Genomic DNA, 144,179 nt, shown 5'->3' with positions numbered 1-144,179 from the left:
GTTGTTCTGCCACTTTTCCAGATCCTTCAACTGGAGGTCAAAACGAGGGCTGATCACACCACACTGAAATTAGCAAAAGAAAGATTAGAAGTGCCAGGTGCAAATATACAATTACACAATTATACAATTACATATACAATTACACAATGCAGAATATGACCAAGAAAAAAACATGTCAGAGAAGATGAGCAAAACAGAGGGGTCAGGTAGTCTATCAATCTACCCCAATACAAAAGAGTGAAAATGAAGTAGAATGGCACTCAAAAGGTCTGGTGGTAGTCCTTGTGATGCAGTATATTGAACGTTTTTTTTTTTACCTTGTTCAGCCTGCCAGTGAGATTGACGACAATTTTCCCAGCTCTGTGGTCGTCGATGATCTCAAACTCACCAATGTAACCTAGGGAAACAAGGGAGGCAGGGAATCAAAACCAAGTACAGACAAACAGCATTGTCGACAGGATGTTACAGGGCTTGAACTCAGATCCCTCAACCGGAGGTTAGCAATTCCCCCCCTGGAGGGAAGTGGGTTATGCAGTCTCCTGGTCCTACCTGTAACTGACACCTGCACATCTTGTTGACCTCCCCCTTGACTGGACCCATACCACTTACCAAACAAGTGATACATTTCAGTAACTCACCGTGCTTCATCATGACGGTCAGGAAACGTACAATGACCTTCGAACACGGCCGGATCAGAACCTGGCGTTTCCCACGTTTCTCAGCATTGTTGATGCTTTTGAGCGCATCCGCAAGAACGTTCATGCGCACCATGATGCCTGTCGATCAGAGATGCATACAAAAGTTAGTTTCGGAGTTGTAAGGCAGCCAACTTACTGCCCAGCTAACAATAAACAGTCTAATAGTGGTTAGTTATCCTAATAACATGCTGTGAAACTGGCAAGCTAACGTTAGCTGTCTAGCTAGCTATTGACTTGACAAATAAGTCAGGGAACAAACTGACTGTAAGCTAGCTCAAATGTAGGTAGATGGACATCATTGAGTATGCAATGACAATTTGAGTATAGGCTTGCCTAACGTTAGCTAAGATATTACCTAGCAAAGTATTGTCCGCCTAGCTGGTTAGCTAACGTTACGTGGTTACTTTGGTAAAGAAAACAGAAGGCTACATACTAAGGTAGCAACCTCGACAGACATTATGCTAGCTATCCAAATTACCCGGTTAGAGCGAACCGTCTACATTTCACTGGTCAAGACATAACATTCGAATGACAATTTCAAAACTGGGACAAGCGTTATGTCCTTAGATAAGAAATTAGAAGGTTTGCACCGCCATGCAAACACGTTTAACCACCTCCATCGTGACGGTCTACCACGCATGGAAGGACTACATGTACGGGCCAAGCTAGCTAGAAGAGTTGGTTGGCAAACCAAACTGTACTGCTCAACATTTATACCACAATATAGCAAATGTGTCGACTACTTCAGAACAAGACGTAATTAACCTAACAGCATTAATTGTCGGGTTTTATTCATGTTCTAGCTACCAATACAACACACCAGTAAAACGGACAGTGATGGGGACTTTACGAATCACAATACAAAACACCAACATCTCGACACAATAACCATTTCATTACATTCGTACATTTTTAAACGTTCATATAATTTCATAAATTGTGTTTTAGACGGCTGGATGGGTTAGATTTGGGAAAGATTGACAATGAGATTTTAGAGGGGGCCCTTACCGGTTCTGCAATATGGCGGAAAGAGGAAGTAGGAAGACCAAGCGATGAATTATGGGAAAAAAACTAAGGTTTTTTACGACGAGTTCATGCGATCAGCAGCTGAAAACCACTGGGTTTGTGAAAACCTGATTCAAAATAAGTTTGATAATTAAATATATATATATATATTATATTTATTCAGACAGTAATTTAGATGCAAATGCATCCTTATTTTACAGTCTCATTACTTTATTTACTCTTTAGTCTAATGCAAACAAACTTCCAAGTTGATAAAACAGAAGCATTCAATTCATATTGCTGATTATATTTGTGCAAGAAATATAGATTTCTAAATTAAAGTCAAATCTACCAAGATATTTTAAATGTGTCAGTAAGCAAATGTAAACGTCCAAAACATATTACAGTCTTTCTGAAACATCTCTGGTGTCTCTCTTTTCATATTTACAGTAACAGTTGGGAAGTCTGTAATCCCTTTTCAAACTATAGTATTTTACGTGGGGCTTTGGTTTAAATCTAAAAGATCGCTATCTAGTGGTTGGAGTGTGGGAAATAAATACAGTATGATGTTTTACCACTAGGTTTACCGAGTAGATTATGCTTTATTGAAGCCTGATGGAGTTTTTTCTTTAAATCTCAGAGCTTTAGAATTTGAGGACGAATTTAAAATAATTATTTAATGACAGAAGGATCAATCAAAGAAAAAGTAACAAAGCTCACTCTGAACAGGTTTTCCAGGATAATCCAACCCTTTATTTATTGTTCTGTATTCAATTCAACATACATCCACTATATAATGCCTGTCAAGTTATAGTTCTGTTTACAAGGTAAATATTTCAAGCAAAATAGGGTTCATTACATACAATTTAAAACAGTAGCAAATCAAACAATTCTGATTATAATTACCATACAATAGATTAGATATAATCACATGAAATGATTCTTTAATGATGTAAATTATATAGATATTACAGTACATGACACACTAGCTGAGTAGTATCGACTACTGTGTTTTTGAAGAGGAAACATCACTTAAAAGGGTCCATGGGAAGATACATTAGGTTCAAACACACTTCACGTTAAACTCAAAGAAAGAAGAGATGGTCACAACCTTCTCTTGATAATATACAATATTAGAAAGTATGACAATTGCTCTTCATTTGGGCCACTTTTGCAAGATCAAACATCCCTTACTCCACATGCATATCAAATATATCTATATATAATCTATAAAGTCAACGTTGTAATTGCAGCAGCAGTAGAAATGTGGGCAATATAAACTGTAGGCTGTGTGTGTGTGTGTGTGTGTGTGTGTGTGTGTGTGTGTGTGTGTGTGTGTGTGTGTGTGTGTGTGTGTGTGTGTGTGTGTGTGTGTGTGTGTGTGTGTGTGTGTGTGTGTGTGTGTGTGTGTGTGTGTGTGTGTGTGTGTGTGTGTGTGTGTGTGTGTGTGTGTGTAGAACACATTCAATAAAAGTTAGAGAATGGTCTGGGCACTGCAAGTGTCCTTGCAAGTGTCCTTCATTCTCGGGCAGTGTTTGAGCTTGGACATGGATCTAAAACAGCAGACTCATATAATATATCCTTCCAGTCAACCATCTACATAAAAATGTACATTTCCTCTGAATACTGTACCAGTCCTATGTTGGCAAGATGATAAAATGTGCCAATAGCTTATTCAAAAATCCTCAAAAGCAGTACGTTTCACTTCACAAAATGTTGTTGAAGTTCTGTATAGTACATGTAGTTGGGTGAAAGTGTGTTGCAGGTTTGGTGTCTGACTGGTTAGCTACAGGTACCTGGCACTCCTCGTTCTCCCTTGAATCAAATCAAATGTGAGACACAACCCAGGAGTAAACTGGAATCACTCCCCTCCCCTCTTTAAACTGTCCAGGAGAGGGATCCTGGAGGCAAACTGTAACGTTACAGACAGACATAGTGTAAGCCCAGTGACATACCCACCGGTCAAGACGGCATGGTAACAGTGGAGCACAACGGAATGGCTGAGTGGCACAACAGAAGTAACCAGATTCTGTACCTTTCATGGTTACGTCATAACTCATTAAAAATGTCCCTTTACTAAGCCAGAGAGTGGGCTTCTATACTCCTTGTCTTAGCCACCGTTACTGACCATGCTAGTTATAGAGCTACTGTCCCTCCTGAGGTCCAGACCTAGTTTCTGGAGGTCCAGGCCCATGCCCACTAACATCTGGAGCAGGGTGAGCTCCTGCTGGGTGGCCTGGTCCACCAAGGCTGGGCAGGTGGGGTTGCACTGGGGCCAGTGGCAGGTGTCGATCAGGTGGAAGGGACAGCCCTTCAGGGGGGTCTTGCTGTTACGGTTGGCTTCTTGGAAACTCTTATCCCAGCACTGCAGAGCCCGCGGCAGGGAGGTGCCTTTGACTTGAAACGTCATCCAGTTACTAATGTAAAGAACGAGGGAGAGAAGGAGAGGGGGAGGGAGAGAGAGAGATGGAGAGCGAGAGAGAGAGAGAGAGGGAGGGAGAGAGAGAGAGAGAGAGAGAGAGAGAAGGCGAGGGAGATAACAAGAGGGCAGGGGAGAGAGCGAGAGAGAGAGAAAGAGAGAGAGAGAGAGAGAGTGAATGGGTGCCAGAGAAAGGGGAGATGATTGAAGTAGGTAACTGTGAGAAGAGAGAGAGTGTGTTGGGCCACTTGAGCCCTGTATCTTCTCACAAGCAGTTTGCCTTGGCAGGCTGCGTCTCAATTAGTTCCCCAGCTGTGCCCTCCTTGTGTCCAGCCTCCAATACCGCCACCATATCTACCATCAACATAGCCCTGCATTAGATTACAAAACTGTGAAAATATGATCCACCTACCTCACACTAGTATGATTAGGCAACCAGCTCCTCCCCTACAACCCTGAGCTAATCACTCCTCCCATCTCCAACCCTGCCCTTTACCGTAACATAGGCCCCACCTTCTGCCCTGTCACTGACCCTATGTCCAGCTGGAGAGGCAGGTGTTTTAAGTGTGCGTGATTTTATGAGTGTGTGTGTGTGTTCCCTTTTAAGTGTGTATGTGTTTGCTTGCTTAAAGGGCTGAGTTTGTTTGTGCACGTTTGTGTGTATGTAGGTGGGTGGGTGCGTGTGTGTGTGTGTGTGGGTGTATGTGTTCATGCAGGTGTGTGTGCGTGTGTGTGTGTGGGTTTGTGCGTGCGGCTGTGTGTGTGTGTAAAGCGTGCTGGGGGTTAGTAAAAGTGTGAAATGTCATTCAGTGACACGCAGAATGCGGTTTGATGAACGAGCTACACAAAAAGAGTAGCATGAGCTCACTGGGTAGAGATGGGTCAGGGTAGGGGTGAGGGGTAGAGGGGACAGTGGTTGTGCTTTTCAGGGCCCCCAGGGAGTCAGATGTCCTACCTTTTAGTGATCAATGTGTGGGACAGGCAGGAGGGTGCGAACACAGCCCTGCAACACACACCACAGCACAACGTCAGCACTGAGCAGCGTGACATATTTGATAGTGTTGGGAACATGTGGAGAATATTGCTGTTGATTCATTTTTGCTAATTTTCCATTTCAGCTGATCAATAGTATACACTGACAGGAGAAAACGTTAAGAACACCGGCTCTTTCCATGACAGACTGACCAGGTGAATTCAGGTGAAAGATATGATCCCTTATTGATGCCACTTGTTAAATCCACTTCAATCAGTGTAGATTAATGGGAGGAGACAGGTTAATTACTTTTTTGAAGCCTTGAGAAAATGTAAACATGGTTTGAGTAAGTGTGCCATTGAGGGTGAATGGGTAAGACAAAACATTTAAGTGCCTTTGAACAGGGTATGGTAGTAGGTGACAAAAAAACACACCGGTTTGAGTGTGTCAAGAACTGCAACACTGCTGGGTTTGCGTGTGTCAAGAACTGCAACACTGCTGGGTTTGCGTGTATGAAGAATGATCCACAACCTAATGGACATCCACCCAACTAGACAGAACTGTGGGAAGCATTGGACTCAACATGGGCCAGCATCCCTGTGGAACGCTTTCGACACCTTGTAGAGTTCATGCCCTGACGAATTGAGGCTGTTCTTAGGGAAAAAGGTGCTCTTACTTGTTTTGATCACGAAACGTAGGTTTTGTGAATTCTTAACCTATATGTCATGGATCAATCTCAAGCTCAGCTGTCTACCACATTCCACAGTCACGTCCGTCGCTGCAGCTGCACACTTACGTGACATCTTTGAGTGAGTTCTTGATATCCTTTCCCAGGTTCTGCATGTAGGTCCACTGCTGTTCTGACAGGGTCTGACCCCCCAGGTAGATATTCTCCACTCGCAACTGCTCCTCATCAAACAGCCACTGCACCACAAACAGAGGGGCTATGACACACACACACACACACACACACACACACACACACACACACACACACACACACACACACACACACACACACACACACACACACACACACACACACACACACACACACACACACACACACACACACACACACACACACACACACACAGCATGAGAACAGCGTTGGGGTGTTGCTTGTACCTATAAGTGTTTTATTGAGTAACATGAGGGACGTAACATTTATTGGTATCTTGATGGGTAACACGGACATAAAGTTTACTAGCATTCTGATTCATGACCCTTCAGCTTTGATAGATGAAAGACACATTCTTACAAGATGATGGTAGGTAGTAAAGACACTCACAGGTCAGGGAGGAGTAGAGTTTGTGGCTGAAGAAGCACTGCCACTCCTCTCCTTTCTTGTACTGCTGCCGACACTTGTCTGGGACCACCCCGTTCCACAGCCTAAGAAAACAGCCATTGGAGAAAAATGGCTTCCAGTGCGCATTGAACATAGACAGGGCAACTGTTATATGCTAAAATTATTGGTGAACTTCAAGCCAATGGAAATAAAGCTACACGTGTGATGAGATGCAATGCTTTGTTCAGGGCATCTGTCACTATAAGGTCATAGAGACATGGATAAGCTGAAGGGAGAGAGACAGATGTGCTTTACTTGAGTCCTCTCTTGATGGCGTCTACAGGTGAGCAGGAGACACTGTCTGGGCAGTCAGGAACCCTCTGCTGTTTACTCTCCAGAAACCAGCCCGAATCCACCAGGCCTCGAACCTGGGCCTCTGCCCCCAGCTGCTCCAGCTGACTGGACACCCTCTCAATGTTCAGTAGCACTCCCGTCCCTCCAGCACTGCAGGGGAGCAAAGAAACTGGGTAAAAAGGCTGTGTCTGTGACCGTTTCCCCGAATTGGCACACTGCCAATTGGAGCCAAAATGGCCGACAGCTAGCCACAATAATGCTATGCTGTCACAGTCAGACTTAACTGTGTGTTCTTGTTTTAGTCCTCAGGGTGTCTCACCAAACATGTTGCTAACCTGGGAAGAATCTCCAGAACTGTGTCCTCCTTTATGGAAGAGGCCCCTAATAGACATGATGTCATTGTCCCACACTCCACGGCCAATACAGGACAGCAGGGCTCGTAAACATCTTTATGGTAGACAACAGTAACAGGACGTCCTAAAATAGACTCACTCTGTCAATGTGTGTGAGTGTGTGGAGCTGGGTAGCGGAGACAGACGGTGCCAGACAACGGGGCTAGATTGGGAACAGACCCAAAGCAGAGGAGAGGAACTCACCTTGTGCCAGCCAGCATGACAACCTTGGCCTGTTTGATGCCTTTAGGGACTAGGTCTTTGATGACCTCACGGATGATCAGGGAACCCATGAAGGTATAGTCAACTGTAGGGAAACATAGATATGCAATCAATAGAACAAACCACCGTATTGAAATGGCTTTGGTGTTGAGGAAAATAATGAGGATCTGCTGGTGGTGAGAGGACCTACTGGCATCTTTCTCCTTCTCTTTTCCCGGGCCTCTCTTCTCCTTGGTGGCTGTGGGCCCTGTGCCACTCCACACGTCGCTGGAGCAGTACGGGATGAATCTGCAGCAGAGGAGATACACAGCTGGGTCAGAGCCACTCACACACTCACACACACTCTCTCTCACACACACTCTCTCTCTCTCACACACACACACAAACCCACACACACATGCACGCACACACTCACACGTACTCATGTACATATGTAATAGTATTAATGGAACTCCATCCCTCATTGTGAAGCAACCTGTCATGTTTGATATTCATCATCTCAGCCTGCAGTTGGCTTCTTCAATCACACAGATTCTGAGAACTTAGTTAGCAGTACAGTATGAGCAGTACAGTATGTAGGACAACATGTACCGGTAACATACAACAACCAGCGTGTTAACAAGCATACTTACACAATATTACTGTTATACCAATGAGGATTTTCTTCTGCCTGGGCTGACAATATTCCACTTCCTGTAAAGCAACCAATAGAAAGTCAAGCAGAGACAGTGGTGACCTTTCATTGGATATACAGTAGGACACAACACTGATGTCATATGACAATCAACAACCCATGACACAATGTATATTGGGAATGGGACCAAACATGGACGCCCATGTAAAACATGTATGATGAACGACGAGGATGCATTCTAAAACAGAAGGACCCCTACCTACCTTTGCGCGTTTGGGGCCAGTCGGATGAGGTCATGAGTCGTGGGATATTTTTATATCTGGTATCGCAGGAGTCTTTGTTGTAGCAGCACCAACCGCCTAAAAATAAGACACTAATATTAGCTTCTCACATCCGGTTTCAGAAGCTCAGAAAGGGAGACCCCCTTGTTAGCCCATTTCAGAGGCCCGAGAGGAATGGGTGTTGGGAGGAATGGGAGAGGGAGGGTAACTGAGGCATCCACCTGCAGCTCCATCTGCTAGCCTCTGGCCAGGCTCCCGAACTGAGGGAGTGTCTGTGGGGTCTGATGCACATGTATGGCAATGGACTGTTGAATAGAAACGGCAGGGATATAAATTGGTGGCTATTATGTGACTGCTTCCTAAAATCCCACCTGGGGTCCATTAAAGGTTGAGTTATAATCTTAACCATACTTATGCTTATATGCATATTTAACATGTAGATCAAATTTAACATGTAGTCAAGTCTTTTGGAGCCGTACCACCTGCTGAGAAAATAAACAAATGAACAAACTGTGGCATTTGTGACCTAATCAGATCCTTGCCGTATAAAAGAGTGGATATCTTGGTACTTGTTGACCTGTATCCAACAGTAAAGTACCTCTGATGTAGGATATGTACGTTGTGACATTTCAACCTGCTGAAATGTTTGTTCTTAGAGGATGTGACACATCCGGTTCTAGGTCTCAGAATACACGTGTGATGTCACAACGCAATCCTCATAAATATCCCATAGCGACGGAGGGGCGAATGCCAGAGGAGGCGTCCAATCAGAGTTACAGACAGCCGCCGAAAAAGACGAAAAAGGGAAAGGAGACTACCACCGGTCCAGATGCCGATGAGGGCGTCGCGCAAACATGCCACACGCTGACCTCTCAAGATCAAATGAACCAGATGAGTTTAAAATACACACCTTCCAGAAATATCAGCCATCTCCTACTCCCTTTGAACTCCTTTAGGTAAAACCTGTGGACCACAAATAAACATGGATGAAGGGCTGTGAATTGTGAAACCTAGAGAACACTGCTGTATAGTGTCACGTGTTGGACGATCTTCCAATCATAATCACTCATCATTGTAACTCCTTATCAAAACAATGATGCTAAGTACCATAAAGTACGTGACAATTCCTGAGTTCTTTAATTCCTTCAAAGTTCAACCACAAACTCTAATTCAAAGTCCTTTGACTCTGGCGTTGATTAAAACCATCTACCCCTTGCCGTCACCAACTTAGATAGCTGAGGACTAGATTACTACTTTATCTAATATCAAAACACATTACAGTGTAATTACAGCTGTAATAGCACTGACAAATACAAAAAACATCAACTGATGAGTTATTTCAATGTTTTCACGGCACTATATGGTTCCTTATCACATCCATTTTTGCTGAAATTGATAGATTGTCTTATGTCCTGAGTACAATCTCTAGAGCTTTTTTATTATCTAAACAGCCATCATTTGCCTCCATAAATAGTTTTCCAGAGCATCTTACCCTGCCGCTGTTCCATCGTTGCATGTGACCTGAGTATTCTTGAGGACATGCAGCTTCATATCATCTGAAGCCTTGTTGTTCTGTGAAGCTGACTGCTGGGCTGCCGCCCGACCTCCAGAGTTACCCTCCCTGCCCGACTCCACTGGCCCAGAATGGGGCTCATCTTCTGGGGCCGACTGGGCTGCCTCGGCCCCCTGGTTCTGGTTCCCCTGGTTCTTCTTAGATGACTTGCCACTAGGTTTGGCATTGCGGTTGTTCTGGCAACAAATCCCTCCTATCAGCAGCAGGAAAACCACATGTCCCAGGATCTTCATAGTCAATCCAGCCTAAGAGTTTAGCACAAAACATGCTACATGAAACACTCAACTTATAGACACTAAAACACACCATCCTTACTCAATGGTATAGGCGAGAGACGCAGTTAGGTTTAGAGTAATTGGGCACCAGCATTGCAAAACAAATGAAGGTTAATGATATGTTAGGCAAATAGACTTAAAATACCAAACATCCTTCTCAAAAGTTAAAATAGATTAAAGAAATGATCAATAACAATCAGGATCCATTAAATTCCACAAAAAAATCAACATACCCCTTTCAGTATCCACTCCTGAAGAAAGTCACGTGTGAGGAAGGATCTTGGGTAAAACAGAGCAGCGATGCTACTGAGGAGACAGGTGAGGAGAGGCTGTAGGTGAATGGATGCTGGCGTTGAGGACGGCTTGGCCAGTTTTTTGGTGAAGGCTCGGGGTTGGCGGTGCACTTTATAGTGCCACCATATGGATCCTATTTCCCAGCATTCCCTTTGAGCTGCCGCCAGGTTCTGACTGTGCGATGTGACGACACGCTAAGGGTGTTGGATGGTTAGTGGCGAGGAGAAAAGATAACACACGCTCTGCTGAACATATTTCAAGCGCCCCCACCCACTCCCGGCTCACACCCACACATCCACCCACCTGACCCAGTCCCACAACAAGAAAAAGCTATACCTCCCTCATCCCCTCCTCTCATCCCCTCCTCTCCCCTCTGTTCGCCTGGGCTTCGATTTAAACACCTACATGTCTGGCATATCTGCAGCATAATCCATCCGTGTGCCGTGTACCCCGGAGGTCAGTGGAGCACAAAGCTCAGACACACTCCATGAGACTGCCCCTGTATGTTGACCTCACGTTGAAAGATCCAGAGGACACACACAGAAGTACAGAGGGGTTGATACATTGGGTGGAAAACGTGGCTGTCTTGTTGAGCGATGGGTTTCCAGCTTAATGATATCAGATAGAATCTCTTAAATGAATGTTTATCAAGCTGCACTTTACCCCCTGTGCCGCAAATGTTCAATTTGCCAACTGAAGGAAATGTGTCGGTAAACAAATGACAGCAATAACAGTTATGTGAAGTGGGCTGTCGCTGCGTATATGTGTTTAAAACGGCTAAATCAATGCACTACCAGTAAAACGTTTAAACATAACAGTAAGAAAGTGTGTTGAAGGAAGGCTATTAATGTTCATATATAAAGTTATTATAAATATATTGATTCAAAGTTTACAACATGTGCAATTGAATTTGCTATGTGTGTACTTTTCTTTTAGTCAAATTCATCGTCATTTTATGACAGAATTCAAATGCAAAGCCTCGAGCTAAAGCCCTCCAAAAATGCATTGCGTGCAAAACACCGCCATCAAAACCTTTTCTAATCGTGAAGGGTTGTTCATCTTCAAACAGTGCCTGGCTTGAAACACTCTAAATGCTTGAAATATAACTGTCTAGAGTATAAATCATTGTTGCTGTTATTACTGCACCTGCTGGGGTAGCCTATATTGTTTGAGACTTGAATAGGACAAGTGACAGTAAAAACCGTTAGGAAATGACTCATACGAATGATAAAGACCCCCAATAACCTATATTACAACAAATATAAGGATAAATCATCAGGAAATAAAACCATTGAGGGTTGTGGCTTATTTTATATTGTATCCGGCACTGTATTTACATATAGATAACATAGGGTAAAGTTATAACACTATTGTTTACTACTACTAATAATCATTTGTTTCTTTAGGATTCGTTAAAGCAAGAAACGTTATGTATAATTTGGTAGTTACCTAATCTGTTTACAGAAGCACCAAAAAGTACCCACTGTGACCGCAATATCTTAGTATATAATTTCCAGGCAAATACTTGTTGAAAAATAAAGCATTACCAGTAAAATACCCAAATCCCCTTTACACCCTATGCAATATATTCTCAAGATATATATTACAGATCTCAGCATACGCACAGTACAGAAGTATATCCAAGTTCTACACGATGTGGCGGTAGTCGGCTGCGAGCTGCTTTACCTTTCGCTGTGCTCCTGCGGGGGCCAGGTTGGGCTGGGGGCTCCTGGACAGGACAGAAGGTTTGCCACTGAGGGAAGAGGCAGGGTATTTGAAACCGATCTCACGTTCCCCCTGGGATAGCTGTGGGGTGACGTACTGATCAGTACAGAAGAAGTTCACGAGCCCGGCCTCTAAAAATTCTCATCAATGAAATGCACACCATCCTGACGTGTCAATCAAGTCCCTTAACGAGGCCCTGGGACTGGGAGAGACAGCAGAGAGGCTGGGGTTATGGGACTGGGATAGGGGCTAGGGATTTTGGGGACTGGGGCTGGGGACTTGGAGGGAGGCATGGGATAGTTGCATACAATACTTGACACAAAAGCATTGATCGCAGCACTAGTCAGCCTAGACTAGTGCGTTTCGACCACCTACAAAACACTCTCACTATTTCTTTAACTGAGGTTCGGGTACCTTCATCTAAACGGCTAAGGGTTGTGCTGTGTTTGGACACTATACACCAAATAGTGACAGCAGACAGTAATCCAGTTGTATCTACAACACAGATTTTATATCCAGAAATGTTGGTATTTTGGTACTGGTATTTATTAGGATCCCATTAGCCGCTGCAAAAGCATCAGCTACTCTTCCTGGGGTCCACATAAACATGACATAATACATAGTACAGGACATTATTCGTCAAGGACATCAATTATATCCAGAAATGTTGGTGTGTTTAGTCTCGTAAACTAAATGTTATGTATAAAATCAGACATTTATAGTTAGTGTTATTGCTTTGGCATGTTCTAGAAAGGTATTTAAAAAAAAGTCTCATTCTGATTCACATTCTCACTTCTCAATAGAAAGCTTCTTCTAAAGCATTTTTTTTAAACTCTGAAGTTATGCCAGAAGGAACATCCGTGAAAATATGTCTGCGAGAACGTATGTGTCGAAACAATAAAATGAAATCTAATGACACTGCTATTCTGAACTTGATCTACTGAGCTGAACAATTTCTTCATTCCTTCGGTCGTCTTGAAAGCATGCACACAACCATCTGTCTTCCCAGAAATCAATGCAACAATCTGTTTAACAGATACCTCAAATAGTTGAGAAACGAAAGAAAAAACTTGTTGTAAATCTATCACCTTTTCGCTAGAACGCCTTGAGCAGAGCGCTCGAGATGGCATTGCTGCTATTTTGTTTTCTTTGATATGGGATTCGACAGATGATCATTTTTTACGCACCGACGGGCTTCAGATCAATAGCGAAAGCACATTCGATGTTCTCGGCTCCCCATGTTGGTTTCAACTCTCTGAACCAGCTAGAGGTCAGGGGCCAAGCCTCTCCAAACCACAGTGAGGACACACACACATCTCCGAGGTCCATTACCTACTCCATTACCTACTGCACTTTACTTGTAAAGAAAAACATTTAGCATAACCTCACACAGAATGTGCCGAGGCCGTAAAGTCCTTGCTGAACTTAACACTAGCAGGGTTAGAAGCTTGACCCCTGAGCACATAAGAGGCATACTTTCTCCCTGTGTTGTTTTTTTCTCACGTACCCTACGCATCTTCAAGGTCAGGCTATAGACACCTAAAGCTTGGGTGGTCCAGGGCACTTTGTCTGCTGAGCATGTGTGTCATCACCAGTGTCAGTGAGCTGATGGCGAGCTAGAATATCTGTCGGCAGAGAGCATCAAAGAATTGACCTACACCACATTTTATGGGGACACACCACAACACAGAACAGGTTATGACCCTCTGGTAACAACTTCAAAATGAAGCACACGGGCATTAAATGACCACCATATGCTGGCCACATGCGTGTCCAACGGTGAACAGTATTCATAGCAGCTTGAAGTCAACTTGTAAGAGGACAGAATACAGAAGCTCGGTGGGTGTGAATACTGGCCGCAGTGACATATAAACCACACAGGAGCTTACATTGGCAATCTGCTACCACATCACCCTGATATCAGGGTTGTCACCAGCGTTGTAGGGCATCGGTGAGGGGAGAAGGCCCGTGACTGATGAGCCAGGAGAGTGGCATGTTTACGAGCTGCATGAAAGCCGGGCTCAGCGGAGAGCAATGGAGCCCAGTGAGAAACAGCATTGCCAGGACACACCATTCAATCAGCCCAGTCGACAGAAGGGACTTGACCGGGATTGGTGCAAAGTGTGAAATGGTCACTAAAGAGGACTAACAGGTGGGGTGGGCAACGCCCTCGACTAGAGCCAGGTGTGTAGAGGCCGTGCATGGCAACCTTCTGCTAACTGTCAACCAGTCAGCGTGATGGATGGAGGGGACCGATAGCAGTGAGAACGGGATCGGCTTCAGGAGCAGGGTAATGTAATGGCCATACACACGGTGGCATGACATACTGTAGGCCCATAGGTATGGTGGGTCCGTGAGAGGCCACAGAGGGGTGCATCTAATGCTCCCACCTCTCAACCCATTGTCGGCGTGCCTGGCGCATCTTTGCCAGAACAGATTTCATCAGTGAACTGCACAGCCCCTATCCTCCAGCTAGCAACTGTAGTGCGAGTAAAGAACGAGGCAAGACAGAGAGACTTCAGAAGAACAGGCCTCTTTGGTCTCATGCAACATACACTGGAACCTAAATGTGTGAAAACAAATGACATTTTGAAAGCAAATACTTTTGTCAACAAAAAACAAGTTTCAAAAATGTATCAACTGGGTCTTGAAAGGAGCCCTGTGGCACACCGTTTACCAAAAAACACCCTATAAACCAAAACAAACTCAATGAAAACACAATAAAATACAAATTTTGTCTGACGCAACATACACTGGACCGAGCCTTGTGGTACACCTAGTACCAAAAACAATTTGCAAACTTACTAGCAGAGTATTGCAGAGTCCATGAACGGTCTCCTGTTGCCCAGGTCATTGTCCTCTTTCCAGGGTCCAAGGGGGGCCTGGGGACATGCTTCAGTGAATAGCTTGAAGAGTCGTTGGGGCTCATGACACGGAGGAGCAGCAACGTGGCCTGGGAGTCATGCTTGAGCGGCCGAGCACCCAGCCTGTCACTGTGCTGATGTATGTGCCCGCAGGGTCACGCATAAGCCTCTCCCCAGCTGATCCACAACGCAGGGTGCCAACTGCCAACACAGCTGCCCAGGCCTGGCTGCTGAGGACAAGCACACGTAATGATTGCTACCACCAATGAATAAGAGAGCTATCGGAGTCTTGGGAGTTAATGTTAATGTCCTGAATCTGTAAAAGTAGATTCATGTTAATATTAAACCTAATATTCACATAGTCATCCACTATGACTATGTGAACCTGCTAAACGCTTCATAGGCAACATATAACCCAGATACAGAACATGACCTTGGCTGGATTTCTCTGGATCTGGTAGGTGGCGGTCTTGCTCATGTCGGGGCGGCAGTAAATCAGGGATTCCTGCTGAGGTGATGTCAGTCCTTTACATCATGTGTTGTGGCTCCCCACTGTGTGGACACGTGGGCACAGCTTTTCTAGAGCGCTTTCACAGGGGGAGGGAGGGGACCCACCAGTCTGACCATTTACTGGAAAGAGAAGTCAGTTTATGTATGAGTGTACGGTATGTTTCGAAAAACATGTGGGCCCCGCTTGTCATCTTTCACTCCCATATCCAGCTACAACAGGCAGTATAGATTTTTAAAAATATGTTTTTTTACTTTGACAACCAAATTTGTGTACAGAATTGGCCACAGGCCAACACCATTGTGTTCAGTGCTGCCATGGATCAGATCAAGGTAATGGCCCCTCACTTCTCAGAAGCTCTTATAAAGGTTAAATGCATGAATGCTGTGACAAACAAGAACAGAATTCGAACATACAAACACTGCGTAGGAATTCTGCTTGAATTTATGGAAACGTGACAGCTAGCATCTGCGCTAGTACACTCTGACAATAAATGAGGGACTCTGCCACTGGGCTGACTGATGTTATACAAACAAAACAAAATATGATTGGCTAGTTGCCCTTGTTATAGCCTTAATCTATCAATGCAACTGTTACAAGATATGTTATATATATATGTTTCATTTTAAAGTCAAATCAGTCTTTTGAAAATAATCGTGATTGATTTTTTTTAGGTCAGTAAAACCCCCCCATTACAGTACCAAGCACTCGCACCTGGTTTTGCAATGTTTAAAAGAGATCAAACCCAATAACTTAATGAAGAATGCGGAAATTAACCAGAAAAATGTACACAAAGAAGACAGATAGGAGGTGCTACTTTCTATTTAACATCAGAAGCATAGGTTTTATTCGGCATAAAAGTCAAAGTCCAAAAAGTATCAACATACAGCATTATGGGAAAGTTGAACATGTTATTTTGATACAAAGTTTATTTTTTTACAAAGAACCTCAAAGAAACAACATTTGTATTTATTATTAGGGTAAATACCAGGTATATAGCAGGCTGGAAAATACCAATCGGCTCAAAACTTCTATTATATTTTAGGAAGTTAAGACGGTCCATTGGGAAGCCTCTTGAATACACAAATAAATGAACGGTGTCTTAACCTAACGAGTGGCTTCTTCATATCAAGAGACTCCGGTTATGTTCCAATATCCACACATTCTTTCTTAGTATGATAGTGTGGGTTTCAGAACTGAGCTCTATTGTGATCCTGCTGAGAGAATGGCACCGTATGATAAATGTCAGTCAGATTTTATCCCAAGGCAGGTGATGGACAACCCTGTAGATCTAGGTCAAGAAACAATATGCTCTGCATCCGAAAGATTTTATGACTTATATGAATTTATATTGTCCACATGCACAAAATTTACAGCCTTGATTATTCACGGTCCCATTCGGGAGTTTTATTGCTATTTTCAAATTCTTGTTGCTGATTTCTCGGTCGATATATCAGCAGATTCCTTCTGAGGTGAATCTAGGCGAAGAAGCCGAACATTTCAACCACAGTTCTCCTGATTGCCATGTTTGGAGGCTAAAAATAGCTTCATAATATTATGTCAAACGTCAATGAAGAACGTTACGCTGCGTCATAAAAAAAGATGCATTTCTGCTTGAGTCGTAGAATCGTAACGATCCTACTGCTTATCGAGTATCGTTGCTAATTTAGAAAACAGGTGCTAATTTAGACGTTGGGTTTTATGGTTAACTGTTATTAACACCTGCATCATGACGGAGTCGTCACTCATGTTTTTATGTAGCAGCAAGTTTGTCACCCAAAGCTGTGCCAAAAATGCAGTTGTACACTTGTTGCTTTTTTTAAAGACTTGCATCTTGGCTATAAAGCTGTCAACACTATTAATCTGGAACAGAAATAATATGTGACGATGTATCTTATTGATAGAACCCAACTGTCTCATGCAGCTTATCTATAGGTGGTAACTTCCTGTTTCAATAAATAGTACGCAACATACTTTTTCTTTCTCGCTGTGACAAAGAAAGATTTAATTCCACAACATCAGGTAACCTAAGCCTGCTAAATATACTAAACTCAGCAACAAAAAAAAGAAACGTCCCTTTTTCAGGACCCTGTCTTACAAAGATAATTCGTAAAAATCCAATTAACTTCACATATCTTTATTGTAAAGGGTTTAAACACTGTTTCCCATGCTTGTTTAATGAACCATAAACAATTAATGAACATGCACCTGTGGAAAGGTCGTTAAGACACTAACAGCTTACAGACAGTAGACAATTAAGGTCACAGTTATGAAAACATAGGACACTAAAGAGGCCTTTCTACTGACTCTGAAAAACACCAAAATAAAGATGCCCAGGGTCCCTGCTCATCTGCGTGAACGTGCCATAGGCAGGCTGCAACGAGACATGAGGACTGCAGATGTGGCCAGGGCAATAAATTACAATGTCCTTACTGTGAAACGCCTAAGACAACGCTACAGGGAGACAGGACGGACAGCTGATCGTCCTCGCAGTGGCAGACCACGTGTAACAACACCTGCACAGGATCGGCACATCCGAACATCACACCTGCGGGACAGATACAGGATGGCAACAACTGCCCGAGTTACACCAGGAACGCACAATCGCTCCATCAGTGCTCAGACTGTCCGCAATAGCCTGAGAGAGGCTGGACTGAGGGTATTGTAGGCCTGTTGTAAGGCAGGTCCTCACCAGACATCACCGGCAACAACGTCGCCTATGGGCACAAACCCACCGTTGCTAGACCAGAAAGGACTGGCAGAAATTGCTCTTCACTGACGAGTCGCGGTTTTGGTGATGGTCAGATTCGCGTTTATCGTCAAAGGAATCAGTGTTACACCAAGGCGGAGGGTCCGTCATGGTCTGGGGCTGTGTTTTACATCATCATCGGACTGTGCTTGTTGTCATTGTAGGCAATCTCAACGCTGTGCGTTCCAGGGAAGACATCCTCCTCCCTCATGTGGTACCTTCCTGCAGGCTCATCCTGACATGACCTTCCAGCATGACAATGCCACCAGCCATACTGCTCGTGATTTCCTGCAAGAGAGGAATGTCAGTGTTCTGCCATGGCCAGCGAAGAGTCCGGATCTCAATCACATTGAGCACGTCTGGGACCTGTTGGATCGGAGGGTGAGGGCTAGGGCCATTCCCCCCAGAAATGTCTGGGAACTTGCAGGTGCCTTGGTGGAAGAGTGGGGTAACATCTCACAGCAAGAAGCACCTCTGGTGCAGTCCATGAGAAGGTGACGCACTGCAGTACTTAATGCAGCTGGTGGCCACACCAGATACTGACTGTTACTTTTGATTTTGGACCCCCCTTTGTTCAGGGACACATTATTCCATTTCTGTTAGTCACATGTCTCAGTTGTTGAATCTTATGTTCATACAAATATTTACACGTTAAGTTTGCTGAAAATAAACGCAGTTGACAGTGAGAGGACGTTTATTTTTTTGCTGAGTTTATTATCACAATTCCAATGATATTCAACTCCTAATTGTTGCGCCAAAAAAACATTAAACCATGTGCAAAGCCATACACTGAACGAAAATATAAACCGCGCCAGGCAACAATTTAAAAGATTTTACAGAGTTACAGTTCATATAAAGGAAGACAATCAATTGAAATAAATACATTAGGCCGTAATCTATGGATTTTACATGACTGGGAATACAGATATGCATCTGTTGGTCACAAATACCTTAAAAGTACCTAATGTGACCACCATTTGCCTCATGGAGCGCGGCACATCTCCTTCGCATGGAGTCAATCATGCTGATGATTGTGGCCTGTGGAATGTTGTCCCACTCCTCTTCAATGGCTGTGTTAAGTTTCTGGATATTAGCGAGAACTTGAACACGTCGATCCAGAGTTGTGACATGTCTGGTGAGTACGCAGGCCATGGAAGAACATTTTCAGCTTCCATGAATTGTGTACAGATCCCTGCGACATGGGGCCATGCATTATCATGCTGAAACATGAGGTGATGGCGGCAGATGAATGGCACGACAACGGGCCTCGGGATCTCGTCACGTTATCTCTGTGCATTCAAGTTAACATCATAAAATGTAATTGTGTTTGCTTACGCCTGCCCATACCGTAACCCTACCACCACGGGGCACTAATAACGCTGACATCAGCAAACCGCTCGCCCCCCACACACACTGTCCGCCACCTGCCTGGTACAGTTAAAATCGGGATTCATCCATGAAGAGCACACTTCTCCAGCGTGCCAATGACCATCGAAGGTGAGCATTTGCCCACTGAAGTGAGTTATGACACTGAACTGCAGTCAGGTCAAGACCCTGGTGATGAGTGTGTGTTTATAGTGTATTTTTGTTTGGTGTATATTAGTAGCTAATTAGCAATTCTCTTGCCAGATATCAGTAAGCCTATTAGCAGCGTTTGCCAAATGCTTGCAGAGACGCTTTGTTTGTCCAACACTCAGATTTATAGACTGTTTTGCAACAAGAGCTAAAGCAGGAACTTTATGATTGATGATGGGTAGCCTATAAGTCAGCGTTTATTAATACTGAAAGAGACTCATTGGCGGTTCAGATAGGTACACTTGTATCTTTATGCTGTGATATCATAAGGTATTAAAAGGTACATGAGAACATAGTACCAAGGAAGAGGGGAGGGGGTATGGACTAGGTCACAGAGCAAACCAATCCATGTCAGTCTGTGTATCCCATCATGCCAAAAAAAGACTTCACCTACATACATACAGTTGAAGTTGGAAGTTTACATCAACTTAGGTTTTCAACCACTCCACACATTTGTTGTTACAAACTATTGTTTTGGAAAGTTGGTTAGGACATCTACTTTGTGCATGACACAAGTAATTTTTCCAACAATTGTTTACAGACAGATTATTTCACTTATAAATCACTATCACAATTCCAGCGGGTCAGAAGTTTACTGTGTCTTTAAACAGCTTGGAAAATACCAGAAAATGATGTCATGGCTTTAGTAGCTTTTGATAGGCTAATTGACATCATTTTAGTCAATTGGAGATGTACTGGTAGTCTGGTTCATCCTTGGAAACAATTTCCAAGCGCCTGAAGGTACCACGTTCATCTGTACAAACAATAGTACGCAAGTATAAACACCATGGGACCACACAGCCATCATACCGCTCAGGAAGGAGACACGTTCTGTCTCCTGGAGATGAACGTACTTTGGTGCGAAAAGTGGAAATCAATCCCAGAACAGCAGCAAAGGCCCTTGTGAAGATTCTGCAGGAAACAGGTACACAACTATCTATATCCATAGTTAAACAAATCGACATAACCTGAAAAGCTCAGCAAGGAAGAAGCCACTACTCCAAAACCTCTATAAAAAAGCCAACTCCGTTTTCTCCGTTTGCAACTGCACACGGAGACAAAAGATCGTACTTCTTGGAGAAATGTCCTCTGGTCTGATGAAACAAAAATAGAACTGTTGGCCATAATGACCATCGTTATGTTTGGAGGAAAAAGGGGGAGGCTTGCAAGCCAAAGAACACCATCCCAGCCATCAAGCATAGGGGTGGCAGCATCATGTTGTGGGGTTGCTTTGCTGCAGGAGGGACTGGTGCACTTCACAAAATAGGTGGCATCATGATGGACAATTATGTGATATATTCAAGCAACATCTCAAGACATCAGTCAGGAAGTTAAAGCTTGGTCGCAAATGGGTCTTCCAAATGGACAATGACCCCAAGCATACTTCCAAAGTTGTGGCAAAATTGCTTAAGGACAACAAAGTCAAGGTATTGGAGTGGCCATCACAAAGCCCTGACCTCAATCCTGTAGAAAATTTGTGGGCAGAACTGAAAAAGCGTGTGCGAGCAAGGAGGTCTACAAACCTGACTCAGTTACAGCAACTCTGTCAGGAGAAATGAGCCAAAATTCACCCAACTTTGTGGGAAGCTTTTGGAAGGCCACTCAAAACATTTGATCCAAGATAAACAATTTAAATGCTATGCTACCAAATACTAATTGAGTCTATGTAATCTTCTGACCCACTGGGAATGTGATGAAAGAAATGAAATCTGAAATAAATAATTATCTCTACTATTATTCTGACATTTCACATGTGGTGATTTTAACTGACCAAAGACAGGGATTTTTTACTAGGACTAAATAATTGTGAAAAACTGAGTGTAAATGGTTTTGGCTAAGGTGTATGTAAACTTACAACTTCAACTGTACATACATGCGTGTCTCTGTTTGTGTCGTCATAAGTCATCGCGGACTGCTAATAGTACGCCGGGTGGATGGGTAAAGTTTAAACAAAGTGTTCCCGGTATAGGACTCGTAATACGTTTGAGTAGTTTTGTCCATCTTGGGGTGTGTGCCAGCCGGCCCGCTCTGTGATTTACATGTGGGGGGAGGGGCTATTTTTAAGGCAGAGGGCACAAAAGGAGCACAGTTACAGCATGTTAACCTTTAGGGTCAGGTCCGATACGTAAACCCACCCCATCTAAAAAAAACTCCTCTGAACTCATGCTGGGGAAAATAACTCCCTGCCTGAGAACCAGCAGCCTGGCCCCAGTGAGAAATGACTCCTTAGTGGGCCGGTAGGGGCAGAAAACAGCTGGGGTACAGGTGGCGAAACACACACTGACACACACATACACATAATGCCTAGTGAAGTTTAAAGGGACGTTACACTTCCAAATGAAAGTTTGTCAGATTTCTTCAGACATCTACAGTAGTCTCATGTCAAGACAAAAGCACGTCTCTCGACATTGGGGCAGAAAACAGTTCAGTGGGCTGTTCATGGGCCTTGGTTGGGGGTGGCAACAGTTCGGCAGGCCGTTCATGGGCCGGCAGGGGCAGAAAACACATAAGTGGGCTGTGGCTTGGATGCCAGAGGCACCCTCGCATACAAGGCACAGAGCCAAAGTAGGATCGGTACTGTCGAAGAATAATATACGTCAAAAACATGATCTCACACTGTTCCTTTAAACCCTCTTTGTTACACCAACAACAACGCAGCTACTTTGTATTCTCTCTTTGCTACTTTACATTCTGTCGTAGACATTGCATGTGGAATGAAGGTCATTACGTCTCTCTGTGCTAACTGATGTGGACTATAGCCTGCATCGGAAGTGGCTAGGGCAAATCTCAGGCATTAGGTCAGTACAGAACATACTATAAGGACACTTCAATCCCTATAGTCAATACAGGGGTCTCTGGGGAGTAAACTGAACTCTGCAGCGCTGAACGGCATAGATTAGCTAGATCCCCCTGCCAGCACCCGTCAGTTGTCAATCCTTCTTTCACTCCGATCTAATGTACTGGAACAGCTGTGTAAGAGGCTTAACCATTCAACTGGACTGACAAGCCATTGTTCATTGTGATTTATGACACATAATGTGTGAAAGAGGATAGTTTGTTGAAAGGTATGGTGATGGCATAACAATGACAATATCGATATGTCCTCGGTAGAGATATGTTAGATATTTATCTTTCGGGGAATAACAAAGGCATGGGGGGGTGCAGTGGAAAGGTGATTAATCATTCAAACAATTAAACCTGACAGATAGGTAATTACAGTATGTAGTACATTACTTAGTATAAATGATGTTACAAAATAAACTTGATAAGGAAGGTCTGTCAGTGATGACCACAATACCTTAGCATAGCAGAATAACACACTATCCCCATCACCTAAACCAGACAGAGGGTAGAATTACACCAACATCTCTTTGACAACTTGCTTATTCTAGGATGCCAACTCAGAGAAGTTTCAGCATTGAGCTGGTACCTATATGGTTTGGCTGCTAGTGCTAGCGTTGAAGTAAATGACAACATCTAGGTTACAATTGGACAAATAACAACTATTTTTAATGGGAGTCCTTTTTTGAAAAAGTGCACTGACTATTACATTGTATAAAGTAGCCAGGTTCACTTTACTAATACAATTTACATATCCATTTACATCACTTAAATCATTATATTTTTTAGAAAACCATCTTTGAGAAACTGAATTAATTATTACTTTATAGGCGCTGAGACACAAATATTGCGGCTGTGCAGCCAAGTTGTATTGCACTCTTCAATAGATTGTATCCGGGTAGCTGAAACAAAAGAAAACAAGAAAACCTTTATCAGAAGAGTTCAAAGCATATGATGTTTGACAGTATGCAGTGAAGGAATGTAACACCACAGTGCTCCCAAGCCGCATGCACTCTTTCCCACCATGACCCACTTTTGGAGGAATCAAAGCATTTGAGTGGGAGATAATGAGACAGAATCCCTTCCTTGTTTTCATGGAATAAATTTAAAGGAAAACCCATAATGATCCAGGGACAATAAACCACAACATAAAAAGACTGGGAAACACTGAGACATCACCATGCAACAACATAACACAATAACATCATTATTGACCGATCAATATATATTGCTTGCTTGATTTTTGCTCAAGGCACTTTGAGATTCTATGGAAAGCACTTTAGAAATGTAACAAATGATGATTCCTTATTATTAGAACTGAACTCAATTAAAGGTTCACTCCACCAGCCATAGCTGTTGTCAATAACAGCGTAACAACAGAAGCTTAACCAAAGGATTAAATAGAGGAAAACCTAAAGATCAAAGTGGGCTTACAGATTCAGCATCGTGCTCCAGTCCTGTATCATGATGTTCCATCTCATCATCTCGGAATTCCTTTATTAACTGTATGGAAAATAAATGGCCACATTCACTTCTCAGAAATCAAGACAACAAACACTCAAGACAAAGTACAGTATGCATTAGTAAATTATAGGGGTAGGGTTTTACCTGACCAGGAAAGTATGAGGGTCCTCACTAGCTACTATAGCCACAAAGTCATAAATCCCACCCATTTCTACAATTTCTCTTCTTGAAATCTGATTTTAAAACTTACCCTAACCACACTGCTAACCTTATGCCTAACCTTAAATGAAAGACCAAAAAGCCTACATTTGGCCTTTTTGGCTGTGGAATCTGACTTTGTGGCTATAGAAGCTACTGTAAACCAAGTAAGAGCCCTAGCTGGGGCACAGAGTTTTTCTTGATAGAGCCCAGAGATGTTCCTGGTCAGGAAAAACTTCAGGGCCCATGGTACGAGGGATGGTTCATTATCTTACTTTTAACAGCTCTACGTATCTGTCTGGGTCCTCCTCCATGAGGGCTCTGATCTGGCTGTTGTAGTGCTCTGAGATGCTCTCCTCCACAGCCACAGTACAGGCCATGGCCCCTTCTTTACCCAGTAGAGCGGTGCCCGCTCCTGCGGGGACACAACAGAATATGGTCTATCCCCCGAGTGCCATATGTATCATACTGTTGTATTGGATTATTGTCTCATTGCAACAGAACTCACAGACACAGTGTAAGTGTTCATTACAATGGCACTTTTTAAGTACTTACCTACAGACCCATTTTAAGTCATTAAATCTAGGCTACTTATTTTAGAATGTAAAATATACATCCATTCCCTTTGTTTATTTGTCAGGCATATGTGACAACTGTTGACTGTATGGAGTGAAGCCTTGTTCCTTACCAAGTAAAAAACCTGCAACGTTCCAGAGGGGCAACAGCAACGTTGGGCGAACTCTGTTCTCTGCAAGAATCTCATTGAATTTGGCAAGATGCTTCTTCTCTTGATCCCACATTTCCTTGAAGCATAGTGAAAATGAATATATAATTGAGGATGCTGGAATGTCAACATTTTGTTTTTGTGGGTCACCAAGCACTGACAACATGATTACATCCATTCACTTTAATTGTTGCCATAAAGTTAACTTTGGGGATACTGGAATGGTAGCCAATCATCTAAAAACCAAAACAAGTAGTTAGGCTATTGTCGTCTGCAAGAATGTAAGAAAAGTAGCTACATCTGTAATGCAGACTACTTATACCTGAATAAGCGGTCCTGTCTGTGACCTTCCCAACACTGCCATCTGGCCGGCGTAGATGCGGTTGGCACCGTATTCCCCTGCGTGGTCCACCCGCAACATACTGTGCAGCAGAGCCTTCTCTGCTTCGTCGCGCGGGGGCGGTATCACACTGTATGCCCGAGAATTGAGCTGTACTGGTAGTGCTTCAAACAGGACGAAAAAAGTTTATTAAAATATGTAGCTATTTTACTTTGCAGTCGAACATGTCACCTGCATTACATGTTTTTCTGCAGATCAACATAACTGTTAGCTATAACGACTGAAGCGTCTCACACCTTCCAAAAGCACCATGAAAACTAAATGTGAAATTGCCAGCGAGGTTAGTTAACGTTAGCTAATAACTAGCTCTAGCTGCAAAGCTCACTTGAGCTGCTATGAGGATGCAAGCAAGACAGAAACTGACCACTGACAAATGATATATTCGTAGGTCAGCATTCATGTATGAACACTGAGCAGACTTGTTTTTAGCATTGTAGCTAGCTAAACAGCATTGAGTGCCTACCTCTGTGCTTCAAACAACATTGTCGTATCCTCAAAGGACTGAAAACATGCGTCCAGTCATGCAATGCAATGTGTGCGAAAACGGCTCGTTGCATTGTTATGTGGCTCTATTATTCTGTAATTAATATATGTTACATATGCAGGTTGTCATTGAAATGTGCCTGCTTGTGGAGATGGCGCAGTCAAATGACGTAACATCTTCTATGGTTTAATACCGGCCCGCAAATAAAGGTTTAAGGTGCATGCTGCCACCTACTGTCCTGGCATGTGTGGTCAATCACGGTTTATATTAACTCTACATTGTTATATACAGTGCATTTGAAAAGTATTCAGACCACTTGACTTTTTAAACATTTTGTTACGTTACAGCCTTATTCTAAACTGGATTAAATGCATGTTTGACCTCATCAATCTACACACAATACCCCATAATGACAAAGCAAAAACAGTTTTTTAGAAATGTTTGCAATTTTTTGTATTTTTTGTATATATTTTTATTTCACCTTTATTTAACCAGGTAGGCTAGTTGAGAACAAGTTCTCATTTGCAACTGCGACCTGGCCAAGATAAAGCATAGCAGTGTGAACAGACAACACAGAGTTACACATGGAGTAAACAATTAACAAGTCAATAACACAGTAGAAAAAAGGGGAGTCTATATACAATGTGTGCAAAAGGCATGAGGAGGTAGGCGAATAATTACAATTATTAATTATTTTAAAAAAAAGTAAAACAGAAATACCTTATTTACATACCTATTCAGATCCTTTGCTATGAGTGTTGAAATTGAGCTCAGGTGCATCCTGTTTCCATTGATCATCCTACAGATGTTTCTATAGCTTGATTGGAGTCCACCTGTGGTCAATTCAATTGATTGGACATGATTTGGAAAGGCACACACCTGTCTATATAAGGTCCCACAGTTGACAGGGCATGTCAGAGCAAAAACCAAGCCACGAGGTCGAAGGAATTGTCCGTAGAGCTTCGAGACAAGATTGTGTCGAGGCACAGATCTGAGGAACGGTACCAAAACATTTCTGCAGCATTGAAGGTCCCCAAAAACACATTGGCCTCCATAATTCTTCAATGGAAGAAGTTTGGAACCACCAAGTCTCTTCCTAGAGCTGAACCACCGGCCAAACTGAGCAATCAGGGGAGAAGGGTCTTGGTCAGGGAGGTGACCAAGAACCCGATGGTCACTCTGACAGAGCTCCAGAGTTCCTGTAGAAATTGGAGAACCTTCCTGAAGGACAACCATCTCTACAGCGCTCCACCAATCAGGTATTTATGGTAGAGTGGCCAGAAGCCACTAAACAGTAAAAGGCCCATGACATCCCGCTTGGAGTTTACCTAAAGACTCTCGTCATTATTTATGATGAGAAACAAGATTCTCTGGTCTGATGAAACCAAGGTTAAATTCTTTGGCCTGAATGTCAAGCGTCACGTCTGGAGGAAACCTGGCACCATCCCTATGGTGAAGCATGGTAGTGGCAGCATAGTGCTGCCGGGATGTTTTTCAGCGGCAGGTACTGGGTTACTAGTCAGGATTGAAGGAAAGATTAACGGAGCAAAGTACAGAGAGTAACCTGCTCCAGAGCGCCCTAAGAACGCAGCCAAGACAAGTGGCTTTTGGACAACTCTCTGAATGTCCTTGAGTGGCCCAACCAGGTCTGAATACTTATGCAAATTAAATATTTACGTTTTTGATTTTTGATTTTTTTAAAAATATGTTTGCAAAAGTAAAAAACAAAACTGTATCAAGAACTACTTAGTAGATCACTCCTACTAGATTTGCCAGAAGATAAATGAATAAATACATACAGTATCTACACTGTGCTAACAAACCTCCAAACGAGCTTCAACGCCATACAACACTCCTTCCGTGGCCTCCAACTGCTCTTAAATGCTAGTAAAACTAAGTGCATGCTCTTCAACCGATCGCCGCCCGTACCCTCCCCCCGACTAGCATCACTACTCTGGACGGTTCTGACTTAGAATATGTGGACAACTACAAATACCTAGGTGTCTGGTTAGACTGTAAACTCTGCTTCCAGACTCACATTAAGCATCTCCAATCCAAAATCTAGAATCGGCTTCCTATTTCGCAACAAAGCCTCTTTCACTCATGCCGCCAAACATTCCCTCGTAAAACTGACTATCCTACCGATCCTTGACTTTGGCGATGTCATTTATAAAATATCCCCCAACACTCTACTAAGGAAAGTGGATGTAGTCTATCACAGTGCCATCCGTTTTGTCACCAAAGCCCCATATACTACCCACCACTGCAACTTCTATGCTCTCGTTGGCTGGCCCTCACTACATATCCGTCGCCAAACTCACTCCAGATCATCTATAAGTCTTTGCTAGGTAAAGCGATTCTGTCAGCACCCCATTCATATAACCAGAGTCCGAGCACATAAGATTCACCACCTTCTTACACTTTGTTTCAACATTTATGACATGTATATCTCTCATTGAACCATATACCCAAATATTTGAAGGTAGAAAGACTACCGATAGGCTGTCTATTCAGAAACAATTCAGAACATACAGCAAGACTTAGCCATTGACAATTTAAAACCACAGTCAATCGACCATCTTTCAACAGCCACTATAGATTGTTGAATAGATTTGGTCACGAGAGACATTCCTTCCCCTCTTCCAAATAGCTCTAAGTCAGCATATCGGGAAGCCCCAATGCCCCTACCCACATTCGTAAACACATTGTTATTCATAATATTGAATAGGACTGATAGCACTGCCTTGAGGAATACCATTGTCAACTCCATAGGCATTGCATAAAATGGATCCTATTTTAACTCGAAAACAGAGATTAAATATGAAGTTATATAACCTAGTTATATAACCTCCCACCAATAGCCAGTCTCTCCACATTGTGTCGTAGGCCTTTTCAGTGTAAAAAAAAGACAGTAGCAAATTTGGCTACTTCTTTCATGACCAAAGTTTTTTCAACTACATTGCTCACCTTTACTAATGCATCCAAGGTAGATCTACCTTTACGGAATCTACTTTGATATTGACTCAATAAACCTCTATGTTCCAGGAAATAGGACAGTCTGTTGACTATCATCTTTTCCATCAGTTTACACAAGTTAGAGGTTAGTGCTACTGGTCTGTAACTATCAGTACATGAAGGATCCTTACCAGGCTTTACAAAAGGTAATATTACTACATGTTTCCATCCAGAAAGTATAACCCCCTCACTCTAAATCTTATTAAATAATTACAGGAGAACATGTGTGACCTCATCAGGTAATAAAATGACATCACGTTCGCAATGCACATTTATTACCCTCCAAAAATAGCCCAATCAAATCATTTTTGGCAGTCAAATAACAAAGAAAACAATGTTTTTGTATGTAAATATTTTTATCTTCTTCCATTAATACATTTTTATTTTGTGAATACCCTTGCTAGGGGAACATATGGTATCAGTAATCTCTTTCAACAATGCAATAATTCACCAATAATGCTTTGGGAATATAACTTAAACTACCTGTATGTCAGTGGAGGATGCCAAGGGGAGGACGACTCATAATTGTCACGCCTGCTCCCACTCTTCCAGCCTGGCGCTCGAAGGCACCAGGCTTCCCAGCATTGCGCACTCCTGACATCATCATTACGCACACCTGCCTTCCCCCGGCACACGCGTCACTGATTATTGGACGCAGCTGTAGTCAATCACCTCTGTCATTACCTTCCCTATATCTGTCTGGTTCACCGCTCTGTTCCCTGGTTCTGCATTGGTATCAAGTACATCAAACACATGGTTTCCATGAGGTTGACACCATTCCACTGACTCCATTCCATCCACTATTATAAACCATCCTCCTCTCAGCAGCCTCCACTGATGTATGCTGTTATCAGGGACTCTCTTTGCTGTTTTGTTTGTTATATTTTCATAATCAGAATTTCCCTATTTGACCCATAGATGGCAGTCTTATACATACATATTAGGCCACACAACTTGGGACAACTTCAGAAGCCTAGAAATATCCAATAACTTTCATTTGGTGTGGATCAACAATTCAAAGTTTTGCCACAGTGAATGATCATCATATACAAACATCCAAAACATTGCATTGATATTTTATAGAGAACCCCACCAACCAACAGCACCTCACACATATGCAACTTCATGAATCGGGCCTTTTATGAATTACACGTAGACCGGCATGCAGCAGTCAGTCAGTCAGTCAGACACTGTCATTCTGCAGGTTTATAAAATAATGTGCAGAGACATCTGAGGAATGGTGAGGCTGACTGCGATGGCCCAGGGTAAACAGGGATGAGACTGGTGCCGTTAATGGAATAGCAGAGGCTGGCTGTGAGGCAGACTGAGATTGGGGCAGTTAGAGCTGAGGCTGGCTGTGAGGCAGACAGACTGGGGCAGTTAGAGCTAAGGCTGGCTGTGAGGCAGACTGGACATGGGGAAGGCAGCGTGGTTGTGTGTGGGGCTGACAATGGATGTGGGGCAGACTTGGACTGAGGGATTTGAGCTAGGGACGTGGGGTGTGGAGATGGGGCAAGAGCATGGGGCTAGAGAAGGCAGGGCTGAGGTGAGGGATGTGGTGTTGAGGAAAACGAATGGGGCTGGAGCTGCGGGGGGTAGGCTGTGGCGGTGGGAGGTGTAAGAGGTAGCAGGCACTTGGTTTGGAGTGAAGGAAGACAGCTCTGTCCCTGCTGTCAGGCTGCCTGGCTGGTAGTGGTGGGGCATGGAGCATCAGTCTAGTGCTGGAGGACCAATGTTTCATTGTCCTGGTTAGATCCACATACAGTGGCAAGAAACAATATGTGAACCCTTTGGAATTACCTGGATTTCTGCATAAATTAGTCATGCAATTTGACCTGATCTTCATCTTAGTCACAACAATGAACAAATACAGTGTGCTAAAACTAACAACACACAAATTATTGTATTTTTCTTGTCTATATTGAATACATAATTGAAACTTTCACAGTGTAGGTTGGAAAAAGTATGGTGAACCCCATAGGCTAATGACTTTTCCAAAAGATAACTGGAGTCAGGAGTCAGCTAACCTGGAGTCCAATCAATGAGACGAGGTTGGAGATGTTGCTTAGAGCTGCCCTGTAAAAAACACTCACAAAATGTGAGTTTGCTATTCACAGAAGCATTGCCTGATGTGAACCATGTCTCAAACAAAAGAGATCTCAGAAGACCTACGATTAATAATTGTTGACTTGCATAAAGCTGGAAAGAGTTACAAAAGTATCTCTAAAAGCATTGATGTTCATCAGTCCACGGTAAGACAAATTGTCTATAAATGGAGAAAGTTCTGCACTGTTGCTACTCTCCCTAGGAGTGTCCGTCCTGCAAAGATGACTGTAAGAGCACAGTGCAGAATGCTCAATGAGGTTAAGAAGAATCCTAGAGTGTCCGCCATAGACTTATAGAAATCTCTGGAACATGCTAACATCTCTGTGGACAAGTCTATGATACGTAAAACACTAAACAAGAATGGTGTTCATGGGAGGCACCACGGAAGAAGCCACTGCTGTCCAAAATAAACATTGTTGCACGTCTGAAGTTCGCAAAAGAGCAACTGGATGTTCCACAGCACTTCTGGCAAAATATTCTGTGGATAGATTAAACTAAACTGATTTGTTTGGAAGGAACACACAACTCTATGTGTGGAGAAAAAAAGGCACAGCACAGCACAGCAACATCAAAACCTCATCCCAACTGTAAAGTATAGTAAAGGGAGTATCATGGTTTGGAGCTGCTATCCTGCCTCAGGGCCTGGACAGCTTGCTATCATTTACGGAAAAATGAATTCCCAAGTTTATCAAGACATTTTGCAGGAGAATGTTAGGCTATCTGTCCACCAATTGAAGCGCAACAGAAGTTGGGTGACGCAACAGGACAACGACCCAAAACACAGAAGTAAATCAACAAGAGAAAGGCTTCAACAGAAGAAAATACGCCTTCTGGAGTGGTCCAGTCAGAGTACTGACCTCAACCCCATTTAAAATGCTGTGGCATGACCTCGAGAGCGGTTCACACCAGACATCCTAAGAATATTCATGAACTGAAACAGTTTTGTAAAGATGAATGGTCCAAAATTCCTCCTGACCGTTGTGCAGGTCTGATCCGCAACTACAGAAAACGTTAGAGATTATTGCTCCCAAAGGAGGGTCAACCAGTTATTAAATCCAAGGGTTCACATACTTTTTCCACCCGACACTGCAAATGTTTACACGGTGTGTTCAATAAAGACATGAAAACATATTGTTTGTGTGTTATTAGTTTAAGGAGACTGTTTGTCTATTGTTGTGACAAATTTTATGACCAATTTATGGAGAAATCCAGGTAATTCCAAAGGGTTCACATACTCTTTCTTGCCACTGTAGGTACAGGCCCCGTCTAGCCTTATCTCCTGGTGGATTTGTAAAAAGGCTTTGAACTTTCGTTGGTGTATTTGTGATTGTGAACCTGACCCGAGCATCAAAGGATTATAGGACAGGTGGTCTCATTTCAATCATGACTGAATCTAATCAAATGTTATTTGTCACCTGCTTGGTAAACAGGTGTAGACTAACAGTGAAATGCTTACTAACGGGTCCTTTTCCAACAATGCAGAGTTATATAAAAACAATTATAGTGACATGAGGTATAAATGCACAGTGAATAACGAGTACAAATAACATGACTATATACAGGGAGTATTAGTACCTAGTCGATGTGCAGGGGTACGAGGTAACTGAGGTAGCTATGTACATATAGGTATGGGTAAAGTGACTAGGCAACAGGATAGATAGACAGTAGCAGCAGCGTATGTGGTGTGCATGTTATGTGAGTGTGGGTGTGTGTTGGTGTCAGTCAGTGTAAGTATGTGTGAGTGTGTCCAGTGTGTGTGCATAGAGTCAGCGCAAGAGTTAGTTAAAGGGTCAATGCAGGTGGTCTGGGTAAACATTTGATTAGCTATTTAGTAGCCTTGTTTAGCAGTCCTATGGCTTGGGGGTAGAAGCTGCTCAGGGTCCTGATGGTTTCAGACTTGGTGAACTTAAAAATAAATTCTCCCCAATTTCGTGGTATCCAATTGTTAGTAGTTACTATCTTGTCTCATCGCTACAACTCCCATACGGGCTCGGGAGAGTCGAAGGCCGAAAGCCATGCGTCCTCCGAAACACAACCCAACCAAGCCGCACTGATTCTTAACATAGCACGCATCCAACCCGGAAGCCAGCCGCACCAATGTGTTGGAGGAGAAACTGTGCACCCGGCGACCTGGTCAGCGTGCACTGCGCCCGGCCCGCCACAGGAGTCGCTAGCACGCGATGAGACAAGGATATCCCTACCAGCCAAACCCTCCCTAACCCAGACGACGCTAGGCCAATTGTGCGTCACCCCGTGGACCTCCCGGTCAAGGCCAGCTGCGACAGAGCCTGGGCTCGAACCCAGTCTCTGGTGGCATAGCTAGCAATGCAGTGCCTTAGACCACTGCGCCACCCGGGAGGCCCGTCTTTGACACTTTTTTGGGCCTTCCTCTGACACCGGCTGGTATAGAGCTCCTGGATGGCAGGGAGCTCGGCCCCAGTGATGTACTGGACTGTACTCACCACCCTCTGCAGCGCCTTGCGGTCGGGTGCCTTGCAGTTGCCTTACTGAGAGAAAGATTGAGAGAAAGCATGAAAGAGCGAGAGCAGTTGTTTTCCCCTTGTTGTCTGCAACTGGTGAGTGGATCAGGGCTGTGTGCAGGTGCATGGTTGTGTGTGGGCCTGTGTACTACGCGCCTGCGTCTCTCTGTTTGTGAATGTTCGTATGTGTACACCCTTGCTCCAGGGTTCTGGTCAGACAGTGCATAGCTGTGGTGGGGCTCAGGCTAAGGACCCTTAGGCTAGAGTGAGTCAACACGTCTGGACACAGAGGGGGGCCTAGAAGGCAGCACTGCCTGGCTGAAGGACATGACATGTCTTGTCTGGTCCTGGTACGACAGACACCCAGTTTGTTTCCTAAATGGCATCCTATTCTCTATATAGTGCACTACTTTTGGTGAAAAGTACTGCTCTATTTAGGGAATAGGGCATCATTTGGGAAGCACACCCCCCTGAGAATGTGTATGTATTTATGTATCCAAGTTGTGGGTCGTAACTCTGCTCACAGAGCGGGGCCAGGAAGGCAGCATTGCCTGGCTGCGACATGACATGTTGTGCCTGATCTTGGTCCTCCCAGTCCTGTCAGGACACCCAAAAAAACAGAATGTGTCCTGTGTTTATGTGTCCAAGCTGGAGGGCATAGATTTCAAAACCCCAAGTCAACCCCAAGTAAACAACAAACAAGTATAGTTAATTCAACAGCTTGTTAGTCAGCTTCTCCCTAGCTTGGGTTAAGATGTCGACATGTAGAGATTTTATATTGGTGGCACCTTAATTGGGGAGAATGGGATCGTGGTCATGACTCGAGCTGAATAAGTGGAATGGTAACAAATATATCAAACACACGGTTTCCAGGTGTTTGATGACATTCCATTCGCTCTGTTCTGACCATTATTACGCTCCATTCTCCCCTCAGCAGCCTCCCGTGCTGGACATTGTTGGAGCCGATTTCTCAAAAGCATCTTTCATTGATCATCTAATTTCATCGATTGTGATGGTTCTAATGATGAACTTTAGCCTTCAGATGCTTTTGGGAAACCGGGTCCTGGTATAGAACGAATGGGTACTTTAATTTGCCTCAAATCCTCCTCCATTACCCTCCCCCAAACCTGGTAAGGAAAACTAGGTCGACAAACAGAAAAATCAAGGGTTACGCAACATCGGCCTCATATCCAAAACTCTCAAAAAGTCAACCATTTTTATTGTTGTAGCGGTATCCCTCTGGAGAAGACCAAGTTGTCTCGTAAAAAGCTAACAATTCATTTTCAGATTTACATTTCCGTCTCCCCGAAGCCACCCAACCCTTTTTATAGAGGCCTTTATAAGAATAAGAACTGGTGGAGAGTGATGTTTCTGGCATTATTGAAGTGCTGACACTCAAGAAATCGTTTATTTTTGCGTTCCTCGGCACTCAGACCTTGTTAAAGCACTGTAAACAGACTGTTTTCATGAACATTGGCGATCCAGTCTGTTTTAATGTAGCTATGTCTCGGCTTGAAATAAGCCATTGCCTGTCTGAAAGTGTGGCTCAAGTCGTAATTTTCTCAGGAGAAATGCAGGCTCGAGGCCTTATCCCTCTGTAGAGGTAAGGTGTGTGTGTGAGCTGCACCTGTAGATGAAGAAGTTAATGATTTTTCATGTCAGGACATATCTCACCCAGGTAGGACTTTGGATGTCTCAATGAAACCACCCTTATTATAACTGCTATTACAGAGGAAATCATTGGGCTAAAAAACAATTACTTGATTTGTTTTTGTTTGGTTTCTATGGCACTCCTAAACAGATCTCCAACTCTAGGGTTTACACAAGTGGAAGAGAGAGATAGTCGGAGTAAGTTGCAGATAGAGGCAAGCGGGAACATGTCAATGGTTTTACAGGAGAAACTAAAGTTCTTCATGAAAACATCAGCCACGTGCAATGCTCTTGAGGGTTGATAGACCTCAAGCTGATATAGTATGAATTGTCAATGGAACACACATTAAAAGACCTGTATCAACAACCATGAGGTATTTAAAAAAAATAATCTTAATCGTTTTGAAGACAGTTTTTAACATTTTAACAACGGTTGATCCATTACTTAATGCAGTGGTTTTGCTTTTGCAGTCGAGTAATGTTCAACATCAGCATACATAGTCGAGCCCTAAAAGAAGCCACATTTCTCTTGCATATTCATAAAGATCATCAGTGCCAACATTACACTAACTAAGTGCTGAAACAGAGAACACTGTAAGCTCAGGGCAGGGCCAGGGTTAAAGGGTTGTGATGGCAAGCCAGACCAATTTATCATAAAACCTATCATTTAGCTAGCATTACCTGTTCCTGTTAGTCACAGGATGTGGTCATCATGCTGATGTCTGCAGTGGTGGAAAAAGTACCCAATTTTCATACTTGAGTAAAAGTAAAGATGCCTTAATAGAAAATGACTCAAGTAAAAGTCACCCGGTAAAATACGACTTGATTAAAAGTTTTAAAGTATTTGGTTTTAAATATACTTAAGTATCAAAAGTAAAAGTATAAATCATTTCAAATTTGATTTATATTATGCTAACAAAATGGCACAATTTTCTTGTTTGTTTTTTATTTACGGATAGCCAGAAGCACACTCCAACTCTCAGACGTCAGTGTACATTTTACAAACGAAGCATGTGTGTTTAGTGAGTCCACCAGAATCTGAGGCAGTAGGAATGAAAAGGGATGTTCTCTTGATAAGTGCATGAATTGGACCATTTTTCTGTCCTGCTAAGCATTCAAAATGTACTCCTGGGTGTCAGGATAAATGTATGGAGTAAAAAGTACATTATTTATTTTATGTTATGCAGGGATGCACACATAAACCCATGTGCGTGTACCCACACACACATACACGCATGCGCACAAACACACCTGAAGAATCCTGTTGGAATCCTCATCTTCAGGCTCAGACAACATTTGTGAAGAGGCCTTTGTGGCTGAGGAGGTAGATGGCTCCTCATCCTGGCCTGTTGTGACGGCCCTTACACTGTGTTACAAACCGTTACACTGTGCCAGAGGTTGCTCCAAAATATTTGATAGATTCCCCCACTCCCCCTACCTTGGGCTTTGAGTGGGGAGACCTGAGGTCAATCTACCCCCGCCCCCCCCTCCCCAACTCGTACTTCTAAGTGGGAGACCTTCTCAGGCAGTAGCCTGCCTAGCTCACAAACTAGATTCAGGGCGCCAACTCCGACAAGGTTAATTGACCCACAGTCACACACGGTGACATGATATCAGTGACATGCAAATAGCTTATCAAGCTAAAACCTTATTGGTTATGAAGAATTGGTCCGACTTCAAAAGCACTTCAAAACAGTAATGTCGGATTTACAACTTCCCACTTCACTTCTCAGCCCAAATCCCAGCAACATACCACCCTGCTAGCTTGCCTCTGAAGCTAAGCAGGGTCCGTTCTTGTCGTTCCCCTGGATGGGACCAGATGCTGCTGGAAGTGGAGTTATAGGTCCAGGAGGGGGCTGGCCCTCTTCCCTCTGGTCTAAAGAGATCCCAGGGCAGTGAAGGGGACATTGCTCTGCATAGGATGCCATCTTTCAGATGGGACTTTAAAACTGGTGTCTAGACTCTCTGTCGTCTCGAAAGATCCCGTGGCAGTTATCGTAAGAGTAGGTGTCCTGGCTAAATTCCCAATCTGACCATCATGGCCACCTAATCGTCTCCAGCTTGGCTCCGTCATCCCTGCTCTTCCCCAGATCATTGCTATAAAAGACAACATGTTCTCAATCAACTTACCTGGTAAAAGAAGGTTCAATAAATAAATGAAAGCCCTTGAATGCCCTAATACGCCGTAGGGTGCACATACTGTATATATGTCACATGTTTATTATCACGGTGAATTTGAGGCGGGAAATGAGTCCGAGATGGTCAGAATATAGGGGGAATTAATGTTGCAATGTTGTTTGTGTTTTTAATTAACATAATTTACATCAAATTTTACACAACCTTAATGTGTTATATAGGCCAGTGAGTGGGCTGGTTTGTTTTGGGGTGGAGGAGATAGGGCGCCTTCATTTTTTGTTTAGGAAAATGACTATACGAGAGGTCGACTGGGCTATCCTGGGTTGGTTCTATATGAAAAGATATTGGTTAAAAACATTTAAGAAAATGGCTCTGGTGTTTATTTTGCCACTTTAATCGAGGGTAATTGCTGTGTTTACACGTCGCTTCGCTGCTGTTCTTGTGCAACGGGCGGTTGCAGAGGCACATATGGGAAACAGCTGCAGACTGAGAGAGGAGAGAAGGAACCAACAGGAGTGGACCAGGAAGTTCGACAGACCAGATAAATGATTCCCTTCTTCAGGCAGACAGAATCAAATCAGCTTGACGCAATTCAAAACAATAACTTTCCTACGACATTCTTTACTTAAAAATGTACCTTCTTAGAAAAGGAAGATCCCAGATAACGAATTACAGTATTAACATTAAGATTGACATTAAGATATTACGCATGGAGTGGGACATTTCAACCGAACAACTGAACATATCTTACACCCAGATAGCCTACAGTAGGTCAAGTTTAACCCACTTTTATGTTAGTTTTCCCAGACAGACTCCAGACAAATCCGGTTTCTCTAGTCACAACCCCACAATCACATAATATACCATAACCCGCATATATAGCACAGTTGGCTAAGTAAAGCTGAACCCACTTTTTGGTTTGTTTCCCAGACAGATAGGGTTCTCTAGTCTCACCTCCCTCTATAGACAGGAAGTGATGACGATGAGGAATGCTGTTGTGATTACACCGTTGAAGAAAACCACAGTCTTGCGGAGGTACGGCAGCCAGTAGAATGGAGGTGGTGAAGACTCATCAAAAAATGGTTGTCTATTTTTTTAGCCTACTAAAGGCTCTTAAAAAGTATCTGACAAGCCGAAGCTGTGTTAAATAAATCTTTGATACAATAATTAACCTACGCTTTTCTTTTTTAAATTCTAAATCCTCACACTACAGTGTAAGTACCGAGTCACACAGTGTGTGGTAAACTCTTCCTCCTCTTGAAGCTTGTCAGAATGCATATTCCTTTGTGTCATATTTCAGAAGTACATTAGTGACATCATGGCTATCTGTTGTTGCTTTTAGCTTGCCCCACCTTAAGCCACACAGTGTTTACATGTATATTCTCTATCCCTTCTACTGTCGCTATCCGCTAGGTGTGTGAATGAAATTGGGATCCTTGACGTTAAGAAACATCACAAACCGAAAAAAAGTATCCACATCGACAGGGCTGTAGTGGAACAGGTTGAGAGTCCACATCACAAAGGAATTAACATGGTCCACACACCAACACAGTTGTGAAGAGGGCACAACAATGCCTCTTCCCCGTCAGCAGGCTGAACAGATTTGTCATGGGCTCTCAGATCCTCAAAAAGTTCTACAGCTGCACCATTGAAAGCATCTTGACTGGCTGCATTACCGCTTGGTATTGCAAGGGGCTATAGAGGGTAGTGCAGCCAGTGTGCCGAGCACCCTGCCACCCAGGACTTTCCTGTCAGAGGAAGGCCCTAAAAATAGTCAAAGACTCCAGCCATCCAAGTCATAGACTCTTCTCTCTCCTACCGCATGGCAAGCGGTACCGATGCACCACGTCTGGAACCAACAGGAACCTGAACAGCTTCTACCCCCAAGCCATAAGACTGCTAATTAATGAACCCACTAACTCTTTTGACTCATCACATACACTGCTGCTACTGCTTATTATCTATCATGTTGCCTAGTCACTTTACCCCTACCCACAACATCACACTTTAACCCTACCCACAACATCACACTTTACCCCTACCCACAACATCACAATTTAACCCTACCCACAACATCACACTTTACCCCTATCCACAACATCACACTTTACCCCTACCCACAACATCACACTTTACCCCTACCACAACATCACACTTTACCCCTACCCACAACATCACACTTTACCCCTACCCACAACATCACACTTTACCCCTACCCACAACATCACACTTTACACTTTACCCCTACCCAACATCACACTTTACATCACAACATCACACTTACCCCTACCCACAGCATCACACTTTACCCCTACCCACAGCATCACACTTTACCCCTACCCACAACATCACACTTTACCCCTACCCACAACATCACACTTTACCCCTACCCACAACATCACACTTTACCCCTATCCACAACATCACACTTTACCCCTACCCACAGCATCACACTTTACCCCTACCCACAGCATCACACTTTACCCCTACCCACAACATCACACTTTACCCCTACCCACAGCATCACACTTTACCCCTATCCACAACATCACACTTTAACCCTACCCACAACATCACACTTTACCCCTATCCACAACATCACACTTTACCCCTATGCACAACATCACACTTTACCCCTACCCACAGCATCACACTTTACCCCTACCCACAACATCACACTTTACCCCTACCCACAACATCACACTTTAACCCTACCCACAAATTCCTGAGCTGACAAGGTAAAAATCTGTCGTTCGGCCCCTGAACAAGGCGGTTAACCCACTGTTCCTAGGCCGTCTTTGAAAATAAGAATTAGTTCTTAACTGACTTTCCTCGATGAATAAATGTACATACAGTATCTTCCTCTCCTCATACCCCTGCACATAGTTAACGCTACTCATTGGCGGTGGTGTTAATATTCTCTCTGTATTGTTGGGAAGGTTCCATAAGTAAGCATTTCCCTGTTAGTCTACACCTGTTGTTTTACGAAACGTGACAAATAAAATGTTATTTGATTCAAAATATCCTAACCTACTCATTGATTCATTGACCCTACTTTACTGAAGTTGCGAGACATTACAAGCCAAGAAATTGCGAGATACAGCTTTCCCACTGGGCACAGACATCAATTCAACATATATTCCACATTGGTTCAACGTAATTTCATTGAAATGGAAATAACATTGATTCAACCAGTGTGCCCCCAGTGGGTTTGATTGCCAATAGATAGGCCTAGTGCACGGTTCTGACTGTCTGCCTGGGGGCCGACCTGCCTATACTGTGCCCCTCCCCTCTCTCTCAATCCCTCGCTAGCTCGCTATGAAACATGTGAATGTTTGTGTTCTCGGAAGTACTGCAACTAATCAGTCTCTTCAGTTCCAAAAATACTGAATCTTAGGAGTCGACACTCAGAAATGGAAGTTTACACCCAGAGTCGACACGCAAGGAGTCGAGGAATCAATTATTTTGGAGTCGACTCTCCACCACTACATCATCGTCGTTAACAGTTGGGAAAATGACAAAGAAAGGCAAGCGACCGCAGCAAAGTTCTGTATTGCAATACTTTGACAAGTTAAATGACAAGCAAATGCAAACTTTGTGAGGTGGAATTGACGTACAGTAATGGTAGTACAGCTGCAATGCAATGCTTAACCAGGGTCGTACCGTGAGACCCAAAATAGTAGGAATGTGACCCAAACTGTCACATTCCTACTATCAGTCTCTTCGCCCTACTGCCTCGACTGAGGCAGGCAAGTCTTTCAGTAAACATTGCTCAATTCTGTTAACAATGCTGTGGCTTTGGGGATAAAACTCAAAACAGACCCGGGTCCAACCTAAAATAGCATCAGTATGGAAATCGTCAGGATGGGGATGGTCACCCCGTCATAATGCCCAATAACTTTGGAGACTGCTCCACTCGTCTTAATGCGAGCTGGAGCCCCTCCACCCACTCAACCGGGCTTCCCTGACGTAGGCAGGCTCCACAACGTCACAACGAGTCACGACACAGTGGTGTGGCGGTGAGACACTGTTGACACAGACGACCTGTTGGTTTTATTCAATGAATGGCACCCTAAGAATAGAGTCGCTGAAAACTGAGGGGGAGGCAAGAATATGGTGAAATTTATTGGTGTGACTCCTCGGTAAAGAATACTGGGATATTTTTCTGAGAGCAAAACAATTAATTTTATACTGGTTGCATAATACCCCTTTCCCCTAGTTGAGGCTATAATCTGGAGACCCATTCTACGTGAAGTGTATAGGTTATGGTCCTAGTTAGTCATACACACAAATCTTATTTCCCTCAAAAATAATGTAAAAAAAACATGTTAGTGAGCATTTCTCCTGTGCCAAGATAATCCATCCACTTGATAGCTGTGGCATATCAAGAAGCTGATTAAACAGCATAATAATTACACAGGTGAACCTTGTGCTGGGGACAATAACTCTGAAATGTTCAGTTTTGTCACAAAACCTAATGCCACAGTTTTGATGGAGCGTACAATTGGCATGCTGACTGCATGAATGTCCACCAGAGCTGTTGCCAGGGAATTGAATGTTAATTTCTCTACCATAAGCCACCTCCGTAATTTTAGAGTATTTGGCAGTACGTCCAACCAGCCTCACAACCGCAGACCACTTGTATGGCATCGTATGGATGAGCACTTTGCTAATGCAAACATTGTGAACAGAGTGTCCCATGGTGGTGGTGGGGTTATGGTATGAGCAGGCATATACTATGAACAACAAACACAACTGCATTTTTTATCGATGGCAGTTTGAATGCACAGAGATGGTATGACGATATCCCGAGGCCCATTGCCGTGCCATTCATCCGCCGCCATCACCTCATGTTTCAGCATGATAATGCATGGTCCCATGTCACAAAGATCTGAACACAATTCCTGGAAGCTGAAAATGTCCCAGTTCTTCCATGGCCTTCATACTTACCAGACATGTCACCCATTGAGCATGTTTGGGATGCTCTGGATTGACATGTACGCAGTATGTTCCAGTTCCCGCTAATATCCAGAAATTGAAGAAGAGTGGGACAACATTTTTTTAAATGTATTTTTTATTTAACCTTTATTTAACTAAGTCAGTTAAGAACAAATTCTTATTTACAATGACAGCCTAGGAACAGTGGGTCAACTGCCTTGTCCAGGGGCAGAATGACAGATTTTTACCTTGTCAACTCAGGGATTCGACCTAGCAACCTTTCAGTTACTGGCCCAAGTCTCTAACCACTAGGCTACCTGCTGCCCCAAATTCCACAGGCCACAATCAACAGCCTGATCAACTATATATGAATGAGATGCGTCGGACTGCATGAGGCAAATTGTGGTCCCACCAGATACTGACTGATTATCTGATCCACAGTATCTGCATATCTGTATTCCCAGTCATGTGAAATCCATAGATTAGGGCCTAATTAATTAGATTAATTCTGATTTCCTTATATGAATTGTAATTCAGTAAAATCTTTGAAATTGTTGCGTTTATATTTTTGTTCAGTATATATGGTTATGTATATTGGAAGGCTGCTGAGGGGAGGACGGCTCATAATAATGGTTGGAACAAAGCAAATTGAATGGCATCAACCATGTGTTTGATGTATTTGATACCATTCCACTTATTCCGCTTCAGCCATTACCACGAGCCTGTCCTCCCCAATTAAAGATGCCACCAACCTCCTGTGGTTATATAGTAAACACACGCCCACACACAGGTAAATCCAGTCTCTTTGAACAGGCAAAGCTCTATTGCAGGTGCCAGGACAGCAGGGTGGTAAATAGTTTTGGAGCATGACACTCACAGTGGCATGTGAGACAGGTCTGGAGTCTGGACCAGCCGACTGCGCGCAGAGAGGGCGAAATGGAGGGCAGGAGTCCAAACTCAATGAAAGAAGGAGGCAGAGAGTGGCAGCAGGGAGGAAACGGGGAAGGAGTGAGGCGAGGAAGGGAGGGAGAGATGGAGGGCGAGCAGCGGAAGACAGAACCCAGTTATAATAGGGTTGCGTAGGCTGACACATCTGAATTTATTTTACAGCCTGCAGCTGGAGTCAAGCCACACATCTTAACACCGCTTATGAAAAAAAACATATATATATATTTTTTGCTCGCTTTGTTTCTTAATCGGTTTCAGCAGCCGAAAGCCAACCCTCCTCTGGTTGGATGCTATATTTATCCCCCTAGCCTAGCATCCAATGTAAGAGCCCAAAATTACACCATTACTTAGACTAGACTGTTTTCCCTCTGGAGGAGAGGAGGAGCGGAGAGGAGGAGAGGCCAGAGGAAGTGTAGGTGACCTGGGTCTGTTAACCACCACTGGCAGGGCTGGCATGGGCACAGATGGTACCGACACACTCTCATCCACCACCTCCCTCCTCATCTCTCGCTTGGCCTCTGCCTCTGACTCCGACTGCTAGACCATCACAGCTACTATACTCCGTAACTGCAAGTGGCCCCAGTCCAGCGACAGCCTCCCAATGGCTCGTCCTGACCTTCAGTCTCTCCCCATTGATGTAAACAGCTGGTTAGTGCTGTTTTCTGTATGGTGTTGTGTTCTCTTTTCTGGACCAGTCGGTCATTTTGTGTACAGACATACACCTTGGGGCTCAGTGGTTGGTTTACACAGTCTGGCATACAGTGGTGAGAACAAGTATTTGATACACTGCCAATTTTGCAGGTTTTCCTACTTACAAAGCATGTTGAGGTTGGTTTGTAATTTTTTATCATAGTTACACTTCAACTGTGAGAGACGGAATCTAAAACAAAAATCCAGAAAATCACTTTGTATGATTTTAAAGTAATTAATCTGCAAAATCGGCAGTGTATCAAATACTTGTTCTCCCCACTGTATATCATGAAGATTGTGTAAGTGTGTGTGTGTGCAATGTGCACCCTTGGTTCACAGGATTGCAACACCTCCAAATCCTGACCTCCTCCACTTTCCTGTCTCTCTCCAGCTGAAACGTCTTGCTATAAGGCCAAGTCTACAGACCATAGAGTTTATTCTGGACACAACTGTAACATTAAGCATTCCTCTGGACTCCAATATGCACCTATGATTGGCCGAGGTGAGAGCTAACGTTGTTAACGTTGACCAATGGGCTTTTATAGAGGGCAGTTACAGACAGACAACAGACCAATTTCACATTGCCCGCCTGTGAGACACAAACGGTACATGTGAACTTGTAAAGTGAAGTGGCAGTCAGGTACACATTGAGCTCCATAATGTTGCACAAATCCCCCCGAAAATAGATTCCCCGATTTGTCCAACGCACCAGACGTTGTTTTGCTACCGTTCAATTACCAGAACATACTCCTTTGTCTGGTCTGGAGTTGATTAGTAAAGACTAACAAGCTTAGCCGCAATTCTTTTTAAAAACGTTTTATTCCCCTGAATGAGTGTGTTTTTGATCACAGATGGGGCCAAACACAGGTTTTGAGGCCTAACTTCTCCATAAGTATCACTTTTGAGCAATTACCAGAGTGGAGAATAGTGAAATAAACATCACGGTGTTATGGTCTCTCTCGAGGCCCCCCTAGTTGTGGTGGTGTGTGCCTTGTTATTGCCATTGGTTGACTCGGACCATGTCCTTCCCAGTAAAAACACTCCACTCAGAGCTCCGAGCTCTGGAACTCTGAGACATAACTGAGACAGGTCATGTTTAGTTCTTGTTTGAACTAGTCTGTCTGGTGGGTGAAACGGCTGGTAGGGTTTAGGGTTGACCTTTAGGGTTGAGCATGTATTTGTCTCTCTTTGCTTGATGGTCCTGTCAGAGATAATGGTATGTTGGCCCTAGTCACACTGATTAAACTACACCATACCCAGATAGCACATTAAACCTTCAAACAACCATATGTGTCTGAGAGCTTGGTGAGAGCGTGGTTGACCTATGGTTATTTCCTGATTATATCCTCAAATTGTTCAGAGAACGTTAATAAAACTTGCCATAAAAAAAACACAAGAAAACGTAAAAACGTTCCGAGAATGTTTAAAAAACAAACATATATAAAATCCGTTCTCAGCATCAACAAAACTCTCTCTATCGTCTGTAAAGTGTGTTCAGATGTGTTGGCCGTGCCAAATAATCGGCCACACCTGATCCTAATGATAACGCGTTTCCTTTGAAATGGGGTCTGTTTCAACAGACTAAAATTAACAGCTTTGTATGTCTAAAAAAACATGGCATGCCTGCTCCCTTCGAATGGAACAGTGGACTAATTCCATGGATAGAAACCAGAAGATCAAAGGTTCAAATCCCACTGATGCCGTGTCATGAAAAAAAAAATGTGTTTGCATGATTGATGGCTCAGGAATTGAATTGCCATGTGTCCTATCTGTGCTTGCAGTTTAAAAATAAATCCCAAAATAGCATTGTTATTAAAAGTTGTAAGGAAGTTATTAAAATACCTCCAAATAACAAATAATTTCCATTCTCAGAGTGTTCATACATTTTTCAAGGAACCAGAGTAAAAGGTTCTCAGAACCTCACTGCAATCTACAAATAAATGTTCCCAGAAACACAGTGTGTATATATACAGTTGAAGTCGGAAGTTTACATACACCTTAGCCAAATACATTTAAACTCAGTTTTCACAATTCCTGACATTTTAATCCTAGCAAAAATTCCCTGTCTTAGGTCAGTTAGGATCACCACTTCATTTTAAGAACGTGAAATGTCAGAATAATAGTAGAGAATGATTTATTTCAGCTTTAATTTCTTTCATCACATTCCCAGTGGGTCAGAAGTTTACATACACACAATTAGTATTTGGTAGCATTGCCTTTAAATTGTTTAACTTGGGTCAAACGTTTCAGGTAGCCTTCCACAAGCTTCCCACAATAAGTTGGGTGAATTTTGTCCCATTCCTCCTGACAGAGCTGGTGTAATTGAGTCAGGTTTGTAGGCCTCCTTGCTCACACAAGCTTTTTCAGATCTGCCCACAAATATTCTACAGGATTGAGGTCAGGGCTTTGTGATGGCCACTCCAATACCTTAACTTTGTTGTCCTTAAGCCATTTTTCCACAACTTTAGAAGTATGCTTGGGGTCATTGTCCATTTGGAAGACCAATTTGCGTCAGGAAGCTTTAACTTCCTGATGTCTTGAGATGTTGCTTCAATATATCCACATAATTGTCCGTCCTCATGATGCCATCTATTTTGTGAAGTGTACCAGTCCCTCCTGTAGCAAAGCACCCCCACAACATGATGCTGCCACCCCTGTGCTTCACGGTTGGGATGGTGTTCGGCTTGCAAGCCTCCCCCTTTTTCCTCCAAACATAACGATGGTCATTATGGCCAAACAGTTATATTTTTGTTTCATCAGACCAGAGGACATTTCTCTAAAAAGTATGATCTTTGTTCCCATGTGCAGTTGCAGACCGTAGTCTGGCTTTTTTAATGGTGGTTTTGGAGCAGTGGCTTCTCCCTTGCTGAGCAGCCTTTCAAGTTATGTTGAAAGAGGACTCATTTTAGTGTGGATATAGATACTTTTGTACCCGTTTCCTCCAGTATCTTCACAAGGTCCATTGCAGTTGTTCTGGGATTGATTTGCACTTTTCACATCAAAGTATCAAATCTCCTTCCTGAGTGGTATGATGGCTGCATGGTCCCATGGTGTTTATACTTGCATACTATTGTTTGTACAGATGAACGTGGTGTTTTGAAATCAGGAGTTTGGAAATTGCTCCCAAGGATGAACCAGACATGTGGAGGTCTTTTTTTTCTGAGGTCTTTTGATCTTCCCATGATGTCAAGCAAAGAGGCACTGAGTTTGAAGGTAAGCCTTGAAATACATCCACAGGTACACCTCCAATTGAGTCAAATTATGTCAATTAGCCTAAAAGAAGCTTCTAAAGCCATGACATCATTTTCTGAAATTTTCCAAGCTGTTAAAAGGCACAGTCAACTTAGTGTATGTAAACTTCTGACCCACTGGGAATTGTGATTCAGTGAATTATAAGTGATATAATCAGTCTGTAAACAATTGTTGAAAAAATTACTTGTGTCATGCACAAAGTAGATGTCCTAACAGACTTGCGAAAACTATAGTTTGTTAACAAGAAATTTGTGGAGTGGTTGAAAAACAAGTTTTAATGATTCCAAGTGTATGTAAACTTCCGACTTCAACTGTATTTATATATATACATATATATATATATATATATATATATAGATAGATAAAAATCCAAATAACTTCACAGATCTTCATTTTAAAGGGTTTAAACACTGTTTCCCATGCTTGTTCAATGAACCATAAGCGATTAATGAACATGCACCTGTGGAATGATCGTTAAGACACTAACTGTCATGTTTGTCATATATTGTCTTGTCCTTGTGCTTTCCCTTCTGTTCGTTTCCCCCTGCTGGTCTTTATTAGGTTCGTTCCCTTTTTCTATCCCTCTCTCTCCCCCTCCCTCTCTCTCTTCTCTCTATCGTTCCGTTCCTGCTCCCAGCTGTTCCTCATTCTCCTAATTCACACATTTAGTCTTTTCACACCTGTCCCCTATTTTGTCCTCTGATTAGAGTCCCTATTTCTTCCTTTGTTTTCCGTTTCTGTCCTTGTCGGATCCTTGTATGATGTTCGCTGTGCTGTGTCCTTGTCTCGCCCTGTCGTGTCTTGTCTCCTTCAGATGCTGCGTGTGAGCAGGTGTCTTAGTCTGCTACGGTCGGTGCCTTCCCGAAGCAACCAGCAGTCAATGGTCGAGTCTCCAGTCTGTCCTCGTTACTACGAGTGGATTTAAGTTTTTTCCTGTTTTGTTTTCTTCTTTAGTGTTCCAGGATTATTACTTTTGCCATTTACTGGAATAAAGACTCTGTTTTCGCTAAGTCGCTTTTGGGTCCTCATTCACCTGCATAACAGAAGGATCCGACCAAGAATGGACCCAGCGACTACGGATTCTCGTAACACTGCCGTCGAGATCCAGGGAGCTATGCTCGGCAGACACGAGCAGGAATTGTCTGCTGCTCGTCATGCCGTTGAGACCCTGGCCGCTCAGGTTTCCGACCTCTCTGGACAGTTTCAGAGTCTTCGTCTCGTGCCACCAGCTACTTCCTGGTCTGCCGAGTCTCCGGAACCTAGGGTTAATAACCCACCATGTTACTCCGGACAGCCCACTGAGTGCCGCTCCTTTCTCACCCAGTGTGATATTGTGTTCTCTCTCCAACCCAACACATACTCGAGAGAGAGAGCTCGGATTGCTTACGTCATTTCACTCCTTACTGGCCGGGCTCGAGAGTGGGGCACAGCTATCTGGGAGGCAAGGGCTGATTGTTCTAACAATTACCTGAACTTTAAAGAGGAGATGATACGGGTTTTTGATCGTTCAGTTTTTGGTAGGGAGGCTTCTAGGGCCCTGGCTTCCCTATGTCAAGGTGATCGATCCATAACGGATTACTCTATAGAGTTTCGCACTCTTGCTGCCTCTAGTGACTGGAACGAGCCGGCGCTGCTCGCTCGTTTTCTGGAGGGACTCCACGCAGAGGTTAAGGATGAGATTCTCTCCCGGGAGGTTCCTTCCAGTGTGGACTCTTTGATTGCACTCGCCATCCGCATAGAACGACGGGTAGATCTTCGTCACCGAGCTCGTGGAAGAGAGCTCGCGTTAACGGTGTTCCCCCTCTCCGCATCGCAACCATCTCCTCCCTCCGGCTCAGAGACTGAGCCCATGCAGCTGGGAGGTATTCGCATCTCGACTAAGGAGAGGGAACGGAGGATCACCAACCGCCTGTGCCTCTATTGCGGTTTTGCTGGACATTTTGTCAATTCATGTCCAGTAAAGCCAGAGCTCATCAGTAAGCGGAGGGCTACTGGTGAGCGCTACTACTCAGGTCTCTCCATCAAGATCCTGTACTACTATGTCGGTCCATCTACGCTGGACCGGTTCGGCTGCTTCATGCAGTGCCTTGATAGACTCTGGGGCTGAGGGTTGTTTTATGGACGAAGCATGGGCTCGGAAACATGACATTCCTCTCAGACAGTTAGGGAAGCCCACGCCCATGTTCGCCTTAGATGGTAGTCATCTCCCCAGTATCAGATATGAGACACTACCTTTAACCCTCACAGTATCTGGTAACCACAGTGAGACTATTTCCTTTTTGATTTTTCGTTCACCTTTTACACCTGTTGTTTTGGGTCATCCCTGGCTAGTATGTCATAATCCTTCTATTAATTGGTCTAGTAATTCTATCCTATCCTGGAACGTTTCTTGTCATGTTAAGTGTTTAATGTCTGCTATCCCTCCTGTTTCTTCTGTCCCCTCTTCTCAGGAGGAACCTGGTGATTTGACAGGAGTGCCGGAGGAATATCATGATCTGCGCACGGTCTTCAGTCGGTCCAGAGCCAACTCCCTTCCTCCTCACCGGTCGTATGATTGTAGTATTGATCTCCTTCCGGGGACCACTCCCCCTCGGGGTAGACTATACTCTCTGTCGGCTCCCAAACGTAAGGCTCTCGAGGATTATTTGTCTGTTTCTCTTGACGCCGGCACCGTAGTGCCTTCTTCCTCTCCTGCCGGAGCGGGGTTTTTTTTGTTAAGAAGAAGGACGGTACTCTGCGCCCCTGCGTGGATTATCGAGGGCTGAATGACATAACGGTTAAGAATCGTTATCCGCTTCCCCTTATGTCATCAGCCTTCGAGATTCTGCAGGGAGCCAGGTTCTTTACTAAGTTGGACCTTCGTAATGCTTACCATCTCGTGCGCATCAGAGAGGGGGACGAGTGGAAAACGGCGTTTAACACTCCGTTAGGGCATTTTGAGTACCGGGTTCTGCCGTTTGGTCTCGCTAATGCTCCAGCTGTTTTTCAGGCATTAGTTAATGATGTACTGAGAGACATGCTGAACATCTTTGTTTTTGTCTACCTTGACGATATTCAGATTTTTTCACCGTCACTCGAGATTCATGTTCAGCACGTTCGACGTGTACTCCAGCGCCTTTTAGAGAATTGTCTCTACGTGAAGGCTGAGAAGTGCGCCTTTCATGTCTCCTCTGTCACTTTTCTCGGTTCTGTTATTTCCGCTGAAGGCATTCAGATGGATCCCGCTAAGGTCCAGGCTGTCAGTGATTGGCCCGTTCCAAGGTCACGTGTCGAGTTGCAGCGCTTTCTAGGTTTTGCTAATTTCTATCGGCGTTTCATTCGTAATTTCGGTCAAGTTACTGCCCCTCTCACAGCTCTTACTTCTGTCAAGACGTGCTTTAAGTGGTCCGGTTCCGCCCAGGGAGCTTTTGATCTCCTCAAGAAGCGTTTTACGTCCGCTCCTATCCTCGTTACTCCTGACGTCACTAAACAATTTATTGTCGAGGTTGACGCTTCAGAGGTGGGCGTGGGAGCCATTCTATCCCAGCACTTCCAGTCTGACGATAAGGTCCATCCTTGCGCTTATTTTTCTCATCGCCTGTCGCCATCGGAACGCAACTATGATGTGGGTAACCGCGAACTGCTCGCCATCCGCTTAGCCCTAGGCGAATGGCGACAGTGGTTGGAGGGGGCGACCGTTCCTTTTGTCGTTTGGACAGACCATAAGAACCTTGAGTACATCCGTTCTGCCAAACGACTTAATGCACGTCAAGCTCGTTGGGCGTTGTTTTTCGCTCGTTTCGAGTTTGTGATTTCTTATCGCCCGGGTAATAAGAACACCAAGCCTGATGCCTTATCCCGTCTCTTTAGTTCTTCTGTGGCTTCTACCGATCCCGAGGGGATTCTTCCTTATGGGCGTGTTGTTGGGTTGACAGTCTGGGGAATTGAGAGACAGGTTAAGCAAGCACTCACTCACACTGCGTCGCCGCGCGCTTGTCCTAGTAACCTTCTTTTCGTTCCTGTTTCTACTCGTCTGGCTGTTCTTCAGTGGGCTCACTCTGCCAAGTTAGCAGGCCATCCCGGCGTTCGAGGTACACTTGCTTCTATTCGCCAGCGCTTTTGGTGGCCTACTCAGGAGCGTGACACGCGCCGTTTCGTGGCTGCTTGTTCGGACTGCGCGCAGACTAAGTCAGGTAACTCTCCTCCTGCCGGTCGTCTCAGACCGCTTCCCATTCCTTCTCGACCATGGTCTCACATCGCCTTAGACTTCATTACCGGTCTGCCTTCGTCTGCGGGGAAGACTGTGATTCTTACGGTTGTCGATAGGTTCTATAAGGCGGCACATTTCATTCCCCTCGCTAAGCTTCCTTCCGCTAAGGAGACGGCACAAATCATCATCGAGAATGTGTTCAGAATTCATGGCCTCCCGTTAGACGCCGTTTCAGACAGAGGTCCGCAATTCACGTCACAGTTTTGGAGGGAGTTCTGTCGTTTGATTGGTGCTTCCGTCAGTCTCTCTTCCGGTTTTCATCCCCAGTCTAACGGTCAAGCAGAAAGGGCCAATCAGACGATTGGTTGCATACTACGCAGCCTTTCTTTTAGAAACCCTGCGTCTTGGGCAGAACAGCTCCCCTGGGCAGAATATGCTCACAACTCGCTTCCTTCGTCTGCTACCGGGCTATCTCCGTTTCAGAGTAGTCTGGGTTACCAGCCTCCTCTGTTCCCGTCCCAGCTCGCCGAGTCCAGCGTTCCCTCCGCTCAGGCGTTTGTCCAACGTTGTGAGCGCACCTGGAGGAGGGTGAGGTCTGCACTTTGCCGTTACAGGGCGCAGACTGTGAGAGCCGCCAATAAACGTAGGATTAAGAGTCCTAGGTATTGTCGCGGCCAGAGAGTGTGGCTTTCCACTCGTAACCTTCCCCTTACGACAGCTTCTCGTAAGTTGACTCCGCGGTTCATTGGTCCGTTCCGTGTCTCCCAGGTCGTCAATCCTGTCGCTGTGCGACTGCTTCTTCCGCGACATCTTCGTCGCGTCCATCCTGTCCTCCATGTCTCCTGTGTCAAGCCCTTTCTTCGCACCCCCGTTCGTCTTCCCTCCCCCCCCGTCCTTGTCGAGGGCGCACCTATTTACAAGGTACGTAGGATCATGGACATGCGTTCTCGGGGACGTGGTCACCAGTACTTAGTGGATTGGGAGGGTTACGGTCCTGAGGAGAGGAGTTGGGTTCCATCTCGGGACGTGCTGGACCGTTCGCTGATTGATGATTTCCTCCGTTGCCGCCAGGATTCCTCCTCGAGTGCGCCAGGAGGCGCTCGGTGAGTGGGGGGGTACTGTCATGTTTGTCATATATTGTCTTGTCCTTGTGCTTTCCCTTCTGTTCGTTTCCCCCTGCTGGTCTTATTAGGTTCGTTCCCTTTTTCTATCCCTCTCTCTCCCCCTCCCTCTCTCTCTTCTCTCTATCGTTCCGTTCCTGCTCCCAGCTGTTCCTCATTCTCCTAATTCACACATTTAGTCTTTTCACACCTGTCCCCTATTTTGTCCTCTGATTAGAGTCCCTATTTCTCCCCTTGTTTTCCGTTTCTGTCCTTGTCGGATCCTTGTATGATGTTCGCTGTGCTGTGTCCTTGTCTCGCCCTGTCGTGTCTTGTCTCCTTCAGATGCTGCGTGTGAGCAGGTGTCTTAGTCTGCTACGATCGGTGCCTTCCCGAAGCAACCAGCAGTCAATGGTCGAGTCTCCAGTCTGTCCTCGTTACTACGAGTGGATTTAAGTTTTTTCCTGTTTTGTTTTCTTCTTTAGTGTTCCAGGATTATTACTTTTGCCATTTACTGGAATAAAGACTCTGTTTTCGCTAAGTCGCTTTTGGGTCCTCATTCACCTGCATAACACTAACAGCTTACAGACAGTAGGCAATTAAGGTCAGAGTTATGAAAACATAGGACAATAAAGAGGCCTTTCTACTGACTCTGGAAAAACACCAAAAGAAAGATGCCCAGGGTCCCTGCTCATCTACGTGAACGTGCCATAGGCATGCTGCAAGGAGACATGAGGACTGCAGATGTGGCCAGGGCAATAAATTGCAATGTCCGTACTGTGAAACGCCTAAGACAGCGCTACAGGGAGAAAGGACAGACAGCTGATCGTCCTCGCGGTGACAGACAACGTGTAACAACACCTGCACAGGATCGGTACATCCGAACATCACTCCTGCGGGACAGATACAGAATGGCAACAACAACTGCCCGAGTTACACCAGGAATGCACAATCCCTCCATCAGTGCTCAGACTGTCCGCAATAGTCTGAGAGAGGCTGGACTGAGAGCTTGTAGACCTGTTGCAAGGCAGGTCCTCACCAGACATCACCGGCAACAACGTCGCCTATGGGCACAAACCCACCGTCGCTGGACCAGACAGGACTGGCAAAAATTGCTCTTCACTGACGAGTCGCGGTTTTGTCTCACCAGGGGTAATGGTCGGATTCGCGTTTATCGTCGTAGGAATGAGTGTGACACCGAAGAGGAGGGTCCGTCATGGTCTGGGGCGGTGTTTCACATCATCATCGGACTGTGCTTGTTGTCATTGCAGGCAATCTCAACGCTGTGTGTTACAGGGAAGACATCCTCCTCCCTCATGTGGTAACCTTCCTGCAGGCTCATCCTGACATGACCCTCCAGCATGACAATGCCACCAGACATACTGCTCGTTCTGTGCGTGATTTCCTGTAAGATATGAATGTCAGTGTTCTGTCATGGCCAGCGAAGAGCCCAGATCTCATAGGGCCACCCCCCCCCCCCCCCCCGAAATGTCAGGGAACTTGCAGGTGCCTTGGTGGAAGAGTTGGGTAAAATCTCACGGCAAGAACTGGCAAATATGGTGAAGTCCATGAGGAGGAGACGCACTGCAGTACTTAATGCAGCTGGTGGCCACACCAGATACTGACTGTTACTTTTGATTTTGATCCCCCCTTTGTTAAGGGACACATTATTCAATTTCTGTTTGTCACGTGTCTGTGGAACTTGTTCAGTTTATGTCTCAGTTGTTGAATCTTGTTATGTTCATACAGAGATTTACACAAGTTTGCTGAAAATAAACCCAGTTGACAGTGAGAGGACATTTCTTTTTTTGCTGAGTTTATATGCACACATAGTACCATTCAAAAGTCAAATATTTTATAAGGCTCCGCATAGAGTTGTTTATTAATCATTACTTTACCAGGTACAGTACCAGTCAAATGTTTGGACATACCTACTCATTGAAGGGTTTTTCTATATTTTTACTATTTTCTACATTGTAGAATAATAGTGAATACATCAAAACTATGAAATAACACATATGGACTTGCCTAGTTAAATAAAGGTTAAATAAAATAAATAAGTGGAATCATGTTAAGCTGTCATCAAAACAAAGGGTGGCTACTTTGAAGAATCTCAAATATAAAATATATTTTGATTTGTTTAAAAGTTCTTTGGTTACTACATGATTCCATATGTGTTATTTCATAGTTTTGAAGTCTTCACTATTATTCTACAATAGAAAATAGTAAAAATACGGAAAAACACTGGAGAGAGTAGGTGTGACTGGTACTATATATACACAGCATATATATATATATATATATATATATATCGGTATGTACAATAAATGCACAATACATAGACATACTTTCCTGTCTGTACAGTATATACAACATCCATAGAGTCATTTGGATACTTTGTCATATTTTAGAGAATTGTTACATCCTATTACAGACAGCATATAGCATCCGTGACCATAGACTACGTTACCCACACACACCACAACATGGATGACCCAGTAATAAGGAAGCTGGCATTTCATGATAAAAGCTCAAACTTCTCACATTTACAGTAGTGGTGCTGGTGTTCAGGGAGATATCGCTCTCCTCTAAACCTCTCCCCCTGTCACTATCACCCTGTTGCCTTATCAGCGATGTTACAGAGCAACCCAGAGTGGAACGAGTCACACATGAGAGGAGGGATCTCAAGCACAACAACTATGACACATCTTTGACCTTTGTTAAAAGACACTGAAAAGGGGGCCAATGAAGAATATGAGCATTATGTCAGTATTACTCAATACATTTAGTATATCTTTCTTTTTATTCTATAGGCCAGAACACATATTAACACCTAAAGTTACATTTAATAGAATATATCTAATTGAATAATGAATTGGATTCTACACAGACTCCAAGGGAGAGACTACTGGGTTGTGTTACCCCCCCAGGTTTCACACCATGGACAGACAAGTGACCTTGAGAAGAACTGATATGTTTATGACGATGATGATTCACGTTGAAGAAAAATAGAGTAATATTTTCTTTCACACTCTTTGGACGTGGCTAGACACAGCAGAGGGCATGGTGGGTTGCTTCTACCATGCCATCCCTCCCTCCAGCCCTCCCTTGTTTCCATGTTTCTCTACTGTGGTGTCGGTATTACCAGACGCTGTCATACTTTCCCCGTGCACCATCTGAACTTTCCCTTGGGCCTTCACCAGGGTGATGGTCATCAGTCAGTGTGTCTGATGTTAGACTACCGTACCTAGAAGCAGACTACAAAGACCCTGAAAGAGCGAGAGACACAGACACTGTTTTTATTGGGTTTCGGCAAAAATATTCCATGAGGTTCAGATGGGGATGGATGTCTGTTGGGGTCAGAGTTTGTGGTGAATTTTTTTTTTAAGGTTTGGCTGAGGTTCGGAGGAAAGTGAAGTGCTGCATGGTTACTCATCCTCACATCTGGCTCTCTCCTCACACAATAACTGCCCCACACACTGCCCACACACACACATGCATGCGTGCACACACAAACGAACGCACATACAGACGCACGTGCACGCACACACGCACACACACACACACAGACACATGCAGGACCAAGCACACACGTACATACACACAGACACACACACACAGGCGCATGCATGAACAAGCATACATATACACTCACAAAAGTTCCTCATACACACCCTCCAACTCCACACACACACACACACACACACACACACACACACACACACACACACACACACACACACACACACACACACACACACACACACACACACACACACACACACACACACACACACACACACACACACACACACACACACACACACACACACACACTCCATAATCTCCTCTCAGAATCCACACCCCAAAAAACGAATCAGTAAGTTGCTGCATTCTACACAACATCATGGACGGCTATATATCTCAGAAATGACACCCTGTCTCTCTGTGTCAACTCCATGGTACTGGCTGGGGCACTGATAGACTACTGTTGCCTGTGTGTGTGTGTGGTTAGCTAGAGTGGCATGGCACGGTTATGAACTACACTCAAATAAATCATTATTGTGCGTGTGTGTATACATATTTTTATATGTGTGTGTGTTCCGCTCCTGCAAAGTGTTTCTCACCTAAATGCTGGTAGGAAATTAAATGCAATCCCATGGTCCTTTGTTTACATAGATGTCAAACAGCTGCACATACATATCTAGGTTATCAGGACAAGCAAGGGGCCAGGAATGAACTTTGAACTCTGAAAATCGCACCTACTTAACTGTGTCAATGTAAAAACAAAAATCCTTGTGGTCACAGAGGGAGATAAAGCTACTACTTTACTACAGGGAGAGGACGGGTGTCGAGGGGAGAGAGGAGTGTTTCTGGGTGTGGAACAGACTGCCATCCTATCAAGGGGGAGTAGCAAGTTGTGGTGTTTTGATCAAGATCCAGCAGAGGTTGGAGAAAAAGAGGGGAGAGAGAGAGAGAGCAGAGAGAGAGAGAGAGAGAGAGAGAGAGAGAGAGAGAGAGAGAGAGAGAGAGCGACAGAGAGAGAGAGAAATACTTCCACCCACCTAACAGGGAGACACACTCATAAACAGCGGAGACACAGAGAGGGACTCAGAACTGCTGGAGGAGCACAGAGAGAGCACAAGGTGTCAGAGAGAGAGAGGAACACTTGACTTGAACACTAGAACACTTGAGTGGCTTCACTAACATAAGTATTATACTAATAACACAGACACACACAGTGAACCTTGAAACACAGACACACACACAGTGTACCTTAACACAGAAACACACACAATGTGCCTTCATTGAGGAGAAGTCTCACACTGACACACACTGAGTGACTAGCCTACACCTGAGAGCAGTGATATTTTACTTCAGAAAGAGGAGTCTTACACACAGACACTCTCTCTCACTCATACAGTACCTGTGCCCATCCTGAGAAGGGATATTGAACCCCAGAGAGAAGTGAGGAGGAAGGTGAAGGGGAGTGGATGGATGCCTTTTGTGAACTCAGTGGCCTGGATCCTCTATGGGTGAGTGCATGATGGACCTCATGTTCAAAAGTTCACTTGTTTGAGCAAGTACCTGTAGTCAACTGTTTGAAATCTATTTAGAATACAGTGCCTTCAGAAAGTGTTCACACCCCTTGACGTAAATGGATTTAATTGTCATTTTTGGTCAACGATCTACACAAAATACTATGTAATGTGGAAGTGGAAGAAAAATTCTAACATTGATTAAAAATGTATGACAAATAAAACCTTTGGCAGTGATAATTTTTGCATAAGTCTTCAAGCTTTGTCAAGTTGGTTGTTGATCATTGCTAAAAAGCCATTTTCAAGTCTTGCCATAGATTTTCAATTTGATTTAAGTTGAAATTGTAACTAGACCACTCAGGAACATTCAATGTCATCTTGGTAAGCAACTCCAGTGTAGATTTTACCTTTTTGTTTTCGGTTATTGTCCTGTTGAAAGGTGCATTTGTCTCCCAGTGTCTGTTGGAAAGCAGACTGAACCAGGTTTTCTTCTAGGATGTTTCCTGTGCTTAGCTTTATTCCATTTATTTTTATCCTAAAAAATGATGATGACAAGCATACTCATAACATGATGCAGCAAAACTTGTGGGATGCATTTGCAGTTTGTTTTGGTTATGTTTCAGATGATTTTGTGCCCAATAGATATCAATGGTAAATAATGTATTGTGTCATTTGGTCTCGCTTTTACAGTAAATAATAATGGAAAATGTGGAAGCTACCATGATTACGGATAATCCTGAATGAATCATGAATAATGAGCAAGTGACACAGGGAGCAGGGAGTGAAAGACGAGAGACGGCAACCAACCACCAAGCCGACTCGCACTATAGTAGACTAATAGCTGCCATAGCTAGGTTATTTATCATCAAACATGATGAGGTAGTACCTGTCTTGACTGCATCAAACCAGGAGAAGCTATTAAAGCTAACTAACTTTAGCTAGCTAGGCTAATTGAGGCTGCAGTGCACGCGCTTTCTCATCCTACAGTTACAAATAACAACAACTCCATTCAGAATACTGGGCAGAAGTCTACATGTTGGCTCTTGGTCGTTGTAGCATATCCTTCTCCTTTGACTTTCATCTTCCACTGATTAGATATCTCCTAACTTTTGCCACATACAGAGGCTCTATGACTGTAGCCTATTGCCGCTTTGCTGACTTATGATTGGCCAACAACAACAAGCTGTATTTCTCTCTCTCTCTCTCTCTCTCTCTCTCTCTCTCTCTCTCTCTCTCTCTCTCTCTCTCTCTCTCTCTCTCTCTCTCTCTCTCTCTCTCTCTCTCTCTCTCTCTCTCTCTCTCTCTCTCTCTCTCTCTCTCTCTCTCTCTCTCTCTCTCTCTCTCTCTCTCTCTCTCTCTCTCTCTCTCTCTCTCTCTCTCTCTCTCTCTCTCTCTCTCTCTCTCTCTCTCTCTCTCTCTCTCTCTCTCTCTCAACCCGTGACAATCATATCAGAGCCGACCCAGACCCGTGACATTATTTAGAATTCTGGATCCGGATCCGCTCGGGTCTCAGGTATTCGGATAGAGGTGGAGTATGATCTTTGGGGTATGATCTAAAGATTCAAGTTCCTTGGTGTGCACATCACTGACAACCTGAAATTGTCCATACACACAGACAGTGTGGTGAAGAAAGCGCAACAACCTCAGGAGGCTGAAGAAATTCTACAGATGTACCATTGAGAGCTGTCGGGCTGTATCACTGCATGGTACAGCAATTGCTCCGTCCGCAACTGTATGGCTCTCCAGAGGGTGGTGTGGTCAGCCCAACGCATCACCGGGGCACACTGCCTGCCCTTTGGGACATCTACAGCCCTCGGTGTCACAAGAAAGCCAAGAAGATCATCTAGGACCTCAGCCATCCGAGCCACGGCCTGTTCACCCCGCTACCACCTAGAAGGCGAGGTCAGTACAGGTGCATTAAAGCTGGGACCAAGAGACTGAAAAACTAAATAGTCCCAACTAGCCGGCTCCCACCCAGTACTCTACTTTGCACCTAGAGACAGTTGCTCTATGTACATAGTGCTGCCATATGTATACAGTCATTGAATCCCATATAACTACTGCTGTACACACCTTTTCTGTTCATATACTGTCCATACGGTCAATACACACCATTTCGGACTCTGACATGGCTCATTCTGATATTTTGGGGATTTGTGTGCATTGTTTTGTGCTGTTAGTTATTACTGTACTGTTGGAGCTAGAAACATAAGCATTTCAACACCATCCAACACCTTTGGGATGAATTGGAACGCCGACTGTGAGCCAGGCATAATCGCCCAACATCAGTGCTGACCTCACTAATGCTCTTGTGGTTGAATGGAAGCAAGTCCCCGCAGCAATGTTCCAACATCTAGTGGAAAGCCTTCCCAGAAGAGTAATGAATGTATAGAATATCATTGTATGCTGTAGAGTTAAGATTTCCATTCACTGGAACTACGGGGCCTAGCCAGCGCCATAAAAATCAGCCACAGACAATTATTCCTCCTCCACCAAAATTTACAGTTGGCCCTATGTATTGGGGCATCCGCCAATCCAAGATTCGTCCATTACACTGCCAGATGGTGAAGCGTGATTCATCACTCAAGAGAACGCGTTTCTACTGCTCCAGAGTCCAATGTTAGCTTACTTTACAGCACTCCAGCCGACGCTTGGCATTGCGCATGGTGATCTTAGGGTTATGTGCGGCTGCTCGGCCATGGAAACCCATTTCATGAAGCTCCCGATGAACAGTTGACGTTGCTTCCAGAGGCAGTTTGGAACTCGGTAGTGAGTGTTGCAACTGAGGACAGACAATTTTTATGCGATACATGCTACATGATGCTACATGCTACATTGATACAAGCACTCAGCGGTCCCGTTCTGTGAGCTTGTGTGGCCTACCACTTCATGGCTGATGAGTCGTTGTTGCTCCTAGATGTTTCCACTTCACAATAACAGCACTTACAGTTGGCAGCTCTAGCAGGGCAGAAATGTTATGAACTGACTTGTTGGGTGGTGCCACATGGGACAGTCACTGAGCTTTTCAGTAAGGCCATTCTACTGCCAATATTTGTCTATGGAGATTGCATGACTGTGTGCTTGATTTTATACACCTGTCAGCAACGGGTGTGGCTGAAGTAGCCAAATCCACTCATTTGAAGGGGTGTCCACATACTTTTGTATATATAGTGTATCATGCAATTATTGTGGCAGGACTATGTATTGTTCTGCAGGGATAAATGCATCTTGGCAGAGTAATGTGTACTGTGTAGGATTGTCTTTTTTACTAACGTTCTGCCAATTTTCTATAAGGTGCTCATTGGTGGTTGACTTTATTGTCCTGAAAGAGTTCAGTTCAAACTGTCCCAGCATGCACACGTTGACACATTTAAACCTACAGGGTGTAGAGTAAGTTCAGAGATCAGGCATACGTTTCCGAAAGTTTACTTTCAAAGTTAGGTTACTGAAGACTTTCCAGGTAGACGTCTCTGTGGTACAAGGGGCGGCAGGGTAGCGGTTAGTGGTTAGAGCATTGGACTAGTAACCGAAAGGTTGCAAGGTCAAATCCCCGAGCTGACAAGGTACAAAATCTGTCGTTCTGCCCCTGAACAGGCAGTTAACCCACTGTTCCTAGGCCGTCATTGAAAATAAGAATTTGTTCTTAACAGACTTGCCTAGTAAAATAAAGGTAAAAATAACAAATAAAAAGGAAGGTACAGTTGCACAGTATGCATTGACCTTTCTCAAATTACATTAGAGCCATAGGCACCTATGTAAGGGCACATAGGCAGACAGGAATAATCCTTGCCAAGAAAGACCTTAGGCGACGAGGTTCCAATATCCACACTAGCATACCACTTAATGAAGAAATCAATGTATTGGACATGCATTCTAATCTAAGTAGAGTGCTGGCTGTAATCTAAGTAGAATGATGGCATGGATAGTGACACCACGCTAAGCACGAGAATTGGAGTCTCAAAGAGTGTAAGCATCCTATGTGATGCTACGTAGGTAATGTAAGGATATCTGGGAATATCAGGTACAGCAAAGCATGTGGATCAATCAGTATGTGGACAGCTGCCGGTAATCCCTAATAGTACGCATAGGAGCAAAGCTCCACATTCTGTATCTTGATTCAAAAAATGTGAGAATGGCCCTGATCCAGCTAGAAAGCCATTAGTCAATCCCCCTGTCCTCTCTCTCTCTCTCTCTCTCTCTCTCTCTCTCTCTCTCTCTCTCTCTCTCTCTCTCTACCCCCTCCCCTCTTTCTCTATCACTCAGACCTGCTATTCACATGCCAGCCAAATTCAGATACACATGTGAACTATCATTGATGTACTTTTATTAGAAAATTGGAGAATGGCATTGATCCAGGAAGAGATGTATCGGTCAATCGCCTGTCATCACTCGCTCTCTGTCTCTGTGCCTCTCTCGCTCTCTCCGTGTGTCATTCTCTCTATTCCCCCTCTCTTTTTCTTTCTCTCTCTCACACACCTGATATTCACATATCAGTCTTATTCAGGAATAGACATGCAAACACTAATTGAGATTTCATCCATAGAACAGTCTGCTACTTCTAGAACAATCTGCTACCAAGTAACATGCCATAATCGTTATATTGCCAACAAAGCCAGAAACAAACATGGCCATTATCAGTCGATGTACCTTCCGAGCTCACCAATCTAACTGTATACAAAGGTGGCTGACCTAATCTTGTGCCAGCAGCCTCTTTAACAAAGTTCCCAACGTGGGACAAGACTTAAAACAGAATGTTGCGAATGGGAGAACTCTGGAACATTCAAATGAAACATTTACAGAAGGTGAAACATAGAAGACATAATGGATATGTAGTAATTGTATGGCAACGTATGTCCCGGGGCCCGGAGCCCTTCAGAGTGGTGCGGCTACATCAGCAACATAATCTTACTTTGGTAACAGTTCCAGTCAAAGAGCTGAAAGGTGAAAAGAGAATTATTTCATCCCCTATCAATCAAATGTTATTATCTTGCATTGTGGATAATGACAATTTGAAGTAGAGAATCCTGCATTCAGCAAGAGAGGTGTGGTTCAGAGAACACCTACTCTGCAAACTGGAGGGATTGTATTGAAACCCTGCAATTCAACATGTTTTGAAAACCTTATCTTAAATCAAAACTACTCTGCAATTTGGGAGACGTGACAAAGGCAATGATGAACAGTCCTGTCGAGACAATTACAACATTCTCTAAATGACAATGAACAGATCCAATTTAACTAACTAAATAACTAGTATGCCAAATGGTTGAGATCTTTGGACACATTTATGCTTGCAGTGACGTAAAGTATTACGGCGAAGAATTGAATGATATCAAAAAGGAATCAGAATGTATCATTTCTCTCAGATAACTGAAAGGTGCACAACACAGTCCATGTAGGCTCTCTCTCCTCAGTTCACATCACTACGTTTGATAGGTAAAAATAGACCTTCCATTTCCATCCAAACCAAGGTCTGGATGAAGCTTCTGTAGCCAATTCAGAAAACGCTGAGCAAGGTGACCAAGAAAAAGCTTTTGAGTTTGTTTGACAACTTACGATTCTTATATAACAGTTGTAAAAGTGTTTGTTCGCAGGCCTAAATTTACCACAGGAGCCAAGGAGAGACTGTGAAAAAGACTCCCACTCATTGAGTCAATAGCCATCTAGCACTTCAGAAGAATACCTGTTACATGGAGAAAATATTCAGTAGGTGGATGAATTTCCTCACACATGATCTGGAGTATTTTATGTAGTAGGAGCAGAATTTCCTCATGTGGGATGGATAAACTTAACTGAAATTAATAACACATTTGTTAGTATAGTAACACATTTGGTATTGCTGTTGCGTAAAGACCGAACATACAGCTGTTATGAATTGTGGTCACTCTCCCTTATGCCCTTGGGAGTCTGCCTTGCCCCGCTGCTACAAGCTGCTGTGTGTGTGTTTGTGTGTGTGTGTGTGTGTGTGTGTGTGTGTGTGTGTGTGTGTGTGTGTGTGTGTGTGTGTGTGTGTGTGTGTGTGTGTGTGTGTGTGTGTGTGTGTGTGTGTGTGTGTGTGTGTGTGTGTGTGTGTGTGTGTGTGTGTGTATGATTCACAATGCTGCATTGCCGCCACTCAACAAGTCCAGCCGACCATAGTAGTTAAACCCACTTCCTCTCGCAACTCTACAGGCACCTCTAGCTCCTCCAAACTGCAGCCAGACACCCAGCCCCTCGTCAGAGGGCTTAGAGGTGATAAACAGGGAGAGGTGAGAGTACAACAGAGCACTTAGAGGCTAAGAGTATTTTGGTGTTTTTAAGGTCAGACTTCCTTCCTTTTCAGCCCACCGTCGCCGGGGACTGCAGGCTTGCATGATGCAATCTGGAAATGTGGATTTGGCAACTTCGGCCAACAGTACACACTTCGGTCGGCACAAACAGAATACATCCCACTGTCGTCTAAGTGGGTTTGTATCGTCATCATGTACTGTAATATTTTGACTGACTTCGCCCTTCCAAATGGGAAAGTTTTTAAACGTGGTGGAGCCGTGGGTTAAAATATTCCAGGACTGACTCAGCTCTGTAGACAAAAAGACGAAAAACTCCCAAGCTCCAACCATCCAACCAACGCGCACACAGATTACCGTATGTTGACTTGCTGTGGTTTCACTCTCCATTGCCTAGATACACAGACCAGGACATTATACTGTAGCCAGCGTCCAGTTTCTCTGGACTGGCCTCAGCCCTGCTTCAAACAGTTCATTTAACAACCCTTGCCCTCAATCTGTCACTAGGCTAATACCCTGACAGGGGTAAACTGTTAGACTGATATATCAAATTGACGTTCCTCAAGTTGACAATACAGTAGGCGAAGCTTGAAGGAAAATTGGTTGAGTTGAATTTATTTGAACACAGCCAATTTAGAGACTGAATGAGAAATGCTGTACTTAAAATGAACTCATGAAAACAATGAACAATACTCCATTACATAAATATAAATCTGTATTGAGTCAAGAAATAAATTAATTCTACTCAGTGCAGAGAATGGTGCAGAAACCTACTCCTCCACCCTCTACCATCCTAATTCACACATATTAACGGGTCTATCTTTGTCTTTTCCAGGACTGGAATCGAACGTGGTACACGGACAAACCGGACCTGACCGAGTGCTTCCAGAACACGGTGCTGGTCTGGTTCCCGTGCGTCTACCTCTGGCTGTTGGCGCCCTTCTACGCCCTCAAACTCTACTGCCATGACTGTGGATGCATCCGAATCTCCACTCTCTGCACTGCCAAGACGGTGAGCCAACCCATAGAATCCCAATATGGTCAGTGGTCGGTCCAACGATCACAGAACAGTGACTTGACTTGTCCATTCTAGTCATTCTATCTCTATGAGTTTATAAGCACATCCAGTGACTTGCAGATGCAGGGTACAAAAAGTAAAGTCATGAAAGAAAAATAGATACCCAGTACCCACACACTGCTGGATGCGCCTGTAGTGTTATTCAGTGCAACGTTTCAACCCGAAAGTACAACCAGCCTGCACCAACCAGTCCTGAGCCTTAAGACCAGCCTTTAAACCAAACCGCAAGAGAAGACATGGCATGGCCATTAACATTATACAAGACCAGGCGAGTGTTCGAGTGCACCAACCATATCTGGCATAAAATAATATGAGTGTGAAGTACTGTGAAAACCAAGCACCACATGGTTAGTGTTTATATAGGGCCGGCCGGGGACAATTTCATGCCTTAGAGAGCAAGAGGAGGGGATATCAGTGGGGAAAAGCCTTGAAGGTTTAGAGAGTACTCAAGAAAGCATAGAGAGTTTACAGGACGAACGTAAGAGTTTATAGGACGAACATAAGAGTTTATAGGACAAACATAAGAGTTTATAGGACGAACGTAAGAGTTTATAGGACGAACGTAAGAGTTTATAGGATGGCATACATGGCACTCCAAGAGGGTTACATGTACATTTAAATGTCTTGGTCCCTTCTCACTTTCCAATGTTATGTTCCATGTGGTTGTACTTCAGTCTGTATAAAGTATATAAAATACTTACAATATGGAGACATGCAACTTGACAATATGTATTGACAGTTCCAGAGTCTCTTGAGTCCAGATTGTCATTTAGGTGCTAAAGATGCATGTTTCTGGTTTCCCCAGTAACCAAAAGGTTTGAATCAATCACAATGAAAGTACTGTAGACCTCACTCTGCTTCCCTCCCTGTGTCTGTCCATCCTCCAGGTGCTGGGGTTCCTCCTGGCCTCATTTGGCTTCGTGGAGTTCTTCTACATTCTTCTGGAGAGGAGTCATGAGATCCAAAACCACATGGTCTTCCTCCTCAGTCCCATCATACGCAGCTTGACTGTGGTAAGTACTGTAACCATCACCCAATGTCTTTGTCTCAGCTTCTTTCTTCACGATTGCTCTCTCTCTCTATCTACTGTTTATGTCTCAGTATCTGCTGTTGACTTCTCTTCCCTGACAGTAGATCCTGGGGGTTGCTTTCCCCCCCTACCTTTATTTAAGCAGGTGACAATCGTGATATATATTTTTAATGCACCGCCAGGATCTGCTGTCAAGGAAGAGAAGTCAAGAGGCGATACTGAGACATAGTAGATGGAGAGAGCAATCGTGAACAAAGGGGCTTCCCTGACAGCAGATCCTGGGGGTGCATGCGTATAGCAGCAGTTTGAGTCCTTTACTCCTGATTTACTCTTCGAGAGGGCAGGGGCTAAGTAAAGCCTTCTGTCAATAAACACTGTGTGACAACTACAATGATTACAAAGACATACAGTACTCTACTCTCAAATCATCCGCCCCACTAATTTACAGTACTGGGATCAGGCAGAGAAGAACGTCGGTGGAGAGCAGTGCAGTGCACTATGGGAGGCCCAGCTAGATAGAATGAAGTCATGTTTACTACTGTGTGGGGGGTATAATGTCAGATTTAAAACAGAGGCAGAGGTGCAAGGGGTTGGGAATAGGCAGTGTGCCTCCTGTAGCTGACTCACAGAGCCATGACCCCCCTACCCATAACTCCCCTCTCCCTCAGAGGCCGAACACAAGTGCTGCACAGACTCAGTCCCTCCAAATCAGACAGCCTGGCCCACCTGTGGTCACCTCAGACTCTTAGGTCAATATCAGCAACTGTTTGGGTGAAGAAATACTGAATGCATCTCTTGTACCAAGTACACAAGGCATCCATTTTTTAAAAGGTCACTTTTTTATCACATTAGGGACCCAGATTTGAAATCCAAGACATTGCTACAGTTAACCAGCCATGATATTTACAGTTGATTGGTTGGTTGCTATGTAAATAAAAAGCCAAGGCCAATCATTTTCTGGACACCCTCTGGTTTCCCCATACGTAAAGCTAAGGAACACCGTGTCCAAAAGAAACTACGTTATTTTGCTTGTTTCTCGTACTCATCGACCCATATACAGTCAATGTATGGGATTTTTTTTTAATTCACCAGACTCACCCCGGTTCGTGGTCATGGTTACTCTCCCTTCCTACCATGAGAGCTGCTTGCAAGACACGCCATCTGCTGTAATCAGCGACACCATGACGCAGAGTTATTTTCCACCCCAATTCCCCAGACTTCCAGTATAATTACTAGGTAGGGAATTGAGTTAGGTTTTAGTTTAGTAATGGACTTAGTTACACCCACTGACTTCCATTCAAGGAAATGGGTTCCTCTCAAAAGGGAATGACCATTTCTTGTTTGCAATGTGGTTAGTTAGGCAACAGGCCAAGCAGCATAGAAACTGGGAAATGAACCTGACATCCAACCACACAGCATAGATCTTTTTCTATAGTGTTTCTACCTATCCTGGTCCCAGATCAGTTTGTGCTGTCTTGCCACACTATAACCTTTAGGAGTTGTCAAGGTAGCACAAAACTATCTGGGACCAGGCTAGTTTCTATGGCGTCATTGATCTATCAAGAGTTTATACTGGTAATTATGAGTCTGGAGGCCATTTCTTTGCCTGCAATGTGGCTAGTCTAACAATTGCCATAGAATCTGAAAATTAACCCAACAATCACCATATTTATCTCCACTCTATAGCATACATATAGTGTTTATATGGTGTTTATGGCTGGTTGCTTAAAAACAGGAGAGTTTTTAAGATATGATGGAACCAGTATGGTATCTATTATGCAACTATATAACCACACTCTACTTTTAGTGATGAGCTGGCGAGGCTAGATGACTTCTCAACATGACCAAACTACAGACAGTCAGAGATAATTACAGCCAAAACTCAGTCCGTGGAGAGACGAGGCATTTTTCGGATAGACACTGGTGCCCCAAAACATGGAATCAATCCTGTTTAATCTACTTATTTTACTAAACATTTATTTAACCAGGCAAGTCAGTTAAGAATGTTATTTTATTTACAATGACAGCCTGAACAAAATAGAAGAGCTCAGAGACTTTTATGAATAAAATAAAATAACTATAGTGCAATTCAGGCAAAAGGCAATGCATGGATGGAGGGATGGAAGGAAGGAGGGGTGGAGGGCATAGTACCATACATCTGTTGTTTTATTGAAGGAAGTCAGCAGGATAACAGCTGCTTCTGTGGTCAGGGAAATCCCAATCTAACCTCTTTCTCCAAAACCAGCAAAAGCCAAAACCAATCCTTACAAATATTTTATATTTAGCCATTGATTCTTCTCAGCTTTCTTCTCAGCCTCAGAGAGACTACTGGGAATGACAGTGAATACAGAGGATTTATTGAGGGATTAATTTTCATCTTCAAAGTAATAGTTGTTGAGTTTCAAAGTAGACTTGCTTGCCAGTCCTCAGTCGGGGGTCTCTCCTTTCAAAACACTCGCTTGACTTTCACTGTCCGTTGTAATGCAAGTCTTACTAATCTCACTCTCTCTCCCACTCTCTCCTCAGGTCCTGGCCATATGCATCATCCAGTTGGAGAGGATACGAGGCTGTCGTTCCTCTGTCTTCCTCTTCCTGTTCTGGGTCCTGGTGGTGGTGTGTTCCCTGGTGCCCCTACGGGCAAAGATCCAGCTGGCTATGTACGAGGTACGGTGGTAGTAGAACATGACTTTATTCTCTATGGTCTATGGGAGAAGTAGCAGGTGTGATGACACAGGCACTAACATACTCAGTGTCTGGATGACTGATGTTACAAGTTCACGCTATGTGAATGTAGGTTAATAGAGACTACTGTCAAAACAGTCATGACACACAGTAATTTTGTATCGTAGGAAACAATTTACTTGGATGAATATGCTACGCCTACATCCTGACTGTTATGTCTGCTTAGGTTTGCACTCAGTGACCCTGCAGAACCAGTTTGTCTGAAGGGTTGTCTAGGGTCTAGGGTTGTCTACCCATAGTCTAGACTTAGAGACTAGAGAGCGCATTGCTTGATATAGAGATGTTGTTGTGCCTGCTATGCTTTATTCGTAACTCCACAAAATTAACCAAGGGTTTTCTAGTCTAGACTTAGCATGACTTGGGTAGAAATGCATTGCCTCCCAAAAGTCGACAGAGGAAACCCTGCAGTGTTGGTAGGGCGGATGACAGACACTGCCAACTCTCGTCTCCCTTGTCTCCCTAAAGCCTCTGTAGATTACTAGACTCCCCTCTCCTCTCATCCGGTGTCTCTTCCTTCCAGACACTGCAATCATTGTCCTCGTATTTGTCAAAGCGGTAACAGCATTCATGCTTTTAGAAAAACACACATCCATATCACATCCTTATCTCCTCCAGTATGACAGTACCACATGTAGTGTTTAGGCCAGCGGTAATGACAGGTCTGAGGTAAAACCGATAGTGATGGTGAGACAACCCAACATGGCAGCCCAGGGTCAGACCAGAGGCACGTCAACACCACTTTTATAGGCAGGAGCATCCAGCAAACACCTACTGGGACCGACCTACTGGGTAATACAGTATTTGTATTATCCTCTCAACACAGTCACATACACCGGGAGAACAAAACATTAAGAACACCTTCCTAATATTGAGTTGCACCCCCTTTTCCCCTCAGAAGAGCCTCAATACATCGGCACAAGGTGAATGGCCCATGTTGTCTCCAATGCTTCCCACAGTTGTGTCAAGTTGGCTGGATGTCCTTTGGGTGGTGGACCATTCTTGATAGACTAGAAACTGTTGAGTGTGAAAAACCCTGGTTAGATTTAACAGATGACATCCATAAGGGATCATAGCTTTCACCTGGATTCACTTGGTCAGTCTGTACACTAGTGTATAGACGGGCACATTTTGAAACGTGCACACACGTGACAATAATATAATAATAATATGCCATTTAGCAGACGCTTTTATCCAAAGCAACTTACAGTCATGTGTGCATACATTCTACGTATGGGTGGTCCCGGGAATCAAACCCACTACCCTGGCGTTACAAGCGCCATGCTCTACCAACTGAGCTACAGAAGGACCACCACCAGCACTGATCATTTGGACAAACTCAGAGAAGAACTTTGAGACAGCTCTTCTGGTAGACAGGCAACAACATTAGAAGACAGTTGTACCTGTATCTCAACATGAGACATTTCACTGCACCGGTAAAAGCGTTGAGAGTGTACAGAGCTCATGTTTGGTTTTGCAGACCCAATTCCCTCGGCTCGTTGGTCAGACCAACTGACCTATGTTTACAGGCATATATTACCACTCACTCCTAGCCCCATGGTATGTTGACGACAACCTCATCCTATGTTGCACCCAGAGTTCAGATGGGGAGAACAAACTAGATCCAGCCGCATAGTGAAAACAGGGTCAGGATGGTATGGGGCTAGGAGTGAGTGGTAATATATGCCTGTAAACATAGGTCAGTTGGTCTGACCAACGAGCCGAGGGAATTGGGTCTGCAAAACCAAACATGAGCTCTGTACACTCTCAACGCTTTTGACCCTGTTTTCACTATGCAGCTGGATCTAGTTTGTTCTCCCCATCTGCACTCTGGGTGCAACATAGGATGAGGTTGTCGTCAACAACTACAGGAAACGGAGGGCCGAATATTCCCCCATTCACATGGGCTGTAGTGGAGCGGGTCGAGAGCTTCCAAGTTCCTCAGTGTCCACATCACTAAGGACCTATCCTGGTCCAAACACACCAACACAGTCGTGAAGAAGGCACGACAATGCCTCTTCCCCGTCAAGAGGCTAAAAAGATTTGGCATGGGCTGTCAGATGATCAAAAAGTTATACAGCTGCACCATTGAGAGCATCTCGACTGGCTGCATCCCCACTTGGTATGGCAACTGCTCGGCATCTGACCGCAAGATGCTACAGAGGGTAGTGCGTACGGCCCAGTACAAGTCCCTGCCATCCAGGACCTATATACCAGGTGGTGCCAGAGGAAGGGCCTAAAAATTGTCAAAAACTCCGGCCAACCAAGTCATAGACTCTTCTATCTGCTACCGCATGGCAAATGGTACAGGTGTGCCAAAAGTTCCTGAACCTCTTCAATCCCAAAGTCATAAGTGTGCTAAATAGTTAACCAAATAGCTAACCGGAATATCTGCATTGACCCTTTTTGCACTATTTTGACTCTATGCATACACACTGGACTCTACCCACACACTCACACAAACTTACACTGACAATCCAACACATACACACACATTCGCCAACACTCACTCATCACATACAGAAATAGCAGCAGTGTATCTATCCTGTTGCCTAGTCACTTTACCCCTACCTATATGTACAAATCTTCCTCTTCCTCTTCCTCAATTTCCTCGTACCCCTGCACATCGACTAGGTACTGGTACCCCCTGTACATAGCCACGCTATCATTGCTCATAAGCCTTTGACTGTAAATCTACACCTGTTGTTTATGAAGCATCTGACAATTAAATCAAAATCAAATCAAATTTTATTTATATAGCCCTTCGTACATCAACTGATATCTCAAAGTGCTGTACAGAAACCCAGCCTAAAACCCCAAACAGCAAGCAATGCAGGTGTAGAAGTAATTACAATTTGATCATAAGTCGCACCTGTGCGGCAGATAGCCTAGCGCTTACGAGTCTTGTGCCAGTAACCGAAAGGTCTCTGGTTCAAATCCCTGAGCCAACTAGATTAAAAAATATTTTTCCTTTGAGCAAGGCACTTAACCCCAACTGCTCCTGTAAGGGCTGGATCAGAGTGTCTAAAATGATAAATGACTAAAGTGACAAAATCACTCCAACTGCCGTTTACTATGGCTCTGACTTTCACACAAAGGGAAACGGGTAAACATTAGGTTGACATATGGGCCATCAAAAACAGGCCTGCTGGTCTCTTATAAGTTAAGAATAACATGTGAAAACCACATTTCACATAATACGTGGTTAATATCACTGTTTTGGCTGTCTTCCATTGAGAAAGAGGGAGGGAGGGTTGTTGGTTTGTGTCTGCTTCTCCCACAATCTCTCTATTTACAGATATGGGTCGTAGCGTGACTGCAGGGAGCTTTTTACTATTGCTTCATTTATATTAAAGACTTTGGTTTTTCACCATGATTTGGCTTTACGGTTCAAAATAAGCTTTATTGAGTCTCTCTGTGATCGTGGCCTATAACCATATCCTGTCCTATATAGTGTTTCTTATGTTGAGTTCAAGCATGGGAAATCTTGAAATCTTTATCTGGGAAGAAAAGCTTGCATTTTGACAAACTCATGCAAACCCACACTGATGAAATAAAAAGTATCGCAATTAATGATACATTGTTTACTAGTTGTGACAGAGCATTTAAATTGAAACACGATTTCCTTGATGGCACAGTTCCAATGCTGTGTGTAACCAACCCATTTCCATGTCTTAAAACTCAAAAGATGCATGTCTCAGTAACCCACAAATGGTTACACAACTATATGTTGCATGAGAAATGCAATGACAACAATAACGTTGGCAATTGTACTTATTTAACCTTTATATACTTAGGCAAATCATGTAATATTCACTGTTTTCTTTTTTTAACAGGGTATCACCACCGATATTGTGAGATACACAGCGTTTTTCTCCTACTTCTCACTCCAACTGGCCCAGCTCTTCCTGTGTTGTTTCGCTGACCAGCCTCCAGAGGGAAAAACCGTCCTCGTCAAAGTAGGCATTAGATCAGAACGTGGGCTATATTTCACTTCCGTCAAAATGCTCTCTCCTTCCAAAACATGAGAGAATGCTCGGGCAGAGACTGGGATTGAGAATAGAAGCCATCTTGTGGTTTTTGACTTTCGTTGTCAACACACTTCCTGAGTTTCCCTTTTGGTGGAAGTTCAAGTGATTCACTTCCTCTCTCTGCCCACTTTCCTACGAGGACACTGTGAATTAATGAATGAATGTGTTGTCTACTCTGTCCATTTCATACACACGACTCACACACCACATGAACCATGCTACAACCGTTACACCACTACTACACCAACGTTGTTCTGTATTTATGCGGTTTACGGAATCACACTCTCTCACAGTCGGTCCAATCAAAAAAGACTGATGAATCATGTTCCAACCAAACAACCATAGCGACTATAACAACTCCCGTTCTAATCAACCTGACTTTGGTAGTGGTAGCTACAGTGAAGCCTGTATAGTCCATGACATAATAATGTATCTCGAGAGAAAAACAAGAAAACAAACTGTCCCAAAAAACTCCTAAATGTCTCTCAGCATCTGTCCTGGTCGGCCAGCGGTAGTGAGGTTCAGAGGACTGGAAGCCACAGCCTGGAGTAAGAGCCACACCCTAGTTTGTGCTCTGCTCCCCCCACATCTTGGTCAGAGATTCTCATAGTCAGTCACAACACCAGAGAAAGTGAGGGATGGAGAGGAAGAGCGAGAGAGATGGAAAGAGAGACAGAGTAAGACCTCCGGTGAGGGGGCGGTAGAGGGAAGAGAGGTTGCCAAAGATCGAGCATGAGCACAAATTGCTAGTGTGTCGGTGTGTGTGTTCAGCATGGTGCCACAGTGACGACACGTTACCACCCAGCATGGACCTCAAATTCTCCTCCCAACCCTAGCTCCAACACTAACTCTAACTGTTTACGCGCTTTACTCCTGTCCACAGTCTCCAGCTATTTACACATGCAGTTTCCACTGAGGACCACCTTACTGCATCATGCTGTTTAAACTCATTAGCATCCAGTAAATAGACTCCACAAGTACATCATAGAACCATTAAAGTCAGCCACAGAGGAGTCCTATGTTTTACCAAAGCCTTTAAACATTGAGAGATTTACATGGTGGTCAAAGTCAGTGACATTCACCCTCTAATCTGTTTCAGAACCCATGTCCAGTCAAGGATGCCTCTTTCCTGTCGAAGATGCTCTTCTGGTGGTTTACTGGGTAAGATGGTTTAATGAAACTCTCAAACAACATGTTGACTTGTTTGAAAAATCTTTTATACTGCAAATCTTATAATGTACGTGGGTGTTTGTGTATAACTTATACACTGAGTGTACAAAACCTGAAGAACACCTGCTCTTTCCATGACATAGACTGACCAGGTGCAAGTCAATAAAGGTGTTCTTAATTTGCACACTCAGTATATCATCGCTGTTCCCCTCAGGCTGGTGGTTAAAGGTTATCGTACCCCTCTGGAAGCTGGAGACCTGTGGAACCTGAGGGAAGAGGACACATCGGACAAGATCCTCTCTGATCTGGAGGAGGAGTGGACAACAGAATGTGCCAAACTGCAACAGTAAGAACCAATTACAATATGCATCTCTCGCCAAACTAATTATGTAGCTTCAGACACTCAGGAATCAATTAACTTACTTTTATGACATTGACATTGTGGTTAAACTTCAGAATAGTGTCTGCCTATAACTCTAGATGATCGAGGACCCTTGAAGAGCTTGTGTAGTTGTAATCGGAAAAACAAGCTGTCTCGCTAAGGGACACTTAAGTCCGAAAATAGGTCAAAAGAGGTCCCCTAAGGACAGCATACTGTAACGTCGAGACACTAGCTTTGAAGATCCCATTGTTAAATTCCAAAACCTTGTGTTAAGCGCTCATCTACTCACGTGTGAGCAGGATAATGCCTTTTATTGGTGCTGAAAAGTCTTCTCTTCACATTTTTGCACCGGAGATGTGTCAAATGAACAACAATGACTATTGTTGAATTTTTTTCATCCCTTTGTTTCATATTAAAAGAAACAGCCAATATATAGGGCCATCAAACCCAGATGTCCTCTCTGTCTGCTTGTTTAACCAGGCAGGAGAAAACCATGGTGGCAGCCGTGGCGCTGGGCACCAGACTGCCCGACCAGGCCCAGATACTCAGGAAGCTGCAGAAGGAGCAGAGCTCTGGCTTCTGTCTGCTGAGGACACTGGCCAGGAACTTGGGACCTTACTTCCTTACTGGGACAATGTGCATCATCTTCCACGACTTCTTTATGTTTGCCATCCCTCAGGTGCTCAGGTAAAAATGGCTAAGGGTTTGACGTTAATTCTACACAGGAGACTAAGCTCCCATAAATCCATGGCATCACATCGTAAACAAAGCCATCGTAAACAGGGCAGCACTTGACACAATAATCCCTTGCAAGTCAGACAGATTCCACGTCTATTTCCAATACCCTTTACATTGATATACATACTAAAATGTCAATTTGGCAACCTTAAAACTGGACCCGCCATGCTTGACCCATCTCTGGCACCCAATGCCAGTCTAGACAGGAACCTTGTTGTTGTTGTTGCACGACCATGGCTTGGTGGAAGTGTTAATTACGGTCAAGAGAAAGGAGTCAGAGACCACAGCTTTCTGCCCCAACATGGAGAGTCAAGGACATTAGCTTAGTTTAAGGGAGGGAAGAAAAGAAAGAAAGGAAAGAGAGAGTGAAGCGAAGGCTCTAAACAGCAGAAAGGCTGAGGTTGATCTGGTGGACCACAATAAGAGAGCCACTAGCCAAGTGTTGAGGCCAGCCCAGCCACAAGAGGCGCACTGTTGTGCAACTAGAGACGGCTTTGTGTCGACCAGCAGGCCCTGCGGCCACACTAATGATCATAGTCCGCACAGGGCTGCATGGCAAAGCAGTGAAAGTGAAGGAACATGACAGGGGTACATAAAGCTGACAGAGAACAGTAACTTGTCTGTGCTTATGACTCCATTAAATGCACTGCATTGGCAGTGGCACAGTGTCCATGTTCAGTGTATAGGCTTATGTTTTATAGTATGAATAAGACTCTGTTGAGTTGAGTATGCTGAAAGTCTCCAGAAACATGAAGCAGAACGTATCCACAGGAAGCACTGTATGATATTACCATGTTCTCTCTTTCACCCTTATCCCCTCTCCAACAGTCTTCTTCTGGGCTTCATGAACGAAGAAGACGCCCCCCTGTGGAAGGGTTACTTCTACGCTACCCTGATGTTCCTGCTGTCCTGTCTCCAGTCCCTGTTCAACCACCAGTACATGTACACCTGTTTCACCGTGGGCATGAGAGTGAAGACAGCCGTGATGGGACTGGTCTACAGAAAGGTACATCGTCGTGCCAACCAGTCGTGCCAACCAGTAGACAGTGGGTGACTGTGCGTCACGTTGTACACAGGCTTGAAATTCCAACGTAAATAAACTATACCTCGACAATTAACATATTATTTTTTCCAAGGACCAAAAAGAAAAACAATGAAAAATAAATATGTTAATTGTCAAGTTTAGGGTTTATTTAAGTTGGAAAAATAGGTTCTGGGTGTTAAGAAACCTTGAAATCAAGTGTTACATAATACTCATTTACTGGAGGTTTAACTTGAGGTTGTTCTGTTTTTCCTCTAGTCTTTGGTGATCAACAGCGCATCCAGGAGGACGTGCACAGTGGGGGAGATCGTCAACCTGGTATCAGCCGACACTCAGAAGCTCATGGACTTTGTGGTTTACTTCAACGCAGTGTGGCTGGCTCCTATCGAGATCGCCCTCTGCCTCTTCTTCCTCTGGCAGGTATGGATGGCACTGTCACTTCTGTTTTTGTTGGTACTCATTGATGACGGACATTTGTTTTCTTTGCTACACATTTATAACACATTGCTTTTGATGACTTGTGTAAAACGATGCCATTTTACAGCACCTAGGCCCATCTGCGCTAGCCGGAATTGCCACCGTCATCCTCATCTTCCCACTCAATGGATTCATCGCCAAGAAAAGGAGCAAACTGCAGGTACGGACATGTCCTAAGAGGAGATTCATATGCACTTTGATCTCAGTGCAAAAAGATCTGGGACCAGACAGTCTTTCCAGGCTACTTTGACCCCAGGCAGTAGCCAAATCAGAATGTGATTTTGCATGCTTGGTCAGGGATGCCACAGCTGGTTTACATAGCCGAAACAGAGCTGTGTGGGAGTGCGGGTTGGATGGATGTCTCCACCATGTTATGCTTATGAAAAACAACCACAGAAAAAAAGGGTCTATAAAAGGCTATATTTTCCATTTGTTTTTTGGAAAAACAACAGACAGTTTTGGCAATAATGCCTGTTTTAATCTAATTTACAGTCGTAGAATGTCACTGGCCGCTTTGTTGTTTCCTCGTCGTAAAACTGCTAAGTGTTAAGAACTGTGTTCAATACTGTAACAGAGTACGATTCTAATTAAATTAAACAAGTACATACTTCTGTAGAGTGCTCAACATTAGCTGTTACTTGACAAGTATCTGCAGCTGTAACTGACAACTCAATGTTTATAAAATTACATTAAATCACATTTTATTTGTCAATGGCTTCGTCAAACAAAAGAACACACAAAATAGCAGAATTGGTCAGGAGCCCGTAAGACGGCTACTATCCACTGCAGCGCCATCCTGAGATGAGTAATAGATACAGGTATGCTGGTGCAACAACATTTCTATAGGTTTTCTATTGTGCTGTTCTCTTGTGGTGTTGCTGTCCTCTTCCCTTGACTATCTATTTAACCATGTCTTTGAATGCTTCTACCTAGGAGGTACAGATGAAGTTTATGGATGGGCGAATCAAGCTGATGAACGAGATCCTGAACGGGATCAAGATCCTGAAGTTCTATGCATGGGAGAAGGCCTTTCTGGAGCAGGTCCTGGGATACAGGGAGAAAGAACTGAAGGCCCTGAAGAAGTCCCAGATCCTCTACTCCATCTCCATCGCCTCCTTCAACTCATCCACTTTCCTGGTATGTGCAATACAATATAACTAGTAGTAATAGTTATTTGGTCTTTTGGAGTATAGCTCAGTGTCTACTCTTTACTTTTTTATTTATAAAAAAAAAAAAACTTTATAGACAACACATAAAACTTTATAGACAACACAAACAGTACAACCCCAACCCCTCATTCTCCCATCCATCCCCTCAGAATAACAATTCTTAGCAGCACAAATGGCCACTAGAACAGACATGATTACTTACCAAAATATGCAAGTTCCACTAAGTAAAAGGCAGGCTCTCCAGGTATTGTATTAATGGGGACCAGGTTAAACTTATATCAGGACCCAAACACAGTGTACTTAACCTTCTCCAGAGACAGAGACGACATCACCTCCTTAACCCACTGCATGAAGAAGGACAGCTTCGCAGACTCCTAGTGAAAGAGGACAAGGTGGCGAGCTAGCAGCGATGTAGCATTCTGGTCTAGGGGAAGTACACCAAAAATATCAGTGACTGGGTTGGGGTCACTGCCATTTTTGGGGTACTTTGTGTAAAGTACCCCCCACAAATAATGTGGGGTACATATGTGTAAACAGAATGCCTCAAAAACGGGGTCCCAGAGGCCACTCAACGATTGGCATGACCAAAACATGTGTCCCACAGTCACTGGACTCTGGTGACATCTCAAACACTTGGGGTCAACATTTGGGTATATTTTTGCCAATCTGCTATTTGAGTAATGGAGAATAAGAAAAACCTTAAACTGAATAAGCCCATGCCTTATGCAAAATTATGATGTGTGGATATGCTCAATACTGTGTTTCCATATATCATCGCGTAGCTCGCCACCCATGTCTTGCTTCCATGCAGATTTTGGATTTGCCAAGGAAGGCGGATTTATGTTCTGTATTATGTCCTATAATCTGGAGATTTTTCCCTTCAGATATGGGTTCAAATCTAAGCACCTGTCGACTGGATACTTAGTGGGCTCGAGGGGAAATGGAGGGAAATGTTTTTGGGCAAGAATTGCAGATATCTAAACAAGTGGGTATTGGGAATATTATGGTCAACCCTCAGAGTATCGAATGAGACCAAGGTGTTATCAACAAATAAACACCAGACTGTTCCTATGCCAGAACTGGAATGCCATGTCAATCTGTGACACTGGGAAGAGATGATTAGATGTTCACGGAGAGAAGCTGCTTCTCCCTCATCATACATGACAAATAGACCATCTAGGTTGATTCATGGCTTAAGGCTACTAAAGTGATTTGTTTGGTGGAAAGATTGTCAAATTTTCAATTGGTGTAGCAGTCTCTCTTTGTAGAGTTCAGGAATCGGAGAAGAGGCATATCTGTTGTCCACATCTAGAATGAGTTGAGATAGCTCCAATAAGAGGCATATCTGTTGTCCACATCTAGAATGAGTTGAGATAGCTCCAATAAGAGGCATATCTGTTGTCCACATCTAGAATGAGTTGAGATAGCTCCAATAAGAGGTATATATGTTGTCGACATCTAGAATGAGTTGAGATAGCTCCAATAAGAGGCATATATGTTGTCGACATCTAGAATGAGTTGAGATGGCTCCAATAAGAGGCATATATGTTGTCGACATCTAGAATGAGTTGAGATATAGAGTTGAGATGGCTCCAATAAGCGTTTTAAAGACTCCCACACAGCAGAGTGAGACACATCAGGGGTGCAGTTGATCTGTAAAAAGACATCAATGTGAGTTGATGTGTATTTTTTAAAGGCACTACAGGATAGTAGTAGTGGGTCAAGTCTCCATGCGCTTTGTGACACAGTACTGTCCGGAAAGCTGATATCTAGCTGGACAGGGCTACGGTCTGAGATAGGACAGGGCTATGGTCTGACATAAAGATGCTGCGATATTGGCTATTAGTTACAAAATGAAGAATTCTATTGTCCAGCAGGAAAAAGTCAATCCTAGAGTATGAGCTGTGGACTGGAGAATAAAAAAGGAGTACTGTTTAGTAGTGGGATAGCTCCTCCTCCATGGATCAGACAAATTATAGGATTCTAGAAATGAGTTGATTACTGCGCCTGATTTTGAAATTACATTGTTGGGCTTCGGTCTGGATCTGTCTAGACTTGGATGCATTACACAATTGAAATCTACGCCCAATATCAAATGATGAGTGTTAAGGTCAGGAAGTATTGCGATGAAGTCAGAGAAAAATGTTGCGTCATTTTTTATTTGACCTTTTTTTAACTAGGCAAGTCAGTTAAGAACAAATTCTTATTTTCAATGACAGCCTAGGAACAGTGGTTTAACTGCCTATTCAGGGGCAGAATGACAGATTTGTAACTTGTCAGCTCGGGGGTTTGAACTTGCAACCTTCGGGTTACTAGTCCAACGCTCTAACCACTAGGCTACCCTGCCGTCATCCCAATTAGGACGATAGAGGTTAGCCAGAATAACCTGTGTGCTAAACCATTTCCACATGACTATAATATATCTTCCATTAGTATCTGAAATGACTTTGGAGGAGACAAACAGGGTGCCTTTTCTGATAAGGATGGCTGCCCCTCTGGCCATAGCACCAAAGTTGGAGTGGAATATTTGGTCTACTTATCCTCTCTTTAGTTCATCATGGTCGCTGGACCGGAGATGGGTCTCTTGGAGAAAAACAACGTCCAGACTTAAGGACATAAGATGAGGATACGCTTCACCACCTGGTTAATTCCTCTCACGTCCCAGCTGATCAAGCATGTGGAGCCTAGAGTATGTTAAATAGGCATAGTCATAGTAATCAGAAATTAATGTTAGTACAATCACATGGCCAGTGTGCTGAAAAGTCAGAGTAATAAAATCATAAAGAAAAAACAGCTAAAACAACAAAATACCCAGAAGAAAACCTTGGACCCCTATGCTGGCCTTCCCCCTATGCTGGCCTTCCTGCTGTTGGAAGGCTGCATCTACCTCTCCTAGACCAGAGCAAAATGCTACCATGTTCAAATGAACCTCAGTAGAGCTCTATCCTGGGCCAAAATAATACAGTTACAACTAGGGAAGGGATTCTGGAGGGAACCACCAAAGTTATCTAAGGTATCTTATGCAATATGCATATTTTAAGGATAGTAAAACAATATGTAAAAAAGGAAGTATAGGTTTATGTTGCCCCCTCAACCCGATCCACTTGGGATGACTTAAAACATACATACATACATACATACATACATACATACATACATACATACATACATACATACATACATACATACATACATACATACATACATACATACATACATACATACATACATACATACATACATACATACATACATACATACATACATACATACATACATACATACATACATACATACATACAACTCTCAAAACATTTAATTAAATAAGTAAATAGAAGGGAAAAAAGTCAAATTCAACATTTGTATAAATGTAACACTCTGTTGAACATCCTAACAAGCCAGAACACCGAAAATTGACTGGAAAATGCATGGTAAATAATATCCGTGCTGCAGTGTTCGCTCGGCTATACAGGTCTACTCTTTTCTATCCATAGCTTCAAGCCTCACAGTAGAAATGTATCATCGCTGAATTCTGTGTGTGATGCTTACAGTTACAGCTTCAGGTCACCATGTCCCAATCATGCTTATTTGTTTTTTCCCCCCAGATTGCCTTTGCCATGTTTGGTGTCTATGTGCTGATTGATGACAAGAACGTTCTAGATGCCCAGAAGGTCTTTGTCTCCATGGCTCTCATCAACATTCTGAAGACCCCACTGAGCCAGCTACCCTTTGCCATGAGCACTACCATGCAGGTGAAATACAATGTCCAGTATTCAACAGACCAAACCAATGTATAAAGTTTTGTTCTGCTGTTCAAAAAAACATTTTTTTTTTAAAATTTTAGGCCATTGTCTCGCTGAAGCGCTTAGGGAAATACCTGTGTTCTGAGGAGCTGAAAGACGACAATGTAGCCAAGGCCCCTTTGAGTACCGGTAAGAACACCTACTGGTGCCATGTATGTTGACATACTTGACCTATAACTTTTAGCTCCAAGTGGAGCAAAGGGCTTTGTATCAGCCTATAGCAATGAATTTTAAAAAAAACACTCATAGCAACTCTTATCCAGTGGGAAGTGTGGTCTGCCTCTGCCTGTCGTAACCAATAAAAACAAGCCTCCGAAGATGTGTTGTTTACATCCATGGCATTCTATCCAGAACCCTTAATGGTAATGTTATGTTGTCACTTCCTGTGATCGAGGTCGACTGGGGAGACTGAGTAATGATAGGATGTTGCCATCCAGTGGTTGAACGTAAATTACTTCTAGACAGTCAGATGTATGATTCCGGATAAATAAAAGCAGTTTTCTTTGCCTGTAATCCGTCAACATTTCCTTAAGACGGCTCGTGAAAAGAACACACTGTAATTTTAGATCTCTTGTAATTATGTAGACTCTGCAATTTGACATGTCACTTAAAAGGACATTATATTTTTAACGTTGGGTAGTTGTTGGGTGCATAAACTGTTATGCCTGTATGCAGAGAGGAAATATTAGTGGATTTTTTTCAATGGTTCCTCTCTCCTCTCTTTCTATTTTCTTCTCAGATGGGGAAGGTGTGTTGATAGACAACGGAACGTTCAGTTGGACTAAAGAAGGTCCTCCATGCCTTAAAAGGTAAATCATAACAGTATTCCCATTTTCAACACGTTCTGAAATTTAAAGTTAAGAGACTCAACTTCACTCCTCTGTTTACAGGATTAATGTGCGTGTATCCCAGGGTTCACTGGTGGCGGTGGTGGGCCATGTGGGTAGCGGGAAGTCCTCCCTGCTGTCTGCCATGCTTGGAGAGACAGAGAAGAGGAGCGGCAGTGTGTCAATTAAGGTAAACAAGTTCTCTTAAAATAGGAAGCAACAGAAGTTGAATATATTGAATCTAAGGTTTTCAGTTTTCAATCTAAGGGTCTGATTTACACTCAATGTTCTTCTTCTTCAATGCTAATGTTCCTCTTTATTTTTCTGTCTCCACAGGGCTCAGTGGCCTATGTACCTCAGCAGGCCTGGATCCAGAATGCCACGGTTCAGGACAATGTTATGTTTGGTCGTGAGAAGCAGAAGACCTGGTACCAGCGGGTATTGGATGCCTGTGCTCTGCTGCCTGACCTGGAGATCCTGCCTGCTGGAGACTCCACAGAGATTGGGGAGAAGGTGTGAAAATAATCTTCTAGAATTCCACTTCCTTTCACTAGATGGTCAATCAAATGGTCTTCTAGAATGTTCTGGAATCTTGAGTCATGTCTTCTTCTTGATTCTTCTCCCTGACAGGGTCTGAACCTCTCGGGTGGTCAGAAGCAGAGGGTGAGCCTGGCAAGGGCTGTGTACAGGAAGGCTGACATCTATCTGCTGGATGACCCCCTGTCTGCTGTGGATGCTCATGTGGGGCAACACATCTTCGACAAAGTCATCGGACCCAAGGGAGTGCTAAGAGATAAGGTAAAACTATGACAAAAATATGATCTCTATTAACAGTCAGAGTGAAAATCAATATTAGAAGCTTACACGTAACCAACCGACTGTTCCTTGTGTGGTTTTGAGATGGAAAAGCATGATTTTGCAGATTCTTCAAATCAAATCCACCATTTGTATTAGGCTAGTTCCGCTGATTGTCTATTTTGATTAATCCTGCTCCTGTGGTTTGTGCTACCAGACCCGTGTCCTAGTAACCCATGGGATGAGCTTCCTGCCCCAGGCGGACCTCATCCTGGTGCTGGTGGACGGGGAGATCACAGAGAGTGGCTCCTACCAGGAGTTGCTGAGCCACCATGGGGCCTTTGCAGACTTCATCCATACCTTCGCCAGCAACGACCGTAAAGAGAGTGTCACAGAGACCGCCGCACAGAGGGGTAGGACCTCATTGTAATGAAATTTGGGATAAGTCATTATTGCCATTGATGAACAAACATTTGCTTCTCACCAACAAGCTATTCTCCATGTAAATTAACATTTTGTACCATTGCTGCAGGTGCCAGGAGGGCCAGCTCACGGCTGAGTGTTACAGACTTCATGCCATTCTCAAGAGATCTATCCCAAGAGCAGCTCATTGGGTAAGTGAATTTCCAGAGCACATTACATCATTTTTTCCTGATAACATCATGGTTCTAATTGATTCAATGGTATAATAAACGTCTATTGGAGAAAACGTCACATTTAGCATGCCAAGCATCTTAAAAATAAAAACCTAACTGAAACCCCTCTATGTTTTCTAGGGGAGACACCAACAGTACTAACCTGCAGGGTATGGAGCCCATGTCTGAGATAGACGAGGAGCAGGTTCCTGAGGACCTGGGAAAGCTGATGGAGGTTGACAAGGCGCGGACTGGGAGGGTGAGTCTAGAAGAAGAGCTGATTTTTGACTGCACCTCTTATGGTTAAAAATGGTTCAAACTAAATTAGAAAGTCTCCATAGCCATACAGGTTGTACCCATTTGAGTGCTCCAGTACATTGTTTCTTTAAAACAAACTGAGCTTCTTTCTCACCTTTCACATATTAACAGGTGTTTGTCAATTTCTAACAGCTGATTGCCTGTCTTTTTTACCACAGGTGAGGCTGGAGATGTACATGGAGTACTTCAAGACCATCGGCATGGCCTTCATCATCCCCATCGTCTTCCTGTACGCCTTCCAACAGGGGGCCTCGCTGGCCTACAACTACTGGCTGAGCCTGTGGGCCGACGAACCCATCGTCAACGGCACCCAGGTCGACACGGACATGAAGCTGGCCGTCTACGGGGCTCTGGGCTTCGCACAAGGTCAGTGGTGAATGCATTTTACTGAGAAAAGACACCAAAGATAAAAGTAGTTTTTTTTTACTTGGATGAAGAGAAACAGCATAGACTAGTTTATCTAGAATCCTTAATGGTGAAACAGCATAGACTAGTTTATCTAGAATCCTTGATGGTGAAACAGCATAGACTAGTTTATCTAGAATCCTTGATGGTGAAACAGCATAGACTAGTTTATCTAGAATCCTTGATGGTGAAACAGCATAGACTAGTTTAGCTAGAATCCTTGATGGTGAAACAGCATAGACTAGTTTAGCTAGAATCCTTAATGGTGAAACAGCCAGGTACGTTTGGGGCTATTACAACAACAAATGAGTTACTCCGAAGAATGAACACTGTTTTATTATTGCATGCACGACTGAACAGCAGAATATGTACTGCATTTTGTTTTACCATGCTGCTTGACACACCTTAACTCCGTTTCGCTCACAAAACACAAACAATAACAACAAAGGTGCTGGGGAGGACAGTGGTGCTGTGTCCCCGAATGTGGATTCCATCTTTAATCCCACTAATGTTTGTTTATTTGGATCTGTTATAACCCTCCATTGTACTCGTACTCCAAGAGTCCTTCTGAGAAATTGAGAGTTTCAGTATCTGATATAAACCACAGTTGCCAAACAGCAGGGATCCTAACAGCAGTTTATTTTATATTTCAGGAATCGCTATTTTCGGCACCACGGTGGCTATTTCGGTCGGAGGTATCATCGCGTCCCGGCACCTCCACATGGACCTCCTAAAGAACGTTCTCCACTCCCCCATGTCTTTCTTTGAGACCACCCCCAGTGGGAACCTCCTAAACCGTTTTGCCAAGGAGATCGACGCCATCGACTGCATGATCCCCGACGGCCTCAAGATGATGCTGGGCTACCTCTTCAAGCTGATGGAAGTCTGTATCATTGTCATGTTGGCTACACCTTTTGCGGCGGTCGTCATCCTGCCCCTCGCCATTCTCTATGCCTTCGTTCAGGTATGTTTCTAACCAACTGAGACACCGTTTTGTGGGAGAATAATAGTTTTAGACTCTTGAAAACCAAAATAGCGGATTTTGCAAGTTGTTGGTTTTACATGGTGATTTATTCCACCTGCTAACATAGTAGTGCTAAGTAATGGCAGGCTACATACTGTAAATCTACTAGAAATGCTGGAGTGGAAAACCCACTTCCACACATATACACCACCCCTTGGTACTTTCGGTTCATTAAAACGTAATGTTTTATTTTTATACAGAGTTTCTACGTGGCCACTTCCTGCCAGCTGCGGAGGCTGGAGTCGGTGAGCCGCTCGCCCATCTACACCCACTTCAACGAGACGGTGCAGGGAGCCAGTGTCATACGGGCCTTCGGAGAACAGCACCGCTTCATTGTGCAGGCTAACAAGAGGGTCGACTTCAACCAGACCTCCTACTTTCCCCGCTTTGTGGCCACCAGGTTAGGTTTGATAGAAACAACACATTCACCTTGAAGTACATGCTCTGATAAAATAAAATATCCAATTTATGTGGTGACTGGTGTATATTGTTCCGTTTTCAGATTTTTTCAAATAAAGCCTGGAATAAAATAAAAAGGGCGACCTATAATTAAATTACACAAATATTTAGCTCCAGACATAGACCTATAGCAAAGTGCACATATGCATATTGATTGTGTTGTAGGCCTATATCTCTCACACTTCAATCAGACTGGTTTTAAATGACTTCTGTGAAATGTTTCTGTATTTCTTTATCTGCATTTCTTTCTGCACTACTCTAGGGTTATTATTATTGCTTGGATAACCTTATCTCTATTATGTATTGATTTATTTTTAATTCTTAATGCGGTACGTACTGCGCAGAACACCTGAAGGATTGTAATGTTTGTTTATGTGTCAATTAATCCCGTAAGGGATGGGTTGCCAACTGGCGATTTGACACAATCAAAACACCTCCATGATGAATGATGGAGGCTAAAACTTTCACCGCAACTAATCGGGCTTTCTTCTCCTGATATCCGCAGGTGGTTGGCAGTTAATCTTGAGTTTGTCGGTAACGGTGTGGTTTTAGCCGCAGCTATTCTCTCAGTGATGGGGAAAGACACCCTGAGCCCTGGCATTGTTGGTTTGGCTGTGTCACACTCCCTCCAGGTAAGATATTACTCCCTATACCGTAGTCATTAAAGGTAAATGACCCATTTAGCAACAAAGAAGAATAGTCATTTTAATATTTTGTACCGGGCTACAATCACACAAAACGCATTACAGGCAATGCCTTTTATTGCATCAGAAAGTGTGTGGTTTACCAAACTGAAAAAAAGCAGAAGAATATCCTATCTACGTGCTGCACAATCCTAACTGCATATTACCTCAAATGAGAGGGCTCTGTTTTAATTTGAACCTCGTGTTGTGCAGGTGACTGGCATTCTGAGCTGGATTGTGAGATCATGGACAGACGTAGAGAACAACATTGTGTCTGTTGAGAGGGTGAAGGAGTATGCTGACACTGCAAAAGAGGTAAGCATCTACATACCTTCTCTGTTAGCTACCCTCAATGAAATTAGCTGTTATACAAGTAATATGCATGACATGAGTCACGATATTAACATTGTTATGTCATTAAGTTATGTCGGCAGTTACTGTTTCATGAATGTTATTCATTCTCTTTTTTTAGGTTTACAGTAACTGAAGTGTTGCCAAACTAACCATTTTCTAGCCAGGTTTACAGTAACTGAAGTGTTGTCAAACTAACCATTCTTTAGTCAGGTTTACAGTAACTGGAGTGTTGCTAAACTAACAATTTTCTAGAAAGGTTTACAGTAACTGAAGTGTTGTGAAACTAACCTGTTTAGATCTATAGATATAGAGAGACAGATCCATTTAATCTTAACTGTTCTCTATACTCACCAGGCTGTGTGGACTGTGGAGGGCAGTTCCCTGCCTCTGGCCTGGCCTCAGACTGGCACTATAGAGTTCCAAGACTATGGACTGCAGTACCGCAAGGGCCTGGACTGGGCACTGAAAGGCATCACCCTGAAAATCCAGGAGAGAGAAAAGGTCAGTACAATCTAGAATGAGGTAGCCTTCTACAGTACCCATAATGCTTTGTTTATGATATTCAGATTCGTCTGAGGCAACATACTCCTTTTACAGTTTTATCATACTTAGGACCAGGGGTATTTTCCCAGCCATGTTACCTGACCAGTAAAAACTATTTGATCCTATCTAACGAAGGGTCTCATTTGTCATTCTTAGGTTGGCATTGTGGGCAGAACCGGAGCTGGAAAGTCTTCCCTTGCTCTGGGGATCTTCAGAATCCTAGAGGCAGCCAAGGGAGCGATCTACATCGATGGAGTCAACATCGCAGAGATCGGACTCCACGACCTCAGATCCCGCATTACCATCATCCCACAGGTACTACAGTTATTGATTTTATTTGATAATCTCCCAAAATGTCTTACTACAGTGATGGTAACTGACTTTTGCTTCTTCCTCCAACAGGACCCTGTGTTGTTCTCCGGCTCTCTGCGTATGAACCTTGACCCCTTTGACACGTATACTGACGAGGAAATATGGAGTTCGCTAGAGCTTGCTCACCTCAAGAACTTTGTGTCCAACCTGCCTGACAAACTGAATTATGAGTGCTCGGAGGGAGGAGAGAACCTCAGGTACGGACAATTGATATATTTGACCAAATAACATAATAGTATATATAAATATATGCCATTTAGCAGACGCTTTTATCCAAAGAAACTTAGTCATGCGTGCCTACATTTGAGGCATGCATATCTGTCACGCCTGCTCCCCCCCCCCCCCCCCCCCCCCGGTGCTCGAGGTAATCACTTTGTTGATTACCCCCCTGTATATCAGTCTGGTCCTCGGTTGTGTTCCGTGTCCACATTGTGCCTGTTATGTTAATGTCCGTCAGCTAATAAACCTTCACTCCCCGTACCTGCTTCTCATCTCCTGCGTCAATCCCGTAACAATATGTAACGCGTATCAACTGAGCTACAAAGAACCACTAAAGACCAAACACAAAGCATATAGGCTAGGGCTGGTGTCCTGCATCCAGATTAAGCCTATTCCTGGACTAAAAATGATATTGAGCATTATTTTTGCTTCATCTGGTCTACTATATCTGGTTCTATCATCTGTCAACCTCTATATTCTGTGCTTTGGTGCTCAAAAGTTTAAGTATCAATATTCAACCTTCCTTCATTTGTCTCCTTCTCTAGTCTGGGTCAGCGCCAGCTGGTCTGCCTGGCCCGCGCTCTCCTCCGTAAGACCAAGATCCTGGTTCTGGACGAGGCCACGGCCGCTGTGGACCTGGAGACAGACACCCTGATCCAGTCAACCATCAGACAACAGTTTGAGGACTGCACTGTGCTCACCATCGCCCACCGCCTCAACACCATCATGGACTATACCAGGTAAGGCTCTCTGCTATACTTTTTGCCCAGCGCCAGGTGTCTCAAGTTTGGGATGTGCATATCAATTCCTTTCCTACACCTAGTAGCTGCTACGCCCCAGTCAAATGATGTCGCAACATCTCAAAATCAATGGTTCAGTCACAGAATTTTACACTTCTTCTCACTCTTCCTTTCACAGAGTGATAGTGATGGACAAAGGCCACATCTCGGAGATGGACTCCCCAACCAACCTCATCTCAAACAGGGGACAGTTCTACCGTATGTGCCGAGAGGCTGGGCTAGTCTAAAAGCTACTCAGCTCCGAGGTGGCTCTGTCCAGGGGAAATTCTGATGGCCCTGGTTCTTCCAAACCAACACATGGAGAATCGGCCATTCCTAGCTCCACGATCCAGGCAGTTCAAACTCTTCCTGAGAGCAATGCTTTTAGAACGACCCGGAACTGAAGTCGGTGTAAACCAAAGATGACTCAGAAGCGAAGCTGATGATGATTTAGTGAACAGTATGTGCTCTCTGGTCACAATAAAGACATGTAACCTACTCACACTTAAACTGGTGCTTGGAAGGGGAGAGAGACATCAAGCCCTGATCTCAAAGACTGTAATTTATGAAGCTATTATTGGACGCAGATGGGTTGTTGCTAGGCAAACATTTTAAATATTGTATATAGGCTGTGCCAATGAAACTTATGGAGATGAAAGTCAGATTGAGTGCAAAATCCAAAGGACTTTGGTTCTGTCTCTGAATGTGAACCAAATTATTTTTGTAGATCTGCTACATTTTATGAAGTATCTTTTTGAAGAACACCTGGGTACCTCAACTATTTTGTTCATATCAGTGATGGTAACTAACATTTGGTTCTTCCTCCAACAGAACCCCATGTTATCACCTCATCAGACAGGAAAAAAAACAGTTTATAATGAATTGATATCTATTCTCATACCATCCAACCACAGGGTAAGTCTAGAGAAAGTGGAGCAATATTCTCTGACCGAACACTAGCCTTAAAGGGCTGACCCTGTAAAACCCAGAAAACACAAAACTTTTCACAGTCATCAATCTAAAATTGAACCCTATTCCACAGAATATAGTGCACTTTCTTAGGTTTTGTACTATATAGGGAATAGGGCGCCATTTCAGACGCACTCAGTCTGATTCCTACCCAGCCATTTCAGTGTTTTATGAGTCTGGTCAAGAAAACACTGCAGTGAGCCAAGGTGCTTAGCTAGCCTAGCGTCCAACTGTTCTGCGGTATTTCTTTATTTCAGTCTTAGTAAACACAAAACGGACAATAGAATCTGTATGGTTGGGTATGTAGGCCTTAAAAACCTGGACGTTCAACTGTTACAGTGGTGACGGGAAACCCTACAGGAATGAAGAGAACGCCTTTTCAAAACAATGGACCACATGTGTTTAAAAAAAAAAGTGTTTCTCCACTTTACATCTGCCAGTCGTTCCATCTACACACAGACACGCGTGTATGAACACACACACCCTAATTCTCAAAGCTATGGATGTGACACACGTGTAAGCACGCACAGACCACCTAATTCTCAAAGGTATGAGTGACATATTGAGGTAACAGACTCTCATCACATACCATTCAATGTCAGTGTTATTGTTGTTATTCCTTTGGTTCCAGTTATTACTGGCTGTAAATAGACATTCCTTCCTGTTTATATCTATAACATGGACTTTTCCAAAAGAAGGAGGATCTTAATATTTTTGTCTTACTGGTTTAGACAATATGCTAAGAAGAAACTACAATATTTGTGATATAATGAACATGTAAGTTGCCTTAAAATTCTGAGAGATTGTATTATATTTATACTTTTTGTATTCAATCTGTTCATTTTTTGATTGAAAATGTTACTGTGCAATAATTCATGCTGGAAATAATAAAACTGTTTTGAAAATAATGTTTTTGTGAGTCTCATCTGTCAAACCTTATACAATTATGCCTCTATGCCTTATATAAGTATGAGTCAAGCATGACTGCAGGCAGTTGGGTAATGTAATGACTGTAATATAAATGGGATCACATTTTCCAAAGCCTGTCATTGACAGGGTGTGCAGACCACAGGAGGCTGCTGAGGGGAGGACAGCTTATAACAATGGCCAGAACAGAGCAAATGGAATGTGTTTGATGTATTTGATATCATTCCAACTCCACTCCAGCCTTTACCACGATCCCGTCCTCCCCAATTAAGTTGCCACCAACCTCCTGCATGCAGACATTAGGCATAATTTGCTTACAGTAAAGGCACTAGTCACCACAGCCAAAGTCATCAAATCTACTTAAAATGTGATTTTAAACCTAACCTTAATCACACTGTTAACATCATGCCTATATCTGACCTTCTGTTAAGAACAAAAAGCTCATTTTTGTTTTCATAAATGTTTACGACATAGACCACTTTGACTTTGTCGCTGTGGGAACAAGTGGGAAACGTCATGCCCAGGCAAGTAACCCAGTTAGACCACTAGGTGGGAGCAAAAGTTAACTTGTGCAGCTAACAGTTTACCCTTTGAACTCGGTGAGGGACACGAACGCCATTTGTTTATACCTGTTGCAATGGCGACCATAACGGAACTGAAATGCGGTAAGCATTGTCCTTTCTTTCACTTTAAAGTATATATTACATGTATTAAAACGGAAGCGAACTGTGCAACTATTTCATAGTTCGTGCAACGCACAGTGTAAGACGACAGTAGGTAGCGCTAGCTAGCTAGCTATCAACGTTTGCCTGGCTATCGTACAGCACAACACACCTTAAGTCTACGTTACCAATATGTCCCCACAAGTTGCAGAGGTTTTTAAGATACCATTTTCAACAGCTTATCTTCTCTCCCAGCTCTGAGAGAGAGCCTGGAGTCTCGAGGTGTGTTGGGTCAGCTGAAGGCTCGGATCAGAGCTGAGGTGTTCAATGCGCTCGACGATCAGAGCGAGCCGCGTCCTGTGCTGTCGCACGACAACCTTCTAATCAACGAGCTCATCCGCGAGTACCTGGAATTCAACAAGTATCGATACACAGCGTCTGTGTTGACAGCAGGTGAATAGTATGCATTCAATTCAACCATATGACAATCAATTTCAGAACTGAATATAAGTGTCATTGGTAGGTTCACCGTTATTCAATTGCAAGTTGGATTTTATGACCTTATCAAATCAATGTTTTTTCAGAATCAGGTCAACCTGAGGTACCACTTGACAGACAGTTCATGGCGAATGAGCTGAAAGTGGTGGAAGACCCCAGTTCCAGATCTGTGTAAGTTTATCTAGAAATAATTCATAAAAGGCCACAGGAAACTGATTCCAGACCTGAAAGACTTATCCTATCCTGATCGAAAACTGTAAATACTACTATTAGGCCTAGTAAAGACATACAGTTGAAGTCGGAAGTTTACATACACTTGTGCCAAGTACATTTAAACTTAGTTTTTTTTTCACTTTTTCAATTCCTGACATTTAATCCTAGTAAAAATTCCCTGTCTTAGGTCAGTTAGGATCACAACTTTATTTTAAGAATGTATAATGTCAGAATAATAGTAGAGTGATTTATTTCAGCTTTTATTTCAATCCTCACATTCCCAGTGGGTCAGAAGTTTACATACATTCAATTAGTATTTGGTAGCATTGCCTTTAAATTGTTTAACTTGGGTCAAACGTTCCAGGTAGCCTTCCACAAGCTTCCCACAATAATTTTGGCCCATTCCTCCTGACAGAGCTGGTGTAACTGAGTCAGGTTTGTAGGCCTCCTTGCTCGCACATGCTTTTTTCAGTTCTTCCCACAAAATTTCTATAGGATTGAGGTCAGGGCTTTGTGATGGCCACTCCAATACCTTGACTTTGTTGTCCTTAAGCCATTTTGCCACAACTTTGGAAGTATGCTTGGGTTCATTGTCCATTTGCGACCAAGCTTTAACTTCCTGGCTGATGTCTTGAGATGTTGCTTCAATATATTAACATATAATTGTCCGTCCTCATGATGCCATCTATTTTGTGAAGTGCACCAGTCCCTCCTGTAGCAAAGCACCCCCACAACATGATGCTGCCACCCCCGTGCTTGACGGTTGGGATGGTGTTCTTCAGCTTGCGAGCGTCCCCCTTTTTCCTCCAAACATAACAATGGTTATTATGGCCAAACATCTCTATTGTTGTTTCATCAGGCCAGAGGACATTTCTCCAAAAAGTACGATCTTTGTCCCCATGTGCAGTTGCAAACTGTAGTCTGGCTTTTTTATGGCGAAACAGTGGCTTCCTTGCTGAGCGGCCTTTCAGGTTATGTCGATAAAGGACTTGTTTTACTGTGGATATAGATACTTTTGTACCTGTTTGCTCCAGAATCTTCACACGGTCCTTTGCTGTTGTTCTGGGATTGATTTGCACTTTTCACACCAAAGTACGTTCATCTCTAGGAGACAGAATGCGTCTCCTTGAGCGGTATGACAGCTGCGTGCTCCCATGGTGTTTATACTTGCGTACTATTGTTTGTACAGATGCACATGGTACCTTCAGGCATTTGGAAATTGCTCCCAAGGATGAACCAGACTTGTGGAGGTCTACCATTTTTTTCTGAGGTCTTGGCTGATTTCTGTTGATTTTCCCATTATGTCAAGCAAAGAGGCACAGAGTTTGAAGGTAGGCCTTGAAATACATCCACAGGTACTATTCCAATTGTGTCAAATTATGTCAATTAGCCTATCAGAAGCTTCTAAAGCCATGACATAATTTTCTGAGCTGTTTAAAGGCACAGTCAACTTAGTGTATGTAAACATCTGACTCACTGGAATTGTGATACAGTGAATTATAAGTGAAATAATATGTCTGTAAACAATCGTTGGAAAAATTACTTGTGTCATGCACAAAGTAGATGTCCTAACAGACTTGCCAAAACTATAGTTGGTTAACAAACATTTTGTGGAGTGGTTGAAAAACGAGTTTTAATGACTCCAACCTAATACCCTGACTACACCGATCGCGTCGCGTCCGCGGCAAAATAAATGTAGGAATCTGTTATTCAATTATTTCACCACACTGCTCGTGCAAGTCAACGAGCGTCTGCGTTGCAAAGGGCTAAAATAGAAGTCATTCCTATTTCTGACGCAGATCGCTCTGCAAGTCCTGCCTCTCCCATCTCCTCATTTGGTTTATAGAAGCAGGTACCCACGTGCCATCTCCTCATTGGTTATACCCACCTTTGTGACTGAAAGACGAACTTTGTTGCCAGTCGTCGTGGTAATACTATGAAAGTTTAGATGCCAATCACAATGACCTCCGTCATTGCCAACAAAGTATTGAGAAAACTTTTGTTATTGACCAAATACTTATTTTCCACCATCATTTGCAAATTAATTCATTAAAAATCCTACAATGTGATTTTCTGGATTTTCTTTCTAATTTTGTCGGTCATAGTTGAAGTGTACCTATGATGAAAATTACAGGCCTCTCTCATCTTTTTAAGTGGGATAACTTGCACAATTGGTGGCTGACTAAATACTTTTTTTGCCCCACTGTATGTAAACTTCCGACTTCAACTGTACGTATTGTGTGTTTTCAGGCCTCTACTGTACGGCTTGCTATCCCACTTCCTAAGCAGCAGTGGAGACAGTGGAGGGAAGCTGTTTCTCAGGGGCTCAGCACCTGCTACTATGACCAGAGACCCTAACACACTCCCTGGTCCTGAGTCTTAACACGGGTGTGTCCTGTCTGTCATTCCAGATTGCACTGGGACTAGGGGTGTTGAGTGATTTTATTATTTTCTATATTACAAAAATTGCAGTTGATGTCAAGAAAGCCTTAGTAGTGTGTGTTAATGTTGCCAAAACAGGTTCAAACCAACAGGTCTGAATTTCATTTCATTTGGCCAATTGTTTGTTCCCTGAGACTCTGTAAATGTAGTCTGTTCTTCACTACTGCTATGTCTGCATAGCTGTACATACTGTAGTAAGCGGTTGATGTGCCAATTGCTCATGAAGATGTATCTCAAATAAATTGTTGTTTTAATACATTTTTACTTTAATAAAGCATTTTTAGCATACATGTAATTATTCTATTTTAGGGCTAGGCTACACATGTTGATTTTGTTGATGTGGATCTATTGGTAATCATTTCTACTTTGTTATTAGGTCTAATGTTATAGCCAATGGGTTTATCCCTTTATAATTGTTTTATGTTTCAACACACAGTGGCTGTAGTAGCACAAAATAATTCTGCCTGGAAACCAGTACATGTATTGTATACAGTATTCAGGCATTTTTACAGTGTATCTTCACTCCCACATTCTCATAAAACTCCATGATAAACACCTTCCACTGAAGAAGTGCAATAAACTGTCTCGAATATCTTGTGGTCACGACAAACAAAACCTACATTTATGAAGTCAGTATAGAATGTTTATACAAGTGTTATCTCATGGTCTTAGCATATAGATAGGCATGTACTGTAGATCATAACATATAAATATGCTGTAGCTCACATGTAAAGAAAGACCTAGGCCTGCCTGCTGTCACATCTATCCTGTGTGTCCCAAATGACACCCTATTCCCTTTATAGTGCACTACTTTTGACCAGGGCCTATAGGGATTCTTTATCACTATTATAGGGAATAGGGTTCCGTTTGGGACATAGCAGGCAGGCCTATGGGCTATCACGTTTCTCATGTAATCTAACTAGTCTAGTGCATAAAACTCCTTTACAAGACCTGATTTCTCTCACTTGATAAATGGCTGCTATAAATTCTATCTCTAAGGCCAGATGACCATACACTCTTCGGGGAAAAAAAGGTGCTCTCTTGAAAGTTTTATACCTGGAATTTAAAAAGGGTTCTCCTATGGGGACAGCCGAAGAACCCTCTTGGAACCCTTTTTTTCCACGTTTACAGTCAGCCCAGTACTGTTGCTGTATAAGGAAAGATTTGAGCAATGCTCTTCCAGTGCTGCCAAAATCTAAAAGGTTGAAGTTGTCTTGGAACAATGTCCCCTGTGGACTTCTGTTGATTTATCTACATAGTCTACCTCTCTGATGTTAGGAAAGTTATGATGGAGATTTCAAACAACTGATAACAGTGTAGTGGATGCAGATTCAGAGACACTTTAGCCCAGAATCTGCATGGATTCACCCTTTTAGTATTACATCTCTTGAAATTGACATATTGTTGACAAGCCAAGTAGACATAGCCCTTTACTATGCAACTCCTATCTGCTTTCACATTTCCACAAGTAGGTCTATTTTATTTATTTATTTTACCATTATTTTACCAGGTAAGTTGACTGAGAACACTATTCTATTAATAGAATTACCACAGAGATTAGCTTTTTTTCAACCAAAATTACCACCTCCTTTATATAATTTTATAAAATACTCACTAATCTATCCATTTATCTAAATTATAAAATGGGAAACGTCCACTTCTCCCTCTCAACTAAATTATTTCTGAGACATATCCATTACATACCAGTTGAATGAAAAACAATATTTCTACTAATCCCTATATATACCTAAACCAGGATTCCACAACTGGCAGTGAATATATTTGGCCACCCAAGACTATAAAAACACCAGCAAATCAGTTCCAAGTGACTTTCATTTTGGAAATCTGTTCCAAAGTATTCCCACGCATGATCGAGAGATACAATGAGTATACCAAACATGAAGAACACCTTCCTAATATTGAATTGCAGGCCCCATTTTGCCCTCAGAACATTCTCAATTCATCGGGGCGTGGACTCTACAAGGTGTCGAAAGCGTTTCACAGGGATGCTGACCCATGTTGACTCCAATGCTTCCCACAGTTATGTGAAGTTCGCTGGATGTCCTTTGGGTGGTGGACCATTCTTTAAAAATGCAGAAACTGTTGAGCATGAAAAATCTAGCAATGTTGCAGTTCTTGACACAAGCCAGTGCGCCTGGCACCTATTACCATACCCCGTTCAAAAGCACATAAATATTTTGTCTTGTCCATTCACAATCCATGTCTCAATTGTCTCCAGGCTTAAAAATCCTTCTTTAACCTGTCTCCTCCCCTTCATCTACACTGCTTAAAGTGGATTTAAGTAACATCAATTAGGGGGATCATAGCTTTCACCTGGATTCACCTGGTCAGTCTATGTCATGGAAAGGTGTTCTTAATGTTTTTTATACTCAGTATATGTGATCGTGTACAAATGTAAGTAATGTTTGAAATGGTTATGTTTTAGTCAAATATTATATCTGTTTGGGCTTCTTGCGTTCAATTTGCAGTCTATTATTTGTAATTATGTTCTGGCCCCCTGACCATCCGATCAAGAAAAAATGGGCCAGCAGCTGAATCTAGTTGATGATCCCTGACCTAAACTGATTATGAAGTGGGAAACGTCCTCCTCCTTCCCTGCCCCCTGTCCCTTCTCCCTCTCCTTTTCTCTCTCATTTTTCTCTATCTCACCCCCTCTCTCCCTCTCCCTCTCATCCCTCCCTCCTCCTCGTGTTCCGTGGTGCAGCTAAGAACCGTAGCTGGAGAACCCTAGTGACGTCCCTGTGTGGCCTAGACTCAGCACAGGTCACACAAACATCTGCCTGCTGCTGCCGTGGGCCGGGCCTCTCTCTTCTCTCTCTCACCCGTCTCCACCATCCTCATTTCCTCTTTCGCCATAAAAGGGAACACAACATTCTTATCTCACTCTGAGAATGACATCGCTCGGAGCCCTGGAAACTCAAGTCTATACCCAGAGTCAGACATCTTTCTTTACCTTGCCTCCTGTTTCCCCCGTCAGATATCTTGTACTGTAGTGTTACAGGTTGTTGTACTGAACTGTACTGTAACAAAGACATTACTTGAATAGCCTGCCATTGCATCGGCAAGTCATCTAAAGAGAAACTAGTTATGAATATGATGGCTAACCATATTCTATAAGATGAACAGGTGTTCCTGTACCTGTTTGTTTACTGAGTGTTAATTCATGGAGATGTTTTTTTTGCTGCTCCTGTAGACACAGTATCAATGGTGACAGCAAAGATGCTTTACAGAAGCAACCTGCATTTGACATCCCTAGGAGTGATGCCATGCACTATTCCTAGAACTCGTTAGCTAATTCTTAGAACAACAGCTCTATCTGCGGATCTCCCTAGCCTTGCCTCGGTTGCACCTCTGCTCAGGCAGTCCAAATCTTTTCTCAGACAGATACATAGCTATATATGCAGAGGAAATAGAACTATGGCTGTTGTTATTCACTGGGCCGATTGCCTGAAAATAGGTAGCATTGTTCCACCATTTATATTAGACATTGGAAGTGTGTGCAACATCTGTATAAATACGATTGAGTACAGTGCTGCTTCACTGCACCAGAGCGCAGCGTTGTTTGTTCTGAGCTTAAATTAGAACGCAATTACATTTCTATGGGGACAAATGTATCTACAAACATATGGCTCTGTCAACTGTTTGTCCATCTATGGCTACAAATGGTAGTCAGGGGGGGCCGCGGGGGACATAAAGTGTATGTATGGTAAATGATTTAAAGAACTCCGAAAATATGTCTTGGATAGTTTTCAGCTCCCATATAGATTGCCCTGTATAAGGAGAATTTGGTTATGAACTAATACTCATGTCAATAAATCATGACCTTTTTATGCCGTTTTTGGAGGTGAGGGACAAAGCCGGCGAGATTGATAGGCACTTATGGTTCACGACCCCCCCCCCCCCCTGCACCTCCCACTTTTCATGGGTCATACATAATGTCTACTGCCTGAGATGCAGTCTGTTACACTGTCATTAAAGGGCAATGAATAAACCGAGAGATAAACAAAGCGCAGTGAGAGGAGAGGTGGAGGGATGAGCAGGGCTCAGGGAGCGGAAAGTCTATACAGACTAAATAACTCCTAACCGTGGTGTGTGCTGGAGAACTGGCGCTTTGAAAATAGTCAGCGCGAGTACCTCATGAAATATAACTTCACGGAATCAACACCCTAGGAATAAGATGACATTTCACAAAAGTGAACGATCCCTTTAAACACACAAATTGTATGCTAATCTGTCGAGGTGATGTCATTAACATCATATGAATGTATATTGATAATAACCAATACTGATCACCAAAACTCTCATAACAAAGACTGATATATTATCCAATGATTTATGTTATGATAAAAAACACAGATGTCATCAGAGGGAGATACAAGTAAATAGTGCAGAGTTATCCCCATAGAAACACCCCTACTTGTTTGAACAATACCATTGCTGCTGGACCATATTTAGTCACTGGGGCCCAGGCCACCTGCACTAGACTTTTAAGCTGCCCAGATTCCATCCAGACCCCACAGTCCTTATATGGCACAGTGCGTTGCGTCTCTGAATTTCTCTCTCTTTCTCTCTCTCCTTTCTCCTTCCTTACTACCACCAGCCTCCATGATCTTGATGTTGACCAGAGACCCAGCCAGCAGGTTTCCAACCCCTAGTCATCCCCTCCATCTTGGTCCCTTGAACTGTCATCGTCGTTTTGCACACATACCAATGGCGATGTGCTGTTTGGCACCGGAGAGAGGCCCAGTCATGGCATCACAAAGCAAGGTGATTTATTGAGCCAATCAGGAGGTGTCCTTATATAGGACGTTCCATTAGACTAGAGATAGAGGAGCTGGAAAGGGGGAGAAGAGGGGAATGTGATGTGTGTAACAATATGGGGGGACACAAACACGTGGGACGCATCCCCTTCCTCCCCCTTCCTCCCTCGTCCTCCAGTAGTGTGTATCAAGGGGAATCTCTCTCTCTCTTCCCCCTCCTCTAAAGTCCATCAAGATGGATTTTCTCCTCTGGTAACAGCTGGGCTGCCTTGATGGGAGTGGGACTGGACCTTTGTATATACAATAGTACTGTATGTCAATGGGACTGGACCACAGAACCTCTGGGACGAAGTGCCATTAAACATCATCAGAAGTGTCATGGAGATGAATTGCCAATGGAGATAAATTGCCCATATTATTTATTTTGACAGGCCTAAGTACCATCAAGTGAACAGACAGACTGTAGAGACACAGACTGTATATATATCCATGGGATATACTGAGATTTCCATGATTTAGAATTCAAAATAGAGAAAAGGGAGCCAAGTTTGAGTTAAATTGATGTCATTTCCAAAGGTTCTGCGTGATATGATGTGTGCCGAGGGCTCTTGGTGTTGATGGAAGTGTGCCATTTGGAAAGAGACAGTAACAGTGTCAATCCTAAACATCATCCTTAAAAACAGACAAATGACACTGTTAACCACTGTTTACTATAGATGTTGTTGCATCCTTGAGCTTCTCACAGTAGGTCCATAGGAGGGTCATATAGTCCTTGGATGACTCATCACCCACATATTCAACAGTTTCTATGAAGGTATAATATTAAATTATTACCATTAACCATTAACTCACTGAAAGAAAATGAATATGACGAGAGACTGAAGTATACTATGCATACCACATTACTATAAAGTGTGTCCGCGTCAAATTAAATTACGCATGTGCGCGCAGCCAAATTGCAATTCGTTCTGCTTTTCAGCGTCAAGCACGCTGTGTACACGACAGTACCACAGCGTTTTCAAACAGTACCGTCTTGGACAGTACATTCGCGCTCTGTGGTAGAATTAGATGTTTTTATGCTGTCAGATCAGAGAGAGGAGGGTCTGCGCGTGCGACTCCACCCCCCGGGTTTAAATGGTAAAGCGAGGTAATTATCAGGGTAATTTGGACTGTTCGTCTTTGGAGTAGGCTACCCTGTCGACCGCAGGACGCTCCAAACCATAACTTTCCAAATCCCCCTGCTGATTCGAATTCATCAAACTTGTAAGTCATTTATTTTTATGCAAGGCCATTGTTTTACTTTTAAACAAGTTGGAGAGAATGAGAGTGCACTTGTTGTTTCGCGCGCACTTTAATTACGCACGCTTAGCGACATTGATTGTGCATGTATTACTGAGCAAAATGACCAGCAAATAGATATCAATTATCACTGTTAATCTCTGTTACAATTGCATGCTTTTGACAGCTGTTTTGCATGACTCTAATGTAAATGCAGAACAAGCCAAATCACCCCAGAAGAAATGCCTATCGGTGGTAGCCGATACAATGTAACTGCTGTGCTGACACCTGTCTGATGCAGTCGTATGATGCTGTGGTTAAAGAGTCTGTGACCTTTTTATGTTGGCCATCTTTATCAGCGAATTCTTCCCTTTTAACAGTGCTAGTGCAGTACAACATCGCCTGACAATGCCTTTTCTTTACCATGTTTTCTATACACTAACCAGTAATGCTATCTATACATATTTATACTGTAACAGCTTGGAATAACAGCTTGACTGCCATAGGTTATAGGAAGTAAGGGGAAGTTTACTTTGTATATCTGAAAGAAGAAACCGGCTGAACGCTAACCAGGGTGTTTCCTGTTCTCCTAATATGGTAGTTTAAAGCTGTCTGTCTCGATGCCGAACTTTGCGGTGTGGTGGCTCGGGGTAGACTTGTCACTTGTGAGAGTCGTATCCTCTCCAGTTTGCAGTGACACAAACCAGCATCAAACTGGAAAATGTCTGAGTGAGCAGAACGACATTGGGGTCGTCATCATAGTTGCTGAGGTTGACCCGATGTTGAAACACAACCTCGTAGTTTGCTGACAGGAGAAGTGGTTATCGTATGATTATGCTCCATGGGAGTTTGAGTAAGAACTACATTCTTGCTTATCTCAGTCTGAGGACTTTGTTACCTCTCAGCTATCTTGTCTCTGGTTGACTTTGGAGATTCATTTTGAAGGCCTTTGTCGATCCACCACAGAGAGCCTGCAGCATCATCGAAATGATGTTTTCAACCGACTTTCATCCAAGTGTTTTTTGGTGAAACAAAGCACTGCTCTAAGGCACAAGTGAAAACAACATGGTCAGAAGGTCTATCAGGAGAAAATAAAGGCAGATTCTTTTAGAGGTGGAGAACTGCCAAACTGCCTAATAAGAAGAGAGGTGTTTGGAGTAAGCAGCACGTGAGACACCATAGCAGTAGAACCCCAGACTGAAATGCATGGTACTCTGACTATCTCTGGGCAGGTAGTTACAACATTAACCTTAATTGCGTTTAAATGACCTAACACAACTGTGAGTTCATAGGCTTCATTCTTCTTCAATGTTACAGGACCAGGCTTTTACATTTTTATTTGGATGTACTGGATTGGAGTGTTGTTTATTCATCACATACCTCAGCATGCAAATCTATTTGAATCCGGTATCATTACACCCAGTTTTAACTGTGTCTGTATTTACATGTGGGCCTATTGCAGTTCATCAGGACTCAAGAGTGCAGCAAATCAGCTGCCTGGCTACCCAAACTCCTTGCTCCTGCCAAACGCTACGTTTTTTTCTCCACAATGTGTCTGGATCTGAGTACTTCCCTGACGAGTTCTAGAACACAAACTCATTATAACTGTTCTGATTGGTCCCAGAAACACGACTGCTTTTAGACACTTTAAAAAAATTGACTTTGATACTCTGATTGGTTAGAAATGATCTTATTGCTGATGACCCTACCACTGAGGAAGTACAGTTCCCGCTCAGCTCAGTCAAAACTGTTCGCTGCTCTGGCTCCCCAATGGTGGAACAAACTCCCTCACGACACCAGGACAGCGGAGTCAATCACCACCTTCCGGAGACACCTGAAACCCCACCTCTTTAAGGAATACCTAGGATAGGATAAAGTAATCCTTCTCACCCCCCCTTAAAATATTTAGATGCACTATTGTAAAGTGGTTGTTCCACTGGATGTCATAAGGTGAATGCACCAATTTGTAAGTCGCTCTGGATAAGAGCGTCTGCTAAATGACTTAAATGTAAATGTAAATGTGACTTTGTTTTGTCCAACACGCCTCACTTTGACATCACCACAAACAACTTCAATGATGGCAGTCTCAGACTGAAGTATGTAGTGAACGTAGAGCAGAGTTTGAGTCATCAGGCAAGAAAATCAGGGCCTTAGTGTTAATTGATACAGTATACCAGCCGATATACCAGAGTAGTGAATGTGTTAGATACTGTGATAGTTTGGGAGAAATACCTTTTATTTGGCTTAACTTGTATCCTGGCATAGCTGAGTGCAATCCATTTGAGTCGTCAAGGCTTGATGATAGTGCTTAGTAACAGTACAGTAACTATTAAGAAATTAGTTTTTGCAATGAAGCCAGGAATCAGGGAAGGGATGGAATGACGAGGGAGAGGGTAAAGCCTTTCACAGGCCCAGGGGTCACCATTCAGCCCCTACAAATAGAAAGGTCAAGTGTTCTCCTGGGAAACCAGCCCATTCATACACAAATAATTTAAACAGTGGTTTATTTGGAACTTAGCAGGTCAGTGGATGTGTGTGCAAGACCACAGGAGGTTCCACTATTTAATTAAAATAGTTCCTGCTCTATCATACTATTCTGTGATGAGTTGGACATTTGCTTCCTCTGTTTAAAGATCAGCAGTATGAAGGACTCAATCACTCCTTCAGGTATTTGCTGTACATTGCTGTAGTGTACTAGATACCAGGGTTAGATATGACAATCAATGAGTTCTTATCTGATGATACATGAAGTGATTCCTTATCTTCTGGCTTTGCTTCCTGGGAAGACCAACTTTGCTACTGAGAATTTCACCACGTTTACTGTACCCTCCCCTTCCTCCCGCTCCTCTTCTCTACTCTCTTCCTCTGCCCCTCGTTCTCCTGACAGTGTTGGCAAACAGAATCTTCCGAGACTCCTCTCCTCCTCCACCTCATCCTCCCTCCTCATTTTCCCTCCCTATCATGCTCTTCAAGTACGGTCTTATAGTCTCTACCCAGGCTGGACTGCTTCCTATCAGCAAACTGCCACCCTGTCAGCCCCCTACTCAGACAGCTGTCCTCAGTGTATGCTGGCTGAGAACAACGGTGAGCACGCGTTGACACAACAAGATGAAGAGCGAGACGGGGAGAAGGGGGTGAGGAACCACTGACCATGCGTTGACACGACAAGAAGGGAAGGAAAGGGCTGAAATGTTAAGGATTAGGGATGAGAGAGAAAGGTGTATATATAAAAAATAGTAGAGAGAGAGGTCTAAATGGTTTGAGAGGTGCAGAAAAGTTCAAGAGAGTGATGACACTGGTCTTGCTGCATCTACAGTGACAGTACTGGAGGGGAGTGTCAGGAAAAGTCCACTTATCCTCAGTCAGTAAAGGAAATAGTTCATACTGAATCCGCTGTAATGTCTCCTCTTCATACACAACCTTGGACTACTGTGTTGTGTATTAGTACGGCCCCAGTTCATTCTGTGCTGTGCTCTACAACCATTGCAAATAAGGAACAGGATAGAGGACAATGTCCTTTTTCCTAAAAAAATAATGTTTCACTCTGGCTAAGTGGATATTTATGCTTTTGTGGGTAGTTTGGCTCTGGCGGGTCCCAGGGGACGCAGTGACAATCTTTCCCAGGAGGACTTGTGACTTGTTCGCATAGTTCCCATTTCTAGTCCTAGAAAGAGCATGCCAGTCTGTAACTGTGACTGGATAGGAATGATGGGTGCAGGGACTCCATGATGTAGTGCAATTTATTATAGTCTGAATCTTATCAAGCAAGAGTAGATTGACCAGTACAAAGGTCAACATTTATCATGAGTTATGTCTTATGTCTGCGTAGACTGATTGGAATTTAAAAGATAAAGTATGTCAGAATCCTTTAGATACTGTAGTACTATTGATCTGGATCCATTGCAGTGGAGGCTGCTGAGGGGAGGACGGCTCATAGTCAGGCCCGGAACGGAGTCCATGCGATAGTATCAACCACATGGAAATCACATGTTTGATACCATTCCATTGATTTCATTCCAGCTATTATTATGAGCCGTCCTCCCCTCAGCAGCCTCCACTGACCCGTTGGTGTTTCTATTAGGGTGTTAAACACAGCAAGTCATTACCAAGATTGCCGTAATGCATTCATAACAGCACTGAATGATAAAATACTAGCACTGAGTTTGCCATAGAACTGTGCACCTGCCACTTCCTACAGGTATGACTCAGGGCCCAGCAGCTAGCTAGCTAGCATCCCTCATTCCACTACACTATACAGCCACAGAGGAGAACAGCACAGTGGCAGGACCATGTGAAGCATGAACCATTAACATGAACCCCCCCCAAACGAGCTCTGCCTCTCTGTCCGTGTTATCATTTTGGAGTAAACTTCAAATTGCGTGGACCAGCTGTAGACATACTCTTCCCTATAAGGGCTTTGTTTGGGAGTTGAACTTGCCTGGCTGTTTAGGTCCATCGAAAGGCCTGCTCCAGAGAAGCAGGCCATATATGGGCATCACAGCACGGGACTGCAATGTAGCGGACGGTGCTGCACAGGAGAGAGAGGGAAAGAAAAAATGGACTTGATTGTTGTTGGAGCATTTTTATTCTGATTAGGGTATGGGTAAACCCCTCACTTGTAAAAGTGTATAGTACCTACAATACACAAGATGAGAAGATCGATGTAAGTCCTTATCGCATATGGTACAGTTACTTAGAATTCGTTTCCCAGAGTCTATCTTCATATCTAAACTAGGCACGGTAATGGTTGTAGTTTCCCTTGTGGCTCGTGTGTGTGTGTGTGTGTGTGTGTGTGTGTGTGTGTGTGTGTGTGTGTGTAGGAGGCAAAACCCGAAGGGAGGGGGGTTACTGTATTCTGGGAGTTTCTGGATGGATGAAGAAATGTTAACCCTTTGAGTGTCCATGCCTTCTGTGGACATATGGCTGGCAGTGGTAGGAGAGTGTATGTAGTGTCTGACTCGTACACCATTTAGTTAATAACTCCTTGAGTATGTTTTGGAAGTGCTGGACTGAAAAGAGTTCTGTGTGAGAAAGTATTTATAGAAAGAATCATGCAATTTATGGAGCTATACCACTGACTCCTGATCTTGTGGTTGCTGTGCACGACCCAGACCCATAACCCCCTTCTGAGTCAATGACTAGCCAAACCATAAACTAAACCAAGTCAATCCAACCCAGTCTTTTAACATTTGAAAATGTCTTCTCTCCCCCCCTCCCCCTTATCTCTATCCCCATCTCCAGCTGGCCCCCCAAAAGACAGATCTTAGAAGACCCAAGATCCTCCACCGACCACCAAGATGGCTAATAAAAAACAGATGACTGAGGATGAGAAGTTCCTCTTCCTGGACAAGGACTTCATCAACAGTCCCATGGCCCAGGCCGACTGGTCAGCCAAGAAGCTGGTGTGGATCCCCTCGGAGAAGAATGGCTTCGAGGCGGCGAGCGTCAAGGAGGAGCACGGGGACGAGTGCCTGGTAGAGCTGGCCGACAACGGGAAGAAGGTGACGGTGAATAAGGATGATATCCAGAAAATGAACCCTCCCAAGTTCAGTAAGGTGGAGGACATGGCCGAGCTCACCTGCCTGAACGAGGCGTCTGTGCTGCACAACATCCGGGAGAGGTACTTCTCCGGGCTCATCTATGTGAGTTACTCTCTACTTTCACACAGATACACACAGTCATACTTGTACAGTACACACTCTACACAACCTGAGGTAAATGAATTCTGTCCCACTGGGACAGATGTCAATTCAATGTCCATTCCACTTTGGTTCAACTTAATTTCCTTGAAATGACGTGGAAACGACGTTGATTCAACCAGTGTGTGGCCAGTGGGATAGGCCCACCTACATGAGAATATATGTTCGTAGAAGCACACAGACTCATAAATACTCACAATAATACTCAAGTCTTCACAACCTTAGAAAGAGGTCCTTGCTACCTGCAAAAAGGACTGTGATACACATGTAATTTCAAACACAGCAATTTAATAAGTGTAGAATAATCATGTTGGCTTATTTTCAATAATAAATGGCGTGGTTCGAGCCCTAAATGCTGATTGGCTGACAGCCGTGGTATATTGGCCATATACCACAACCCACAGAGGTGCCTTATTGCGTAATAATAACCCTGCTCATCCTTGTTTTCTCTCTGCAGACATACTCTGGCCTGTTCTGTGTAGTGGTGAATCCATACAAGATGCTGCCCATCTACTCTGAGAAAATCATTGAGATGTACAAAGGGAAGAAACGCCACGAAGTTCCCCCTCACATCTACTCCATCACTGACAATGCCTACAGAAACATGATGCAAGGTAGGTTCATTGTTCATAGTTACACCTCTTCCTGATACTGTAGCTTCTTTACCTGGGAAGGCAGGGTTGGCGTCGATCCAATTCAGTCCATCAATTGACTGAAATTAAAGTGTTTGGAATTTCAGTTTACCTGCAGAATTGACTGAAATGAATGACATTTGATCAGATCCCAACCCTGCTTGAGGGCCATGGTATCTCACCACAGCCATTCTTCCTTTCTAGCTAGCTACTATCTTAGGATAATTAAAAGTGGTTTGTATAATATCAGCTGCTGCAAAATAGTGATTGCAACAGTCTTGTCAGCTGTCTTTAGGTCAACAAACCAACAAAGCAACATTTTCAATAACTCAACGATAGCTAGCTCTTCAATACTCTTCAAAAGGTACAATATTTTATCAACTCAGCAGCAGCCAAACTGCAGTGCAGAATACTGCAGAGATATAATTAAGCAATAAGGCCTGAGGGGTGGTAAAATGGCCAATATATCACAAACCCTGAGGTGCCTTATTGCTATTATAAACTGGTTACCAACATAATTAGAGCACTAAAAATACATGTTTTGTCAAACCCGTGTATTATGGTCTGATATACCACGGCTGTGAACCAATCAGAATTCTGGGCTCGACCCAACCAGTTTATAATGCACATGGGCCATATACCACAAATACCCGAGGTGCCTTATTGCTTAAATATACTATAGCCTTACACGCTCTATCAATGCCCTCTGGTCAAAAACCTCTCTTCCTGAAGTATGTGGGCTGTGAAACTGCATAAAAACAATGTGAAAACCGCTTACTTCAATGAAAGTTAATGAACAGAAGCAGAAAAAGCCTTTTAGTAGCTCATTCAAAGAGAAATCTGGACACGAGGTGACGATGGGCTAACTCTGCTTACAGTAAATGCCAGTGAAGGGCTCTTGGCTAGCCTCTACAGTGCTAAGACCGAGGGAACAAGAGGCTAATATCCTGATGTGGACAACTCTGTGTTTCCCACAAGGCTTTGTTATGTGGTGTCAGGGGTCATGCGGACCTAGTTGACCCCAAGGGTTTCATAAGAATTCTGGGGGATTTTCAGAGGAGCCTACTGACATCTGGCTTTAGAGAGATGGAGGACAGGAAGTGGGAAGACAGTTCCTGTTTGAATCTTCAATAAAATGTGCTCTCCATTTAGCCTTTTCTGTCTGTTGCTTTAGGATTAAAGATAAACTATGGAAGTTTAAGTTGCTAACTTCTGACAATATTTCTGTCCATTTAAATGACTCATTTTGGCCCACAAGCAAAAGTTCCCAGAGACAAACATTTCTGTATTTACCTCTTTGATTCAAGCACTTGTATAATTTATTGTAAATTCAAATCAGATTGTAGATATCAGCCCCTGTCTTAAATTTGACATTTTAGCTGTAAGTAAAAGTTAACAGTATATTTAAATGATCATCACTTTTGTGACAGTACATGTCAATTATGCGACGATAAGTGACACTATACAACAACATGTTCTCACAAGGGCTTAGTGGTTATATCACACTTCTACGGCTGTCTTTTTTACAGCCAGTCACCAGTGTTCCTTATCATGCATCAACAAAACTTAGATCTGACTCACTCAAACAAATCAATAACCACACAAAGCAGAAGCAGACAAGGCTGTTCTTCTGCTAAGTTTGTTGGCATACCACGTTCCTTACCAAGTCACTACTTCAGCATGGTTACTCTTCACCAGTTTTACACCACTGAGCCAAGCTGAGGCAAACGTATCGCACTGGCCTGCTTACTCATTTACGGTAGTTGTGAAAAGAATGTGACACAAATGTATCTGAGTCAGCACAGTATGGGTCAGATTGGCACGATAGTCTAAAAATAGTTTTTTAGTGAACCTAACATTGCAGTCAAACAGCAGATAGTCACCTCCTTGGGGAAAAAAACAACACCATCTCTCCTTTAGACTTCATTTTGACCATTTTCTGACCAATTGGGTCCTCCCAGAACATGACCTTGGAAGCACATTGTAAATGATGTAAGAACCAACCCTCTCCATTGTTCAGAGTGCTGCAGCATGATGAGAGAAGTTAGAATAAGCCCTGTGATGCTGGCCAAGCAGAAACACAAAGACCTCACTCCTACTCGAGCTCAAGTTCCCTTTTATGTAGTGCCCGGTTTAAGTACGGGGTACATTTCTAGTCATACATCACAAAGAGGGCAAACGCACTGACTTGATTATCATCTCTTTTTATCAGTCACTCTTCAAACCCCATGTTTATATCACTTGGATTTAGATCTTAGATGGACTTTCTTACATTCATAAGTCACAGGTTAAGCCTGTGTGTGTGCATTATCTTTGAATTTACACACACACACACACACACACACACACACACACACACGGATTCCCGTAGAATCTGCCTGCTGTTCTGTGGGTTCTTGTCAGATAGCATTTGACATTCCAGCTTAGTCAGAATTAACACATTAGTGTGTGTGTGTGTGTGTGTGCACGCAGCTCCTAGGGGGATCTGTGAGGTGAACAGGAAACAAGGCAGGTTGAGGTTAAACAAAAACACAACAAGAATGTTAAGCCCTCATTGGATACATCTGAATTGAGCCACTGACACGTTCATAACTACCATAACTATGTTTTTACCAGTGATGTTTTTTTTTTCTTCACTGTTTGATCTACGTTGGTCTGTGATTGTTACTCTATTTGATCTGTTTTGAGAAATGTGGAGTAATTTAAACAGCATTTTAGTGTGTCTAGCTGTGAAGATCTTTTAAAATGCTAGATGTGTAGGCGTGCTTATGAAGAGTTTCTTTCCAAAACGCTATATATCCATTTTCAGAAATGTTGGATGCTTTTATTGCTTAAAGAACTTATGAAAAGAGATGAGTTTTTTTCACTGTCTAATCATGGCATGGGGTTGTTCAATGAGCCATTTCATTTCAGAGAGAATAATAATTGTTTTTTACAGAATATTTGTCTGCCTCAGTCTCAGAAATAAATAGTACTGCTAGGTTTTACAAAGCCAAATGTAACGAACTACATTTTATTTAAAAGAAACTGTACAAATGATACATTTGTGACATCAATATTTAAAAAGGAATCAATAGAGTAATGAGTATGTAAAACATTTACATTTAACATTTTAGTCATTTAGCAGATGCTCTTATCCAGAACAACTGAGAGTGCATTCATCTTGGGTGACCACGTATCACAGTCAAATATACAGGATGTGAACATGCCATTCCAGCTAGAAAATGAAAATACACTGAGTATACCAAATATTAGGAACACCTTGGTTTCACCTGGTCAGTCTGTCATGGAAAGAGCAGCTGTTCAGTGTATATACACCCAGTGTATAGAGTTTTGCATAAAAACAAACATATTTGAATACACACCTAAAATTTCCTGCCATTCTACTCATTTTGTCATAGGGTGGAGAGAAATGTTTTTAATATGATATCTGACTGAGAGGGACTAACAAAATCAATAGGGGCCCTCCGGTCGGTAATACGACCATGATAGCAGCCTAGACTAACTAACCCCCCCTTAAAAATATTGCTGACTGTCAGTGACTGACCTAACAAGAACAAAAAAATGCAGATGCACAACAACATTTTGAAATTGCACCTTGTGTGTTCTACTATTCTAACTCCCAACAGTAAGTTAAGACCCCGACTCAACTTATTTTGTATTTTTATCAGCGGGCCTACAAAAGCTGCCCATCTCTGGTGTAGTGTATGACTCATACTTTCTGTTGATATGCTGCATGTGTAGGAATCTACCAGCTTAATTGCATGTACATACAGGAAATGTCAGTGTGTACATCTACAGCTATGGGGTGTGTGCATCTAGGGTCGTGAGTAAACATTATGACGATGGACGGTCAATAGCTCGCCGTCTACTCTGTCGCTATGTTTAGATTGGAGTGTTGGGAGTATTTATTGTTAACAGACTGATAGGATTTCCCACGACAGAATAGAGTAGATGACTAAATGACTAATGGTACGGTCCAAACAAACCCTTTAGGGGGGTGTCGCCCTGTCGCCGTGGCGATCTCTCCGTGGGTCTACATGTACATTAAGAGGAGCAAGACTATCAACAACCCTGGCAGTGTCTGATATGGCACCCTATTTCCTACAGTGCATTCGGAAACTATTCCGACCCCTTGACTTTTTCCAAATTGTGTTACATTACAGCCTTATTCTAAAATGAATTAAATGACAAATCCTCAGCAATCTACACACAATACCCCATACTGACAAAGTGAAAACAGGTTTTGATTTTTTTTTACAAATGTATTGAAAATGAAATGCCTTATTTACATAAGTATTCAGACCCTTTGCTATGAGACTCGAAAATGAGCTCAGGTGCATCCTGTTTCCATTGATCACTGTTTCTACAACTTTATTGGACTCCACCTGTGGTAAATTATATTAATTGGACATGAAGGCACACATCTCTCTATAAAGTCCGACAGTTAACAGTGGGTGTCAGAGCAAAAAAACAAGCCATGAGTTTGTAGGAATTGTCTATAAAGCTCTGAGTTAGGATTGTTTTGAGGCACAGCTCTGGAGAAGCATACCAAAACATGTCTGCAGCATTGAAGGTCCTCAAAAATAAAGTGGCTCTATCATCATTCTTAAATGGAAGAAGTTTGGAACCAGAAAGACTCTTCCTAGAGCTGGCCAAACTGAGCTATGGGGGAGAAGGCCCTTTGTCAGGGAGGTGACCAAGAACCCGATGGTCACTCTGACAGAGCTCCAGAGTTCCTCTGTGGAGATCGGAGAACCTTCCAGAAGGACAACCATCTCTGCAGCACTTCACCAATCTGGCCTTTATGGTAAATTGTCCAGTTGGAAGCCACTCTTTAGTAAAAGGCACATGACAGCCCGCTTGGAGTTTGCCAAAAGGCACCTAAAGGACTCTTTGACCATGAGAAACAAGATTCTACCAAGATTGAACTCTTTGGCCTGAATGCCAAGTGGCAGGGACTGGGAGATTAATCAGGATTGAGGAAAAGATGAACAGAGATCCTTGATGAAAACCTGCTCCAGGGCACTCAGGACCTCAGACTAGGGTGAAGGTTTTACCTTCCAACAGGACAACAACCCTAAGTACACAGCCAGGACAACGCAAGAGTGGCTTTGGGACAAGTCTCTGAATGTCCTTGAGTGGCCCAGCCAGAGCCCGGACTTGAACCCTGATCGAAACATCTCTGGAGAGACTTGAAAATAGCTGTGCAGCGACGCTCCCCATCCAACCTCTCAGAGCTTGAGAGGATCTGCAGAGGAATGGGAGATACTTTGTGCTAAGCTTGTAGCATTATACCCAAGAAGACTTGAGGCTGTAATCACTGCCAAAGGTGCTTCAACAAGATCCTGAGTGAAGAGTCTGCAAAAATGTATAAAAAACAGTTTTTGCTTTGTCATTATGGGATATTGTGTGTAGAGTGATTTAAGGGGAAAAACAATATAATCCAGTCCGAATGCACTGTATGTAGTGCAGGACTTTTGACCAGACACAGCCTTGCCCGTCTGCTACATGATAAGTCTTAGATAATAGTCTTACGGAGTCTACACTTTCTTAAGTGTCTTAACAGGGTTATCTACAATCAGTCTCTGACAATTCTGTGAAATCTTGGCTCTCATCTCTCCTGGGAAGACTCGCATTCCTTCACAAAGGCTTAGAAATTTGCCCTGCCTGCTCTTTGAAGTTTGAAGGGAATAGAGATGGTAAGTTCTCATGCGATTTTGGGTTTTGTGTTTCAGCTGCTGAGGATGATTTGGATGACGATTGAAACTTTGTTTTTTTTCAATGCCGTTGTCATAAGAGGAATTTATATACACCTCTTATATGAAATGTTCTGTTTGACGGTGATTTGATGACAGGTCTTGGCTTTCTCTCTGTTGAACTCGTGATTGGGACGAGACTAGAGTGACCTTGGAATTTTCCCTTTAAACCAATTGTAATTTGGGAGACTGTCTCTCGCTCTCTGTATTGTATTTATCTCGCTTTGCAGTAGGAAATAGGGTGCCATTTCAGATTGGCCCCTACCCTGTTTGGCGTTCCCCCTTGAGGTTCTACTCCCTGGCTCAGTTACATTTGGTGTCTGCTGTGTTTGAATCTGTTTTGAGCGTGTTTGGAAATGCTGCACAACCCTGGATTCCCCTCTCCCCTCTGTGCCTTAATTAGGAAGAAAGGGGAACAGACAGCATTTTGCTGTGCGTGGAATGGAACCTAGCCCACTGCCAAGTCACGTCCAAAATGAGGAATAGCATCCTAGCGCTCAGTTCTTCCAACCTGAGCAAAGCCACACAGGCTAGCCTGGCTAGTGTAGCCTAGCGTAGCACATGCCCAGTAGGACCAGGGATGGGAATGATGGCCAGTACGGAGAGATTTCAATCTTTGAGGAGTTACGCTAAATGACACAACATACGAGCCATGGGCTTTCTATTAGCAGATAAGGATAATGCACAGGGGGATTAACTAACCCTCTCTGCTGCTCTCTTTCTTTCTCGCTCTCCTTCTGCTTTCTCTCTCTCCAGCCCCCCCTCCAGCTGTTTCACATAGGTCATGTTTAGATTGCACTGGGCTCCAAATACTTTAACTTGATAATTGAACTAATAATATCCAAATGGTCTCTCTCCTTAACAGCATTCCCCAGACTCCAGACACACACAAGCACATACACACCCTGTCTAGCGTTTTAAAGGGGGATACTGTTTCGTTATATCCCTACATGGACCTTTAGTATTTTCCTAGGATTTGTGACGTAGTCTATTTTTTTGGGATCACATATCGGGAATTGATAGTCATCAGGTGGACATATTTATTTTTCAAAATCAAAGTTTAAAAAAAATATATATATTGTCTTGCTTTCATGTTTTAGGCAAGAGAAAGCCCTACCAATTTCTCACTTGAGCAGATTATTCAACTCGTTCCCTGTTTGTACAAAGGTTCAACGCACATGGCTGTACAAAGATGTGAATGCTTGGTTGATTTCTCTGGAGTCATCGTGTATGTTTCATACGACCGGCTGTGTGTGATCTGAGGATCTGCACTGTACATCGAGACAAACAACAGAACGTCATCATCGCTCAGTTATTACTCAGGAGCACCACTACCGAAATACAGGAAGAGTTATTCAAATGAAATACTGTCCAAATGAGCAGGTATCAGATAAAGATACCCATACTGTATATGATTTACACAAGTTTAGATATGATTAATAGATAGATCATGCTAAAGCAACTTAAAGTGCAGTGAGTATGTTTTTGAATTTGTGGCCCTAGTGGGAATTGAACCCACAACCTTGGCGTTGCAAGCGCCATGCTCTTACCAGGACCAGGAAAACTCATCTTGATTAACCAATCCAATTGTCTTACTATATGGTGTACTGATGTCAGATGCCGGTCTTCATACTGCATGTGTGCATGTATGAGCAACTCTATCCTGACATCAGGATTTTTCTTTTTTCTGCAGATCGTGAGGATCAGTCCATTCTTTGCACGTGAGTAAAATGTTTATTCTTTACATTTGACACTTTACACTATCCACTACACTTCACACTATACAGTACATTTGATTCTAAAATACACCTAGTTTTTTCTCCCCACATTTTTCCTAGACGTCACATGGTTGGACAGGGGGGGTGGGGTGTTGAAGATGTAACAGTTATGTAACCCATGGGTTACATAAACACACACTGTGTCCGAAATGGCATCCTATTCCCTATGTGCCCTGGTCAAAAGTAGTGCACTACATAAGGAATAGGGAGCCATTTCAGCCACAGTTAAACAAAGGAGATACCTCTAACATCAACATGACCTTTTTCCAGCCTGCTACTGCACTACCCTAACACACTGTGGTCTGTCTGGTGGGAATGAACACTTTGGGGGACAACTATGGTGACATGTCTGATTGGTTTGACAATAAGGATGACAGGAATTTCCGTGGGTATTTTGGTGAATCTTAGCTGAAATGCTCATGTCATACAGATGTATGATTTTAATTTGAGACAGTTTGCTACAGCTGGATAATAATCCTGCAGCATAAAGAAATGTGAATTATTATGTGGCTTATAATAAACATTTATGCAGGGGTTGATGCGTTTTGTTTATGGCAAATAAAGTCTGAAATTTCTGAAGTGGAAATTACAAACTTTAGAAGCTGTTTGAAAACTCAAATACACTACAAGTTAGCATTTCCAGTTGTGCATGACAATGCTAAGCAACAAAATAATGATCAAATTAAGATCCTGTTGTGGGAACCATTATCCAGGGAGTTGTGGGGTTAGGGGTTAGCACTTCTATTCTCCTCTCTTTTCTTCTCTCCTTTCTCCTTTCCTCCCCTCTCTCCTCTCAGAGACAGGAAGTGTGCCCTGTCCTGATTATAAAGACAGATTATTTTTTTGTTTGGGCTCCATTTTGTTTGTTTACTTATTGCAGAGCAATTATTGAGAATCTCTCTGGGACTCTGGGAGAGAAATGGAATTTCTTGTCTCATTCTAGTTACTATATAGACTAGGCGTTGTCAGGCCACACATTCAGGAACATCTTTGGGCCCTTGTTCTAGGGGTTTTAGCTAGTCAGGTCTACTACACAGAACAAAACCCAATACACTTCAGCACCTCTTGGCATGTTGTTTGTCTCGTGCCTAGTTGCAGTAAGCCCTACTCTACAGTACGTCAGAGCACCTTTCCTGTCAAGCCTCCAGTGTACCCAGTAGAGGAAATGGGAGGGTCCCTGTCTAAAGTAGACTGCCCTGGAGCTCCGGGCTCCTTCTATTCTAAACCGATTGATGCCAGGATGCAGCATTCTCTGATCAAATCGACTCACTTCCTGAAGTTTTGCCTGAACAATTTACCAGAGGAGGCTTATTTGGAGAAGTGGGGTTTCATTTTCCTGTTTGTTTGTTGTAGTCAGGGAATGGGAGGCCGGTAATGCAGTAGGGTTGTGGATGGAAGCAGGGAAGTTTGGAGCTATAGGGTTTCAAAATTCCAGAAGTTTTCCTAATGTTTCCCCCATGTTTTTCCAAAATCCCGGTTGAAAGATTCCTGGAATCGGTAAGGAAATATCAGAGAGGACATCTTCCAACAGGGAATTCTGAAAAACCTGGGAGCTTTTGGAGAAAAAAATTAACCTCTAGTTGGGTCAGCTAGGGATAAGCTCGGTATAAGCATGCTCTCTATCCAATAATAGGCCAAACATACGCTACGGGAAATGACATGCGCCCTGAGTGTGTGTGAAATGACACTGATGTATTGTAAAAACATATGAACCAGGGACCGACTTTGTCGCAATAGCAGACGGGTGTTTGACATGGTGACGATGGCATTACTTTGTATATTGATAAACATGACATAGCACACGTCATGGCATACATAGTCAACATACAGATGTTGGATCTTAATTTGATCACCCTGGTGCAGGATCATTTTTCTACAATGCAGGAAATGTAAAGGTTGTAGTGTTGAGGTTTAAAAAGTTCTGAAGTTTGTAATTTACACTTTGACATTTCAAACTTGATTTTCCCATATGAAAATGTATCATCTACAAAAATGTCCATTAGTTATAATTCACATTTCCTGTTGCTGCTGGAAAATGTTCCCGCTGTAGAAAACTGTCTCAAATGAAGATCCTACATCTGTATGGCGGAAAACAATGTACTGGACCATCTTTTGAAGTCTAGAGATTTGAATTGCATTTATGACAATGTAATAGCATTTATATGAGGGTGCTGTTTATAACCGCATTGTGTAGGCTTTGTGACAGACTCTTATAAATGGTTTTGTAAGATGCGTTTCACATAAGTGTGAACATAGACAAAACACGAGCTAATGGACTGCTGTCAGGGTGTGGTATGTCGACAATAACATGTTATACACAGACACACACTGCAGTTTCCATTCCATTGCTGAATTTCCCCTCACAATCCTTAGTTACAACCAAAATAAGAATGCATAGGAAGTAGCCACATGGCTCACTAAATCCTTGCTGGGGTCTTGACATCTCATTTATTTGGGGTCATCTCTTTCTCTTTACAAGAATTTGAGTGTGGTAAGAGACCTAGCATCATTTCCAAAAGAGAACCAGACTAGGGTTCAAATGCTATTCAAACTCTTTCAAATACTTTGAGCGGTTGCTCTATTCTGCTTGGAGTGTCAGATGGGCGGGGGTTGACTGTTTTGGAATTATTCAAGTTATGTCCAATAATCCAGGCAAGCTCAATCAAGCACAAAGTATTTTAAATTATTTTGAATAGCATTTGAACCCAGGTTTGGAATAAAAAGGGCCAAATCCCAGGATGCTGACCAGCCATCCAGACCAGTGATCCACGGTGGCCACCCTCACCCTGGGATGGTTTAAGACAAACTTTGTTAAAGAGGAATCCCCTCACTAGATATACAGAATGTGAGGTCTCGGTCTCAGGGCCTATAGGTCTCGGAGGATATTTTCAAGGATTATGGAGTTCTGTGTTTTTACAATGTGTTGAGGCTGTTCTAGACTTGGTGTAAGGAGTGGTGATGTAAGTGGTGTGTGAGTTGAGGCCTGTGTGTGTTGATGCACGAAGTTGGTGTAGTGTGATTTTAGGTTTTTGTATGACAGTTAATGTTGGGCCTGATGTGAGCTTGGTCTGTTGTATTTCGGTGAGGTATGAATGTTATGACAGAATTTTATGATAACATTCATGACGAATGTAGATCTTCGTAGGAGAGTGAATCCGACCTGATGTACAGTATATGCTGTAGTATGAGGTTAAGACCTTGTATAGTGTGAGTGACATAGTGAGATGAGGTACAGATGTATGATCATAATTTGATCACACTTTTATTGTTGAGAATTTTCCTGCACCTGAGGAAAGGCAGATGAGCTTCGTGATTGACATAAATTCACTGAAAACCCGCACTAACACTGTTGTATTAACAGTATTGCACTTTTCATGTCTACTTTTGTGTCAGCTAATAGCCTAACCACCGATCAAGCAACATTATGGACTAAATGTTAAATTATTATTTTGCTATGACAATATACGTCAAATTAAGAGCTTACATCTTTATGGTGGATACTGGCTAGATTCCTGTCGGCCCAATGACAGACAGCCGCTGGTGGATCTTACAAACACCTCTCCTTTTATGGAGTTGTTGGAGCCAGCTGGACGCTAGGCTGGGATCATTCAGATAGCAGCATTGCGGTTGGCGTCTCCAGCATCTAGAGATCAAAGGCCAATAAACTACTCTCCCTCATCCTTCTGTAGTTTCCTACCTCTGTTAAATATGTCCAATACCCACCCTTGGCCTTCTGGTTTAGAGCTGTAGGATATGTCATACATTTGTACCCTGCCTTTGTCTTCCTTAAGCCTCAAATACACTGGATTAGGGATTATGTTTTACCTGGATCTGCCTTCCGTGTACATGGGTCTTTCCAGGTTATCAGACCTTTCCTTGGACCCCCTGGTCTGGTAGTGGGTCAGTCTGACCCTTTAGTTTCCTTTCATCATGGTATAAAGCAGTAGGGTAGGGCTAATCATTTGTTAGAGGCACACAGGAAGAGGTTGGATGGCTTTACATTACTTTGGACAATGACAATAAAATCGTTCTTGGGAGTTGATGTTGTTATTTCACTCACTCACGTGGTTCACGGTTTAATTAAAGTGAGTTATCCAACTGTGAACAACCTGTCAGTTCTGTTTTCCCTCATCTCTCTCGCTCACCCTCTGTTTTTCTATCTCAAACTTTCTTTCACTCTCTCCCTCTGCCCCCCTCTCTTTCTGTTCCCCCTCTCTTTCTGTTCCCCCACCCTCTCTGTTCTCTCTCTGTCCCCCCCTCTCTGTTCTCTCTCTGTCCCCCCCTCTCTGTTCTCTCTCTGTTCCCCCCTCTCTGTTCCCTCTCTGTCCCCCCCTCTCTGTTCTCTCTCTGTCCCCCCTCTCTGTTCTCTCTCTGTCCCCCCTCTCTGTTCTCTCTCTGTCCCCCCTCTCTGTTCTCTCTCTGTCCCCCCTCTCTGTTCTCTCTGTCCCCCCTCTCTGTTCTCTCTCTGTCCCCCCTCTCTGTTCTCTCTCTGTCCCCCCCTCTCTGTTCTCTCTCTGTCCCCCCCTCTCTGTTCTCTCTCTGTCCCCCCTCTCTGTCCCCCCTCTCTGTCCCCCTCTCTGTTCTCTCTCTCTCTCTGTCCCCCCTCTCTGTTCTCTCTCTCTGTCCCCCCTCTCTGTTCTCTCTCTGTCCCCCCCTCTCTGTTCTCTCTCTGTCCCCCCTCTCTGTTCTCTCTCTGTCCCCCCTCTCTGTTCTCTCTCTGTCCCCCCCCTCTCTGTTCTCTCTCTGTCCCCCCCCTCTCTGTTCTCTCTCGGTCCCCCCTCTCTGTTCTCTCTCTCTCTCCCCCTCTCTCTCTCTGTTCTCTCTCTCTCTGTGTTCCCTCTCTCTCTCTGTTCCCTCTCTCTCTCTGTTCCCTCTCTCTCTCTGTGGTCCCTCTCTCTCTCTGTGTTCCCTCTCTCTCTCTGTGTCCCTCTCTCTCTCTCTGTGTTCCCTCTCTCTCTCTCTGTGTCCCTCTCTCTCTCTGTGTTCCTCTCTCTCTCTCTGTGTTCCCTCTCTCTCTCTCTGTGTTCCCTCTCTCTCTCTCTGTGTTCCCTCTCTCTCTCTCTGTGTTCCCTCTCTCTCTCTCTGTGTTCCCTCTCTCTCTCTCTCTCTGTGTTCCCTCTCTCTCTCTCCCTCTCTCTCTGTGGTCCCTCTCTCTCTCTCTGGTCCCTCTCTCTCTGTGGTCCCTCTCTCTCTCTCTCTCTGTGTTCCCTCTCTCCCTCTCTCTCTCTGTGTCCCTCTCTCTCTCTCTGTGTTCCCTCCTCTCTCTCTCTCTCTGTGTTCCCTCTCTCTCTCTCTCTCTCTGTGTTCCCTCTCTCTCTCTCTCTCTGTCTCCCTCTCTGGTCCCTCTCTCTCTCTGTGTTCCCTCCTCTCTCTCTCTCTGTGTTCCCTCTCTCTCTCTCTGTGTCCCTCTCTCTCTCTGTGTGTTCCCTCTCTCTCTCTCTCTGGTTCCCTCTCTCTCTCTGTGTCCCTCTCTCTCTCTCTCTGTGTTTCCCTCTCTCTCTCTGTGTTTCCCTCTCTCTCTCTGTGTTCTCTCTCTCTCTCTCTCTGTGTTCCCTCTCTGTCTCTCTCTGTGTTCCCCCCCCCTCTCTCTCTCTCTGTGTTTCCTCTCTCTCTTCTCTCTGTGTCCCCTCTCTCTGTTCTCTCTGTGTTCCCCCTCTCTCTCTCTCTCTGTTCCCCCTCTCTGTTCTCTCTGTGTCCCCTCTCTCTCTGTTCTCTCTGTGTTCCCCCTCTCTGTTCTCTCTCTGTGTTCCCTCTCTCTCTCTCTCTCTGTGTTCCCTCTCTCTCTCTCTCTCTCTCTGTGTTCCCCCCTCTCTCTCTCTCTCTCTGTTCCCTCTCTCTCTCTCTCTGTGTTCCCTCTCTCTCTCTCTCTGTGTTCCCTCTCTCTCTCTCTCTGTGTTCCCTCTCTCTCTCTCTCTCTGTTCCCCTCTCTCTCTCTCTCTCTGTGTTCCCTCTCTCTCTCTCTCTCTGTGTTCCCTCTCTCTCTCTCTCTCTGTGTTCCCTCTCTCTCTCTCTCTTCTCTGTGTTCCCTCTCTCTCTCTCTCTGTGTTCCCTCTCTCTCTCTCTCTGTTCCTGTTCTCTCTCTCTCTCTGTTCCCTCTCTCTCTCTGTTCCCTCTCTCTCTGTGTTCCCTCTCTCTCTCTGTTCTCTCTGTGTTCCTCTCTCTCTCTCTCTCTCTGTGTTCCCTCTCTGTTCTCTCTCTGTGTTCCCCCCTCTCTCTCTCTCTCTCTCTCTGTGTTCCCTCTCTGTTCCCCCCTCTCTCTGTTCTCTCTCTGTCCCCCCCTCTCTGTTCTCTCTCTGTTCCCTCCCCTCTCTGTTCTCTCTCTGTTCCCTCTCTCTCTGTTCCCTCTCTGTTCCCTCTCTCTCTCTGTTCCCTCTCTGTTCCCTCTCTCTCTGTGTTCTCTCTCTCTCTGTGTTCCCTCTCTCTCTGTGTTCCCCTCTCTCTCTGTTCCCTCTCTGTTCTCTCTGTTCCCTCTCTCTCTCTGTTCCCTCTCTCTGTTCCCCCTCTCTGTTCTCTCTGTTCCCCCTCTCTCTGTTCCCTCTCTCTCTCTTTCCCTCTCTCTCTGTTCCCTCTCTGTTCTCTCTCTGTTCCCTCTCTGTTCTCTCTCTGTTCCCCCTCTCTCTGTTCTCTCTCTGTCCCCCCTCTGTGTCCCCCTCTCTGTTCTCCCTCTGTTCTCTCTGTGTCCCCCTCTCTCTGTTTCCCTCTCTTCTCTCTGTGTTCCCCCTCTCTCTGTGTCTCCCTCCCTTCTCTCTCTGTGTTCCCCCTCTGTTCTCTGTGTGTTCCCCCTCTCTCTCTCTGTTCCCCCTCTCTCTGTGTGTTCCCTCTCTCTCTGTGTTCCCCTCTCTCTCTCTGTGTTCCCCTCTCTCTCTGTGTCCCCCTCTCTCTCTGTGTCCCCCTCTCTCTGTGTCCCCCTCTCTCTCTGTGTCCCCCTCTCTCTCTGTGTCCCCCTCTCTCTGTGTCCCCCTCTCTGTGTCCCCCCTCTCTCTCTGTGTCCCCCTCTCTCTCTCTGTCCCCCTGTTCTCTCTCTGTGTCCCCCTCTCTCTCTGTGTCCCCCCCTCTCTCTCTGTGTCCCCCCCTCTGTGTCCCCCTCTCTCTGTTCCCCCTCTCTCTCTGTTCCCCCTCTCTCTGTGTCCCCCTCTCTCTCTGTGTCCCCCTCTCTCTGTTCCCTCTGTGTCCCCCTCTCTGTCCTCTCTCTGTGTCCCCCTCTCTCTGTGTCCCCCTCTCTCTGTGTCCCCCTCTCTCTGTGTGTCCCCCCTCTCTCTGTGTCCCCCTCTCTCTCTGTGTCCCCCTCTCTCTGTTTCCCTCTCTCTGTGTCCCCTCTCTCTGTGTCCCCCCCTCTGTGTCCCTCTCTGTTCCCTCTCTCTCTGTGTCCCCCCTCTCTGTTCTCTCTGTCCCCTCTCTCTCTGTTTCCCCTCTCTCTCTGTGTTCCCCTCTCTGTTTTCCTCTCTGTTCCCTCTCTGTTCCCTCTCTCTCTGTTTTCCCCCTCTCTGTTCCCTCTCTCTCTGTTTTCCCCCTCTCTGTTCCCTCTCTCTCTGTTTTCCCCCCTCTCTCTCTTTTCCCCCTCTCTGTTCCCTCTCTCTCTGTTTTCCCCCTCTCTGTTTTCCCCTCTCTCTGTTTTCCCCCTCTCTGTTCCCTCTCTCTGTGTCCCCCTCTCTCTTCCCTCTCTGTTCCCCCTCTCTCTGTTTCCCCCTCTCTGTGTCCCTCTCTCTGTTTCCCCTCTCTCTGTGTCCCCTCTCTCTGTTTTCCCCTCTCTCTGTTTTCCCCCCCTCTCTGTTCCCCCTCTCTCTGTTCCCCCTCTCTCTGTTCCCCCTCTCTCTGTTTTCCCCCTCTCTGTTCCTCTCTCTCTGTTCCCCCTCTCTCTGTTCCCCTCTCTGTTTTCCCCCTCTCTCTGTTCCCCCTCTCTCTGTTCCCTCTCTCTCTGTTTTCCCTCTCTCTCTGTTTTCCCTCTCTCTCTGTTTTCCCCCTCTCTGTTTTCCCCCTCTCTGTTCCCCCTCTCTCTGTTCCCCCTCTCTGTTCCCCCCTCTCTGTTCCCCCCTCTCTGTTCCCTCCTCTCTGTTCCCCCCTCTCTGTTCCCCCTCTCTGTTCCCTCTCTCTGTTCCCCCTCTCTGTTCCCTCTCTCTCTGTTCCCCCCTCTCTGTCCCCTCTCTGTTCTCTCTCTGTCCCCCCCTCTCTGTTCTCTCTCTGTCCCCCCCTCTCTGTTCTCTCTCTGTCCCCTCTCTGTTCTCTCTCTGTCCCCCCCCCTCTCTGTTCTCTCTCTCTAACCCATCTCTCCTGCTCTCCAGTGGGGAGTCTGGTGCGGGTAAGACAGAGAACACCAAGAAGGTAATCCAGTATCTGGCTCTAGTGGCCTCTTCTCACAAAGGCAAGAAGGACACCAGTGCTGTAAGTATACTGCAAACTGCAATGCTTTTTTTGCATCGTTTTTGCCATTGTGCCGTCAATGACAAGTGGCTATTGTGTGTCAAAAGTGGGGACCTCCCCAAGCCGGTTTCCATGCTCTAAGGGAGACTTGGCCAATGTGTGAGGAAACTGCCCCGTTGAATGATAATTCTGTACCGCAATTTCCTCCAAATAGACACAGCCAGGAGCATTTGTCCACGTGAGTAAAAAAGGGAATGACCCAAGTGTGTTTTGCGTGTGGTGGTATGCGTGTTTTCTCCTAGAATTAAGGATTGCATGTGAGAGTGGCTCACTGACAGGTTTTTTGTAGTAACTAATTTTTTATTTCTGACAAGATCCCTCTCCTATCAAGTTCCCCAACTCCTTTGTTGTTGAGCTCAAAATAATACATTTAAAATGTACTATAACATGAGCAATATCATCTCATATCCCCATTGTTTAACAGTGTGCTCATAACGTCCCGATATTACCAGTTATGGACCACACAACTAAAAACTGCATGATAGTGATTTTTTACATTTTATTAACATGCAGCCCTCTCATCCAAATCCAAAATGGTAGATAATGTCAGATGATTTATTCCCCCTGAGTTTGGTTGTTATTATGGCGTCCATGGTTTTCCAAAAACACTCTTTCACTGCCTGGGGTTGGAGCCCGGCATTGAAATGGTTAACCACCACCACAGATCATCACAGATCAACAGAGCACAGTGTGAGCATGTCCATCTCCCTTTTCCTGTCTATCAAACGACATCATGTCCTGTCACCGAACCCCCCCCCCCCCCCCCCTACCTCATCCCCTAATCCACCACACGCCATTTTGTCCTGTGGGCGTTTTGGCGGCTTCTTGCTCCTCCGTTACACAGTAGTTGTTCTACCACTTTTGATGATTTGCACTAGTGTGGAGTTTCAGACACCATGTGACCTACACGTGACCTTGTGATCTTTGACCTTTTCATCACAACAGCCAGGTCTCTCTTTGCCCCTGATTTTTAAAAGAAATTGCATTTTCAGAATCATGCCTGAGTGAGATTCAAATAGTTGGGGGGGGGTGTCAATGTTTTTCTTTGCCATTACCCCTCAAGACCTTCAGGAGATGCAGTGAAGCCCAATCATAATTTCATTGTCCAGCCTTCTCTACTACCTACTGGGCACACACTGGTTGAATCAACGTCATTTCAATGAAATTACATTGAACCAATGTGGAATAGACGCTGAATTGACGTCTGCCCAGTGGGTACTTAGTATGAAGCGATGTATCGGCCATGCATTCTAAGTAGTATGCTAGTGTGGAGATTAGAATGTAATTCATTTTTTAGAAGCCTACCACCAGCAGTGAACTTAATACATCTGCTTTAAAACTAGAATGTGTCTCTCTCTTCTCCTTCCTCCTCTCCTCCTTTATCTCTCCATTTCCAACAGCCTATTAATGACTGATCCTTCCTGTCATCTGTCGTTTCCCCTCTGTTTCTTTCCCTTTGTTTTTCTGTCTTCTCCCTCTTTCTCTCAGTGGCTGTCTGAGGCGAGCAGGGCCTTTTCCCTGCTGAAATGTAAAGTATCTGGTTGCTACTTTCTTTTCACTCAAGTACCAGTAACTCATTCGGTTTCAGAACTTGGGTGAGGTTTATCTTTATCTTACTGGGAATTTGTCAATAAGAAGATTTGGCTGATGTATTATCATCAAGTAGTCTTCTCATAGATCTAGATCTGAAAGGCATGTGACGGACACCTCTGAACTCTAGTCAAATCATTTACATTCATTTGCCCTGTGGTTTTGCATAACATTGTCCTGGTTTCAACTCTCCAGTCTAAAAACACCCATAAAAAAAACGGGTGTAAGGACCACAACAAGCTATCATTATCGGCTTGTCAAGATGGGAGAGGTTAAACCATGCACTGCTCCCCCCTCCCCCTTAAGCCAGAGGAGCCTTGTTACGTATGTGTGTGTTTGTGTGCACATTTCCGTGTGTGTGTTTGACAGGGGTATGCCTGCCTCTGACCCACCCAGCCAGTAAGTTAACACAGGCCCTTTGATCAAACTGCATATTATCAGATCTGTACAAAGCCTAGAGAAATGCAAAATATTTGATATCTAGGAAGCACCTTTTCTATAGAAATAACAATCCTGACAGGTCCGCAGACATGACATCTCGCCACCCTCTGCTCTGGCCCCTCTCCAGACCAGCAACACTCTGAATCTATCACCTCCAGACACTCCCTCTTCACATCCTGGCCCAGCCAGCGAACACTCTAGTGGGCCTCATTTGAACAATCAAGCCCTGGTTGTCTGTTTGAGGCAGATTGGTAGTGAAATAAGTCATGTTGGTGGGACACGTGTCCTCAGTGCATAGAGACTAATAGGGGATTCGATGTTCTGGAGTTGTAGGTGCTGTCCGCTCAGTTATAATGCTATTAGGCCCAGTCACGGTGTAGATATACACAATGTAGAGATGATGATATAGGAGTCCAAACTGTTGAAAACAACCGGGTTTTCTTTATTTTTAAGATCTATTTTTAGAAAAAAATTTTTTTCAATTGACTTTCATAGGGCTTGTGCTGCTGTTCCAGCCTTTTATTTGACTACTCTATTCACAAACAAACTAAATCTGTGACATTATTTAATGTTTGTCGTTACATTGTTTTGTCCAGGGGGAGCTGGAAAAGCAGCTTCTGCAGGCTAACCCCATCCTGGAGGCCTTCGGGAATGCCAAGACCATCAAAAATGACAACTCTTCACGATTTGTGAGTTCACCTTTTCGCAGACGCGTTGGCCTGGAGTATTTGAGGCGGGCCACAGAGGAGTGTCCTTTTCATTCATTAATTCAAGCTCTTGATTCGTCTAATTTGCATAGTGACCCATATATCGTCTTGTGTTAACAGTCATCTGACAGTTGGATGTATACGGTACCTCGTTGTGTAACATATGACCTACTGTAATCCTGGTGTGCCTGTTCCCTTTAGGGTAAATTCATCCGCATCAACTTTGATGTGACTGGCTACATCGTCGGCGCCAACATTGAAACCTGTATCCTGACACGCCGTTACACACTAACTCTAAACGGGGGGATTCAGGTTCAGAAAAGCTGTTCTTTGTGTTCACTACCCTGGGAAAACGGCTACAAAAGCTCCTGGGACTCCTGTGTTTGAACAGTAAACATGAACCCAGACCCAAACCTGCGGTGTTGGACTGTTGACACATTCCTGTTAGAAGTGTCATGGGTTCTCCTGTGACCGGCGGTAAAGATTGGGGAGGTCATTGGCATCTGCACAATGACAGTCTTAAAAAGTGCTGTCACTCCAATAACTGAGTTCCCATGGAATGGAGTGATGAGATAAGAAATGTTTAGGTTGGAATGATGTCTTTGGGTCATGTTGTTTTTAAAGATGTTTTGGCGCAGAGCCCTGTTTGTAAAGGTTCATACATACTGTAGGTACAGGTTGCTAAACCGTCCATGTTATCACATACAGGTTGCCAAGAACGTGTCAAATTGAGATAATGAAGCTCCAGTGTCATATAATGTATATTCTGTGTGTCGTTCACCGTGTATGTTCACTGTAAGATGACAAAGTAGACAAGCTTGTTTGTAAATGCGTTTATTTAGGCTGTTTTCCTCTCAGGCATAAACTTGAAACTCCATCCAGAGCATTAGAATGTATATCCTTAACGGCTGTTCTCAGACCTGCTGGAGAAGTCTCGTTGTATCAGACAGGCCAAGACCGAGAGAGCCTTCCACATCTTCTACTACATGGTGGCTGGGGTCAAGGACAAGCTACGCGGTAAGATCTGGGTTGTAATTCCCTAGGTAGTGCGTTACATTTGACCAGGGTCCATAGGGCTCTGGTCAGAAGTAGTGCACTCTGTAGGGAATAGGGTGCCATTTTAGATTTAGGTCAGGGTTCCTGATCAACCTGATGATTGTCATGGTGGAGGAGAGTAGGAGATTTAATCTTTACTGCAGGACATGCAGTTGTGGAAGTCCCACTTTTCATCCCATTGACCCCAGACAACTAGAAGCAGAATCATTCTGTACACAATCAAATATGATTATTTCTTGATAATGCAGAGCTAGAATTTCTAGAACTCTCCACTCCATCAATGAAAACCCTCAACCGTTGTTCTTCCAGATGCACTCCTGTACGTGATTGAATGTAGAGCGAGAATTTCTAGAATTGTCAAAATTGAACACACTGAATCATTTTCATTCCAGAGGAGCTTCTGCTGGAGAACTTCAGCGCCTACCGTTTCCTGATTGCGGGCCATGTCTCGATCTCGGGCCAGCAGGACGACGAGATGTACGAGGAGACCATGGAGGCCATGAACATCATGGGCATCACTGAGGAAGAGAGGACAGGTACTGTATCAATCAATAAATGAATACATTTATCAAATCAACAAATCACCACAAAAAGTCCTACATGTGGCCATGAACATCATGGGCCTCACCGAGAACAAGAAGATAGGTAATTTATCTATCAATCAACCTATTCGTTAATTGAATCAACTAATAAATTAATTGATACATCAATCAATTATTCAATCACCTTAACAAGTCCTGTATGAGACCATGCATAGCATGGGCCTCACTGAGGATGAGGTGATGGGTAAGGCTACAGTCCAGGGCCATTCTATTCAATCACAACAAACACTTCATTACTAGGGCGGTTACACCGTACTGTAAATATTATATAACTTTCAGGAATAACCAGGCTATGACTTGGGTTTAGGGTGTTTTCTTCAAGATCACAAGGTCAGGATAACCCAGTGGCCCTACATCAGTACATCACATGCATTCGACACAGTAAACTAGGTGTGAAGATCTTAGATAGCTAATGGTGACTGACTAGCTAGGCTGACAAGGCATAGAATATGTCATTTTGATTTGTCCCTGTACTTACTGTAATTGACCTGTACTCTCTGTGCTGTCTGTCCTCTAGGCATCCTGAAGGTGTGCTCCACGGTGCTGCAGTTGGGGAACATAGAGTTCAAGAAGGAGAGGAACCAGGAGCAGGCCACCATGCCTGACAACACAGGTTAGAGGAGGACATGAGATAATATATACATAACTTGTGCACTATGTATATATTTGACATGGTATGTTATAGTATAGTACATGTTGTGCTATGAATATGGTATGTTATAGTATAGTACATGTTGTGCTATGAATATGGTATGTATTACGCCACTTATATTAAATGTAGTACATGCTGTATGTTATTAATGTGTAGGACCATATCACATCTACTTTATTTCTGGGTCTTTGTTTCTTACCTCTCCAGCGGCTCAGAAGGTGTGCCATCTCCAGGGCATCAACGTGGTAGACTTCACCAGAGCCATCCTCACGCCTCGCATCAAAGTGGGCAGAGAGGTGGTGCAGAAGGCCCAGACCAAAGAGCAGGTACATGTTGCTTTGGCAGGCTGAAATTAAGACAGTCCTGCTCGCCTGTTTCCCAGACTCAGATTTTATCTCCTGGACTAAAAAACATATTCAAAGGAGAATCTCCACTGTTTTTTGTCCAGGAATAGGCCATACTGCTGGGCTGAAGTTTTAAACTGTCTCAAATATGTTTAGTTTTCAGTTATCCATATTTTATTCTGTTTCCTCCAGGCTGACTTTGCCATTGAGGCCTTGGCCAAGGCTATGTACGAGCGTCTGTTCCGCTGGCTGCTAGCTAGGGTCAACAAGGCTCTGGACAAGACCAAACGCCAGGGAGCATCCTTCTTGGGCATCCTCGACATTGCTGGCTTTGAGATCTTTGAGGTGAGGGAATTCATATGATTGCATGGAAGGATTCATAGGGTTGTTTGTACAATATCTTGGATAAGACTTGGGCCACATGCTACACGTCAAAGCTGAGCTATTAAGACGAAGGAGAAGACTTGGGGGCCTAGCACACAACCCTGTGGCACACCACACTGTCTTTAGTGAGAACTCATTCTTCTTTCCCTTCTCTTGCAGGATAACTCCTTTGAGCAGCTGTGCATCAACTACACCAACGAGAGGCTGCAGCAGCTGTTCAACCACACCATGTTCGTCCTGGAGCAGGAGGAGTACCAGAGGGAGGGAATTGAATGGAGCTTCATCGACTTCGGCCTGGACCTGCAGCCCTGCATTGAGCTCATTGAGAGGCCGGTGAGTGGGAAGACTGTAAAAAACACTCTTTAGGTGTAAAATGTATGCATTCAAGACATTAAATAGCTACAGATTAAGACTAGTCCTTGACTAAATAGCATTCTCAGTGTAGATTATACATTGAAAGAGCTTTTTAGTTCAGTGCTAGGCTTAATCTGTGTCCTGGAAACCTTTCGTAGATATATTAAGAAACCAGGAAAATATTTATTTGACTTATGTTTTCTTCATAGAACAATCCTCCTGGTATTCTGGCCCTGTTGGATGAGGAGTGCTGGTTCCCCAAAGCCACAGACGTCTCCTTCGTGGAGAAACTCATGAACACCCAGGCCAGCCACATCAAGTTCAGCAAACCCAAACAGCTGAAGAGCAAGACGGTGTTCTCTGTGCACCACTACGCTGGAAAGGTGTATATCTATCATCTTTGTGGTGCTGTGTTGCTCAGTAAGCAGGACAAGGTTGTAGGTTCATTTCCCACAGGGATCACATAAAAATGCATGACATGTGTGGTGCTTTGCCTGTAGGTGGACTACAATGCTGATAATTGGTTGACAAAGAACATGGACCCTCTCAACGACAACGTCATAGCACTGCTTAACATCTCGTCCAACACGTTTATCCAGGAGCTCTGGAAAGATGGTAAGTTCCCCTGCACTTCAGTTAGCAGTTTCCTTTCTTAGCATCGAGATGGAGTCTCAAGACGGATACATATACCCCATAATTTTGTGTGACTAGCTCTGATTGAAAATATTGCCTCCTAAGCGTGGTAACCAGATCTATTCCATGATTAGCCAACTGGTGTCATGTTTGGCATACAGGCTGCCAGTGTCCTAACCTAACCCAAATTCTAAAACAAACCCCCCTCTCTGTCATGAATGTGACTCAGCGGACCGTGTGGTGGGCCTGGAGACCATGGCCAAGATGTCCGACAGCTCCATGCCCAGCGGCTCCAAGACCAAGAAGGGCATGTTCCGGACCGTGGGTCAGCTCTACAAGGAGTCCCTGGCCAAGCTCATGACCACGCTGCACAACACCCAGCCCAACTTCGTCAGATGTATCATCCCTAACCACGAGAAGAGGGTAGGCACTAGGCATAGACATTACCCACAATGTGGCCATTCAATAGAACGTTCAGCTGTGAATAAGGTCTATTAGGCTGCAAGTCGAGTGTGGACACCCTGTTGCCAGTGTCTAAGTGGAGTGAAGAATCCACTTGATTCAATTTGGATTCTATTTGATTCAATTCCAGCCTACCTCAGTCCACCACTATTGTTCCCCATGTAGGGCCATTCCTTTTGAAGTGTACTTGTTTGTTGATGCTGAGGAGAGGTGCAAGCAACTCCCTCTATAAATTGGGAAAAAATACCATATTAGATTAGCGACAAGACGCCCTGTTTGTCTGATAAAGGCAATTTAGGACATTTGAATGGAATTAAGTGTTTCCTCCCCCAGTTGTGAAGGAGTGTTAAGTATTTTCTTCTCCAACTGCTTTTTCTACTTATTCACTTTCAACCTTTTAAATTTTTTAGAACAAATCTAAGTAATAACTTTATGTACTTATTTCAATTCGTAAGGAGCTGTAAATAATCTCGCCCTTACGTGTTTGCTATCCTTGGGTATTTGTAACATTGATGTTTTGTATACAATATGTAACGCAAATGTAATCATATTCATTAATCCTATATCCTGACCCGTTGTCCTCAGGCGGGGAAACTGGACGCCCATCTGGTCTTGGATCAGCTGAAGTGCAACGGTGTGTTGGAGGGCATCCGTATCTGCCGGCAAGGGTTCCCCAACCGAATCCTCTTCCAGGAGTTCCGTCAGCGGTGAGTAGACTTGAACGGAAGAATCTGTTGCCTTAGCCTGGTTAAACCAGCCTGGACACTGTCGCTCACCATGGTTTCACCGTTCAGTCTGGTTTAACCAGGCTATACTATTGCCTACTATCCAGTGCATTCAACATTGGCATGTATTAAACATACTGTGGTAAACATTTCTCTTAAAATTAGACTTAGTCTCTCTCAATATTTTCACTCTACAGTTACGAGATCCTGGCGGCTAGTGCTATTCCCAAGGGATTCATGGATGGCAAACAGGCATGTGGTCTCATGGTAAGAAAGTGGAGCCATTTCCAAATCCTAGCATCAGGACTTTTATCATATCAAGTCTATGAAAACAGCCTTACATATTATCTTCTCTGGAATTCTACCAAGACGAGACTCCAAGTACCAAGATAGAAACCAAGTTGGTACCAACTCTGCAACATACCAAGCTCAATTCCCATTTTCTCACATTCCTTTCCTGTCCCATTTCTGTAGATTAAGCACCTGGATCTGGACCCCAACTTGTACCGGATTGGTCAGAGTAAGATCTTCTTCCGTACCGGTGTGTTGGCCCAGCTCGAGGAGGAGAGAGATCTGAAGATTACGGTGGTCATTATCGCCTTCCAGTCCCAGGCTAGAGGTTTCCTGGCCAGAAAGTGAGCAATGGCCTCAGTGTTGACACTGCTTTAATACAATGAAGCCCTCCGTCTATATATCAATTCTCTACAGCTAACATTTTGTCCTGGGAACGTCCCCTAAATGTTAGCGAAAGTCCAGGGGACATCGCAATGTAACGTTCCCAGGACAGACGTTTGTTCTATTTTTCTGAATCTGGTCCCGAAAGTGCCACTATGTAGGCTGTTATTAGCACTGTACACAAATGAAACTGAATCTGTGAAAATGGCTTTTATGAGCCAATAAATGCTACATTAAAGTGGTCAATGTTGGTTCCGCTCCTGTGTTCTAACAGGGCCTTTGCTAAGAGACAGCAGCAACTGATGGCCATGAAGGTGATTCAGAGGAACTGTGCTGCCTACCTCAAACTCAGGAACTGGCAGTGGTGGAGACTCTTCACCAAGGTAGAGTTTCAACAACATGAACTATTCAACTCACTCCGTTAATTGATGTCCGTCCGACTTACCGAGGGCATCAGATTTAGACTTTGGTGGCGGATGCAGTGTTGACCAAGTCACGTCGTTCTGACCTGCAGGTCAAGCCTCTGTTGCAAGTGACCCGCCAGGAGGAGGAGATGGGCCTGAAAGACGAGGAGCTGCAGAAGGCCAAGGAGTCTGCAGTGAAGTACGAATCAGAGCTGAAGGAGATCACCCTGAAACACACAACAGTATGTATAGGGTTCATTCACCAGGAACACACTATGTGCTTTCCACAATCTTTGTAGGGATTATGTTGCCATTTTTCAGATATTCGTTTGAATTAAATTACTATTGTAACCCTTTTCACCACTTTCATTGCCTCTCAAAAAAAGTTTTGGCATTTAAATAAGTGTTATGAAATAAAGACATAACTCAAGAAAGTTTGGTGTATCACAGGGTTGTGTGCTGGGCCCCCTACATGTTTCTTTCTATTCAGCTCTCTTTGCTTTTTCTCTGGCTCCTCCTCTATCCAGATTATGGAGGAGAGGAACGCACTGCAGGAGCAGCTGCAGGCTGAGACCGAGCTGTATGCTGAGGCGGAGGAGATGAGGGTGCGTCTGGCCTCTAAGAAGCAGGAGCTGGAGGAGATCCTCCATGAAATGGAGGCCAGGTTGGAAGAGGAGGAAGACCGCGCTCAGGCCCTGCAGGTGGACAAGAAAAAGATGCAGCAACAGATGCAGGTTTGTTTGACCTTTTCTTTCCTTCTATGTCTTTTCACCTTGACGTTGTATTTTGGAGTTCGGGGTGTGTGTTGCTTTAGGCTTGTGCCAGTCATGTTAAGGTTGAGGGTTGCTGGTTTGAATCCTAAGTCTGGCAGTTCAGTTCTTCTTGGTTTGTGTTTAGGACCTGGAGGAGCATCTGGAGGAGGAGGAAGATGCCCGTCAGAAGCTGCAGCTGGAGAAGGTAGCATGTGAAGGCAAGATCAAGAAGATAGAGGACGATGTCTTAGTGATGGAGGACCACAACACCAAACTGTTAAAGGTTAGTTATAGTACCGTGTCTCAGGTATCATATGAGACATATTGTCAAGGCTATGGGCCATTTTAAAAGAACACTTGAGTGTTTTCGTCTATCAAGAGACTCGTGTGTCAGTTTCCATATTATGTCCTCAGCATCATAGAAGAAGCATTGTCAAGTCTCTGGGTCCGTGAGTCCAATGAAGATTTGATAATGACAGTTGATCCTGTTTTCCATTTGTCCACTCAATCGGCATTTGATGAAAGCAGGGGTATGACTTTTAGGATTTACACTGTGTTTACCTGTTTGCCATGTTTACCCTGTTTTAGGAGAGGAAACTAATGGAGGAGAGACTAGCAGATTTCAGCTCCAACCTGGCAGAGGAGGAAGAGAAGTCCAAAAACCTGACCAAGCTCAAGAACAAACACGAGTCGATGATCTCTGAACTTGAGGGTTTGTATCAATCTTTTACCCCGTCCAGACACCACATTAACCACTCTCAATGGATACCACACCTGTTCAGTTATCAAGCAACGATGCACATCTTGGTCCGTACAAATAGTGGCTTTGGGGGTTTTCCTGACCATATGACCTGACCAGGAAAAACTCCTAGCCATATCCATACAGGAGCATCTTTTATCGTAAATAATCTGTGTTGTCCTTAAGTTTGTCGGAAGAACGTATTGAAGCTATTCAGCCACTGCACACATTTTCATCCATAGAGTAACCTTCCATATATTTCTTTATCTTTTGTCCTCTAGTCCGTCTGAAGAAGGAGGAGAAGGGTCGGCAGGAGCTGGACAAAGCAAAGCGTAAGCTGGAGGCGGAGTCTAACGACCTCCAGGAGCAGATAGCCGACCTGCTGGCCCAGATCGCTGAGCTCAAAGCCCAGCTGGCTAAGAAGGAGGAGGAGCTACAGGCTGCTCTGGCCAGGTGGGCAACCAACACTGGATTTTGATATTTATTTTTAGTAATTGTCACTTTTCATTATTCTTTCCTTTTGAGCCCCCTTCAGTTGTTTTCTAGATCCTCACATGATACTGTGATAAAGTCCACGTTACACTTGTTTATGACCTCTAAAACACAACACCAAATGTAACAGTGCCATCTTTATATTAGCATCAGCACAAGTGCGCCTTTTATTAGTGATGTTTTATTATCTTGAAATCATCCACAAACAATGTATAAACGACATATAAACAATGTACACCTTTTCCCCCTAGGCTAGAGGACGAGATGGCCCAGAAGAACAATGCCCTAAAGAAGATCCGAGAGCTGGAGGGCCACATCTCAGACCTTCAGGAGGACCTGGACTCAGAGCGCCAGGCCAGGAACAAGACTGAGAAGGCCAGGAGGGACCTGGGAGAGGAGCTGGAGGCCCTCAAGTCTGAGCTGGAGGATACACTTGACAGCACCGCTACCCAGCAGGAGCTCCGGTGAGTACAAATACAGTGGCTCTGTTCCAATATCCACACCGGCATACCACTTAGTATGAATCAATATATTCTTAGTGAATGCTAGTATGGACATTGGAACGTAGCCATTTTGGTCATTTGTCTGTATATTCATGCAGTCTAGGGTAGTACTTGGTCTATTCGATCACTCATGCAATTCATCATGTCCATCCATTCTATCATCCACCCACTCATCCATCTCATCTCTGCAGGGCGAAGAGAGAACAGGAGGTGAACCTGTTGAAGAAGGCCATGGATGACGAGGGTCGGACCCACGAGGCCCAGGTGCAGGAAATGAGACAGAAACACACCCAGGCTGTAGAGGAGCTCACAGAGCAGCTGGAGCAGTCCAAACGGGTAAGGAAATATAGCTACACTACTAGGCCTGTTCAAGTGCCCAAAGTTCTGTATCTGATTGTATAGCGTCATCACTGGCCAGATTTGACGTGACTCTAACTGACTACATTCTGAAGCATATGATAATTTCATGTGTGCATGAATCCATCTTCCACAGAACAGGATCCATTTTACCGCTCTATTATGGAAGCTCTATGTATAAGCACTCTGGTTTCAGGATACGGAAAAATCCATATATATTAGATGCTGTGTGGGCCTTCCTACATTATACAGTATTTCCATTGACTGGTTGAATCCCCTTCCTCTCTGTGTCCCCCAGGTGAAGTCGAACCTGGACAAGGCCAAGCAGGCCCTGGAGAAGGAGACGTCGGAGCTGACTGTGGAGGTGCGCTCTCTGACCACGGCCAAACAGGACGTGGAGAACAAGAAGAGGAAGGTCGAAGGTCAGCTGAACGAGCTGCAGGCGCGCTTCACCGACAGCGAGAAGCAGAAGGGCGAGCTGGGAGAGCGTTGCTCCAAGATCACTGTGAGTGACGACTGAGGGGTCGCACAATGATGACATCACACAACCCATATGGCCATAATTCATAAAAAATGTGGACCTGCTGGAACACACAGGGACTCTATTCTTTTTTCTTTGTAGAATGATATTAGTTATGTAGAATGACACACAATGCAATAGATTAATGGATGAAATAGTCTATAGATATAGAAGACAAGTTTCACTAGCTAGATGAGATACTGACTAATATCCCATCTCTTGCTCTACACAGATTGAACTAGAGAGTGTCACCAACCTCCTGAATGAAGCCGAGGGGAAGAACATCAAGCTGAGCAAAGATGTCTCCACCCTCAGTGCCCAAGTCCAAGACACACAAGTACACACACACAATACATCCTGTTTATTCTGTACTGCATATTCATGCACGCTAACATTTCATTGTAAGTATATTTTAAGTGAGAAATTACCAAAATGACTCACCGTAACTGCTCTGTGTGGTTCAATGCTGGTTTATGATATCCTGTATGTAGCACTTGTTGCTCATTGTTTGGCGTTTGATACTGAACTTTGACCTTGTCTCTGCCCTCCTCAGGAGCTGCTGGCTGAGGAGACCCGTCAGAAGCTGCAGTTCTCCACCAAGCTGCGTCAGATGGAGGACGACCGCAACAGTCTGCAGGAACAGCTGGAGGAGGAGGTGGAGGCCAAGAGGAATGTGGAGAGACACGTGTCCACCCTCAACATACAGGTCAGAGTTCACACACAGGGTCAGACACTGGAGTCAAACGGTAAAACCTCATTGAGATGGATACTGCATGTGAAGAGATCCATCTTGTTACCATTTCAAGTGGACATTTCCTGTGCGTTATGTTCCCAAAACAAGAGATTGTAGTGTGTCTTTCGGAGTTAGCGTATTGGGACAGCATCCACTTAAGATGAAGACTAGCTGGAAATGAAAAGGGGTTCTCGGTCAATTAACCTTATAAAATAACAGTTAAATGAACATATAATGAAAATGTGAAGGAAGGACATTTATACACTTGTTTACACCATTTTCCTTGTATCACCAGCTGTCAGACTCCAAGAAGAAGCTAGAAGAAATGGCCGGCAACAATGAGCTCCTGGAGGAGAGCAAGAAGCGTCTTCAGAGAGACCTGGAAGCGTCCAACACCCAGTTCGAGGAGAAGGCCTCTGCCTACGACAAGCTGGAGAAGACCAAGAACCGTCTGCAGCAGGAGCTAGAGGACATCCTCATGGACCTGGACAACCAGAGGACCATCGTCTCCAACCTGGAGAAGAAGCAGAAGAAGTTCGACCAGGTCAGTCAACCAAACCAACTGCAAAACTGGTCGACATAACATTATAAGGATGGAAATGACGCAATACCAACCAGTTTTGCCTGCTGGTACAACAGACATATCAAAATGTCTGACACTAATCAAAGCGATTTTGGTGCATGTTATGTTAAAGATCAACAGGGTGTAGGAGAATGTAAATAAACCATGCATCAACTAAAAAAATACTTATCTTTAACTACTTTCTCTGCCGTGTAAGTTAATTCAAATTTATTTGGACTTGAAAGGCATCTGAACTTAACTTCTCCTCTTCCCTCTTTCTTCCAGATGTTGGCCGAGGAGAAGACTATCTCCAGTAAGTACGCTGATGAGAGGGACCGTGCTGAGGCAGAGGCCAGGGAGAAGGAGACCAAGGCCCTGTCTCTGGCCCGTGCTCTGGAGGAGGCCCAGGAGAGCAGGGAGGAGCTGGAGAGAGCCAACAAGTCCCTGAAGACTGAGATGGAAGACCTGGTCAGCTCTAAGGATGACGTGGGCAAGAGTGTGAGTGTGGACAACCTCTCTGGAATCTATGGGCCAGTTTCCCAGATACCGATCAAGCCTAGTCCTGGACTAAAAGTATCCTTCAATGGAGCCTCTTTCCATGGAGATTGAGCCTGATTTTTAATCCAGGACTAGGTTTAATCATCTTTTTTATGGCAATATTCTTAAACCACCAGTAGGTAGCAGGCATGTCCACAACCTTTTCTCACCCACCCACCCCTCCATCCCATCCGTAGGTCCATGAGTTGGAGAAGGGGAAGCGTGGGCTGGAGGCCCAGGTGGAGGAGATGAAGACCCAGCTGGAGGAGCTGGAGGACGAGCTGCAGGCTGCAGAGGACGCCAAGCTGCGTCTGGAGGTCAACATGCAGGCCCTGAAGGCCCAGTTCGACAGGGACCTGGTGGGACGTGACGAGATGGGAGAGGAGAAGAAGAGACAGCTCATAAAGCAGGTAGGGAAAGAAGGAAAAACTGTAAAGAGGAAAAGCCACCATTTTGTTACACAGAAGAGTAGTAGGTTCATGGGATGAACTCTCCAGGGTGTTCAAGCCACTCTTGAGCTACACAATACTGACACGCATTCACAGCAACAAATTATGTTGCTGAATTGAGCTTGTGCTCATCTTTCGCTTTCTGTGTGTGCTCCCCAGGTGCGTGAGTTGGAGACGGAGCTAGAGGACGAGAGGAAGCAGAGAGCCACGGCGGCAGCAGCCAAGAAGAAGCTGGAGGGAGATATGAAGGACCTGGAGGGACAGATCGAGATGTCCAACAAGGGACGCGACGAGGCCATCAAACAGCTGCGCAAGATCCAGGTGAGTTGGAGCGAACGACGATACTGTAACACATTACCTTCCAGTGATACTGTTGTGTTTATGGAGCAGTATGACAGCCTATTCCTTATTTAGTCATATATAGCATGCCTTATGTAACTGACTTTCATGGTGTAAAATGAATCCAGCGAGTGTGAGGTTTGGCTATGGCCTTGACGTAAAACCTGTTAGTTTTACTCTGTTTATTTAGAACCTAATGGACAACTATGAAAAAATGCTCTAACCAAGTTTATTCACCCAATTGGTCAGACAGCTGAAAGGACAAAGACCTATTTACACAAGCACTGGTATTTTAACCTTCCTCCTATGCAGATTTCCCTCCTTACACATCTGGACAGCCAATACATCTGTTGCTAGACAGGACTTTAGTGACTCATGTTCTTTCTCACTTCATCTGACCTGACCTCTGCCCAAATTCCTCACTCCTCCCCAACTCACGGCTGTCCTCTTGACTTGTACCAGACTGTAGCCCTTCTCCTTTCCATAGGATATCTAATGTCTATCAATAACATGTTCTGAGAGAATGTAAACGTTCTGCATTCCCCCTCTCTCCCTCAGTACCATGAACAAGGATATTTCAAGTTTAGAAGTCAGAACCCATCACACCCTATAAAGCATTATGAAAGCCTTATGATGCCTCATAATGTAACTATGTCATTCCATCTCCAGGCCCAGATGAAGGACTTTCCAGAGGGAACTGGAAGATGCCCGTGCAGCCAGAGAAGAGGTGCTGGGTACGGCTAAGGAGAGCGAGAGGAAGGCCAAGAGTCTGGAGGCTGAGCTCATGCAGATTCAGGAGGTAATGTAGCCTGGCTCACTGTAGATAGCATGGCAAAGTGTGAAATAACACTCGATTTCCCATATAGTGCACTACTTTTGACCAGAGTGCTATTTGTGTGTGTGTGTGTGTGTGTAGGAGCTGGCTGCTGCTGAGAGGGCACGGAAACAAGCAGAGGCTGAGCGGGACGAGCTGTCCGACGAACTAGCCAGCAACACCTCTGGAAAGTAAGTAGAACCTTTACTAAATGAGTGATGTTAACAGCATTATAATGCCTCTTGTATTTCACAATTTTTCCACAGTCAAATGAGTGGAATGAATTGGAAACTGTGAATTGAACGCAGCATTAGATGGTGGTGTAGTGGAGCATTGTGCAACTGAAACATTGTGTGGTAATGTAGGGAGCATTCATTGTGTGACTGAAGTGTAGTGTAGGGGAGCATTCATTGTGTGACTGAAGCGTAGTGTAGGGGAGCATTCATTGTGTGACTGAAGCGTGGTGTAGGGGAGCATTCATTGTGTGACTGAAGCGTAGTGTAGGGGAGCATTCATTGTGTGACTGAAGCGTAGTGTAGGGGAGCATTCATTGTGTGACTTAAACATTGTGGTGGTGGTGTAGTGTGTGATTGACTGTTTCCTGTGTGCCGTTTCCAGATCAGCCCTGTCTGATGAAAAGCGTCGTTTGGAGGCTAAGATCTCCCAGCTGGAGGAGGAGCTGGAGGAAGAAAGCAGTAACATGGAGATCCTCAATGACAGATTGAGGAAGAGCACTCAACAGGTTAGACTGGCAGGACTCCTCCTAACGACCTGAAACGCACTGTGACCACACCTTAAACACACTAGAACAGGGCTGTCCAACCCTCTTCCCGGAGATCTACCATCCTGTGGGTTTTTAGTCCAACCCTCATTTAACACACCTGATTCAACTAATTAGCTGCTCAACAAGACCTTAAATAGCTGAATCATATATGCTAAATTAGGGTTGAACTGAAAATCCTACAGGACAGTAGACCTTTCCTTCCAGTTCTCTGCTGCCAATGACTGGAACGAATTGCACAAATCACTGAAGTTGGAGACTTATCTCCCTCACTAACTTTTAACATCCGCTATCTGAAGAGCAGCTTACCGATCACTGCAGCTGTACACAGCCCATCTGTAAATAGCCCATCCAATCTACCTACCTCATCCCCATATTCTTTGTATTTAATTTTTTGCTCTTTTGCACACCAGTATTTCTACTTGCACATCATCATCTGCACATTTATCCCTCCAGTGTTAATTTGCGAAACTGTAATTACTTCGCTACTATGGACAATTTATTGCCTTACCTCCCCACGCCATTTGCACACACTGTATAAATACTTTTTTCTATTGTGTTATTGACAGTACACTTGTTTATTCCATGTGTAACTCTGTTGTTTGTGTCACACTGCTTTGCTTTATCTTGGCCAGGTCGCAGTTGTAAATGAGAACTTGTTCTCAACTGGCCTACCTGGTTAAATAAAGGTAAAATAAGGAAATCTCCAGGAAGCGGGTTGGGCAGCCCTGCACTAGAACCCCAACTTGACCTCTAATCAACCATGCTTTGAACCCTCATTGACCACCTCTTGGATGTACATTGACCATACCTTTAACTATCAGTGACCACGTTTTGAACTCACAGTGTCATTGACCACATCTTGACCACTCTTCACACTCAGGTGGACCAGCTGAACAATGAGCTGCAGACCGAGCGCACCACCTCCCAGAAGAACGAGAGTGCCCGGCAGCAGATGGAGAGGCAGAACAAGGACCTAAAGGCCAAGCTGCAGGAGATGGAGAACCAGGTCAGAGATAGTAGATTTACGTAAATGTGACTATCTAGGCTTTCTCCCCATTGAGAAAATACTAAGTGTCCTTACTTTCCGGTCTATCTTAGTGGGTGTGTAGTGTGCCGTTAAATTGTGGGGTATCGGTCTCTATCATCTCTGACCAGGTCAAGTCCAAGTTCAAGTCATCCATCACTGCCCTGGAGGCCAAGGTGGCTCAGTTGGAGGAGCAGGTGGAGCAGGAGAGCAGAGACAAGCAGGCCGTAGCCAAGGGCCTGCGCCAGAAGGACAAAAAGCTGAAAGATCTGATGATCCAGGTGGAGGACGAGAGGAAACAGGCTGAACAGTACAAGGAACAGGTATGTTGTTGTGTCATGCTGATACCAGTCTTATGAACACCCTCTTCTTCCTTTCTGCTATTGACAGTTTTATGACACTCTTATGACCCCCCTACCTTACTCCTCTCCTTTCCCCCTCTCCTCCCCAGGCAGAAAAGGGCAACACGCGGATGAAGCAGCTGAAGCGCCAGCTGGAGGAGTCGGAGGAGGAGTCTCAGCGCATCACGGCTGCCCGCAGGAAGCTGCAGAGGGAGCTGGATGAGTCCACCGAGGCTAACGATGCCATGAGCCGCGAGGTCAACTCCCTCAAGAGCAAACTCAGGTACAGTGTGACCCATGACCCCAGAGACAGGGCGGTGTCTTTGGCAAGTGTCCCTGCTCCTGACCTCTCCTGTGTACTGTAGTTTCACTGTGCTCAAATCACTCGATAGAAAAGGATAACCCCACCCCAAATCAAGGCAGGTCCAATATATAACTGAGTAGATTTACAGCAACCACACTGACATTTCACACAATCAACCATTTGCCAACCACAATTAAATCTTCTCCCAATGGGCAAATGAGCATAAAGTGCCCTTTTGGGGCTTGCAGTTAACAAGTTGAGCACTGTACTACAGTATATCTGTTTCCAACACCATGGTGAGTCTTCTGGATATCAAAGCCTTTCTTGAATCTTTATTGCAGAGGCAACCCAATCCCAGAACCCAAGGAGTAACGTGGCAGGTACCTCTGCATTTAGACGTTTATCACCATTTCATTTTAACTTTCCATAACTTACCCCCATCCACTCTTGTCCAACTGACTGTGCCATTTCTCTGCCTGAAAGAGTGAAATATGGTTTATCGGTCAATATCTTCAATGGAGCTCCTCTGATCGAGCTCATAGTCTGAAACAGTTCAAGAAAAGTGTATTGCACTTCCGTTGTGGTCTTTCTACTACTGGTGACCATATTTTTCTCCATGCTTGGTTTAGTTGCCCTAAACCAAACTCATTTCTCTGTCTGTCTAGCCTGGTTCCAGATCTGTTTGTGCTGTCTTGCCAAATCCGATGGTCTCCGGTGACCATCGGAGTAGACAATTCTGCACAAACAGTTTTGGGATCAGACTAGTGTTCGTCTAGACAGGAGTCAAATGAGTTAAACATATAACCGGCCGGTGTGCAGCGTGCCTACTGTTACTATAACATCTCACTCATTCTGCATTTCAGCGACGCCATTTAGTCTTCCTCGTGTTCAACACAAGTTTTTTTTACCCAAGTCCAACAAAACGTAATAGACAAGTTACATGAAATTATGTAGTTTGAACTTAATAGACCATTGTGGTTCCACTTTAAACGAAGTACAACTCATAATGGCTTTATACAGCATGCAAAAGGCCTCATAAGAACTACATAAAGGCTTCATAAATCATCTATAAGCATGTCATACTCTCTATAAATAGTGACGTGACAACCAGAGTAGGGTGAATTGCCAAATGTTTATACACCATTTATATCATGGTTTATAAATCACAGATTTATGTTGTGCTTATGAAGCCTTTATGTAGGCTATACGAAGCCTTTATAAGTTGTAATTGTTTAAAGTGGGACTATTATTGTAATAAGATGTCAATACTTTGTTAACGATCTCAACCTGTCTGGTAGGTATTGTTAGACATCCATTTTAACTTCAAACAGAAAGGTGGATAAAGGCAGTGATATACAGACGCAGACAATGGGAGCAGAAAGTCCTCCAACATTGTCCTGAGGTTACCAGGAAACCTAGACTGGTCTTGCCCATAGCTCGTCTCATCTGTGTGTCCTGTGTCTATGCTGTCTGTCAGGCGTGGGACCGAGCCCTCTTTCAGCGCCGCACCGCGCCGTGCCGGGGGCAGTGCCCGGAGAGGGGTCATCGATGACGCGTCAGAAGAAGACGGGGACTCACAGGGGGACTACAACGGAACAAAGTCTGTTGAGTAGAAGAGCCCAAAGCCATCCAATTAAATTCAGTATTACAAGCATCCAACCAATCAGACTTGGTATTAGGTGCCAGACTGACCCGCTTTACCAAAGAACACACAAGTGACTTCAACCTTTCTCTTTCATATCACTTCCAAATATGTTTCTCTATATCAGTCGCATATCGACTGCCTTCTCGTTCAGAGCACATAAGGCTTTTCACAATTCAAAACAGACTAAATGGAGGCATAAGAGACAAAGGCGTAATAATTAATTTGGTTTAAGTTTAGTGCCTGGGATGTTAGTGTGATTTGTTCTTTTGCTACACTGTTTTGTACTGCACTGAATTACTTGTCCCTACGATACTTCCTTAGCATAATGTTGTACCCCTCGAAGGGAAGGTACGTAGGTTACATGTTGTTCCTTATTCTCCTTTCATCTGGAAGGATAAATCCAGGTGTTACTATTCGTCACTTTAAATCCTAATTAATTATAGGCATCACATTGTATTTCTAGATTTATACATCTAGCGGTCATGTAAATCTATTCCATTTCTATGACGACATTATGACTTGTCCAGTCTTCTACACTGCTGTTAACTTTTAAGATCGTTATAGAAAGGTCAATGTATACTATGACAAATTGTATACCCACCCAGCTAAAAAAATAACTGATGTAGTCCAAATGTATTTTCTTTGTATTCAGAATAGCTGCCCCAATATTGGCGCACGGTTGCTTTGTCTGTGGTAAGGACAGTGAATTGACCATATATATTTCATACTTTGAATATTTCTCTGTCAAGTATGGGTAAGAGAACACCTTCCTACTTTTAGAAACCAAAACCAGTCACCCCTTTCTCGTACATAAAGTCTAATACACACATAGTATCAACAAGACCGGTACTTTTCAGTTATGTACCTTGCCAAGTAGAATATCATCAGCAGGAATAGTGTCATACCGTCAAGGCCATTTTGTGTGTGTCCAGATGCATATTCAACAAAAATATATTTGAGTTTTTCCCGCCACTGGTCACCTTAATGTTCTGTCTTGTTTTTACTCAATTGACGTTTACATGCCACTAAATCTATACATTGTGGAACCACCTGCATAATAAATAAGAGTGAAAAAGTAACCCTATTTCTCTACTATATGTCTGTCTCCACATCCTGAATGATATTGCCAAAAGCATGTTAAGAATGTTCATTTTATGTGTTCATTTTGATACAAAAAGGATTGCAAACCAAAAGGTCGAGCACCTCGGGTGCATACATTTCAATGTAAACGCAAACAGAAGTTAGTATGTTAGTAACACACCCACAAACTGTTACATGTACAGTTGTAAAAGTACAAACTGTACTTCCTGGTCCTTCGTTCATTCATAAGAACAGCTGCTGTAACAGTTGTTTTGTAGACATATTATTCTGGTCTCAAATC

The 144,179-nt window shown here is 43.9% G+C and overlaps 6 protein-coding genes and 1 long non-coding RNA gene across 11 annotated transcripts in view; 3 read left to right on the top strand and 4 right to left on the bottom strand.

The window, feature by feature from the left end:
* The window catches only part of LOC124016261 (40S ribosomal protein S15a), a 7,225-nt gene extending 5,399 nt beyond the window's left edge, over positions 1–1,826 (bottom strand). The window contains exons 1-4 of the mRNA XM_046331809.1: positions 1,707–1,826; positions 639–776; positions 318–397; positions 1–63 (exon numbers count right to left, since the gene is read on the bottom strand). The exon at positions 1–63 is cut by the window's left edge and continues 23 nt beyond it. Coding sequence (XP_046187765.1) covers positions 1–63; positions 318–397; positions 639–771 — 276 coding nt within the window. The 5' untranslated portion in view covers positions 772–776; positions 1,707–1,826. The remainder of the gene's footprint in view (positions 64–317; positions 398–638; positions 777–1,706) is intronic.
* A 1,416-nt stretch (positions 1,827–3,242) lies between these two features.
* LOC124016506 (carboxylesterase notum2-like) lies at positions 3,243–10,072 on the bottom strand. Its single transcript, XM_046332075.1, has 11 exons — positions 9,759–10,072; positions 9,177–9,229; positions 8,249–8,344; positions 7,984–8,044; positions 7,542–7,639; positions 7,334–7,436; positions 6,699–6,887; positions 6,387–6,487; positions 5,892–6,039; positions 5,078–5,125; positions 3,243–4,120 (listed from the first exon to the last, which is right to left on the bottom strand). Exons 1-11 carry the CDS (start codon positions 10,070–10,072, stop codon positions 3,814–3,816), a joined length of 1,518 nt encoding a protein of 505 aa, XP_046188031.1. The 3' UTR covers positions 3,243–3,813.
* A 13,239-nt stretch (positions 10,073–23,311) lies between these two features.
* Positions 23,312–26,110, bottom strand: LOC124015897 (5-demethoxyubiquinone hydroxylase, mitochondrial-like). The gene is made up of 6 exons (XM_046331382.1): positions 25,920–26,110; positions 25,379–25,560; positions 25,021–25,135; positions 24,608–24,747; positions 24,105–24,173; positions 23,312–23,572 (listed from the first exon to the last, which is right to left on the bottom strand). Exons 1-6 carry the CDS (start codon positions 26,011–26,013, stop codon positions 23,495–23,497), a joined length of 678 nt encoding a protein of 225 aa, XP_046187338.1. The 5' UTR covers positions 26,014–26,110; the 3' UTR covers positions 23,312–23,494.
* Positions 26,111–56,992: 30,882 nt separating this feature from the next.
* LOC124015397 (multidrug resistance-associated protein 1-like) lies at positions 56,993–90,689 on the top strand. 3 transcript variants are annotated; one of them, XM_046330560.1, is made up of 32 exons: positions 57,008–57,090; positions 57,369–57,480; positions 64,582–64,758; positions 65,712–65,837; positions 68,381–68,518; positions 72,430–72,552; positions 73,724–73,785; positions 74,009–74,140; positions 74,657–74,863; positions 75,743–75,920; positions 76,215–76,376; positions 76,501–76,593; positions 77,367–77,570; positions 81,208–81,354; positions 81,447–81,534; positions 82,145–82,214; positions 82,296–82,422; positions 82,569–82,745; positions 82,863–83,030; positions 83,245–83,440; positions 83,560–83,641; positions 83,804–83,921; positions 84,139–84,346; positions 85,039–85,349; positions 85,610–85,809; positions 86,374–86,500; positions 86,765–86,866; positions 87,260–87,406; positions 87,605–87,763; positions 87,851–88,017; positions 88,585–88,779; positions 88,958–90,689. In XM_046330560.1, exons 2-32 carry the CDS (start codon positions 57,439–57,441, stop codon positions 89,064–89,066), a joined length of 4,542 nt encoding a protein of 1,513 aa, XP_046186516.1. In that variant the 5' UTR covers positions 57,008–57,090; positions 57,369–57,438; the 3' UTR covers positions 89,067–90,689. The 3 variants fall into 3 exon arrangements, with proteins under 3 accessions (XP_046186515.1, XP_046186516.1, XP_046186514.1); XM_046330558.1 differs by lacking the exons at positions 57,008–57,090; positions 57,369–57,480 and adding exons at positions 63,061–63,186; positions 63,652–63,728; XM_046330559.1 differs by having other exon boundaries at positions 56,993–57,480.
* On the bottom strand, positions 79,222–91,823 carry LOC124015400. 2 transcript variants are annotated; one of them, XR_006835144.1, is made up of 3 exons: positions 91,549–91,823; positions 87,257–87,382; positions 79,222–80,286 (listed from the first exon to the last, which is right to left on the bottom strand). It is a non-coding gene; the product is annotated as an uncharacterized LOC124015400 (long non-coding RNA). The 2 variants fall into 2 exon arrangements; XR_006835143.1 differs by having other exon boundaries at positions 91,603–91,823.
* LOC124015398 (centrosomal protein 20-like) lies at positions 91,240–94,817 on the top strand. Of its 2 annotated transcripts, none has more exons than XM_046330562.1 (4): positions 91,240–91,379; positions 91,615–91,829; positions 91,961–92,045; positions 94,338–94,817. In XM_046330562.1, exons 1-4 carry the CDS (start codon positions 91,375–91,377, stop codon positions 94,468–94,470), a joined length of 438 nt encoding a protein of 145 aa, XP_046186518.1. In that variant the 5' UTR covers positions 91,240–91,374; the 3' UTR covers positions 94,471–94,817. The 2 variants fall into 2 exon arrangements, with proteins under 2 accessions (XP_046186518.1, XP_046186517.1); XM_046330561.1 differs by having other exon boundaries at positions 91,245–91,379; positions 91,632–91,829.
* A 5,600-nt stretch (positions 94,818–100,417) lies between these two features.
* Positions 100,418–143,877, top strand: LOC124015227 (myosin-11-like). The gene is given in 43 exon segments (XM_046330280.1): positions 100,418–100,573; positions 105,830–106,230; positions 106,745–106,901; positions 114,372–114,399; positions 122,736–122,835; positions 123,029–123,052; positions 125,502–125,594; positions 125,814–125,877; positions 126,531–126,629; positions 127,061–127,204; positions 127,788–127,883; positions 128,130–128,248; positions 128,459–128,611; positions 128,810–128,983; positions 129,214–129,387; positions 129,505–129,619; positions 129,867–130,060; positions 130,685–130,806; positions 131,022–131,091; positions 131,299–131,459; positions 131,774–131,882; positions 132,014–132,145; positions 132,431–132,637; positions 132,801–132,938; positions 133,244–133,367; positions 133,676–133,847; positions 134,138–134,350; positions 134,581–134,725; positions 135,045–135,251; positions 135,499–135,603; positions 135,820–135,972; positions 136,295–136,543; positions 136,847–137,059; positions 137,296–137,508; positions 137,707–137,868; positions 138,556–138,570; positions 138,572–138,685; positions 138,803–138,891; positions 139,319–139,442; positions 140,365–140,490; positions 140,640–140,831; positions 140,960–141,132; positions 142,631–143,877. Coding segments are annotated over 42 exon segments (5,943 nt in total). The 5' UTR covers positions 100,418–100,573; positions 105,830–105,885; the 3' UTR covers positions 142,767–143,877.
* The last annotated feature ends 302 nt before the right edge of the window (positions 143,878–144,179 follow it).

Source organism: Oncorhynchus gorbuscha, linkage group LG26, assembly GCF_021184085.1.
Source record: "Oncorhynchus gorbuscha isolate QuinsamMale2020 ecotype Even-year linkage group LG26, OgorEven_v1.0, whole genome shotgun sequence".
Taxonomy (NCBI): Eukaryota; Metazoa; Chordata; class Actinopteri; order Salmoniformes; family Salmonidae; genus Oncorhynchus; species Oncorhynchus gorbuscha.
Note: the sequence above shows the minus strand (reverse complement) of the source record. Positions and strands in the feature narration are given on the sequence as shown.

Bases quoted from the DNA above. Each gene is read 5' to 3' on its own strand.
- LOC124016506 (XM_046332075.1), bottom strand. From the start codon at position 10,072: ATGAAGATCCTGGGACATGTGGTTTTCCTGCTGCTGATAGGAGGGATT. The intron at 9,230-9,758 runs GTAAGATGCTCT...TGTGGTCCACAG, and splicing joins AACGATGGAACAGCGGCAGG to GTTTTACCTAAAGGAGTTCA. The intron at 4,121-5,077 runs GTAGGACATCTG...TCTTTACATTAG, and splicing joins CACACATTGATCACTAAAAG to TAACTGGATGACGTTTCAAG.
- LOC124015897 (XM_046331382.1), bottom strand. From the start codon at position 26,013: ATGCAACGAGCCGTTTTCGCACACATTGCATTGCATGACTGGACGCAT. The intron at 25,136-25,378 runs GTATAAGTAGTC...CTATGCTTCAAG, and splicing joins AGACAGGACCGCTTATTCAG to GAAATGTGGGATCAAGAGAA. The intron at 23,573-24,104 runs GTAAGCCCACTT...CTTTTGTTTCAG, and splicing joins TGGAGCACGATGCTGAATCT to CTACCCGGATACAATCTATT.
- LOC124015397 (XM_046330558.1), top strand. The intron at 73,786-74,008 runs GTAAGATGGTTT...TGTTCCCCTCAG, and splicing joins CTCTTCTGGTGGTTTACTGG to GCTGGTGGTTAAAGGTTATC. The intron at 77,571-81,207 runs GTATGTGCAATA...TTTTCCCCCCAG, and splicing joins TCAACTCATCCACTTTCCTG to ATTGCCTTTGCCATGTTTGG.
- LOC124015398 (XM_046330561.1), top strand. From the start codon at position 91,352: ATGGCGACCATAACGGAACTGAAATGCG. The intron at 91,830-91,960 runs GTGAATAGTATG...ATGTTTTTTCAG, and splicing joins AGCGTCTGTGTTGACAGCAG to AATCAGGTCAACCTGAGGTA. The intron at 92,046-94,337 runs GTAAGTTTATCT...GTGTGTTTTCAG, and splicing joins GACCCCAGTTCCAGATCTGT to GCCTCTACTGTACGGCTTGC.